We start from the raw sequence: 144,179 nt of genomic DNA on the forward strand, positions 1-144,179 counted from the left end.
ATATATTTTTTTACCATTCTGAGTTGTATTCCCCCATCATTGTAGTGGCTTTGATGGTTGTGTCCCAGTCTCTGGGAAGTTTAGAGGAAAAAAATGAAATATAGTTATTTTGGTAGGAGTTTATTTTTTTCAAGTACATGTAAAGGTAGTTATAAATATTTATTTTTGTAAGATTTTGAATTCCAAATTTCCTCCCTCCTTCTTTCCCTTCCCCCTTCCTGAAGACAGCAAGCAATCTGATATAGGTTTTATGTGTGCAATCATGTTAAGCATATTTCCACATTAGTCATTTTATAAAAGAAAAATCAGAACAAAGGGGAAAAATCATGAAAAAGAAAAAAATTTTAAAGTCAATAGTATACATTTAGAGTCTGTAATTCTTTCTCTGTATAGAGACAATATTTTCTATCATGAGTCTTTTGGAATTATCTTGGATCATTGTATTACTGAGAAGAGCTAAGCCTATCATAGTTGATCATCACATAATGTTATGGTTCTGTTTATTTTGCTAACATCAATTCATATCAGTATGAAAAATAGTTTTATAATAAGGAAGATATTGGATTCACAGGTGCTTTAGTGGTTTTAAAAGACAGTGTCATTATCCTTGTAACCATCCACAAAAATATCTGTGCCCACAGCATTCAATGGTGTTTACATAATTCAGATTAGGCCACATTATGGGTATACAATCAAGTGATGTTACAAGATTGGCAAAACGATATTCCATTTCTCTATGCCTGTTGAACACATATTTCCTAAATTCTGTTTCTCATGCTCATAATCAAAGATATGAAGGCAAGGGAAGAAATGAATGCTACTTCATTCCAACTTTGGGAAATGTAGCAGTTTATTTTGAGAAGGGGGAAAGTCACCTCATTTATCTTAGAAATCCATCCCTTGTACTGAAAAGATATATATCCAGCCATCTCCTATCCTCACTCCCTCTATGGTTTCTTCTAATTCAATAGAAGTTCCTTTCTATACTAGTGGGCTAAGCCTAGCCCATCACTAACAGTATATACTTCATTTTTTCAAACTAATTCTTCTTAATCTGCAATTTATAGATCCAGTTACTAACAACTTTATAATGATTAAAGTTTATTTTTCCTTCCACAGTTTAAACAAGCTATATAGAACTTAAAACTGCATAAAGACCTAAGTTTGAATCTTGCTGCATAACTCTACTTTTTTAAAAAAAGATTTTATATAATCTTTATTTACAAATATAGTTATTCTCCCTTACCTATCCCTTGTAAAGAAAAAGAAAAATAAGTCAATTTAGTAAAACTAACCAGTCCATCAACCAGGTATGACTGTACATATAGTATTCCACACCTATGGACCCAATTTCTTAAAAGGGAAGGAAGAAAGTAGATTTTCTTATTTTTCATTTCTGAAGTAGATTGATCTCACTGAATGAGACCAAGAATGTTCACTGAAATTACATAGCATTCTGATTTTTTCCTTCTCCTATTTATAATTGTTGTAGTGATTGTATATATTGTTTTCTTGGTTCTGATTACTTCACTTTGTATCAGTTCATATAAATATTTCCCTATTCTATTAATTTTTCATATCCATTATTTTTTATTGCCTAGAAATGTTTCATCGAATTCATGTACCACAACTTTTTAGCCATCCCCTGATTGGATACTTTGCTGGTTTCTAAATTTTTAAAAATGTAAAAAGTGCTTCCATGAATATTTGGATTTTTAACAAATCTTTCTGCTTCAGATCTCTTGCAGGAATATACATAGCAATGAAATCATGGAGTATGAACATTTCTATTATTTTTTTAAAGCACAACTTCTAATTGATTTTTAGGGCTGTAGAACCAAGTCACAGCTTCAATAACAGTGTAAGGTGTGACTGATTCTGCCCCCCACCCCCAGCCCCTTCAACATTGGCTTTTTCCATTTTTTTTTTGACATCTCTGGCAATTTTAGTATGGAGTGAGCTAAAGTACTGGAGTTGTTCTGAGTTGCATTTCTCTTATTAGTGATTTGAAGCACTCTTTCATATAGTTCTTAATAGTTTGCAGTTCTTTTTTTTGAGAACTGTTTTCACACTTGTAATTATTGCAAATTTGAATAACATGAAATTAGATTTAGTTAGTATGAATGACAAAATATCAGGTCCCATTTCATTCAAGGCTAAATTTTATAAATGTGATGTGGGTGAGCTAGTCAAATTTTTTATCACTCTGCAACTCCATGGTTTGTTATGTACTACTATGTATCATATTGTTAAAAGTTGTATTTTTTAAAGAGTCCTAAGAAAAGTGGACAAAAGGAGGAATATTTCATATGGGAACATTGCCAGCACAAAAAGAAGTCTTATTATTATATTAGAATAAAAAAAAACCTGATGTAATTGAATGGCATGAGTGTGGTCATAGCAACTCTAAAATAGGGTAGGATGGTGTTATGCTTGAATTTATGGTATTCAATAATATAAAACATTTAGGTAACATAAAAGAAAAAGGCAAACGTATCAATTTATTTTGTGGTTTGCAACCAGCTACAAGAAATAGATAGAAATGGAGTATCTTTTAGCTGTTTGGATTGAAGATTGCAATGAAAAAGTATTCCTTCTATCAGAGGAGCTACTCAGAGAAAAGCATCAAGTTTACTTAAGGTGGTAAAATAAAGTGGAAGTAAAATAGAAGTACTACAATCACTGAATGGTTTTATTACCTTTACAATTGAATCCAATAATATATAGAAATTACTAAAAAGGAATTCAGTGCAGATGAGAAAGCAGCAGTTAAATGTCCTGATATTTTGATGAAAATATTCTAAGAAGGCAGACCAAAAAAATTTTTAATGTGTACGGAACAAGTTTATTCTGAAAAATGTTGACTTCCAGAACCTACCTACATTGGTGTAAAAATACTCCAACTCCAAATAGATTTAAAGTACATAAGGATCACCTAACATTTTTATTGTTATGATCTTGCAGAAGGAAATTTAAAATTTAAAACAATGTTAATCAGTTTTGAAGTCCTCATGCTCTGGGAGGCTAGAACCATTGATCATTTTTAGTTCTTTGGAAGTCAAGTAAGAAAACACAAATGACCAAAATTGGTTTTGAAAACTAGTTTTTCAAGTTGAACGGTGAAAAATATTGCAAGGACAGCTATCACTATGAAGGAATTACTGAGTTTAGATAAACCCCAGTTCATTCAGCTACACTTGGTTCATTGTGTGGGAATATGAGATTGCAAATTTGCCAAACTATAGATAAAACTATCTGGATCTTCCAATTTATATTTGAAGAATTAAAGAAAGAGAAGACTGTTCAGTCCATGCTACTAAAACATTTTAAACAATAATAAGATTTCATTATATAATCAACAGACTTAATTTTAGTATAGAAATCAGTAATTTTTATTTTTAAATTAAAAAATTTTGCTTTTTTATAACTTTTGTATTATCTTGTAAAAACTTGAGTTAGAAATATATTTTTTTATCCTTTGTGATTATATTGTTAAATAAAAACCTTATTTTAAAATTTTATTGCATATTTCCATTGGACTAGAAGCAATTATATTTTACACTTAAATATGACAGAATAATATAAATTTAAATTATATGATCATTTTACAGACTTTATAATTCAAACCAATCAGGATCTAGAGATATACTTTGACTACATATATACTGAGTAATGACTCTTGGTTTTATATATTTGTAGTAATTAACTATATGTCTTGGTCATTAGACCATTATCAGCGATGTTCGAGCCAAACATTTCCTCCCTGCTTCAATCTACAGTTATCATATCTATTTTGTTGAGAATTTTTTTGTCAAATTTATGTAATAAGAATTATCTATTTTATATTTATGATCCTCTGTATCCCTTGTTTTATTATGACCTCTTTCACTAGCTGTAGATGTCAAAGATAGTTCTAATTGTTTTTATAATGTGACCTTAAATATTTAGATCAGATAATTTCTTTGAGATTGTTATGATTTATTGTGTTACCTATTTCTCTATAACTAATTTTTGCCAAATTACTCTCTATTTTTCCTAGCAGTTCTTGTGGATTATAGAGTTCTTCTACCAGTAATCTATGTTCTTAAGTTTACTGAATTTTGAATCACTGAGTTCAATTTCCTCTTGATTCTTAATTAGGTAGTCTATTCAACTGAGTTTCCTTTTCCAATTTTTAACTAGAACCATAGAGTTTTGATGATTTTCACTTTATAATATATTTTCAGATCTGATATTAGTATTCTGCCTTCATTCCTATTTTTTTCATTATTTAGCATCAGATTCTAGACTTTTTGTTCTCTAAATGAATTTTGTGATACTTTATATGGATTCATACAATAACTCCTTGGAATGTTGACTCATAGAGCACTAAATTCATAAATTAATTTTAGAAGTATTATCATTAGAATTTTATTGGCATGGCCCAACCATGAACAATAAATAGCCCTTCAATATCTACTCCTGAGATTTTTAGTCTTTAAAGATTGTTTTGTAATTTTATTTTTATGTACAATCTATTTGAAATGATCGCATATAAGAACTAATCACAAATCCTCACCATTGTATATTTCCTCATTGTATACAATCAGTAGAAAACTTTAAAATTAGGGTAGTAATCGGTACCAGTTCCTATAGACTTAGGGTCTATAACCTTCAAATAAGAAAACTGTGCCAGAAGTAACCACTTAATGAACATCTACAGGGGGAATTTTCTTAAACTTAACAACAATGATAATCACAACTACCTCAATAACAATAATAATAGCTAGCATATATACCTTACTTTTAAGGTTTGTGAAGTTCTTTACAAATATTCTCACAACAACCCTGTGAAGGATATGATATTATTACATTACACAAGGGTTTAGCTATGTTAAGTGACTTACCCATAGTCATACAGCTAATAAGTCTATGAGACTGAATTTAAACTCAGGCTTCTTGATTCTAGGTCCACTATACTACAACTGTCTCTTAACAGTATGATCCTGGAGTAATTTTAGAATCAGAATACTAAATTTCAAATTTTTTTGAGATTTAGTCCTAAGAGATGATTTAGTCCAGAGGCAAGGACATAGTGGAAAGAGTGCTGGACTTGTAGTCAGATAAAACCTGGGTTCATTCACCATCTCTTACACTTAGTAGTGGCATGACTATGGGTAAGTAATTTAAATTCTATGTATCTCAATTTCCTGTTCTTTAAAAGGTGGATAATAATAGCCATAAAATCTTTTCTTACAGAATTTTGAATATCAAATAAGATAACACAATGAAAGACTCTATAAACCTAAAACACTGTATAAATCTCAGCAATTATCATTATCTGTGACTGAGATTAAAAATGGAACAATTGAATCATTTGGAATAGAAACATGTATGATTGTTTTCATTTTATACACATTTGACAATGTGTGTATAAGTTTTTTTGCCAATCTATTTAACTGATATTTTAACAGGTAAGAAATATTACATCCACTTTTTGGAAGGTTTGGTGGAAATTTCCAAGAGAAATTTTCTGGCTAACAGTCATTGGTATTTATTTAATATTTTATAAAACAAATCTTGTGTTAGGGGCTACCCTCTAAACATATAAAAACTTCCTTCTGATCAGTTAATATACCACTTTTCTGAATCATTTCCTCCTACCCAAGAGGAACCAGGGAGTTTTAGTAAGCATGTCATTTGTGGTCATCGAGGTGCTTCCTGGGAACATCAGTATATTTGTACTGTCTTCTCATTAAGAGTGACCACCAGTTCCCCTTATGAGTCCTTAAGTTCACAAACCATCAAACATAGAATGGATTTTGTTTATACAATGAAGATAGAAAGAAAGGATTTGTACCTAAGCACACAGACAAGAGTCTATTCTTCTCTCAGGGGTATCTCTTTCCTCTTCCCATCCAGTAGAGACCTATCTTCCTGACTCTTGGTGGGCTCCAGCAGGGGTCAAGGACAAGCTCAAGGACTTTATACAATAATTTAATTTCTCATTTAGTAACTGTAAGACTCCACTTCCTACCAGGTAGGGTGTGTTCTTTTCCTTCCAAAGATGTAGTTAGTTGCTCCTTGTTCCAGGAAATAGTGGTAGGTTTTTTATAAGTGGACCAGCAGAAAATATTATATATTCAATATTTGAATGGATCCAGGCTGATATTTGTTCTGTTCATTAATAATGGATCCCACTTCCCTACCCTACAAACAAAGGGCTTTTTTTAAGGGTTTTTTTTTTTTGCAAGGCAAATGGAGTTAAGTGGCTTGCCCAAGGCCACACAGCTAGGTAATTATTAAGTGTCTGAGACTGGATTTGAACCCAGGTACTCCTGACTCCAGGGCCGGTGCTTTATCCACTGCGCCACCTAGCTGCCCAACAAAGGGTTCTTTAAAAACATTTTTAAAACTTAAAAATTGCTTATCCTCCTTTCTGACTGAGGCTCTATTTTCCATTGTTTCCTGAAGTAAAGTGAGTCTGTGTGATTTTTAAATGGGGTGGCCTTTGCTCACACATAAGCCAATGAATCTTGGACCTCAAAGGAACTCATCCAGTCTTTTCACTTGTTTTCCTATTTTTCATCTTCTTCTGAGAATTCAAGGGCAGGTCAAATAGCACCGCATTGGAAAAACTGGGAAAGGAATAGAGCAGGAATGGTTCCCAGATTTAGAATCTGTGAAGGAAAAATAGCCTCATACTACTCAATTAAATGATTTGAACCCAACAACAACTTTGTGAAGCAGTTAGTCACATTTTACACATGAGAAAATTGAGGCTGAGAAGTTAGATGGCTTCCAGAGTTATCTTGTCAAAGTAAGACTATGAATCAAGCAGTTTTCCTACTCAAAGTTCAGTCTTCTTCCATCATACCTTTCTAGATGCAAATGAGGTCTAATGAAAATAATAGTAAGTCACATACTTATAGTGCTTTTTAGTTTACATAGAGCTATGGTTTACCATTGTACTTTAAAGTTTAGAAGTTATAGAGGAAGGACCTTCCTCACTATAGCCCTGAGAAATACAGTCCAAGTATTATTTCCAGCTGAAGAAACAGAGGCTTACAGCTAAACTCCCTGTCTAACATCACACACTAATAGGAGTAAAATCCTAGACTCACAGAATCTTTGGACCTACATGGTCCAGGTTACACTTGAAAAATAATTCTCTTTATACTATTTTAGACAATTATAAATTCTCCCTTTGCTTGAAACCATCCAGGTGGTGTGATGAGCATTCACTTGATTACTTTTTTTTTTTTTTTGCAAGGCAGTGGGGTTAAGTGACTTGCCCAATGTTACACAACTAAGTATTAAGTGTCTGAGGCCAGATTTGTACTCCTGACTACAGGGCAGATGCTCTATCCACTGTGCTACTTAGCTATCCCAGATGCAAATTTGATAGCATGTTATCCATGTTTTTATCCGAGTCACTGATCAAATATAAACCAATACAAAAGTTAAGGATAGGACCTTGGGTTACTCGACTAAAGTTGATGTATCATTAATAACTATTGTTTAGGTCTGGTCATTTAGCTGGCTCTGAATACTGAGAACAGCAACAATAATGGCAATGGTAATACAACAATAATATTTATATAGCTCTGCAATATTATGTGAGCCTTTACAACTCTGTTCAGTGGGTGCCATAACACCCATTTTACAGATGAAGAAATAGGATGAGGGAGTTTCATACTACTAATAAATGTCTAAGGCAGGATTTGAAGTCATCTTCCTAAGTCCTTCTTATGTCAATTGATCTTGCCCACTGTACCACTTCGTTCCCATTGGCTACATTACACTTTCCATCTTCACTAAAAGAGAATGAAAGATTTTATCAAATGCTTTGCTTAAATTCAGGCAACCTCTTTAGCATTCCTCTCTCCTACCAATTTAGTAACTGTTAAAAAAGGAAATGAAGTTATTCTGTTGTGCGTATTTGTAGATGAAACCATTCTGGCTCTTTGTGATCAATGATTCCTTTTTTTTTTTAAAGGATTTTGCAAGGCAAATAGGGTTAAGTGGCTTTCTGAGGGCCACACAGCTGGGTAATTATCAAGTGTCTGAGACCGGATTTGAACCCAGGTACTGCTGCCGGTGCTTTATCCATTGCGCCACTTAGCTGCCCCAATGATTCTTTTTCTTGATGATCACAAGGGATAAAAAATTAGATTCCATAACTTTGCTAAGACTAGAAGTTAAATTCATTGGCCTCAACCCTGTGGATGACATTCTATTCTCTTTTAAAAATCAGGACCCTAGTCCAGTCTTAGGCTCTGTGAAAACTCTTCTATTTTCCATTATCTTTCAAAGATCACTTTTAAAAGTCATAGAAGAAAGTTCTTTCAGTACTATGGTATGTTTTTAATTTTTTGCCTTTTTACAAACTTAATTCATAGGAGTACCTGCCATGGAGTCAGGAGGACCTGAGTTCAGTTGATAGGAACAGAGGTCCTCTCTTTCTGGCTGATGTTAAGTTTCTTTCAATTCCTTATTAACCATTTTCTCCCTATCCTTTCTAGGTCAAAGATTCTTTTCCTTGGTGGAGAAATCCAATATAAAGTAAATGAAGAGTAATTCTTGTTTCTTTCTATTTCTTTATTAACTTCCTATCTACCCCTACAATCAATCTTTTCTTTTCTTTGTGTAAAACTCTAGTATGCTAACAAATTAAACTGATGTCAGGGCCTTTTTTTTTTCTTTTTCCTCATGACAACTCCTTTAAAAGGTAGTATGATAAAGAGTTAAGCTAATTCTCAATAATTCAAGGATTGGGTAGAAATGTTTACAATTCACAATAAGGTATAATAACTTCTTTGGAAGTCATCCTTGGAAACTCAGTATTCTGCAAGATTAAATCTAACTGGTACCCAACTGGTATCTCATCAGTAACTTCTGCCCCTCTAATTGGACCCTTTGTCCATCAACCATGCAGCAATTGACTTGTGTACAAGAGGAACTTAATTCATATTAGCTGAATTGACTTGAATTTTGTGAGGTCTGGTCTTTCATGTATGAAGTTACCAGTCAATCAAAGAGTTTATTAAATGATTATTATTTTATTTATTAAGCCTGGCACTGCTAAGCCCTGGTGTTATAACGAAAGGCAAAAAGAACCGGTCTTTGCCCTCCAGGAGCTCAGAAGCACCTCATTCTATCAAACACTGTTTATACAGAGCAGGAAAGGAAAGGGTGTGCTAATCATTTCTCTAAACCTGGTGACTTAGCTAATGGTTAAAACCTCTCTACAAATTGAGAATGGGAGTGGCATCATAGACACTCTTCAGGTCTGACTGGTAGGGTTTCGCTGAGGGAGGGGAAGGGGTTGGTGGGTGATGAAGGGGCATTAACAGCACAATCTGGGAAAAATCAGGGCGGGTAAACCTCAAACCAGAAATCTTGTCGGAGTAGTCCTTCACCATTTGTACGTCCTGGTCAGTGCCTTCCCCGGAGCTGCTGAGGCTCAGAGGAATCAGCAGGCGCTCGCTCCGGGCCGATCCCCCCCTTGAAACTGGATTCGGGAGGAGCTGGAGGGCGATCGTGGGCTGCTGGGGGGGGGGGGGGCTGTGGCGGGGAGAATTGAATTTGTTTCTTTGTAGGGTGAAGGAAAATCAAGAGGCTCCACGGGATGCCTTAGACTAGAACAAATCCTGGTTAAATCCATTCACCTTCCCAGGGATAAGCCCCGTTGTATACACCTCTAGCAGAGGAACACACAGACACACGCACACACAGACACACGAGCACACAGACACACGTAAGTCTTGCAGTTACACATACGTGTCCTGCATTTACACACACTGCGCTTACACACACACATATCCGTGTGTCCTGCACTTACACACACATCCGTGAGACCTGCACTTACATACACAGACACACGTGAGTCCTGCACTTGCACGCACATACGTGTCTTGCACTTACACACATACGTATCTTGCACACACACATCCGTGAATCCTGCACTTGCACACACATCCGTGAGATCTGCACTTACACAGACACATACACACACATCCGTGTGTCCTGCACTTGCACACACACCCGTGAGACCTGCACTTACACACATACACACACACCCCCGTGTGTCCTGTACTTGCACACACACACACACACACACACACACACACACACACGAACCCCGCACTTACGCAGGCGCGCCCCCCTCCAGGCTCAAAGCTCCACGGGTGCATCCCCAGGCCCTTGGCCACCCTGGCCGGACTGGCCTCTGGAGCGCGCTCCCTCCTCATCCCCGGGGCTAGGGCTGAGGGCCGCCGGCTGGAGAGGGTCCTGGGCTGCTGCTTTAAGGGCCTGGTCCCCGCCCCCTCTCGCACCCTCCCTCTCTCCCTCCTCCTCCTCCTCCTCCTCCTCCTCCTCGGCTCTAACTTCCCCGACAGCCGGCAGGGCGTGCGCCCGGAGAGCTCCGCAGAGCAGGTGCCGGAGGCAGAGCTCCGCCCGAGGCGGCCGCGGGGAGCCTCGAGGAGCACCCCGCGAGGAGCCGCTGCCCGGCTCCCCCCGTCCCCGCCCCCCTCCCCGGGGTCCGAGCCAAGCCGGAGCCGCTCCCCGTCTCCCGGGGCTCCAAGCTCCCCGTCTCCCGGGGCCGCTCGCTCTCCGCAGCCGGGGCGCCGCGGGCCGGGGCCATGTCGGTGGCGACGGGCAGCAGCGAGCCGGCCGGCGGCGCCGGGGCCGGGGGCAGCCGGGTGTTCTTCCAGAGCCCGCGGGCTGGCGCGGGCGGAGGCTCGGGCTCGGGCTCGGGCTCGGGCTCGGGCTCCGGCTCCGGCTCCGGCTCCTCCCGGGAAGATGCTGCTCCGCCGGTGGCGCCGGCCGTGGCCGGGCAGGTCCAGCAGCAGCAGCGGCGCCACCAGCAGGGCAAAGTGACCGTGAAATACGATCGGAAGGAGCTGCGCAAAAGGCTGGTGCTGGAGGAGTGGATCGTGGAGCAGCTGGGCCAGCTGTACGGCTGCGAGGTACCCTCTCTGCCCCGGGGCGGGGGGCGGGCGAGGAGCGGGGAGCCCCCCGCCAGGAAGGTGCCCGGGACCCTCCGTGGCTCCCCAAGAGCTGGAGAGGCTTTTTAGGGGAGTAGCTGACTCTCGCTGCCCTCCCCCCCCAGAGCAGGTCAGGGGGAAGAACCAACAACCTGAGTCCGGAGTCACTCCTACCTGTGGGACCTCAGGCGAGGCGCAGAGCCGCCCCAGCCTCAGGTTCCTGGCCTTAGCGAGCAAAGGAGCGGGGCTGAGATCCGAGAGCCATTTGTGGTGACTCTAAAGAGAACGGGCCTCTCGCCTTCCCCCAGTGTGACTGCTCTCGGGGGGCAGAGCTCGCTCGAGACCGCCTAAACCCGCCGTGCGGAAAGAGTACGGGAAAGGGCACGGTCTCAGTCCTGTTGTTAGATGAAGGGGCACCTCCCTCGGTCTCTTCTGGAGCTGCAGCATGCAACCCAGAAGCTCTACGGAGCCTGTGGCTTAGGAAGCAGAAATCAGGCAAATGACAGTTGAAGATGGAGTAGTTTAACGAGAGAGAGAGAGAGAGAGAGAGAGAGAGAGAGAGAGAGAGAGAGAGAGAGAGAGAGAGAGAGAGAGAGAGAGAGAGAGACCTGTCTAAAAATTGTTCTCCGGAATTCTCCCCTTTCCAGTTCATCTTCTTGCCTGTCCCTATGTAGTTCACCTTCCTTTAGTTCAGTACTGAAATGGAACACAGTCATTGGCTTTGGTGGGGGAAGCGGGGGAAGCACATTATTTTTCCCTTTGAAAAGGAAGAAAGATTTTAAACTATGGGAAACCTCTAAAGATTTAAAGGTAGAAGAATCATACTTTTGCCTAAGACTGGGATCTTAGCCTTTGCCTCTCCTCACCCTTCCTTTTTTTTCGTATTTTGCTTTTTAACAGATAAAGAATTGATTTGGGGGGAAGAAAACAAAAATAAAAAACCACAACTCTACCAGGTTGATTGATATGGGGGAAGGAGATTTTTGGAGAGAAAAATCCATTCAGCAAGAGACTGAAATAAATCTGTGAAAAATATGACCTTCTTAAAATGCTCTAATCTCTCCCAGGGGCCATTCTTTTTAAGAGGTGCTTTAAATAATAATTTTAAATGGGAAAATCTACTTCTCTGAAGTGAATGAGATTTGGAAGGTGTGGTAGTGTGAAGGTGATTAATAACTGAGAACATGTCCTTTAAGCTGGCTAGATTTCTGCCTTAAATATGTCATCTATCTTGTACAGAGGTTCTAAGTGTGAGCAGTTATAATGTCTTCACTTTAAAAACCCTGCAAAAAGGGATTATCCCTATACTGTCACATGTTGTGGATTTTTATAGGTGTCTGCCTTCCTATTTCTCATTATACACAGAGCCAAGTCTTCTTATGAGCTAATGATGAGTGATTATGATGTAATAATTCTGACTTGTGATGAACAAGCTTGTTAATTTTCATTTATGCAATCAATTGGAGAAGGGAAATGGCAAAAAAAGAGGAAATGCTGGTGGTATTTCATTCACAATTATCAACACTCTTTAAAGAAGAAAGAAAAGTAAATGACTGAGATTGCACTGTTTATTCCTGTCAAGTGCTTATGGTGTCTTGCCTTCATTGAATCCAATTCAATTAGACATTGGTCTTTATGCCACATTTTGGTTTTGGAGAATAGTTGAGGTAATAGGAAAACAGTTGTTGGAACTTACAAATGCTTTTAGTATTGCTCATTTTACTGGAGGCTAATGATATGTAGTTTGGGAAAATAGGAGCTGTTCCAACTCCTCAGCAGGTTGGCAGATAATGTATTAATACAATTTCTCAAAATAATTGGGAAAACAAGACCTTGATTTTTATTACATTGAACACGAAGTACACACGATTATTTTAAGAGTAGAAATGACCTTGAGTATTTTCACTGATATTTCTCTTTTGATTGTAGACTATTGATCTGTGAAACAAGCAAGGGAGGGTGGAAGAAGTAACATTAAAGTGATAATTTTTTCCAACATACAACAAAAGCCACTAGTATTTTAGAGTTCTGTGTACAGATTTGTCTGTATGGCAGAGAAACAAACCAAGTATCTCTCTCCAGGATGTTTGTTACATCGCTTTAGCTGGAATGAATATAGACATTAGAGAGTATTGTTTGTTAATTTGCAAACAGTTAATTAACATGGGAACTCTATAAATTTGTTAGAAAGAAACTAATATGTTACTTCTGAAAAGGCAGTTGAATAAATGAGAAAAGTGTTGACTTCTTTAATGGATTTCTCAGATTGTGTTTAGTTGTGACTGAGCTCTTACTTTGGATACTTCTATTTGGGAGACTCTTTTCCTAGGTAGCTATAATCAATCAGTCCTTGTATGAGAGAAACTATAAAGTGATACACTTGTTTATGTTTCTGATGATCAGAATTTAAAAACTTAAAATATAAAAAAATGGCTGTTCATTCTTTTAAGTATGGTAGACTGAGAACTAGATTAGTTAAGGACACTACTCATGAGCCTAGCTCTGCCACTAATTAGTTGATGTTGTGGACAGAACACTGAATTTCTCTGTGTCTCATAGGATCCTAGGATCTAGTGCTGGAATGGACCTCTGAGGAGGCTGTCTAGGAGTTGTTGTGGTCAGTTGTTTCAGTGGTGTGATCCCAGTTGGAGTTTTCTTGGCAAAGATACTGGAGTAATTTGGCATTTCCTTTTCTAGTTCATTTTACCTATGGGAGACTGAGGCAAACAGGGTCAAGTGACTTGCCCAGGGTCACACACCTGGTATCTTAGAATGGATACAAACTTAGAAAGATGAATTTTCCTGACTCTAGGACCAGTACTCCCTGTATCTAGCTGTCCCTATCTATTAGTAGAATTTATTATGTTACAGATGAGGAAAATGAGGCCCATAGACTTAGCAACTTGCACAAGGTCACATAGACCTTGTAGAAGTGCAGGTTCTCTGACTTCAGAGCCAGTGTTCTTTCAGTGTACCACACTGCCTTACTTGGTTTCCACATTTGTAAAATAAGGGGATTAGATTAGATATCTCTGGACTTCTTTAGCTCATGCATTACCTGATACATTTAAAAATAAAGATGATTACAGCTATTTAGGGTAGCTAGGTGGCACCATAATGCACAGTGTGGTGGTTCTGGAGTCAGGAAGATCTGAGGTCAAATTTGACCTCAGTAACTGTGTGATCTTGGGCAAGTCACTTCACCCTGTATGCCTCATATTTCCCACCTGTAAAATGAGCTCGAGAAGGAAATGGCAAATCACATCAATATCTTTGCAAAGAAAACCCCAGATGGGATCCTGAAGAGTTTGAAAGGATTGAAAACAATTCAACAACAACAAAGTAGATATTCACAAGTAATACAATAATTTAGATAAAAAGCTAGTTTACAGAAAGTAAATAGCCAAGTTTGGAATGGGGTAGCAGGCTAAAAGGTCCAGCTTATCTATTGAATTGGAGATAAATTATGGTGAAACTAATTATAGGAAAAGTTTGCAGTGGACATGGGCCTTTTGAAAGTCACCATGACTTGTTCTTAGCTTTCAGAAAAGGAAAAACAAGTATCCTTAAGATAAAGCATAGGAGATTTCATTTCTCTCTTAATATATTTCCTATGCTAAATTATAAAGGAGTCTATCCTAGAATATCATCTTGGCTGCACTCTTAATTGTAGAAGTCTAGAAATGTTTTTTGAGTATAGTTGGTCAACCTCTTTTGAAGCATTTTACACTGTAAATTTTGTGTGTGTGTGTGTGTGTGTGTGTGTGTGTGTGATGTGTATGTGATGTGTAGGGAGGTGGATAACTATCTCCCTTTTAGTATATAAGCTGCTTGAGTTTGAGTAGAGATAGCTTCTTTGTACTTTGTACTTTGTTTGTACTTCTATTCCCAGCTCCCAGCAAAGTGCCTGGCCTCTAATAAATACTTAGCAAATTTTTTGGATTGACTTATTATTTGATTATTTACTATTTATGTTTCTACAGAGGGAAACTTCTGTTAAAATTCCTTTAAATTTGCATCAGTAAGTCTTAATAATATACTTGGGTGGCAGCTAGGTGGCGCAGTGGATTCCGGCCCTGGAATCAGGAGGACCTGAGTTCAAATGTGACCTCAGACACTTAGTAATTGCTTAGCTGCTTGACCTTGGGCAGGTCACTTAACCCCATTGCCTTAAATAAACAAAAGTAATTAAAAAACTAAAAAATATACTTTGAGTTATATATTTAAAGATGTCTGTTTTGAATATATATTTATATCTTTCTAACCTTGATTTAAAGAGCACTTAGGATTTTACTTTATATCCCGTTTTACAAGGGTTACATAATGGTACCAGTGACTTCTGGGTGAGGTCATATATGCTTGCCATTCTCATCTAGTATCAAACTAACATCTCTCTTTGCTACCACAGTGAAAGTTTTTATAATCTTATCAGAGAGTTATTTTGAATTTAAAAGTTTTTAATAGCTTGGAATTATCAAAATGCAACAAAAACCTATTCATAAATAGAATTTTGTGAATTTTTCAAAACATATTCTAGTTCTATCTGGATCCCTTGGTTTTCCTCCTTTCTTCCTTCTTCCTATCTTTTGACCATTTTTTCACACATTAACATTGTTTCCACAAGAGGGAAAAATCTATCTTCTGGCATTTACTATATGCTTCCAACCTATTCCAATCTTCCAACCCTTCTCAACATGCTGAATTTTTTTTTAGGTTTTTGCAAGACAAACGGGGTTAAGTGGCTTGCCCAAGGCCACACAGCTAAGTAATTATTAAGTGTCTGAGACCGGAGTTGAACCCAGGTACTCCTGACTCCCGGGCCAGTGCTTTATCCATTACGCCACCTAGCCGCCCCCATGCTGAATTTTTAAAAAAAATAATCTCTATTGATGATCTTTTGTTTTTTACATTGTCTAAATTTTCCCCAAATTCCTTATAACAACGGGATTCATCTAAGAGCCAGGTCGTATAACAGAATTTTTCAATATACTGATTTTATAGAACTTTGAAGATGAATTCAGTCACCAGCAATGGCTGCTGTTATTATTATAGCTATATCTGGGAGATATTGTCCATTTGGTTGCAGAACATACAATAAAGTAATTGTTGCAATAAGTTCTGCAAATTACCAGAATTTTTTGGTTTCTCAAGTGCATAAAAGTTATGTATATACTATACTGTAGTCTATTAAGTATGCAATAGTATTATGCCTAAAAAAGAACATACCATAATTAAAAAAATATTTCATTGCTTAAAAATATTAACCATCATCTGAACCATCAGTGAGTTATAATTCTTTGCTTGTGAAGGGTCTTGCTTCAATGATGACAGTTGCTGCTGAAGGTTAGGGTGGCTTTGCAATTTTTAAAAATAAGACAGCAATGAGGTTTCCTGCATTGATGGGCTCTTTCTTTTTCTTGAATATTTGGAGGCTACTGATGAGTTATTAATTAGTCTAATTTTAATATTATTGTGTGTCCAAAGAGAGTCAGGGAATGGCAGTCATTGGAACAGTCAAAACACACACAACATTTATCAATTCAGTTTGCCATAGTATAGGTACAGTTTATCATGCCCCCAAACAATCATAATAACTTCAAAGATTACAGATTAGAGATCACCATAACAAATATAATAATAATAATAATGGAAAAAGTGTGAAATATTGTGTGAATTACCAAAATGTGTCTCAGAGACATGATATGAGAGCAAGTTATTGGAAAAAATGGCGCCAATAGATTTGCTTGATACAGAATTACCACAAACCTTCAATTTTTGAAAAAAAAAGTGACTGCAGAGTAAAGTAAAGCACAATAAAAGGAAGAATGCCTGCTTTTGCAGCAGCCATTTTCACTACATGTTGAAATCCAGGAGTGATGATTCTGATGAATGTTATCATTTTTGCATTCTTATACTTGGATGGGGACCTCCTTCTTTCGGTACTAAATTGAAGCTCAGGTGTCATAATTGGTTTTCTTCCCACAACTATTTGGATGTAGAAAACTTATTTAAAGGAGTAACTTGGTACTTATTAATCTGGTTGGATGATCTATGCCCTTAATTCTTATTTATTGTTAACATAGGGAATTGAGAGTTTATTTTTAAAGAATAATAATTATTCCTTCCATAAATGCAGTCTGTGAAATTTTAGGGGATATAATAAAGTACTTTAAAAGTTATCTAGATATAACAATTAGTTTTTACTTTAAAGAGCAAAACAAAACCATATCAAAAGTACTTTTAGTATAGTACAGGAGACTCATATTTAATCAAATCATTATGACTGATTGCATTTCAGACTTTTTTTCTAAAACTCAGACAATAGTCTTCTCCACAGTTTTGAAATAACATGTTAATAGTGTCATTGTCTTATGGCTTCTCTTCACATTTAAGTCCCTTGACAATTGAGCTGGGTTGGGGAAAAAATAAGTTGGTGACTATTATTAAGTGGAGAAGACTTGTTAAAAAATCTATATCTGCCCTGCATCTTCAGACTTTTCTAACCATTTCCATGATCTTTATTCCTATGGAAATAACTAAATCCATTGAGCTTCTCCTTATCAGTAACATGCAATGCTTGTAGTCACAGCAGTAGAACTGACTTCTGTGTGAATAGTTAGGCCTGGAGTGGGTAAGATATAGATAACTATGCATCATTGCTTAATTTCATTTTTTCTATGAACAAACATTTCTAAAAAGCATAGTCTAAAAACATTAGGACTTCTAAATTTCCAAAAGAAAATTTTTTAATATATGTACTCTATTTCAATTATCACTTATTGAAATGTATTATTGGTAAAATAATTGGTAATGTATCCTACTGTTGCAGACTTTGATGAAATTTTTACAACTTGTGCCTCTCAATTATTTTTCTCTAGTTAATGTATTATAGATTCCTTCAGGGAAGGAACTGGGTTAATAATAATTATTTATCCTTTATAACCTACCTTTGAATACAGGAATAAATATTCAATGAATTGAATTAAGTTGAGGGGTGAAATGCTACGGTTCATTGGTGCGGAGTGAAGATCTGGTCACTGATTAGGCTATAGGTGTTCTTTGAAAGGTATATGTATGTATACATCTGTGTTTTAGTAAAATTTAGGTTGAAAGATTACTTGGGCATATGGTATGATATTTGATTTTCATTTGACTAGTGGCCTCCTTCAATGATTTTTTCAAAGTGCTCAGAATGAATCACAGTAGATGGGAACTAAAATGGTCAATGTTCAGAAAGTTTAAAAGAAGATATGAACATTTTGGTTTGGGTGCATCTATCTCTTTTTACCATCACACAAAGAGCAATAGATCATCTAGACATTAGTTTGTAGAGGAAACAGTAAAAGACTAGGTAGAGAATTGTCTGTAGAGTCAGAAAACCTGAGTTCATTGGATAAATCCTGGCTGTGCTATCCTGAACAAGAAATTTAACCTCTTGGTGCCCAAGGCAATAATCTAAGACTATGCATTGCAACATTTCCCCCTCTACATTGATAGAATGTAGAATGTCTGTCCTCTTAATGAATTCCTTAATGAAAACACAGATCTGGACCAAACACCTCAGTGGTTTATTTAGTATGTATAGACGTACTCAGAAAAGATTGAGAATAAATGAATCATTGTTTTTGAAGGTTATCTTAATAGAAGTCAAGGATAGGCAGAAGTCTGTGGAATATATTGTTTCTCTCAAGTAAAGGATCATCTTACTATAGCTTAGAGAATAAATATTTATTCTTTAATTGAAATGACCATTTGACTTGGGAATAATCACAACTAAGGTGACTATAATGGTTCTTAATCTGGAGCCTATAAATTTTAAGAAAACATTTTAACAACTATTTCATTATAATGTGTTTCCCCTATAGTTCTATGCATTTAAAAATATTTCTCTGATAAGGAGTCCATATAGTCAAAAGGGTCCATGATACAAAAAAAGGTTAAGAACTTCTAGATTAGGATGAAATTCTGTGGCCACAAGTCAAAGAGAGTTGGTAGCTAAATGCTGCTCATTGGTTGTAGGATGTCCTGCTCTGAAGCCTAATCTTGTCTTCCTTTTTTTCCCTCAGTTTCTTATATCCCTCTTCTATTGTCATCATTTTCTACTATTGCATCTGTTACTTCTCCACTTTGCATCTGCTTCCCTCTCTTGTTTCAAATCCATGAATAAACTCATCACTTCTAATCTCACCACCTTGTTGCTAATTTAAGTGTCGACCAATATACTTCTCTCAGCCTTCTCTCCCCTGTGATTGGAGGATTGGAGGGCAGAGTTCCAAAATCTTCCTAGTGCTTTTCTCTTTATAGAGGGCAGAAACTAGACTCTCAGCTTACTCCGTTTTGTACTGTTGCTCTACTTTTTATCAACTCCACAGAGCAAGATGCACTGGGCATCCCCTGATCTCCTCATCTACCCACTTTCCTTTCTCTTTTGTGTGATGTTTCCCTTTATAGATTATAAGCTCCTTGAAGGCCTTTTTATTAATTGTGTTTGGAATGGTGTCTGGAACTTTAATCGAATTTCTATTGTCCTGTCAGTATACTCCATTCCAGATGAGCTTGTGGGTTTATTGGCATCACTGTTCCCTTATACTGGTTAATAAACTAGATCCATGCCTTCTCCTGTCCAAGCTGGTTTTTATCTCTTTGTTTACTCACTCAGTTTTCCCTCTTAGACAATAGCCTGTCTCCTAAAAGCCTTCACTGGATAGGTTGAATAAGTTTTAAATTTATTTATTTATTTTTAGGAAGTTTTAAATTTAAATGCCACTCCACATAATCAGTCCATATGGTGGGTATACTCTGCACAAGAATTTGATTTGCTTTTCATTGTCTTGGCTGAACTAGATTTAAGTTCCTTAAGGGCAAAGAAAATGCTTCTTTCAGTTTAATGCCTTCTTCCTTTAGACACTCAGGATTAATGAAATGGACAAATTATAATTAAATTTGATGAAATAGAATGTAAGATTTCTAATTGAGTTCTGATAAAAGTCACAAACAACTTTTGTTTTGGTTTTTGCAAGGCAAAAAAGTCATATAGCTAGATAATTATTTAGTGTTTGAGGCTGTGTTTGAACTCATGTCCTCCTGATTCCAGGGTCAGTGCTCTGTCCACTGTATGACCTCCTCGTCTGAGGATATGAAGTGCTTTGCAACTGCTCTGAGCTTGGGATTACATTTTTGTTAATTTTTTTTTAGGTTTAAAGATCTTTGGAATTCTTTAACCATGCAAGGATTGTTCTTACCAGATTTCCTCATGTTTAAGATATATCCTTTTCTGAAAAATTTGGGGTCTAAAAACTGGGAGTGTGTTATATAGTATTTGTAGAGTTTTTTACTTTTTCATTCTTGTTGTCTTTGCCCTCATTGTTTCGCAACCGTTACCTGGTAATTTAGGTTACATTTTGCCACATTCTGCCCAGAAATGGCTCAGAAAAGATTTTCATACAGTGCTGAATTCAAGTTCAAAGTGATTCAGTTTGCAAAAGTGAATGGACATCATGCTGCTGAATTTCAGTTTGGTCCTCCTCCAATTGAGAAAATAATCTGAGACCGGCTCTGGAAAGAAGAAACCCTACTGAAAACACCCCAGCAGAAGAAGGCCATGAGAGGCAAGGCAGGAAAAATGGCCTGATTTTAGAGAGGGAATTGAAGAGATGGATTGAAGAGCAAAGGGCAACTGGAATTCTTGTATCTACAAAGATGTTTCAGCATGAGTCCAGAAGTATTGCTGATGAAAGAGAAGTGACTGATTTCAAAGGAGAACACAATTGGTGCTTCAAATTCAAAAATTTGAATGGACTGAGGATGTGTCCCTGTACCAGATTTGCCCAGGGAATGCTTGTGGTCAACCCCAGACCAGAGCACAGGCAGGAGAGCAGTCAGAGCCTCTCCTACGACAGTGATTCTTCATCAAACACAGATGAGGACAAGCTATTGGATGGGAGTTTTGACAATGATGACGAGTTGTATGAATTTTATGATGAATAAAACTTGAGTTCAATAACTTTATGGAATAAATTTTTTCAAATTTTGGGCCCCAAAATTAAGGTGCATCTTATACATGTGGAAATATGATATATAGAAGAAGAAATTCTAGTACAAAGTAGGACATGGATGAAGACCATCATCTATGGAAATTAAAAAGAAAAAGCATTTGCCTAACATGTTGGTAATTTAAAGGATTCCACCTGTACAAGTGAAATACTTTGATTTGCAGAGGAGTGGTTTTTCCCTTTCAGGAATTGAAGAGCTGAGACTAGAATCCAAGATGCTCAAATCTAGGCAAGTGTTCTAAATGCATTATTTCTAGTTCTTTGTTGTTGTTTTAATTATGTTTAATGCTTCATGACCTCATTTGGGGTTTTCTTGGCAAAAATAGTGAAATGGTTTGCCATTTCCTTTTCCAGCTCATTTTACAGTTGAGAAAATTAAGGCAAACAGAATTAAATGACTTTCCTAGGGTAACAGAGCTAGTAAGTCTTAGAGACTGAATTTGAACTCAGGTCCTTGTGACACCAGAGCCAGTACTCTATCCACTGTGCCACTTAGATGTTGACAAATGTTCCAACCAAGGAATTATTCATGATTCTTAGTATTTGTCATTTAAAAGGTTTTCCCATAATATAAAAACTGTGGATATAGGATATAGAAGAATCTAAAACATGATTTTGACAGGGGAAATGGTGAAATGAAGAACTCTTCCACTGATCAACATTAAAAACCTTCTGAATAGGTAGTGCAAGGTGGAGAAATGAGCTTTAGAGCCAGAAACTCACTGACCATCTTTGGACTTTCCCAGGGTTGCCTAAGTAATAGCAACTAGAGCTGGGAATTGAGTCCACAAGCCCTGACTTCAAATTTTGGGTTTCTTTAACTAAGGGGTATTTACCCTTTATGTGTTTTTGTCTTGTAACCTTTTGATGAAGACAGAATGATGTTCTTGCATAAAATAAAATATATATAATTACAGTGTAAAACAATTATATTGAAATATAGTCATATTCTGTAACTAGGTAGCACAGGGGATAGAGAACTGAACCTGGAATTGGCAGGACCTGAATTCAAATATGACCTCAGACACTTAGTAACTGTGTGATCCTTAACTTTAATTGACTGCAAAAAAAGAAGAAAGATTCTCTATACAAAACTATCCAGAGGAAGAGAAAAAAACAATATAAGATACTTTGGCCTTGGGGTGGGTTGGAAAGAAGATACCATTATGTGAAAAATTGCAAGGGATAGTAGAATTTAGTAGAGCATTGGACTTAAAGCATCAGAAGTTTGTCTTCTGCAACCAAACTTCTTTTTTACCTTTTGTCCTTTCTCCTCATTTTTGCTGCCAGGATCCTCATGGTCTTTCTTATTTTTCTCTATTTTCATTCCCCCATCATTTTTTCTCAGAAAGCAGTTTAATTTTTGAACTTCTCTCAGGGCAGGGATAATTTATGTTTTAATAGCATTCAGAGAAAACAAACTTCTGATAATTCTACAAGTTTGCAAAATAAATAAGATTTATTTTTTGAGCAGAGGGCCATTTTTTGCATCTTTGAAATCTGTCTTTATGTATCTTTCCATCTCTGTCACTCTGTCTCTCTGTCTCTGTTTCTCTGTCTACTTGTGTTTCTATCTGACCTCTCTTTGTCTATATCTGTTTGCTTGCTCTCTCTCTCTCTCTCTCTCTCTCTCTCTCTCTCTCTCTCTCTCTCTCTTTGTCTGTCTTGTCTCTGTCTTTCCCTCCTTTTTTTTCTTTCCCCCCTCTAACCCTCTCTCTTTCTGCTTGCCTGCTTTGTCAGTAGGATTGACCCTGTATGGAAGAAAATAAATTTGTTTTATTGAAGAGAGGGTGCAATTGAATGCAGAGACTGAGAAGAACTAGGTTGGACTTAGGCTATTTCAAGAATATGTCTTCTAATCTATATGACAACCTTGCTTGTGCTAACAATAAAAGTATATCTGCCACTTGGGATGATTTGCATGGACAAGGCTTCAGGAATAAAATTTGCCCTTCAGCTGTTAGTTTTCCAGTTAAATTTAACTTTCAGCCACTCAAATATTCCTGGGACCCCAACTTGTTTCCTTGTATTTTTAGTTGGGTTTAATTCTGTATATATTTACTATGTGCAGATTGTGAACAGATATGTGCAGATTGTGAGTAGATATGTGCAATCAGAGGGAGACCTAAGATTTAGGGACATGGTCCCTGTCCTTATAGAGCTTTCAGGTTAGTGTGAGTGTTGGGGGTGGGGGAAAGGATTGAATAGATATACTTATTTTAGACATGTTATTTGTGTTTGACAGATGCAAGCCAAGTACCATGTGAGAGATGAGAATGGAATGGTTATGAGTGACAGAGGATGGGGAAGTGGTTCTGAAGACTGCAGTGTTTGACAACAAATAATAATAGTTCACTGTCTTAGCTTTTACAAAATGCTTTATATTCATTATACTTTACATTATGCTTTATATTCATTATACAATATATATTATGCATTCAGATACATTATTCATTAATCCTCTCAACAACCCTGTGAAGTTTAGGTACTTTTATTTTTCCCCCATTCTAATAATGAAGGAACAGACTTAATATTAGCTTATGATTTACCCAAGATCACAAGATGTCAGATTGGATATTTTCATCCACACTGTTCCTGACTGTAAGTGAGATGTTGTTTACATTATAACATGATGCTTCTGATGTTGACTGATGTTTGTTCTTCATTCTCCAAGAACACCATGTTATCAGGGAGGAGATGCCATGACATTTAAGTGAATTGGGTTTAAGTGAGGGGGCTGTGCAAAGCCACCAATCTTACTTTTGCTCCAGTCATCTGGTCCAGTGGCCAGTTATGGATCAAAAGAACTTGAGATGATCCTGGAAGCAGTGGGACACCTTGGTCTTTTAAAGCTAGGTCTTTCCCAGATCATAGTTGCCTGAGGCAATGCTTATTTGGTGATTAAAGACTAGGTAAGAATTAAGACAAAAGATGACCTAGTTTGCCTTCACAAAATAATCAGTCTGGGAGAGGAAGACCCTCTGAGTTTCTAACTGGAATAGAAAATAATTGCTATTCTTACTTAGTCTGAGCCACCAAAAGCCCAAAGAATGAGCAAGAGAGTTTTGGGGGAGAGCTACTAAAGAATTTTTGGCAGAGAAGTGACCTAGGGGTCCAGGTGTATGAAGAGTGAAGAGCAGAGTTAAGGGTAAAAATTGATTTCAGTAAAACTAGAAGAGTGGTAAAAAAAGGCCCATTGTAAGTGGCCACACTGATAATAGAAAAGAAAAGATGGATCACAGAGAGATTCTGGAGTTCTAATTGACAAGACTTGGTGATAGATTAGATATAAAAGATGAGAGAAAGGGAAGAATCAAAGATAATACCAAGAGTCAAGCATTAGAAACTGGGTAAATAATGATATCAGTGAACAGGAATAATAATAATGCAAAAGGAGGAAACTTCTAAAAGAAAGGCTTTATAGATATGTGTATATGTTTAAATTTGTAGTTGTATAACATATGTATGTATATATACATTCACACACGCATATAGTAATTTGTCTAGAAGTGAAGTTGAAGTAATAGCATGAATGAGTTATTTTTATTCTTCTTGACCTCTATGTAGCATTTGACATTGCTTGCCATCCATTCCTTCTAGATACTCTTTTGTTTGTGGTCTTTTATGATAGAGCCCTTTTTGTGTTTTCCTATTTATCTGACTTCCCTTTGTTTTCTTTTTACATTTTTGATCATTGTCATACCTGATGCCCCTTTTCTGTCTAAACATCTCTGTTAATAATCTCATCAGCTCTCATGATTCAATGATCATTTCTATGTGCTAACTACCACATCTTTAAATTCAGTCATATTTTCTTTCAACATGATAGAATCAAAAATTTAACTGGGATCTGAGAGACTACCTTTTCTGAATCTTTCACTTACCAGATGATAAGAAGGAAATAAGCATTTATTTGACTCTTGTTACATGAAACTATACTAAGTACTTTGTAAATATTAACTCATTTGATCCTCTCAACCCTATGAAGTATGTGCTATTATTACCCATATTTTACATTTTAGGAAGCTGAAGTAGACAGAGATTAAATGACTTGCTTAAGGTTACACAAATACCATGTGGAAGAGCTGGAAACTGAACTCAGGTCCTTTACCTCTGAAAGCAAGTACTTTTAGTACTATATCATATTGCTTCTTGAACACCAGTCCTGCATCAGCAACAGGTGGATGAAAAATATCCATTTAAATATTCAGCAGGAATCAAAAATCAATACTCCAAGACAGAATTCATCTTTTTCTTCAAATCCTCTTCTTCAAAATTTATCTTATTTTTATTGAAGTCACTTCTTACCTGCTCTTAGTTGAATGAATGATGGAGGTGAAAGGGACTAGGTTATGACCTTGTGAGCTTTAAGAGTATGGTAGAACACCAAGAGGTACAGGAATTGAAGTCCATACCTCATTTTGTCCAAGGAGATGAGTCCCATGAATAGTTTTGGGGGACACAGTCAATAGTGGGTAGACAAAACATTTTAGCAACAAGAGAATGCCTCTTACAGTGGCTATGATATATTTGAAAGTGAATTTGATGGAGAATGATTGGAACAATCACTTTAAATTTGATTCCATTGTACCCAGGGACCAAGGTGGATCTATTCTCCTGGTTCAGAAGAATATGTTTGCACTTATCTTTTCACTATATATATATATATATATATATATATATATATATATATATATATATATATATATATGCAAAATTCTGAAATTGGGATTTTTAGGAAATTAGAGAGGAATCATCCCATTGCCCATTTGAAATCCCTTTTAATTTAGAGAAGAATCAGCCCATTGCCCATTTGAAATCCCTTTTAATTTAAAAGTGAAAGTGGGAGTTATGATAAATATCTCTAGGATCTATATTGCTGCAAAAGGAAGGTAAAAGGATCATACACTAATCCTAAAATCTAGTAAAGATTATATACCATCGTGAGTAAAATAAATTGGGGCGTGTGTGTGTGTGTGTGTGTGTGTGTGTGTGTGTGTGTATGTATGTTTAGAATTATTAAAAAGAGTCAAAGTTGAGGATTAGCACTTTAGGAACAGTGGAATATCTAGAGAATGACAAGTTAACATATTTAGAATATAAGTTTCTTGAGGAAAAGGAAAGATTGTTTCATATTGTACATATTCTGTTCAACCATATTACTTTTCCTTGGTTTTAGCATCAAAAAGAGAGTTAGCAAAGGAATTCACAATATTTCAGCTTTGGGATGGGAAACAAATAGATATCTAGAGGAGACTCTCCATGGGAATAAAACTGAAAAATTTATTTTTTGCTAGTTAATGTAAAAATAATGAAAGGATAAATTAAAAAAAGTTTTTTCAAGTCATTTAGGAAGGATATACTATCTTTTTCTCTAGAGATGCTTCTGATTATCCTTAGCTCTCTTGATTCAGAATTCTATGTAAGAAACTCTAATGAGTAAACTGTTTGTTCTCATGTACACATTTAGCTATGGCCACATTTGACAAGTCACAGGGAAAAATAAGTGAAAAGATCTTCCAACAGATTTGTTTCCTTTGGGGTTAAGGATCCAGGATGAGAAGCCTGCTTTTAGTTTTTGAGCATATAACATAAGGGAAAAAATTAAGGCATTTTAGGGATGTTTTTAGTGAGAGATATAAATAAAGGATTTCTTTAACTCTTGAAGAAGTAAATACAAAGTATGCAAGTTATTTGCTTCCTGTTTTCTCCCAGTTGTTATATTCCAGAATGACCAATATCGTCCTGAGCCATAATTTGTTGCTTATTTATCTGAGATATTTTCAAACATGTTTCATCCTCATTGAATCATTATAGGAGCTCATCTATTTCTTCTGAAAAACAGAAATCCATTAAAATAGGTGTAAATTGCAGGGAACATGTTATTTAGTTTTTGATTGCCAGGCATGTCCAAGAGGTTTATAATGACATATTAATGCTTGTAGTCAATCTGTTTTGTTTGCATTGATGCCATAGGCAGAATTTTCTTGAGGTTAAACATTAGGAATATGTTTTAAATAAGAATCACAATGTCTCTGACCTCACATGTTTTGAAACTATCCCATAGTATCTCAGAAAACAGCAAAAGTAATATTATCCTAATTTGAGGAAGGAGAATACACATTTAACAAATGCCTGCTATGGACAGGCATCATGCTGAAAGCTTTACGAACCTCATCTCTTTGATCCTTACAACCCTAGGCTGATTTTTTGTTTGTTTGTTTGATTTTTAGTTTTATTTTTTTTTTCAAGGCAACGGGGTTAAGTGGCTTACCCAAGGCCACACAGCTAGGTAATTATTAAGTGTCTGAGGTCGGATTTGAACCCAGGTACTCTTGACTTCAAGGCCAGTGCTCTATCCACTGTGCCACCTAGCTGCACCCCACCCTGGCTGATTTTTACAGTTGAAAAAACTGAGCCAAACAGAGGTTAAGGGACTTGCCCAGGATCACGTAGTAAGTGTCTGAGGTAGCATTTGCATCCATGTTTTCTTCACGCTCTTATCTATTGCACCACCTAGTCATCTCAATTAATCTTAGATGAATAATATTGAGCAAAAGTCTGACTCATTTGTACTAAAGGATTTTTATACTTTAATGCCAAGTTAGTTTAGATGATCATCTGCTGGATTAATGTAGCCTCTGTGATATTTTATATGTACAAATTGTTCTTCTGGCAGAGGGGCTAGATTAATTTCATTTCAACTAATGATAATTGAACCAGACCATTTTTTCTCAAGTCACGTAGGTAGGGTATGCTATCTTTTCTGTTCAGTGGAGATAGTCTTTATTCTCCTTAGCTCTCTTGATCCAGAATTCTCTGTAGGAAATTCTAATTAGTAAACTGGTTTTTCTCATGTACACATTCAGGTGTGGCCACATTTGACAAGTCACAGGAAAATTAGTCATTGATTTGATGTTAAAACATGATTGTGCTTGCTCTGATGAGGAACATAACACATGCACATTGCTCCTTAAAAAAACATGTGCTATTTTTTGTTAGGTTAGACAAATGTCTTTTGTTAACTAATGATCTCATTATTTCCATGGACTCTTCACTTTTTTATCTTCTCTTTCCCAAATCCCAGATACTTAATGTTAAGTCACTGTACATCAGAAACAATCCATATATTTATATTTATGTATAAACATATATTTGATATACATGTATATTACATATCTTCATTTATCTGGTCATCCCACAAGGAAGCATGGGACTTTAGATGGTATCCCTTCCTCCCTCCCTCTCTCCCTCCCTTCCTCCCTTCTTTCCTCTTCCTTAAAGTACAATTCATAAAGTTCCTTCACTATAAAAACCTACTCCCTTGAACCTCATTTAGCTTTCCCTCCTATTGAATATGCCATTTATCATTTAAATGATAATTCATTTATGTAGCACTGTAAGGTTTAAAAATATTGTTTATTATTATCTTGTCTAATAATACTAGATTCTAGGATCTATGTGTGCAGTTATAGTGTATTATCTAACCTTTGTATCTGTTTCTCCCAGGAACTAGAATACATTAGACATAATGTTTGTTGAATGTAATTGAATTTACAGCAAAGCTAAAATTCCTATTTTACAAGATGAATGCTGCAACACTATGGCAACAAAGGTCTGAATTGGGTTTAAGAGGATTCAACAGGGGCATGCAGACAGACATGACAAGGTATATTCCACCAATAGAATGTTCCTTGAGGGCTTTGTTACATTTTTTTTTTTGGCCTTGATAGTCCTAGATCCTGGTACATAGTATGCTTGATGCTTGATAATGCATTAATTAATGGGAGATGTAGAATGGTCCAATTTGATTAGAATATAAAGAGATTGGAGAGAGCTAATGGGAGATAAAACTGAACATCAGGTAAAGGAATTTGGATTTTATTCAGTAGGCAAGGAGGCAGCATAATATGCTGGATAAAGTACAGAATTGGAAGTCAGGAATTTTTGATTCAAATCTTATAATTACTGACTGTGTGATCCTACTCAAATCATTTAATTTTCTGAACCCCCCCACTTTCTCATCTGTAGAATGGGGATGATAATAATAACACCTCCCTTACAGGGTTGTTGTGAGGATCACATGAAATTGTGTACATAAAGCACTTTGTAAACCTTAAAGAGGCTCTATAAATGAAAATAAAGAGACATGATGATAATGATGAAGTTGATGAAGATTAAGAGCCCAAGAGGATTCTTGAGGAGCAACATTCAACCAGATCAATACATAAATAGTGCAAAGTTATCTACTTTAATATTTTGAGATTGATTTTCTACTGAATATGAATGCCTCAAGAGCAATAACTGGTCTTTCTTTTCATCTCCAGAGTTTAGCACAATGCCTTACTCATAATAAGCACTTACTAAATGCTTACTGACTTGAAAGAAATCAGCAATTTGGGATACATTTTCTTTTCTTCTTTTAATTTACATTAGGACTATGTATGGTTATTGACCCTTGGTGTGCTATATAGTTTTTCCTTCTTAATGTAAGCATGATCATTCTTGCTTAATAAGATATTCTTGACTCTTAAGGAGGGAGGTAATTTGGAGATTAATGATGCTTTAAGATTAAAGGTGAAAGTGCCTTAAGAAAAGCACAATGTTCTTAATGTGTATTTAATTTATCAATAGTAAAATTTTCTACTCTTTGACATAAAAGTCTTTGGTTTCATCACTACTGACATTCATATTGATGTTGTGATTTGTGTGCTTATTGTTCAGCTAAATATGTCAGTCTAATTTTTAAAATGAAAACCTGGGGTGTGCTTTTTATTTGACTGTTAGAAAGTGTGTTTTGTCCTGTTGATTTTGTAAATATAGAATAATAGAATTATTTTATCAGAGATTAGTTTTCAATACCAACAGTTTTTTAAGTTGTTGCTAATAATAGGTAGTATCATCTTGTATCAAAAAGAAAAAAAATTTTAAAGTTAAATACTTGCACACAAAAATATATACATGTATATTGTATGCATAAATGAATTCTGATTAACAAAGAGAAAATAAGAAAGTTTTATTATCCTTTAAAAATTGTAATTTATTGTCTCTCTCCAGTAGAAAAGAGTCTGGTTTTTTTTTCATGAATCCCTTCCCTATACTTATTGGGCATTTAATCCCAATTTATTGACAATTGATATAAACATTTAATTTGTAAATGAAACCATTTTATTTTTTCTTGTAAATTAAATAAGAAGTCCAACAAAATACTTGCTTTCATTTCTTTGAAGAAAAGATGTGTGTGTGTGTGTGTGTGTGTGTGTGAGCAAAAATCAATGGGCTGATTTTTTATCTTTTTAGTTACAGATTAATAACATCTCAGACAATACAACATCAATTTTTCTCCGTAATAGGAAGAATTTATCCAGAGACAGCAAATCAGAGATTAGCAAAACAAATATTGAATTTCATTAAGGCTTCTGCAAGAAGTAGGCTCTTCTGGTTTGGTTGAATCAGGCATATTCAGATAAATCACAACAAATTAAATGATTGGTTTAATTTGGAAAGTTCTTACCTCTGGTTCAGATCTGGCTAACAACTTTTCTTGGGTTTGGACCAATCTAATTTAGGAGTTTCTATTCTTTTTAGCAGCAATGTTGGTGGCCTATAGGTGTTGTTTATCCCTAGTCCATATAACCCTTGGAGGTGGGGTGAAATTCTAGACTTGGTGAAGGTTCAGGTCATGTTTGGACCTTCAATAACCTCAAAAGACCTTGGATCAAACCTGGCTAATAAACTGCTGAATGGTTATCTAAATCCTTGGCAATGATACCCCTGCCTTACTCAGCCTTCTTAGAGTCCTTGAAATGGAATATACCCCAGAGCTAGTCCAGACTTGCTAGTGGCAATAGTCTATAAACTGTTTACTCAACTAAAACAACTCTCCCCCCCCCAATTTGTCAAAATACATTTTACTAACCAGGGTTGAGATTAAAAATATGGTTTAAAAAAACCCCAAACATGCATTAGCATCATGCTATTGTGTCTCTCTTTTACCACCTAGTTCTCATCCTTGAGGCAATAAAGCCTGGCCAGGACTTGGTGACATCTCCATGCATACCTTTCCAGTAAGGGAAAATGATCTCTGATCAGAACTAGAACTTTAAATCATGAAGACAGGCAATGTGATGTCTCCATATAATTTCAAATGTTAGAGGAGCCCTGGAATAATACTAAGCTGAAAATTAACTGACTAAGATTATCATTGGGACAGTGAATTCACCATTTCACTGGTCAACAGAATTTTCTTACCCTCACTAATCAATTTAATATCAACATATTATTACCATATCACAAAACTAATGAGGATATTTTCTTCTTACTGCCTTTATGTGGCAAACATCTAATGTGTGAGGATGACAATTTGGGAAATTTCTTCTATTTCTGTAAGATCTTTTACACTGCCACATTATCTAAATGTTTCTGCATAACACTCTTGATAAAAGAGCAATTACTAAGAATTAGAGGCTCTCTGTTGCTACCCAAGTCTTTAAAAATATAAACAGGACTCTGTGAAGGGAAGGAAAACAAGAAACATTTCAGCTACACAGTATTTCATTCACTCAGTTCAATAAGCATTTATTTATTTATTTTAGAACTTTCTTGTCTCAGAGTCACTGCTATCCCAAAGATGTACTCAGTGCTAATCATTTTATTTTGGGACTCAAAGAAAAGAAAGGCTTAGTCTTGTTCCTCCTCCTCCCATCCTTTTTCTTTTCTTTCTTTCTTTCTTTCTTTCTTTCTTTCTTTCTTTCTTTCTTTCTTTCTTTCTTTCTTTCTTTCTTTCTTTCTTTCTTTCTTTCTTTCTTTCTTTCTTTCTTTCTTTCTTTCTTTCTTTCTTTCTTTCTTCCTTCCCTTCTTCTTCTTCTTCTTCTTTTCCTGCTCTTCTTTCTCTTACTCTTCTCTTCCTACTCTTTCCTCTTCTTCCTCTTTTTCCTTCTTCTCTTTTTCTCCTCCTCCTCTTCTTCCTCCATTTCCTTCTTCTCCAAAGGTGGTGCAATTGTTGGAACAATGGCCTTTGGGTAAGAAGCACCGGAGATTGAATCTAGCCTCAGACACTTGACACCAACTAGCTGTGTGACTTGGTATGACTTGGACCATAATCCACTGTAGAAGTGCTTGAGATGGCCATGGCATTACTGGCTGCTCTACTTGCTTCTTGATCTTAATTGTATTGTCCATTTGTCTTGGAAGTTGTCTGCTTACAATATGCCTTGTAGGAAGGGACTGACATGGCATTGTCCATCAGTCAATGGTCAGTCAATAAACATCTATTAAGTGCCAACTACATCTCAGGTACTGTTCTAAGAGCTGGGGCTACAAAGAAAGACAAAAGACATTCCCTTCTCTCAAGGAGTTCATGATCTAATTAGAATTGCTTACAATTTAATGGCTAGATACCAAGAACCAATTCATAAAGTAGAACAGGAGTTCTAACCTAGGCTCCATGAAATTGTTAGAAAAGATTTTTATAAAAATATTCAGCATATGATTTGGAATATGCTAAATATTATGTTTAGTATAGTTGGTTTCCTTTATATTCAAATTATTTTATTTTGAGCACACGAAAACATTATTCTGAGAAGGGTTTTATAGTCTTCACCAGATTGCCATAGGGACCATGACCCCCCAAAAGTTAAGAACATCTGATCCAGAGCAAGAAGAGACCTGAGAAACCTTCTAGTCAATACCTATTTTTACACATGAGGAAACGGAGGCCCAGGAAATTTAAATAACTCATCTAGAGTTACATAAGTTGTAACTGTCATGAAGATTTTGAACTCAGGACCTCTGATTCTACAACCAGAACTCTTTTCATTATGTAATGATGATTCCTATTGTTTGATGATGGAGAACTTGATGCTTAAAAAAGAGTCCAATTAGTATGATGATATTGAACATACCATTTAGAGAATACTTTGATCTATTTTGCCTGTTTTTAGGAGTCACTGAAAATGGACAGATCAGTTTATCCTACATCAAGTAGTCTCATACTGTTAGGATCAAGAGTTCTATCTACTTTCTGTAATTTTGAAGGGTGTCACTCTTCCAGAAATTTCATCTCCTTATTTATTGCTTCTGTTCTACTATGGTCTGGGAAAAGAACTAGTCAAGCTTGTTAGACTTGTGTCTAAATTTAGAGTAAATAGGCTCTGAGTGAAGCAAAAAGCTGTCCAATGAATCAAGTGCATGAATTTTGGAGTATCTATTTTAGTTGCTTAGACGGCTTCCTTAATTACTTCTGGGTTCTCAGCTGTGCTCAAATGATGAAACTATAGAACATGTCATCTCTGGGTAAGTAAAGTGTTACTATATGGGTATAAATTGTTGACCCAACTGAAGCAGTACTCAGTCCCCACAAATCTAATCAGTCACAGAGTTCTTTTATAGTGCATTTCCTTGCTGTCCTTCCTTCATGTAACTACAAATGCTACCCTAGTTCAGACTCCCATTATCTCATGGAATTGCAATAGTCTCTTTGCCTCTTTGTCTTCCCTCTGTTAATTACCTTACCCATCATCAGTGAATTAATTTTCCTAAAATGCCAGTTGACTGATCTTACCCCCAAAACCTTTAATGATTATCCACTGCTCATAGAAATAAGGTCCAAATTCCTTAGCTTGGCAGTTGAGAAATTCTACAATATGGCCTCAACCTACTTTATGTTTGCTCATGCTGTTCCCTCCCTGCTCCCAGTTCTCTTTATTTCCATTCAAGTATTATTCTTCTTCAAAACCCCTCCTCATGAGGTTTTTCCTGGTCCTCCAAATTGAATGCTTGCTCTCTCTCTCTGTCTATCTCTTTCTCTCTCCTTCTACAATGTGTTAGTACTTATTGTTCCAGAATCACTAGAATTAGAGCTGGAAAGGACCCCTGTCTTTTTCATACTCTACCTATTCTAAACAACTTTGAATTGGAGTTCTTTGTGCAATCTGATCATTCCACTATATTGTAATATTCAGGGAAGGGAAGGGACAAGGGAATAAGAATTCATGTAGTACTATGAGCTAGGCCCTGTGCTAGGTGTTTTATAAATAGTAAATTTAGTCATTGATATATGAAGTCTGCCACTGAGTATGCTGGTGGAGGTTTCTGAATTTATATCAATGGATCAACAGCATATTTTTGGTAACCTGTGTGACAACTGGTAATGAATCTTCTTTTTTAATGGCACAGGAGGCTTTGCTAAGAATTATAGGATTAAGGGGCAGGTAGGTGACACAGTGGATAGAGCACCAGCTCTGGAGTCAGGAGTACTTGAGTTCAAATCCGGCCTCAGACACTTAATAATTACCTAGCTGTGTGGCCTTGGGCAAACCACTTAACCCCATTTGCCTGGAAAAATCCTAAAAAAAAAGAATTCCAGGATTATAAATTTGGAATTGGGGGGAACCATGGAGATCTTCTGGTATAGTCTCATTTTAGAGTTGAGACTTTTGTTTTTCATTCATTTTCAATTGTGTCTGGTCTTTGTGACCCCATTCAGCAAAATTACTAGTGTACTTTACTAGCAGATCACTTTGCAGATGAGGATACTGAGGCTTAAGCTGAGATACAACTAGGAAATGTCTGAGATCAGATCTGAACTCAGGTCTTCCTGATTCCAATTCTGGTGCTTTATTCATTGTGCCACCTATCTGTCCTAAAGTTGAGACTAGACTATGATAAATTGGATATATATATAACTCATGGGAAATATCTTTAGCAGAATATGATTTGGATAGAATTTTGAAGCTTAAAAATATTTCAGCTCAAAGCTTTTCAAGATCTTATTCTTTATGTTTAGTAATTTTACACTTGAAAGATTTCTGTAGCCTCGGATAGAAATGCACAAATCAACGAGATTCTCCTGAGCAGGTGTCTCAAAGCATTTCTGAATGTAGTGAGATTGTTTTGACATTTTAGTATGTAGTGTTTTTAGAAATTCAGAATGTGGGGGCTTAGGTAAGTCATCAGAACCTTTCTGGCATGTACATTTTCTGCTCAGATGCTGGCTCATTTTACAAGGTCTTAATGTGTTTGGGCAGTAAATAAATAGAAGTGTTTCTAAATGTGAATAGTTTAAGGTTGACATTCTGCTAGACAGTGAAACAAAACCTAGATGTTATATTTCTGGACTAGTGTGGATAATGGGAGGACAAAGAAAGGGAAGGGGAAGGAAATAAGCATTTATATAGTGCTAAATATGTACCAGGACTTAGGCACCAACTTAGTGTCTTTTTACAAATATTATTTCCCAACAATGCTGAGAGGTAGGTGCCATTATTCCCATTTTACAGTTGAGGAAACTGAGACAGACAGAGATTAAATGATTTGACCAGTGTCACAAACTAGTAAGTGACCAAGGCTAGATTTGAACTTGGGTCTTCCCTACTTCACGTCCAACTACCTCTATTCTTTTTGATCTCTATTGCCACTCTTCCTGAGTCTTTGATTCACAACTCAGTCAATTTTTTTTCCTTTTCTTATTTACTAGTTGAGGAGTTTCTTGGTGCTTTGATTTTGTTTCTTTCTGGTAACAAGATCCATCACTTGTTGAATCTCAATCAGAAATTATTGGCATCCAAATCTCTGTATTATTGGCAGTGAAGTAAATGGCAAGATGGTAAATAGAAAAGTGAACTTAACATCAGGAAGATCTGAATTCAGATGTAGCCTCAGGTACTTGCTAACTATTTTATCTGAGACAAGTCACTTAACCTCAGTCTGCCTCAGGTTCCTCATGTGTAAAATAGGAATTATAGCAATACTTAACTTCTAGAAGTTAATACTTAATAGATATTAAATTATTACTTAAGTTATTATTAATTTAATTAATTACAGTAGTTTGAAGTAATGTCTCTAAATGATGGGTCCTTTGGTTTTCCTGTTCCTGATCTCTTTTTCCTTTATTTCTTGACTAGTAAGCTACTTTTAGAATTTTCTTGGGGGTTAAGAGAGAGAGAAACTTCTTCCTTTGCACTCTTATCAGTCAAGATTGTAATGTATAGAGAAGGCTTTGATGTTTGCCACCAATGCCGAGTGTAATTCTGTCTAGCACCCTTTCTGGTGGACTGGTCATACTTAGACTTTCTTAAGGATTGTGTTAGGTCCTTCCAGAAAAGAATTTGCTCTCAAAAGACTTTTTTCTTTCATCCAGGCTTGAATTTCATCATTGGTGCAGGGCAATCCCTGTGGGGAAAAATTATTCTCCTAATGAACCTCCATTACTGTTTTCAACTTAAAGACCCAACTGGAACATTGAGAGGTTAGCTGACTTGTCCATTGTTACATAACCAGTAAGTAGATGGAGGAGCTTTTGAACCCAATTCTTTCTGCCTCCGAGGCTGCCTGGTCTCTATTTTATATATTGCCTCTTCCTTGGAATTTTTCTTATTAAAGTTAAGTATTTGATTCTTGCTCCCAGTTTGATAGTTATTCTTTTCCTGGATAGCACATACTTCCTGGACACACACACTTTAAGAAACTTTTTTTTTCTTAACTGTGGCTCATAGAGAAGAAAAAAAAGTGATATTTATGTTTAAAATACCTTTAAAACAAATGAATTGATTTAAAAAAAGATATCAGTGTTCATTATGATGAAGCTTTTTTTTTTTGGTTGGAACTTGTTGGGAATTCCCCATTGAGGAGAGTCTCTTTGCTAACTCAAATTGGTAATTGTTTGCATTTATAGTCTTTGGGAGTTGGCTCCAGGCTGTGACTCACCCAGAATTACATGTGTCAGAGATAGTATTTGAAATCAGCTTGTCCTGATTTTTAAGAGGGCTCTCTATGTATCATGCCTACCTGCTCCTCAGTATAAATAAAAATGATAATATTTAAAAAGTAACAGACTTACTTTAATAAATACATTTGAGCCAAATGTATAGTAAACAGAATAAATGAATAAAATAAATGATTGAATGAGTGTTTGGGTAAGAAAAAAGGAATGTATTAAGGACTTAATAAGTGCTAAGACCTGGGAATTAAAAAAAAAAGAAAGAAAAGGAAAAATACATTTGAAAAAAGTTTTTTTCCATCATAGGGCAATACCATATGAAGGGAATTTGATTCTATTTTAAATGATCCTTTCAGAGGTTCTTGGATTCCTTTTCTTAAACAGATACCTCAGGAGGCAGATGATATTTTTACCATTTGGGGGGCCTACAATGTTTCTAGGAATAAGGTTCACTATTATTTAGTGAACTCTAGGTCATGGGAACTATTTTTGCTTCAAGCCTCTTTCTCTTGGGGGAAGGAACTGTGGATGTGTCATTGTCATTGCTAAAGAAGTCCAGGACTGACTAGAATGAATTGATGTGAATAGGAAGTTTGAAATGTGTAAGAGAATGTCTATGACAGTTGTGAAAAAAATAAAGTAAAAGAAAAATGATATGACAGTTGTGCATTGAAGAAAGTGGGATGCTCAAGATTTTACCCTGCAAGCCAAGGTCAGATTTGGACAGAGATGCCATCAGTTTTATGTCTTCAAATACTTAAGGCCTTCAGTGTCTTTAAATCCTCCCTTTCTTTTGAACCTAGCTTCTTGGGACTTGGTGAGAATATTTTCCTATATCTTTCTGACTTCATTGTCTGTTTTCTTCTTTCATATCACAGAGATCTTTTGTCTTTTTCCTTAATTTATTTCTTTCCTTTCCTCTGCTAGATCTCTTTATCTTCCATATGTATCTATGTGTGTCTGTATAGATGTATATGTTTGTATATGTGTATGTAGAGGTATCATTTGTAACTTGTACCCTGGGGCTCAAATGTTTAGAGTTTGAATCTGCTATTTTATCACCATATGGAATGTCTGGTATGGACTGTCTCTGAAAATGCAAGGTCAGTAACTCCTCTGAAATTTATAGAGTATACCTCTCAACATTTTGGGTGACTTAAACTCAGATTTAATTATTAAAGGGGATTTCCAGTGAGAAACTCCTTCCCTCAATGCAGACCGATACCTGCTCTACAACATATGGAGAATTGCCTAGAGTATTGAGACATTAAATGACTTGCTGATCGTATCAACTAATATATGTCAAAAGCAGAAATTGAACATAGGACTTCTTGACTCCTGGGCTGACTCTCTAGCTATTATTTCCATACTGCTTTTTGGCACAATCATCAATATCTATTAAAAAACCTATTGGATAAGAGTCCTTATCCAGTTAAATAGAGTAGGATTGGAGGGTCTTTTAAAATGGCAAATTAGTTCAAGTAACCTGTCCTGGTGAAGCATAATAAAACTGACCATTGCCTCTGAGTAATTCATTTGTAACCATCTCTATCTTCAAAAATGATCCTCAAATTTTATTTACTATTCAAATCTTCTCTGGGTCTTACCCCACTTTTGGTGGTATCATCCATTTCCCTTATTTGCATTCATAACACTTTCTATTGTCCTAAAATCATTTGAGTAAGAGAGCAAAAATATCAAAGTAAGTTTGTTTCATTCTTTTCTCCTTCCCAGTGACCATTTTGGTGTGGGTCTTTTTGGAAATTTGGGATATGAAACTTTGTGTTGTAGGGATAGAAGGAATAAGGAAAGGATGTGTTTTATTAATTGTCAACAAACTAGACTCAGATCAAAAACAACCAGGATCTTCCCTGATGAGCTGAGGTAGTTCTCCAGAGGCCCTTTAGGTTGTCTCTGCTAGGTTACTTTTGGAACTTACCCTTGGCACTATAATAGATCCTTAGAGTCTGGTCCAATCCCTGAGGATTCACAAAGTTTGGAGGGAGGGGTGGAGAGGCCAAGATGGATGGGGGATGGGGAGGAGAGTCTTCTGCAGTATGTATTTTATCTAGTTATCATAGTGCTGGCCACACATACAATGTTGATGCTGTTTCTTTTCATTAATCATACCTTTCCTGACTGCTTACCTAGTATCCTTGGGGCAGAGTTGATCTAGCTGACTTTTCTGTTCCCCTTGAACTCTAATATATCTGACCAAATAGAATCACCAAAACAATTATGTGCTAATTGAATAAATCAGGCAAAATTGTGACTTGAAAAAGGTTCTTCCTTGGTCTCTTGGTGGACAATGTTAGTTGGTGTTACTGCTGCAGTTCCTTCCCCCGATGCTCATGGAAATTAGGTAGCATTTCCTTTATCTGATAAAAGTTGGACTTCTTTGCACCTTTTCCAGGGTTATCTGATATACTAATCCAAGATCAGGGAAAAAGGCTAAAGGAAATCCTTATACTTCAAAGAATATATGTGTGCTTTGTAACAATGACCAGAAGATTGTGAATTCTCTGTCTCTATGGCATGACCTTGACAAGTGTGGGTTTTAGGACAGGCAGGAGGAAATAGGCATTCTGGAAGGCTATGAGGAAGATGATTTCAAGCTTTGTGGTATCTAGAAAATTGAATTCTGAAAGTCAATTCTTTAATCTTCCAGTGAGTACTATTGACTTACAGAACTATTCTGTGTACGTTAATCAAATTAATGCTTCTTTTCTCAGATTCAGACAGCATTACATGTTTGATCATCTCCTCATTCTTTTTTGATGATTAGATAAAAATAAGATGAGTTTTGATATTTTACCAGGATGCTTTGTTTTTAAACACCATATTTGTAATATTTAAGGGTGGATTTTCATGAAATCAGTCTTGGTATTTTACCTTCAAATACCATTTGAAACCATGGAATTTCCTGAAGAGGTTTGGGATGACTTAAAGAGCTTCTAGGAGTACTTAACTGAAAGCAGGAAGTTAGTTTTTCAAATCTCAAAGGTGACTGATTTAATGAGTAACTGGGAAGGAGGGAAGAATTCATCCTGACCCTCTGGGAAATCAGCTTATGGGTTGGGTGCTGGAGAGAAAAGAATCCTTTCTAGAAAATGTGAAATGGAGTTAATTCCTAGCTTTCTAGTCTAATTCTGACAGAGGATAGTGAAAGGTCTTTTCAAAGCTATGTTCAGGTTCTAACAATATCTTACAAACCATTTCCCTTCTGTAGAAAGGGGCACCTAAAAAAATCTGCCTTCCTCAAGATTAGTGCCAATTTGAGCTAGGAAAAAGAGAAGAAAAGAGACTGTGACTCAGGGGGAGGGCACAGGAATTTGGCAGGGGACTCCATTACAAGTAGGGGACCTTGAACTTCAAAGATTTAGTGAGTTCCAATAAAGTAACTAGAAACTCCAGTACTAGTCCTGACAAGTTTTTATTTCCCTGGAAGCTACTGTCATAAATTTGACCTTCCCGAAACCTAATCCCACACATATTGTGTCTTTGTCATTACAGGGTATTAAAAAAACACTTTTATTTGAACTTTGGTGCCATAGTAGATCAGTCCCCTATGCTTTTTGATATTAAATATTTGTCTTTAAATATGCTAGCAAAAACCCACTTTTCTTTTCACAGATGGAATTAATGTGGTTGTGTAAAAGTTAAGATCTCTTTTTCTTCTCTGTCTTTCTCTCTGTCTGTCTGTCTGTCTGTCTGCCTGTCTGCTGTCTTCCTCTCTGTCTCTATCTCTGTCTCTCTCTAATGAAGAGAGTCACACAACCATTAATCCACTTCCCTATTTCGACACATGATTTCACTGATGTGGAGATTCCTTTTCCTTGTACGCTGGATTACCTAATTGTCCTATATGGTTTTTTCCATGTCTTTTCAAAATTCTTCCATTAAGAAATTCCATTCAACTGCTGGAAGCCTTCATTTGTTTTTCCTTATTTAATATCTTAGAGTTTAACACTTGTCTATCCATCTGTATCCTTTACCTTTGTTATAACACCAGCCCACTTCTGTTTTCAGACTAAAATGTTATTGATGATATCTTGATGGTTGATAATCTGTTGCAGTCTATTTACATTTACTATATATATATATATATATATATATATATATATATATTTCTATTGAGTCATTTGTAATCTTGATGCTGTGATTTGCCATTGTATCACATCAATGAAAAAAAATTGGTGTTACAAAGTTGGACTTTTGTTATGACAAGGAACTTGGTATCATTGAAAATGCAGCAGTTTTCTAAATAATTCATCCCAATCTATCTTAAAATAAACAAATGGATAAATATGACAAACAGTAGTGGTAAACTTCCAGAAGTATATGGGCGAAAGGTTAATGGACAGAATTGGTTATTCCATATTTGAGGCTGTACTACTTGTTTCTTTATTTTTGGCAAGGCAATGGGGTTAAGTGGCTTGCCCAAGACCACAATGCTAGGTAATTATTAAGTGTCTGAGGCTGGATTTGAACTCATGTACTCCTGACTCCAGGGCTGGTGCTCTATCCACTGTGCCACCTAGCTGCCCCTACTTGATTCTTTATTACTGAGGCTTTCTTTTTCATGCAATTTCCTAAATGGGTTCAAGGCTACCTGCCATTGAACTTCCCTTTTACACCTACTGTAAGAAATTATAATGGAAAAGGAGAAAATGCCTTAGGTACTGCCTCATCTCTATCATGTTGTATTGGTCTGAGTTTTGGACTCACTTTTTCTTTCTCTGCCTTTGAGAAGCTTGTACTTATTATGAATCAATATAATTTCTATGTAGCACAGAGCCCCCATGCTGGGAATATCCCCCCACTTAAGAAAATTTTCTTCTCCTTTTGCATATGACCATAGTTATTCATTCAGTTAATTCTGAGCAAATAAAGTATATATATATATATATATATATATATATATATATATATATATATATATATATATAAACAATGCATTGATTAACCAATTTTATTACAGTATTTTTTTTAGATACTAGGTAAACAAAAATGTAAAATAAACTTTTTTTTTTAAAAAAGAATTAAGTTTGAGAATGAATACATAATCTTCTGGGGGAGAAATAGGAGAAAGAGTACAAAAAGAAATGTAATCATTTTCTTGAATCTATCCCTCTGACAAGTTCAGCAATGCCTAGTTCTGTCCAAAAGTCTCTTGCTGCCCTTAGTGATACAGTTCTGTTCTTGCTTCAGTTATAGCTGCTCTCTTCACTTTCTGCAGATCCTTGTCTCTCATTCTTCTGCTCAATCTCCACTGAGGCTGTTAACTTTTTGTTAAGTTCATTTACATTGACAAAGTTCATTTGTATTGGCAATGACCTGGGGTGTGATGGGTGGTGGCAGCAGTGTAGGCATGCAAGGCTAAGGAGGCAATAGGCAACAGTGGCAGCAGGGGTTCATTTGCCCTCTCCCACTTCCTCATATATTTTCCTCTCTTATGTCTTTTGACATTATTGCCTCTTGAAATTCTTCCTTTTTGCTTCTTCTTAAGAAATTGGGAAAAATAAGTCCTTTAGTAGTTTGATAAAAAATATTTCTTAATTCTTATTTTGTTACGATATGCAAGTCTCCAAAACCCTGCATTATGTTCATGTTTGCCTTTGGTTTGGAATTTTGTCTTTTTTTTCTATTAAAGTTTTTATAAGGGCACAAAACTTTTCTGTAACAGTCATGGAGGAAGAGATTTCAGGAAGTTAGTATGTATTATATACTCAACACTACTAGCTTCAGTGGGGATAGATGAATGTTATGAAATATAAGTTCTCTCACAAAGTTTATAGTTGTGCTTGGAAGATGGGAGTAATGTTGACTTTGTAATATGAAATAAGTAACTCCATAGCACTGCCAAATGGTTCAATATCAGAAAGAGCTACAGCCTGATAAGATGAATAGAGAAGATGTATTACTATCTGCTTTGGATCTTGGGATCTTTTGATTCGAATTGTTCTTGAAGTCATCATCTATATTTATGGTCCACTCTAATAGAATGTCAGCTCTTTGAAAGCAGGGATTGTCTTACTTTTCTATTTTTATCCCTGGTGTATATCATGCTGTTTTGCACGTAAGCACTCTGATAAGTTCGTTTTTAATCAATCAGTGAATTAAGATATCAAATCATCTTTCAAGTGTTTCAGACACTACATTTTATGGTTTGGATAAATTCCCCAAGGGTTTAGATATGGACAGATATGTATATGTATATGTGCATGCACACACACAAAATACACACACACTATATATATATATATATATATATATATATATATATATGTATATATGTATATGCTCAAAGGTATTTGCCACCATTAACAATGTATGTCCAACAGAGTACAAAAATAATAAGATCCTCCAGATGCCCAGTTCAGTGGATATTTTGCTTATTGCATCAAACAGATCTAAAATCACTCAAGTATATAATCCATATATCTTTATCTCCCTATCTATATCTACACCTTCATCTTTACTTTTGTCTATACCTATACTTTCACTTATATATCTATTATATTTCTCTATATTTAAATAATCTATATATCTATCTCATTTATCTGTATTAATCACTATATATATACTGTCATTTGTGTGTATGTGTGTGTCTATAGAGATATACATACACACACACATCCATGACCTTTAGTCACCTATTGCTGAACTCTTAGAAATTATATGAATGGGGTAGCTAGGTGGCACAGTGGATAGAGCACAAGCCCTGATAGGACCTCAGACACTTACTGTATTTCCTCATATATAAGACACACCTTAATTTGGGGGCCTGAAATTAAAAAAAGTATTATATAAAGTTATTGAACTCAAATTTTATTCATCACAAAATTCATACAACTCCTCATCACTGTCAAAACTCCCATCCATTTGTGTTTGATGATGAATCACTGTCTTAGGAGAGAGAGGCTTTGACTGCTCTCCTGCCTGTGCTCTGGTCTGCAGTTGACCACAAGCACTCCCTGGGTAAGTCTGATGCGTGGACACATGATCAGTCCATTCTGTTTCATGAACCTGAAGCACCAATTGTGTCTCCTTTGAAATTAGTCACTTCTTTTTCATCAGCAATTCTTCTGGCCTCATGCTGAAACATCTTTGTGTATGCAAGAATTCCAATTGCTCTTTGCTCTTCAATCCATCTCTTCAATTCCCTCTCTAAAATCAGGCCATTTTTCTGCCTTGCCTCTCATGGCCTTCTTCTGCTGGAATGTTTTCAATAGGGTTTCTTCTTTCCAGAGCCGGTCTCAGATTATTTTCTCAATTGGAGGAGGACCAAACTGACATTCAGCAGCACGATTTCCATTCACTTTTGCAAATTGAATAACTTTGAATTTGAATTCAGCACTATATGAAAATCTTTTCTGAGCAGTTTCTGGACAGAACATGGCAAAACATAACCTAATATACCAGGTAACAAATGCAAAACAATGAATGCAAAGACAATAAGCACGAAAAAGTGGGAAATGCGAGTAAAAAAAATCTACAACAATGAGCACAAAAAGAAGCACAAAAAAACAGGAAATGCAAGTAAAAAAATCTAGAACTACCATATATGATGCTTCCAGTTTACAGATTCCAAATTTTTTGACAAAGGATGTATCTTATACATGGGGAAATACAGCAATAATACTTAGTTAAATACTTAACTGTATGACTTTGGACATGTCACTAAAACCCCTTGCAAAAACAAAACAAAAAAAGAAGGAATTCCATGTATATATTTCTTCAGTGGATTAGGAAATATGTGTATATATATCTCCAATGTATGTGATATTCATCATTATCAAGGCATTCCTTCCATAACCTTGTACATGCTTACCATCCTTTGCAACCCTGATCTGTATTGTATCCTCCCATAAGTTAAAGGGGATCCTTCCAATGTTCTTGGGGAGCTTTCCTTTTAAAACTGAGTGAACATTTTAAACCACTGATGGATAGTTATTTTTCATCTGTACTCTTACTGGTTCATTTTACTAATAATATCTCTGATAATATCTAATAACATCTCTAATATTATCTAATAAATATCTCCAATAATGTCCATATTCTCTGTGTAATTGTACTATATTACATGTTACTTATGTCTTCTGTGCCCTTATCCAGTAATGATTGCTTTAATTCTATTAGATTGTGAACTTCTCCAAGCCAAGGGCTTTCTTTTGCCTTTCTTTGTATCCTCAGTGATTAGCCCAGTGTCTAACATATATTAGGTGTTGAAAAACCATTCAACATTGCTGAAAGGTACTAAGATTAAAAAGATGGACCCTTGCTTTAGGAAGAAGCCTGGGGTCACCAAATCTCCCTGTTCCCATTTTTCTTGTTAACTTCTCTATCAATGCAATTTGCAATGTCAGTCCCAAAGTTATAGAATCTATATACATAGTTTTTTATAGCTACCTCTATCCATGATTGACATCACACATATACATGTATACATCTACATATGTGTACATAAGAATATAGATATTTCTGTGGTTGCCCAATTATATAACATAATTTGGATAAAAGACACTTCAACTACCAAATTGTTTATTATTTTAAACTATATAGATAGTTAAGCAGAATGATTTTGAGGAATTATATATATCTGCTTGATAAAATAAGCACAATTTCATCTACTAACTTGCATGCCAGGAGAAACTCATAGTCTCTGAAAAATCTCTCTTTCATCTGGAATCTGTTAAATTTCCTCTAGTAATAGTGGAAAATACTTTTGAATATGTCTCTCTGATTTGATGTATTTGTTGATATTAAAGAAACCAGTTCATATTATCATACTATTTTCAGGTTATTGGGTACCAATTAGAAAGGATGTATTTCTTATTTCTGATCATTCATCTCATAAAAGTATACCATTATATCACAAAAGAGATCTAGAAAATAAAGTGTGGTTGATGCAATGAAAACTTAGCATTCCTACTTGAAAACCAATTCAACCCATGCTTCCTAGTTATGAGAGATACAATGTCATCTCTCAATTAACAGCTTGTAAGCATCATTATCTCAGGGAGTAGAGAAAATGGTCTCACACCTGAATTTAGTCAAGATTTGTCTTGCAAAAAAAAATTAAGAATGCTGTTTTTGGAAATGGAACTAATTATCACAGGACCATAGGATTTAGAGTTGAAAGGGACCTTAGATAGCATTTAATCTAGCATCTTCCTTTTACAGATGAAAAAACTGAAGGAGAAATGGAAGGTGGAAGTCACCTACCCAAAATTGCACAGAAAGTAGGGGAGTATATATTTATAGCCATATCTTGGTGGCTAATACATTCAACGTTCACTTTATTACCCATATTGCTTCCATATACTTTGAATAAAATTTATGAATCCAACAAAAGTTACCCCTCAGAGTTCATACTTGGGGAAAAGGAAAGCAAATTGCTTATTGCTCATTTTATGAGGACATGAATGTATAAAGGCAGAGGGTTGCTGCTCAGGAAACTTGGGAATCAGATTGGGAATCAGCAGTAACAAGCTGACTGGTCCAATTTTGAGGGGAAAACTCAACCTTCTATATCTCTGCCTAACTCTAAATATCCTTCAGGATTAAAGTACCTCTCTCTCCCTTTTCCAAAGTCTAATGACTGACCCATATAACAATATCTAGTTCGTTAGTTAGAGCTATTAGGTTACATTGGATGCTCTTTCTGCTATCTCTATGCTTCAGTTTCTTCCTCTAAAAAAAGAGATTGTAGGACAAAAGGATCTCTGAAGTCCATTATAGTTCTAAATCCTATGGTCCTGTGATAACTAATTCTATTTCCATAGCTAAATCTACTCTCTGACCTTTATTATCTAAGAGGATGTGCCTCATTAAGGATGATAGTGGTGGTGGTGATGATTTTCCAATCTATTTCTGCTTTGGAATGCAGATTTCCCTCAGAGGAGAGAATCACAATTTGAACTTATTTTACGTGGTATTACTTAAAACTCCTCTTGGGTGGGGAGACTTGAAAACATATTAAATGTATTTTTAAAGGTTTCAAGTGCTCAATATTTAATGGATTTTTGAAGATTTACTTTATTTTCTTTTCTCCCTCTCTCCCCCACTCACTATTTCCTCTATTTTCTCATTTCCCTTGGAAAAGGCAACTCATACATCTTGATTATTGCTGTCATCTAAATCATGAAATCACACAGAATCATAGAGTTTCCAACATGGGATGAATCTTGGAAATCATTTAGTTCAACACCTTCATTTTATGAATAAGGAAGGAGTCCAAAATTTAGAGAAAGAAGTGACTTTTTCCACTTCACACAACTAGTTATGAGTCTGGTTTTCTTGTTTTTTTTTAAGAACTGTAGAAATGATTCATCTTTGATTCTAAGTCTTGCTATATTTCTGGTCATCTTTCAGGAAATTATGGTTTATATGTATTAGACACATGGCTCATGATGTTCATGGTACTGGGACATTGTTTCTTATGCCATTATTTAAACATTTGTCAGAAGAGATATTTAACTCAATTTCTGATTCTGTTTCTGGGTGATTTTTTTTTACTCTAGAAGATTTACTTTCCTGATGTTTCCCTTAAATCTAATTGAAATAAAATAATTTGTATTTTAGGGAGATCCACAAGAAATCTTGTCAGTTCTCCTACTTGAATTGTTGAAGAATTTAGAGTCAAATTAATTTTTGGATTGAGACCAGCCTGTTCCTTTTACAGAAAGGAAATCGAGGCCCATAAAGATTGAGAGACTTGCCCAAAGTCATGCAAGTGGAAACCTCAGAGTCAGATTGAATACAGACTCTGACTTCAGAGGCAATTGGGTGGCTCAGTGAATAGAGCAAAGGAAGCCATCCTTAGACACTTACTAGCTCTGTGACCCCAGCAAGTCACTTAACCCTGTTGCCTCAGTTTTTTCCTTATCTGTAAAATGAGCTAGAGAAGGAAATGCAAAACACTCTATCTTTGCAAAGATAACCCCATAATAGGGTCATAAAGAGTCAGACACAACTGATCAACTGAACAACAAACTGAACAACGGTTCTTACTACACCATACTTTTATATTTTGGGGGCTGAACAGAAAAAAATTACAGCCCTGAGTTTGAGACTTCTGTGTTATAGAAATTGGCATTTAGTTAATAACTCTTTTGAAAAAGAAATACCTCAAAATAGCCACTTAGCCAGATTAAATCACTTTTCCCTACACTGGTGTGTTTGATTTTTGTTTGTTGCCTAAAAATTATGACCCTTTTTTCAACAGGATCCAGGATTATAATTCAAAGACAGACCAATGAACAATGTTCAATGCAAAACTATAGACAACCATTTAATGTCATTGTTATCAACAAACATTTGTTAAGTGCTGATTGTTTTCAGAGCCCTGTGTTATGTGCTGAGTTAAAAACTTAAAATAACATTTGATCTATGACCCTTATGGAGTTTAAATACAGTAGGAGAATAAGATCCTAGGGGCAAGCTGTGATGAACAACATTTCATGATAATGGCATTGAAAGGTTTCATCACAAAGTTCTCTATGAAATTTGAGGGAGAACCAGTCGGGGGTAACAGAGGAGGCTTACTGAGGGAGGTGGTATTTGAGCTAGGATTTGAAGGATAGGTAGACTTTCAATGGGTGAGGAGGGGAAGGATGTAGAACAACCTAAGCAAAATGGAAGTCTCTAGATTATGATCATCATAATACTACAGACATAAATATAATTGCCTCCATAGTTATTTCAGTCACAACAAACTTTAGAACCTTTCATATCAGACACTATGTAGGTGTTGAGAGATTTAGGAATGGCAATGGAGACTTGTCCTGTGATTTCATAGTTATATATAGAGTGAGGAAAATTTTCCCAATAATGCAGGTTGGCACCTTCTTAGAGGGTTGCCTTGAGTTTCATGTCAAACTCAAATAGAAATGATATTTACTTAGAAAGCCACAAATTAAGATGAACTATGTTTTATTATATTTTTATTTATTTTGTTAAACATTTCTCTGTAACATTTTTATCTAGTTCCTGTTGGGATTTGATGAGATGCTTTCTAGTATGAAGAGTTTAACACCTCTGACCTAGAACAGAAAGGTTAAGTAATTTATCTAGGGGCTCACAACCAGTATCTATAAGAGTCAAGACTGGAAATCATGTCTTTTTTTTGGCTTCAAGGATAACTTTTTTTCTTTTTTTGCAAGGCAATGGGGTTAAGTGGCTTGCCCAGGGCCACACAGCTAGGTAATTATTAAGTGTCTGAGGCCGGATTTGAACTCAGGGACTCCTGACTCCAGGGCTGGTGTTCTATCCACTGCACCACCTAGCCGCCCCCCAAGGATAACTTTCTATTCACCACACCATACTATCTCTTACTGAAAGAGATGGATGATTAAAATCCTTTTTTTACCCACCTTAAAAGAGACCATGTTCTAGTAGAAGAGGTGAGACACTTTCAAAATCATAATAGAAAATGTAATAAGCATATATAATATAAAATTATAAAATAATAAGTATATATAAGCATACTATGAAGGGTAGTGAGTGTTTTGGAAGGAAGATCATTTCTAGCTTGCTGAATGGTGGTCATAGAAATCTTTTCTGGAATAAGTGTAGCACTTGAGCTAGACTTTTAAGGAATAGTTTCAACAAGCAGAAATGGGTGAAGAAATATTTCAGGTCAAAGGAAAGATATGGAAAAAGGTGAGAATAGGAAATTAATATTGAAAAAAGTAGGTACCAGCCAGATTTTGGAGAACCCTAGATCCCAAACTGTGGAATTTATATTTTATTAGATCATGATATTTAGCCATTGGAACTTTTTTAGTGATGAAGAGATGTGACCAGAGCCCTGACAATCCTGTGTAGAATGCTTTGGTGAGGAGAGATAGTGAATGCAGATAGTTTATCTAGGAGGTTGTTGGTCTGGGCCAGATGAAATCTGATAAGAATCTGAATGGGAATAATAATAATTATCAGAATAAAAAGGAGGGAAAGGACAGATTAGAGACTGATGATCTACAATTGAATTTGATGACAAAGTAGATATGAAGACAAAGTCAAAGAAGACCCAAAGGTTTTGAGCCTAGGTTATTAGAAGAATAGTTAACAAAAAATAATTATACTAGGAGATTGAGGAGTTTTTTGGGAAATGAAGATTTCAGTTTTGAACATTGAAACATATAACTCAAAGTCAGAGACTCAGTGATACAAGGGCCAATGTGGACATTTTTAGGGCTGAAAAAATAGAATAGAATTAAAAATAAAATGGAAGCAGTAGAAGTGAAATGTAAATAGATTCTATCTCTTTTTTTTTTCTAAAAATTGGGGATAGGAATAATTATTCTCCTAAAAGTTTTAAGTATATGTTTACATTAAAATCTACATTTTTTTTCTGTAGAACATGGACATTAATGGAAATACTGATTTTTGGATGTTTTATTATTATTATTATTATTATTATTTTAAGAAAGTTAAATATAGAAGGGCTCAGTGATTTAGGCAAAAGCTCATGATTGCTCAGGTGGTTTTAAATTTAATTTTGTCTTATTTTCAGTTCCTAGGGGCAATCAAATGGCTTTAGTTCTATAAATGCTATTCTTAGTTCAAAGTTGTCTTTCTAATATGAAAGTTTCTGACAGCCTTTTGTGAGACTGGTGATTCCTCTGACTTTTGAAGTAAGTCATAGAGAAACAAAGACATGCAAAAATTGTACCTGCAAAAGTTTGCTTTGCTTGTTTTCTCACACATAAACACATTCAGGGGATAATAAATGAATGGTTATTCAGTAACTCAATGGTGACTAATTTGTGGATATAACAGTGTTCTTGTACTCAATTGAAACCAGGCATTCTATGTCATTGTATTTAACTAAACAAAACAAGCAAATGATGGTATATATGTTGCTGCTGGGAATTATTGAGGGGGAGAGGCCACATTTTGGAAGACAGTGAACACTTTCTTTGAAGCAGGTTTAGTGGAAAGAAAATTGTCTAGGAGTCAGAGGACCTAGGTTCATCTCCTGCCCCTTAGGCTTTACTGCCTCTGTAACAGTCAAGTCACTTAACCTTTATGGGTTTCGGTTTTCTCACTTCTAAAAGTATGAGTGTTGGACTAGCTGGTCTTTGAGGTTCATTTCAGCTCTAGGTCTGTTATCTTGTGAATGTTAGATTTTGAGTTAGGAAGCCAAAGGATAGGTCCTTTGATCATTAGACCTAGAGACTAGTTCAATTCTGTCATTTTACACATGAGAAGGTTAAGACCCAGAGATGTCAAATAATCTTCCAGGAATCCTACATAACAGTTAGTAACTATCTTATCAGAGGTTGGTTGTTGTTGTTCAGTCATTTTTGACTCTTTTTTTTACCCCTTTTGGGGTTTTCTTGGCAGAGATATTGGAGTGGTTTGCCATGTCCTTCTCCAACTTTATAATTGAGGAAACTGAAAAAGAAGATTAAATGACTCTTCCAGAGTTACATAGCTAATAAATTCTGAAGTCATCTTTGAACTTAGATCTTTCTGACTCCAAGCTTAATGCTAGATCCACTGTATCACCTAATCTCTCTACTGTCAGAGGTAGGTAGGATTTGAATTCTTGTCCTCTGACTCTATAGCTAATGTTTCAATTCTTGGAGCCTCAGTTTTCTCATCTATAAAAGTAGTATAATAATAGCATTTAGTTCATAGGGTTATTGTGAGAATTAAATGAGATAACATTTGCAAACCTTAAAACTCTATACAAATGTCAGTTCTGAATTGTTTGTTTTTGTTCTGGACTTGTGATTTCATCATTATGAAGAAGTCTCAATGAGGAATCTCCCTCTGCTAATACAAGTTTAATGCTATTCTGTAATTTTTAGTCTTTTAAGTCTTGTCTGAATCCCTGAAAATTCAGGGTGTTACAACTAACAATGTGTCTAAGGATTGCCTCTCCAAACACCACCCTATGTGAGTGATCAGGATGATAATTTTTTGAGATCCATTTCTCTCAGCTGCCTTTTTCTCATCACCTATTATATTCCCTGGCATGAGAGAACCAATTCTAACCTGAAGGAGAGAGCCAGGGTCATCTCTCCCCTTCTTAAGCTAGGTCTTAAGGTTCTCCTTCAAATAAGCTATTGTGGGTTTCTGTTGAGGTCCTCATCAAGCTGTACAAGAATTAGATTTACCTCTGGTTTTGGAAAGTTCCATTACTTTTTACTAAATAGGTCTTGTTTTATTTTATTTTTTACTCTGGCATGTATACATCAGTTGTTACCTGCCTTTCATATCAATCACTGAGCATTTTTGTTGGCAACATTCTGTTGGAATGTAGTCTCCTTGAGGGAAAGAATGTTTTTTTTTTCATTTTTCTTTCCCCAGTACTTAGCGATGGGCATAGAGTTGATAAATATTTGCTTGATTGATACATAGGTGAAAGAAGGCATGAAAATCACATGCTTTTCCTTGACTGGGCAAATATGACAACCTTACTTAATTATTTAAACATTGATCTCTTTTACCTCTTAATTTTTGATAATGGTTTCATTTTCAGTGTTAACTGATTTATCATCACTTCTTACTTTCAGGAATAGGGACTTTAAACTTGTTGCTGGATCTTCTTTCCTCCTTGAGAGGTACCGACAACATCTGAGTTAATGAATATTCATTTTGGAATTGTTTTAGGAAAAAACATTCCTACATATATGACTACTCATTGGCCTTCCATGCTAGAAGAGCTCATTTGCCATCTGTTCAGCCTAGTTTACCACATGGCATATCGGTATTGAACATAAACCTTAGTAGAAACTGATGTAAGCACATTGTTGTTCACCAACTTTTTTTCTATTATGGTTTTCCAGGAAAGCAGGATAATGTAGAAGTAATGTGGATTGATCTAAGTACTTTATAGAACCTTTGGAACTTTAGCTAAAGTTTGTAGAATGATCTTGCTGGATTCACATAGTCTGTTTTCCTTTCCTTGAGAGTGTGAAACTTAATAGAAAGATAAATGCCCATCTACTCCCAACTCCATGACACCTGAGGGTGTTGTTCTTCCTTAAACAATACTCAATCATTGATCCCAGATGTCCTGTCCTTGTTATATCTCCCCTTTTGGCATCACTATTATGGTTCTACACATGTCGCAATGTCTTGGGAGTTAATTCATCTGTTGTCATGGTAATCCCAAGGGTCTTAATTTCACTTATATGTTGGGGGCTTAGTTCATGTCCTGTTTTCCTTGATGTGGTTCCTAAACATTCTTGTAAACTCCTAGGTAATGATACCCTTTTTGATGTTATTCATTGAGCAGTTTGAGCCCTTATCTCAAGGACCTGTCCCTGTGTATAACTGTAATTTTCTTCAAAAAAAAAAGCATTAAAAAAATTAAGAGGTTAGACCTTTTTAAAGACAAACTAGAACTAGCCAAGTTACTTCTAAATCAGGAGTTATTAATTTTTTTGTATGTATCAAGAATCCTTTTGGCACTCTGGTGAAGTCTTAGAGATGCCCCCTTTTTCAGAATTAATTAGTCAATAAGAACTTATTAAGGGCTTGCTACCTGTCAGTCACTGTATTTTATTCTGGGGATATAGAGAAATGTAAAATCATGGTCCCTGCCCTCAAGCAACTCACATTCTAATAGTGGAAACAAAATACAAACAAGTAGGTATTTACAACTAACTTTTTGACTTTGGAAAAGTAAGTCACTTGCCTCTTTGGTCTTTAGTTTCTTTATCTGTAAATTTAGGACACTAGATTACATGATTCCCTTTCTAAAATTAAATGATTCTTAAACTGAGCAGAATTTTGTCTTTTTGAATCCTTGTGAGATTTCTGCTTTAAAGAAAGAAATAAAAACCTCAATTTTGTAGATTCCTTCAGAATTTATTTAGTTTTATAATAAAAATTATTTGAATAATAAAGACCTTTACATTCCTGAAGATAAATATGTAACCTTTTATATTATTTTGATCAATTAAGTTATATAAATTTTACTTGATAATACTTAAAAAGATTCCAAGGGTCTAAGAATTTAACAATTTAATTCTGATATCATACACTGTTTTACTTAATATTTTATAGCGCAGGAGTTTCTGACTTCAACCCATGGAAACACTTTTTGTTGTTGCTCAGTAAACAATTTTTGTCATGGAGTCAGCAAATAGACAAGCACTTGATATTTGGAATTCTTTTTTTGTTATTTTGGTTAGCTTATTGCTTATTGGGATCATTTTAGCAGTGATAAAATGGCATCATATCTACAGCTTTATTTTCTTCCTCTTCCTTTCCACAGAACAATGTTATTTACCATGAACTGAACCTTGAATCAATATGGCTCTCCAGAAACAGACATAAACCATAGAATTTGCTCAGTGGCTATCTATACAACACTTACTTTATTGACTGGAGTGTCATAAATCCCAAGTTAAGCTTAAGATTCTTAGATGAATGGAAAAAAGTTTATTAAAGTCTTATTTTGTACTAAGAGCTACATAAATGCTAAGATACAAATACAAAGCAAAGGCAATTTTTTCTAAAGAGCTTACATTCTAATGATGAAGACCAATATACCTACAGGATTGGTGGCCATGGAAAGGTACTTTGGTGATGGTGAGAGAGATCAAAGGAGAATAGATTGACACACACCATCCAGAAGCATAATGTTCTTGAATTGATCATAGTTAATGGTTAATGTTTTCAAAACCGGAGGAAGTGGACAGAGAAGGGGTACAAGAACTGATGGGTAAGACTGTGGAAGAGGTAGTCAGAGTGAGGAATGCAGTGAAAAATAGTGATTGGATTTTCCTGAAAGGACTGTCCAAGTAATCAATCAGTAATCAATCAAGACAGCACAGAAGTGCCCTCTTGAATGTCAGTGACTAAAGACACTAGACATATTGATAATATATGTCCATCAGAGTTGTCTTAATGCTCAGGAAGCATAAATAGATATCTCTGAAATTTTGACTGTTTCTCTCCAAGGGAGACTTTGATTCCTGCTGGGAGAGGTGAAGGAGAAAAGGCCATTAGGATATCAACTATGTCCTGCTCTGAGATAGAGGGGTACAGAACTATAATTATAGCTATCTACCCCCCCTAAATATTATAGGTTTGGGGATTAATTTTTTTAGGTTCAAGTTTCTTTCCTGGTTACTATCCCCTAAAGAAGAGGTACTCCAAGCTGGTATCCAAAACCTTGCCTACCAAATGCTAGTTACATAAAAGACCATAAAAATAGTAGATATCGAATAAGTCCATTTACTTGAGTAGATATTTAGCTTAAAGCAGAGATGTTGTACATATTAGAATATATCTGAAAATACAAAGAGTTAATGGGATCTTTCATTGGGGAGTGAAGTGATCTCAACTCATCTAATAGGGAAATCTCAATTCCTGTGTCTTTCTCTCTGTCTCTGTCTCTGTGTTTTTGTCTCTTTCTGTCTCTGTGTCTTTCTCTGTTTCTGTGTCTTTCAATTTTCAGCAAGGAAAATTCCTTCAAATCTCTAATGTGGCAAGCTGAAATGAGAGATAAATTTAGAAGTCAGTTTTTCCCTCTATATCTACTCTCTTCTTCTTTGGATCTTTTCCCAAAAAGAGTCTGGAACCATTCTGTTGAATCAGGAAGATTCTCTTTTCCTAAGCTCTCATGCTAACTCTACCCCAACATAGGAAGGCAGGATCAAGTCATTCTTTCCACCAGTGAGGAGAGTCTTAGGCAAATGAGTCCTGTGTTTATATATATATATATATATATATATATATATATATATGAATATATATACATATATATGAAATGTATTATATATATTTTATGCATATTTATGAAGGTATATGTATGTACATATGCATATTTATTTCATCTGCATCAGAGCATAATATTATGAGATAATATTTATTATTGTTCAGTCATTCTTTCATGTTTGACTCTTCATGACTCTATATGGGGTTTTCTTTCCAAAGATACCAGTGACTTGCCATTTCCTTCTCCAGTGGATTAAGGAAAACAGAGGTTAAATGACTTGCCTAGGATTACATAGCTAGTAAGTATCTGAGCATGGATTTGAACTCAGGTCTTCTTGACTCCATGTGTAGCATTTTATCCACTGAACTATCTAGTTGCCTCTAGGTTCAATATAGAAAAGCCTTTAGTGTAGTGCTGCAGAGTTCTGTCTCTTTTGGTCTTGTTGTGTTCAACATTTAAACACTAATTTGTCTGGAGACAGAATGCTGATCAAAATTAAGAATTACATAATGCAGAGAGGAATAGAAAATACATAAGAGGGAAGATTAAAATTTTAAAAGATTTCAACAGGCTACAATGATAGGATAAATCTAACAAGATCAAATTTAATGGTGATTCGTGTGAAGTCCATCACTTAAATTCAGAACAATTGACTGCTTGAGCACAGGAAGGAGAAGATATGTCTAGATAAGCATTTATGTGAGATGGATTCAGATGATTTTGTGGACTTCAAGTACTACAAACAGCAAGGAATGGTATGATAGGACAGTTAAAATAGTTAATGTGATCTCAGGCTACATTAATAGAGATTCATCATCCTGGTTGAAAGAACTGATAGTCCCAATGTTCCCTTCTCTAGTTAGACTCAAGTCCTGAAGTATTGAATTTCATTCTAGGTACTCCATTTTAGGGAGGACATTAAGCAGCTAAGTTTTTTACTTTTTGGTGATGATCAAATTATATAGTATATATAAACTAATATCTTTAAATCAGTTTGCAAACCTTAAAATGCAATATAAATGCTAGTCATTATTGACTGTTGACTAAAACAGTGACTCTAAAATGGCATAAAATGCATTATCTCTATTAAAACTTCTCTCTTTGCCTTCTTCAGAGTCACTGATTACATTATTTATAGCTCAGCAAATTGCTTTTAGGTACTGTTTGCTGTCTGTAATCATCTCTAAAGAAACCAGCTTGAGTTTCAAGGGCTTTAGAGGTTCTTTGGTGAGTATACTCCTGGTAGCTGCCTAAGCTGTCATATAGATGATATTCAGTAGTCCATTGAAAACTGAAATACCATTGATATACATTTCTAACACAGTAGGAATAAGGTTATCTCAGAGAATCTCCAGATAGCCCCAGGAATCTTAGTAAAGAATATGACATTGTGTCTGACCTCTGTCAACTATTTTCCCATATTGAACTTATTGTGAAACTAAGACAATGTGGAAGAACCAGATTACCACAACTATGACTAGGGGTGGTGGGCAAGCTAGTCAAAGGCCTAGGATGAGATGAGTGGTATTTTTTATTGGTACTTTCAATAAGATTACTTCTTATATACTTTCCTTCCATACCCAGAAATTATTATTATTTTTTGGTGAGGGAATAGTGGAGGATCTAATAGTTATTATTTATAAAGATTGCAATTCAGTGTATGTGAAAACTTTCTTCCCTTAATCTGAGGTCAGATTCAAATAAAAATTAAATAACAACATATTAGAGGGGCTATTGTCTGTTTTTCCAGTGATTAATTTCAAATATTTTATTTTCCATGGAACATAAACATTTATTTTTCATTGGCAAATGTTTTGAAACAAAGGGAGCAGATACCGATCAAACTGATATTAATTCAACAAAAGATTTTCCTTAAAAATTCTTTTTAAATTAATTTTTTTCAGTGAACCAAAATTTACCTTCTCTCTCTTCTATTTCCTTCTCCAAATAAAAAATAAAGAAAAACAAACCCCTTGTAACAAATATATATATGGTCAAGCAAAACAAATTCCCTCTTTGACCATGACCTATATATATGTATACACAATACATACATGTCTGTGTGTCTTATCTAATTATCCATTTATCCATCCATTCATCTATCTATCTGTCTGTCTGTCCATCTGTCTATCCTCTGAGTTCATCATCTGTGCTGCAAGATAGCGTTTCATTTGAAGATCTTTGGAATCATTGTTATGATCAGTAATGTTCAACAGAATTTTTAAGTTTTTCAGTTTTTAATAATATTTTTATCGTATAAATATCAACATAATGTTTCAACAAATATTTATTAAGCCTTTTCAATGAAGGTTTAAAGTCTTGAAGAATTTTCAATAACTTATAGGAAACATGATTTTCAGAGACTTAGTTTTGTGTGTGTGTGTATGTGTGAGAGAGACAGACAGACAGAAGAGAGAAAGAGAGAGGAAAGAAGCGAAAGACAGACTGAGGGTGAGAGAGATTTTCCTCCTTGCTTTTGGTACACAAATGCCTAAGCCAAAGGAACATCATCAGTATTGAAAATGGTACAAAGGTAATATATATATATATATATATATATATATATATATATATATATGTATGTATGTATGTATGTATGTATATATACATTTGTAATTGGCTAGCATCCTTTTCAAGACTGTCTCTAAGGATATATGACCTAGCTTCCTGATATTTGAATAGAAAGCACAGCTACATATTTTCCCAGATGAGTACCTCGTGTTGTTATGGTAGGAACATTGGGCAAGTTGTAAGTTAGTGTTGATTATGGTTACGTACAGTTTGAGCTTTGTTCAACAGAGGGTGGGGCTTCTTTAAATCTTCCTGGGTACTATTGTAGACTTTATTCAAAGATGACATCAACTGTGTCTCCTCCTGCCTAATGTTTTATAAGATATTTAGTCAATCAACAAACACTAATTAAGCATTTACCATGTGCCAGATACTGTGTTCAATACTGTGAATACAAAGAAAACATTAACTGCCTTCAAGGAAGTTACGTTCTAATATTGAAGACAACATGTATGTTAGTAGGTAATATACACATTGAAGGTAACTTCAGAGAAGAAGACTCTAGAAGCTGGAATACAGAGGAAAAGCCCTCTACAATGTGGTGTTTAAACTGACTTGAAAGAAGGTAGGGATTCTGATAAGAAATGGTGATAAGGGAGACTATTGCAGGTATGGGGAATGTTACAGAGAGGAGAGATAAAGGAAGAACAGCAAGTATACCAGTATGGTTGGAGTTTGGCGTGTGGGCAAGGGAGTCAAGTATAAAAAGACTGGGAAGTAGGAAAGGAGTTAGATTTTGAAGAACTTTAAATGCTAAATGACATGATGGTTGATCCAAAAGGTAAAATGAAGCTACTGGCCTTCATTGATTTAGGAGAAACACTTTGGTATCTGAGTGAAAGATGAATTGGAGTGAAGAAAGACAAGTTAGGGGAACTAATTAAAAGGCTAATGTAATAGTCCAGTAGTGTGAATTTTTCATAGTATTGTAAAGACGACAGATGATGAAATAGCCATGCTACTGGTAAAAGGAGCTTTTAAACAGAAGAGGTTGATACTTGAGAAACTCTCTATTAAACCAGCTAGCAATCCAATAAAATATTTTAACAAACATTTTAAAGCACCTAGCATGTGCAAAGGACTGGGAATTTCAAGAAGTTTTTCTTTTTCTCATATAAGGTCCAAGAAAAAGTCACACAGGTTGGAGTCTATCTTGATACATTTCAGGTAGTACAGCTACAGATTAAATTCCCATTCCACTAATTCTGATGTAAAAATTTGAACAGTTATTAGGAGTTTTTATTAGCAAACTTCTGACAGAGTACGAATTAATGTGAACAAAATTTTAGGATAGTGAGTAGAATACTTTAAAAAAGGATCTACTTTTTAAATAGCAGTTTTAAAGACCAGTTGATATTCTAATGGTCTGAACTATTCTCAAAAGAAATATTTAAAAACCTCCATTAATAGTCTTCTGAAAAATGTTTTAAGTTACTAATGATCAAAGAAGTTTGAACTAAAATAACCTTGCACTTTCACCTCACACCAATCATGCTACATATTTGTAAATAGGTTTTACCTGTTTTCCTTCAAGTCCCAGCTTATTCCTGTTTTTTAGAAATCTTTCTTGATTCTAATTTATACTAGTGCTTTCCCTCTAATATTATCTCCAATTTATCCTTTCAACATCTTGTTTATATGTAGTTTATTTGTTGCATATTGTCTTCCCTATTAGACTGTGAACTCTTTGAGAGCAGGGACAGATTTTTTTTTTTTTGCTTTGTTTTATTTTTGGCTATTTTGTTCATGTACTCACAGTATTTTGCTCAGTGCCACACATGTAGTAAATACTTAATAAAAGTTTATTGACGGGGGTGGCTAGGTGGCATAGTGGATAAAGCACCGGTCCTGGAGTCAGGAGTACCTGGGTTCAAATCCTGTCTCAGACACTTAATAATTACCTAGCTGTGTGGCCTTGGGCAAGCCACTTAACCCTGTTTGCCTTGCAAAAACCTAAAAAAAAAGTTTATTGACTTATTGACTAGAACGGATGGATAAAAATGTAAAACTCATTTTTTTGAACAAGGCATGTACATTTACTGTTGGTAGAACTGTGAATTGGGCTACCTATTCTGGAAAATATTCTAGTATCATACAAGAAAAAATAGCAAATATTAATGCTCTTTGACACAGAACGTGGAGTGACATACCTTAAGGATAATCAAGGAAAAAATCATATGTACAAAACTACTCACAGAAGCATTGTTTGTGACAGTAAAAAGCTGAGAACAAAATGTGCCCCACAGTTGGAGACCATCTGAACAAATAATGGTATATAAATTTAATGGAGCATAATGAAATATAATTACACTATAAAGAAGAATTCAGAGAGGCCATCTGCAAAGCTGCCAAAATGTCATTCTAAAGTACAATTCTGATCATATCTGTTCTCTTCTCCAAAATCTGCAGTGGCAAATTCCATTTCCCTCTAGGATAAAATATTAAATTCTTCTCTTGTTATTTATAACCTTTAACATATTGTCTCTAAACTACTTTTCCAGGTAATACACATCATCTCTTCCTGTTTTGGCTTGTTGTCCCTCACATTCAACATTCCATCTCCTATGTGCCTTTATGCAGGCTTCTCTCCATTCCTATTCACTTTTATATCTCAGAATCTTTCCTTCAAAGTTTAGCCTAATGCCATCTCCTCCTTGAGTTTTTTTATATTCCTGGCAGCTGTGAATGCTTCTTTTGCCATCCATCTCTCTCTTTGTCTTTCTTCCTCCTCTACCTTTTTCTGTCTCTCTGTCTCTGTCTTCCTTTTCTCTCTCTGTCTGTCTCCCTCTTCTGTCTCTGTCTCCCTCTTCTTTCTCTCTCTGTCTCTCTCTGTCTCTCTCTGTCTCTCTGTCTCTGTCTCTGTTTCTGTCTCTCTCTCTCTCTCTGTCTGTCTGTCTCTCTGTCTCGATCTCTCTGTCTCCCCCCCACTTTTCTCTCAAATTTCTTTTGTGTATATTTGATTATCTGTGCACATATCGTTCTCTTATAATAAAATGAAAATTCTTTCAGGGAAGAAATTGCTTTGTTTTTGACTTTCTGTTCCCAACACCTAGCATAGTCTTTGACACATTAATATGTACTTGATAAGTTTATTTAAGTAATATTTGTGAAGACTTGTTTAAAGTGATAAAGAATAAAGAAAACTGAACCACAACAACAATGTATGTGGAAACAAAATTTATTAAAGCAGTTTTAAAGAGTCATGGTATTATATGCTTTACACATAGAATTATTATGAAATATAATAAATAATTCTACATGTAATAATAATAATAATTATATTTTCCAATTACAGCAATGTAAATGAAGTTAACCATGAGAAGCAATGAAATTTTCATCAGATTTTGGACTCACTGTTAGTGGCAGACTGTGAAATTTAAAGGATGCATGTTTCCTTTCTTGTTAACTCACCTTTTTGGGGTGGCTCAGTGGATGGAGTACTGGACTTGGAATCAGTAAGACTCATTTTCATGAGTTCAAATCTAGCCTTACACACTTATTCATTGAGTGATACTGGGCAAGTCACTTAATCCTATTTGCCTCAGTTTTCTTATCTGTAAAATGGGTTGGAAAAGGAAATGACAAACCATACCAGTATCTTTGCCAAGAAAATCCCAAAATGAGGTCACAAAGAATCAGGCAGGCATGATTGAAATGACTCAACAACAAGAGAGAAATAGTTATTGTAAAGAAATGAAATATGTAAATACATTTAAAACAATTTTCAAAAGATAGACTTAGCATCATAGGTTCCAAAAACAAGAGAAAGATTGTAGATCTGTTTACACTCAAACAACTCATGTACACACTACAAATCATTTTTATGCGATCATTAATAAAATCTGCTCAAGTCTTTTACTACATAAAACTTTATTATTCTACTTTGATTTGTACTAAAAAGTGGGTAAGAAAAATCACTAAATTTCATCAAAATGCTTTAAATGCAAACTTTTTACTGAATTAACAGGCTTCTCTCCCTACCTTTTTCAATTCATTCAGATTATTGAATGTTGTTAGGTAGGATTGGACCTACCCCTTCTTCTATTACCCTACTCCCCTTCCTCCAGTATCATGAGAACTTTTACTATTTTGAATTGACAAATTTAGTTTGTCAGAATTAACAGAAAAATGTAAGATCTTTTTTTGATCAATTTTTCTTTATTTTGTTAAAGCAAGTTATTTTGTGTTGTGTATTCTGGCATATTTCAAACAATGTAGGAAGATGTTAAAGTGTGTTAAGTGGTTTTTAACAAATTTAGTGAAACAGGATTTAAAGGTAAAATTGAACCAAGTCATAAGACATTCTGATCAATGAAGATTAGAGTTATAAAAATATACCTGTTCTTTCCAGCTTTGTATTACTCCTATTTGTAGAGGTTTTGTCAGGACAGTTATTATTTATTGAGCTTCATTATATGATTATGTATATAATTATAAAATCTTCATTAATTCCAAAGTCAGTTTCAAGCTAAAACTAAACACCCTCACTATTTTAGAGGTTACTACCTATTTTTTTTTTGCAAGGCAATGGAGTTAAGTGATTTGCCCAAGGACACCCAACTAGGTAATTATTAAGTGTCTAAGATTAGATTTGAATTCAGATCCTCATGACTCCAGGGCCAGTGCTCTATCCACTGTGCCATCTAGCTGCCCCACAATTGCCTATTTTTTTAAAATCTGTTTTATAGTACAAAATCATGAAATGTTAGAACTAGAAAGAGTCTTAGACATTTTCTAGTTCAACCCTCTTATTTGGCATTTTTTTTGGTGATTGTTTAATGTCATTGTAAAGAAGTTAGATAATATGAAACAAGGAAGAAAAAGTTTATTGGAACTAGATTTTTGGAGGATTTTTAAATGCCAAGCTGAAATGTTTGTATCAAATTCGTGGGGCAATAAGGAGCTACTGAAAATTTCTGAGTAGGGGATGTCATATCTGTGCCTGAAGAATATGATTTTGGCTGCTCTGAGGGGGGATAGATTGGAGAGGAAAGAAATCAGAAGCAGGAAAACAGATTAGGAGGCTATTGGAATCATCCAGGCTAGAGGTGATTAGGACTTGAGCCAGGGTTGTGGTCCTGTGAGTCAAGAGAGGGGGACAGATGTGAAAGAAGTAGAATTGATGAGATTTTTCAGTTGATCAGATGGGAGAAAATGTTGAGTAAGAGTCACAGATGACTTCCAGGATGATTGGAAATATGGTGGTGAACTTAACTGAAACAGGGGATTTGGGAGGTTGGATGAAGTTCAAGGATGAGAATAATATATTCCATTTTAGACCTAATGAGTTTTGAGATGCTGATGGTATATACATCTAGAAGGAGACTTGGCAATTCAAGATTAGAATTCATGGGAGAAATTATGGCAAGATATTGACATTTGGCAGTCATTTGTCTCAGAGGTGAGAGCTGAAATGATCCCTAATAAGTAATTATTGAGAGAAATTTAGAAATTAGAATCTAAGACAGAGCCTTATGAAATAAACATGCTTAGTGGTCATACAACACACCATTTAGCACATGACTATTCTTTTGCAATTTGTGTCATCTGCAAATTTGATAAACATGCCTTACATATATTATCAACAAAATATTGATCAAAACCTAAGACTGCCTTGTGGCACTCCAACAGAGACCTCTTGGCAGGTTACTATTGGACAATTAATCAGCATCTTGGATCCTGACTCTTTCTATTGGTATTACCCCCATTTCATTCTGTCATTAAGGCAGTATAAGGAAAATTTATCTTTAAAAGTTTTCCTGATATTTTATAGATGAAGAAACAGAGGATCAGACAGATATTGTGATTTTCTCAAGTCACATAGACAGTAATATGATTAGATGAATTCCCTCTTCAGTTTTCAGTCCTTTGATCCTATTGTAAATGTTGGAACTAGGACTCAAGTCCAAAATTTTAAAGTTGGGTTCTTGCCATTAAACCATATTTCCAAAGTGATGACACTAAAGGAATTTGAACTTTTGACCTTCTGATCTGAAATCATGTGTTTTGTCTATTAGGCTGGAGCCCTGAGATGGTGTGCAGAGCAGAATCTAAACTGCTCTGTACTAATTTCTATTAGATAGGGGAATTTAAGATTAATTTGTAGCTTGAATTTGCCAGATTGAGATTTATTATCTTCCAAGGCAACCCCTAGCAACTATAAATCTTGAGCCCTGTTTGCAGGTTAGAGACTTTATTGTCCAAAGTAAATAATCATTTATCCATTCATTCATTTGCCTAACAAAGACTGATTCTGTGTTCTTTGTTCTGTACATTGTTGTCTGTTACTCACTGTTAGCCATTTGCTATGTTTTGGTGGAAATTCTTGGCAGGAATTGAGAGGGTGTGGATAGAAAGGAGGGGAAGATTAAACTGTTGGGTATGTTTTATATGACTATGGACTTTTTTATTTTTCCTTTCTTAAATTGTGAAACATCTGTGGATACTCTGGCCCTGGACACAGATTAGAACTCTATTATATCTTAGACCAAAAATTCTTTACATTCTTTAGCAATTCTGGCATCTATGATCAAATAGTTAAAAAAATTGATAGCTATTTAAATATAATTGGTTTCCTTTGTAATTCTCTATTTTATTTTATGCATTTAAAAATATTGTTCTGAGAGAGGGTCTGTAATGGGCTTTGCCAGACTACCAAAGGGGTTCATGAAACAAAGAAGACTAAGAATCCCTATTAAACAATCTTTCTGAGTTGATGTGGCAAAAAATTTAATCATCTAGCAGATAACTTTTTCACCAAGAGGATTTTCCTGTTTATTTGAGCTGTTCCTCTTTCAATAGGTAAATTGTTTGTAGCTGTATTGTTTCATTTTAAAAATTTGGATCTACTATAGTTATGGATTGTATTAGGTATTTAATAAAATTCTTTTTGGTTGATAGATACTGAAAGGCTTTTAAGCTTGGTGTGGGACTTGTGCTTTACTGACATAGACATACGACCTTGTGGAAAATGCTGAACCAGGTTGAAATATTAGTATAGCCAGAGAGGGATACTTGTACATGTTTAACAATAGGCTCTTCAGAAAAATACCTATGATACACTTTTAAGTTTAATCTGCATTATTTAATCTCCATCATTTTCATAAGTAAAGATACTCAACAAAATAATAAGCCCTTATTTGTAGTGTTTGCCAATTTCTAAGATGTAAATGCTCACATTGAAAATTTAACATTTGAAGCTGTGAGCTGGACCTTAATGGAAGCATCTGAGCAGGCTTTTAGGTTTTTTGTTTTGTTTTGCTTTGATTTGGGCTGTTTTTGAGCCTAGTCATTTATTCAGATAAATGGTGTAATAAATATAGGTACCAGACCTGAAGTCAAGAAAACTCATCTTCATGAATTCAGATCTGCTGCAAACAAGTTCCTAGATATGTGACTCTGGGTAAGAATCTTAACCCTGTTTGCCTCAGTTTCTGTAAAATGAGCTGGAGAAGAAAACAATAAACCAGTGTGTCTGCCAAGAAAGCCCTAAATGGGGGGGGTGTCACATAGAATTAGACATGACTGAAAACAACTGAACCACACCTATATGAGAGGAAATAATGAGAGGAAAGATATCTGAGTTGTCACTATTTTATCTATTCACTATTTTACCTATTTTTATGTGAGTAGAATCACTTATAATGAGATGAATCCTTGCCCCCTTATATTTGAAGGGTTTTTTTAGGGTTTTTTTTTGCAAGGCAAATGGGGTTAAGTGGCTTGCCCAAGGCCACACAGCTAGGTAATTATTAAGTGTCTGAGACCAGATTTGAACCCAGGTACTCCTGACTCTAGGGCCAGTGCTTTATCCACTGTGCCACCTAGCCACCCCTTGAAGGTTTTTTTAAAAAAATAAATTGGGTGGAGGGGCAACTAGGTGGCACAGTGGATAGAGCACTGTCCCTGGAGTCAGGAGTATCTGAGTTCAAATCTGGACTCAGACACTTAATAATTACCTAGCTGTGTGGCTTTGGGCAAGCCACTTAACCAGATTGCCTTGCAAAAAAACCTAAAAAAATTGATGAAATATTTATTTCTCAAGGGGGATAAAGATTATACCCTCCCTACCCCTCCTCCTTTTCCACCTGCCACTACTTCCAAAGTAGCCTGGGTGACTGCTTTCATAGTTGAAGTAGCAGATGTAGTGGAAATAACAACTTGCTTCATTAATAGCTGAAGTTATTTTAGGGTTACCTAATAATAATAAACCTAATGAGAAGACTGCCTAAAGGATGACAGATACACTGAAATTTTGCTTTAGTCTAGACCATTGTTCAGGATTCTATGCTGTGGAATCATTTTAAATGGCAAAATTGTCAAAATCCACATCTAGCCTTATGTACAGGAGGACGAGGAATGGATAACCTTTCTGTAGTGTCAGAAGCTTCCTAATAGTTTCCTACTAAATCTCCCTCCACCTCAATCCTTTCCCATTTGCCTGGGTGATGCCTGAAATTCTACTATTGCAGCCTTGCCTTATCCTTTTATTTCACTGGTATGCAGACTTGGACCTTGGTCAAAATGCAGTCAGAGTTAAAAGGAATCTGGCATATTTGAAAGGATGCTGAATTTGAAGTTAGAATACTTGGATTTTAATCCCATCTCTGACATGTAATATTGGTGTGCCTATGGGCAAGTTATTTTATTTCTTTCTGACTTATATGTAAAATGGAAAATGTGTGCACTGCCTACTTCATAGGGTTTTTGTGATGAATATTCTTTGTATACTGTATCATGTAAATACAAAATAGTAGTAGCAGTTGTAGTAGTCATTGTAGTAGTAGTAGTAGTAGTAGTAGTAGTAGTAGTAGTAGTAGTAGTAGTAGTAGTAGTAGAAATAGAAGTCGCTGTCATTGCCATTGCAGTATTCTTGTATTTCTAGACACATTCCCTAACCTCTCAGTAGGTATAGAGTAGGGTAGAGAAAAAGGAGGATTTTTTTTAAAGGAGAAGGCAGTTGAAGGAAAAGGCCAGAAGTAAGACCATTCCTATTTCCAGCTATATGAGAAGATATTATATTTCTATCAACCTTAGAACTCTGAAAATATGCCAATCAGTAGTTCTAGAAGCATTGCCATTGTCATCGTTTTCTGGACTTCAACTCCAGATCTTTTCTACAGTATCACTCTGGTACTCCCTTGGAGTCCTGTTTGAAAAGCTTATTCTCCTGAAAGAACTGAGGACTTCAATTTGTTTCTAGTTATTATACCTTAGTGAGATTTTGCTGAGGGCTCTCTTCTGACAAGGGTTTTCTTGTACTTTGCTGAATAAGTTCCCATAGATGGACCCAAAGCAGAACTACCTTGTCCTTAAATTGGAAATAATAGCATGGTTTGTTTGATGGTAGGAATGAAATAAGATATACAGCATTTATTCATTTATTAAGCACTTATCAGGCATTTGTTTCTGTGCTAAGCATTGTTCTAATGCAATGATGATTAATGAAACAATATCTGCCCTCTAGGAGTTAATATTGAAGGAAAACAAGTAAAATTCGAAATATATAGAAAGTATATAGTAAGTAGTTTCCAGATTGGGGAAGAGATACTACTGACAGGGCAGACAGGCAAGTCTAGCTGAAGCAGAAAGAAAGAGGAGATAGGTTGAAGAGGGAGAGAGAAAGAGAGCAAGAGAAAGTCCAGAGAAATAGACACACACACAGAGAGAGAGGGAAAGACAAAGAAAAAGACACAAAGGGAGAAGGAGAGAGAGAGAGAGAGAGAGAGAGAGAGAGAGAGAGGTATCGAGCAAGTCAAACCAGTACCAGCACCTTGACCACCACCCGCAGTCCTTGAATCCCTTGAATCTAAGTTGTGATAGTTGTTCCAGGATCCTCCCCCAATCGGAGAACCTTGAGAATGCCAGGCTCCTTTCCCCAGCTTCCAGATCAGCAGTCCGGCAGTTATTATCTAGCCATCAAACCTTGTTGGAGATAGAACTTGGCAACTTATTCTACAAATATTGTATCCCTTGGCACAACTCCTGAAGACTGAAAAAGAAAGTCCTTGCTGGCATAATCTATTGTTTTTACAATTGATTTAACATAAAAAATGGACATGATTTCATTAACATTAAAGGACTTGTATTATTATCTGCTTTGTCACTTACCCTAAGGATGATGGGACCTTTTGTTTTGACTCACTGAAATTTCTTAAATTTGTCATCTTTTCTCTAGAATATAAGCTCCTTGGGAGCAGGGATTGTCTTGCTTTTTTAATTTCTTCAGGGTTTTGCATGCTGTAATAGCTGCTTTCTTAGTCAGTTACTAACATGGGGGTTGGATTCAGGAATGACATCATGTAGGAAGAGGTACTAAGACTTAAAGGGAAACTAGGGATTTGTTGAGGCAGATGTAAGAAGGGAAAGAAGTCTATAGACAGATGAAGAAATGTTGTACCCATAGTAGAACAAGTAGGTTCATTTGGCTGGAATTTAGAGCTCATGAAGGAAATTAATAGGCATTAAACAGTAAGAGAGGCTGATGCCAGATTATGAAGAGTTTTCTATTCCAAATGGAAGAAATTACATTTTATCTTAAACAGAATTAATTGGGAGCCACTGGATCTTTTTGAGCAGGTGAGGGACATAGAAATTTGTACTCTATAAATACTAATTTGATAGCTGCATGAAAGAGGAGAGCCTTGGGGCAGGAAACCTAATTAGGAAGTTGTAGCAATTGTCAAGGTGGGAAGTGGTTAGGACTTAGTTTGTTTGATGACCATATGAAAGGAGGAAATAAAAAGACAGATGTTAGAGATATGAAGGTGGAATTGACAAGATTTGCCAATTGTTTGACTCTGGAGCATGGGAAAGGGAGGAAATTTGTCCAGGTTGAATGAAAATATCTTATTTCTTTCATGTTATCCTAAGTTTTCCTCCATGTGCTTTACATTTTTATAGTCACACAACTTATTGTATGCAGCTTGCTTGGTTCTCTGGAAATGGGGGCTCCTTTGGGGCTGAACCACAGTGCCATTACAATGACTTTAGCAGCATCATATATTGTAGGGGGCCTGGGATTAGACAGCAAACAATGACATTAAAACAATGAGGAGAATCAAGCAGGAGGGATCAATTATGACATTATATGGTTATCTACAATTCACAAGGATGGTGCAGTGAGAAGGTTCTTCTGTCCTTTTCAAAAAGGGCTCATCTCTAACATTAACAAGTTTGTTCTTTGTCTTAGAAGGTCAGAGATCTAGACACATGATAACAGTGCATTTTTTTCCCTATGGTGTGTCTGAAATATCACACCCTGCAGATTTCCATGATGAAGGAGGCTAATTAACCAAATTCACTCACCTCAAGCTCTTTCATTGTGATATTATTACTCCTTTTACAAGCTCATGATCTATCCATATGTTCTCCTCTTCAGGTATTCTCATCCATGTTTTTAATATCTCCTCCATAGTGGTTCTACCAATATTCTGGAAGTTTTCTTTTGATTCTATTTAGCATTTTGTGGACAAATCTTAGGACATCTCTCAGTCATCTCCATTCCTGTTATTTGATTGACCTACTTCCCTTTTCTGTCAGGTTAATTCACTGAACAGACATTAATTAGGCACTTATGTTCAGGCCATTACCCTGTAGTTTTGGTGATAGACAAAATAACAGGTCTTTTGTTGGGATTGTTGTGTGTGTGGGGGAATACTGTAGATTATCAGCACCTGGTGCCTTTGAGCATCAGAATCTTATTTTACTAACTGCCATGGGAATGGGAGTAGATGAGAGAGTGGAAAGGTATTTAAGCACTGGTGTTCTGGTAAATAAACTGAGTGCTTGGAAATACTCAGGGAGAAACTTGTCTCCTTTGTTTTCCTTGTCTCCTGCCCCCTCCAGTGCTTGCCTGGGGAAGATGAGGTCCAGAAATGGGACTATAGTTTTTGACCTCAAGAATCTTAAATTTGGGCTGTCTAGGTTGCACAGTGGCTAGAGCACTGGCCCTGGAGTCAGGAGTACCTGGGTTCAAATCCAGTCTCAGACACTTAAATTACCTAGCTGTGTGGCCTTGGGCAAATGGGGTTATGTTTATCAAGAAAAATCTAGGATAGAAAAATGTTATTGGTGATATATCAAGTCACCACTAAGAGAGTTAGTCTTGATAAACTTAACCCCATTTGCCTTGCAAAAACCTTAAAAAAATCTTAAATTCTTTTGGGGTGTAAGAAATGACCAGTATAGAAAAATTAATACAAAATATATACAAAGTTGATACAGATTAATTTTGGAGGATAGTAGAAACTATGAGGATCAGTATAGACCTATTACTGGTAGTACTCAAGCTGAGCTTTGAAAGAGGCCCATGAAAATGGAAAAGAAGGGAGCATCAAGTTGGTTAGTTTGCCTGGAAATTTTCATGGGCAGGGCACTACAGCTTTCTTATACCTTTGATCATTTGCAATTTTTCATATACTATGATGTTCCAAAATTCATAACCAAAAGCATCACTGGAATAACAAGGTATTTAAAAATGTCTTTTGTAACAAACAGGTAACAATTTTGGATCATTGAATGTTGCATATATTTCCAAATGAAGTAGCCTAATATTCTATTTCTCTTTGACAAGCTCATTTTTTCTCTGCACTCTTTTTCCAAAATAAATGTACGGATGCACTGAATCAATGGATTATGTGTCCAATAGTATACCATAATCTGGGTCAAATGCTTTCTTAAACCCTTTGGTTTTTTCCCCTGGGTAGATGAGCAGTTGGTCTGTTAATAATTGTGAATCTTATTGGAGAGGACTTACGGTATTTGAAGATACAGTGCAATCAGCATAGTGTCATTCACAATTTGGAGTTTTTGATGAACCCAACTAAAAGGAATCCTGCTTCTTTTTGGACTTGGTTCATTGATGTTAAGCATTTTTTGTTTTGTCTCCTTGTTCTATGCCCTGGTTGTGTTGATTCTCAAGAGAATCACTGGACAAAGTTGTCTCTAGTTGCATTTATCAAGGAATCTAATGTAATTTTTATGCAAGGGAGATACCTTGTTTGAGAAGAGACCCCAAGGCTATGCTTTGGTCTAGCAACCTAAATGCTATAAAAATAATCAGCAAACAACTTTTATTCTTTACAACTTTCAATCAAATTTGTGACTTTAAAGATGTGACACAAATTTTTCTGCAGAAGTCTTTCAATTCTCTTCTAATGTTTTCATCAAAAAATTTCTTTTGCTTGCTTATTATGACAAATATGGTACATTAGTTAAATTTCTCTTAGAATTAGGGAAGACCAGAGTTGTCTTTTATCTATTTCCTATTTTTCAGTCAATTTCTTTAAATAGGCCATGTTGAAGCTGTTATGATTTCAAACTTTTTCTTCTTATTTACATCTTTTTTCTAATTTCATATTAATTTTGATGCTTCTATATTGATCTGTTTACTTAGAGATGGCTTATTCTGAAATGATTCCCATACCAATTACTAGTCTTTTCTTGCTGTTAAGATATAGTTGATTTTATTTTTGGTGATGTCCAGATGCCTTCTGAATCTGAAATAAATTATTTATACAAGCATGAGTTTTCTGAGCAAGTTATAAGTCTTTGTTCCCTTTAATTTCTTGTTCCTGAGCCATATGTTTAAATGTTTTTGGTAGTTCTTTCTTGTGCTTACTTTTGTAAGTGAAGATACTTAATTATCAATGTATATGTTGAGTTAATTTGGAGTTTGTCAGGTTCTTTATAGAATTTATCAGATACCTTTTTCTTTCACAATTGTTGGTACCTAATCTGTAATCATCTTTGTGTTGGGGTTTTTTTGGCTTATATTTATCATAATAATTGCAAAATGAGATTACCATGTGGGTAATGAGATCAGATGATGTTTGTTGTTGCCTTTAAGAACATGGCATTAACTCTTTTCCAAAGAGAAGCTGTTAACTTTTCATTGAGATGCCACTACTTTTTAATTTATGGTTTACTTTATAGCAACATTGTTGATGTGGATGGTGGTTTAGTTTCTGCTCTAGAGGTTCAACTTACTGTATTGGACCAGTAGCTCACATTAGTTAAAAGGACATTTGTAAATATTTAAAAATCTGAGATTTGTAGCATTCACTTAAACTGGTGGCACGGTCAGGACTAGATCAAAGGCCTTTTACCTATCAGTTTGATATTATTTTCAGTACATCTATTAGTGTTCCACTCTTTCCTAGAGTATTTAAAAGAAGATAACTGGAGAGGGAAGTGTTTACCACAAAGAAAATGAATCACTAATGGTGGTCTTAAAATGGGGAATTTATTTCCAAATATATATATATCTCCCCTTACACTACGTAGATGAATTTGTCTGAAAATGACCTATAAAACCGGAAACAACTTAATGGTCAGAAGAAAATAAGAAATAGTTTCTGCTGGAATTAAGCTCTGTCTTGCTTCATGTTTTCCCTTTCCTGAGTAGTTCTATCTTTTATTAGTCAGAGACTGACACATTATTTTAAATGTTTTTCATTTTCTTGCTCTATGTAACCACTATTCTGTAGTAATTTTGTTCACCTCTAAAATCTGCACTTGCCATCTATATACACTCAATGCATTGATTTGCTATTCCTGTGTAACAAGTATACGCTTTCCCTATCATCTTGAAAAAATGTCTTATAAAAATTTGCCAACTACTTTTGCATATGCATGAAGATTCATGCATGTCAGATTTGAATTTGAGGATTGAAGAATCTTTGACCTACTAAGGGCTCATTTTGTAGGAATAGAGTATTCATCCATTTTTTCAGTTTTCCTAAGTTCTTAGATAGGTATTTCCTATTTTTGAAAAAAAGTATTTACTATTTTAAGATAACTCAAAATGGCCAGCAGTGATATATTTAAGAATCATACATGGGGATAGTTGTACCTAATTGTTCTTCACTTTAAAACTAACATGTATCATGGGTGAATATGTGAACAACCTGCAATTTCATCATTGTGGGGAAATGCAAATTGCAACCTAAATATGATTTACTAGGTACATCTTAGGAAGTTGCTTAATTTAAAGCTCCTATAGGTTACATAATTTTCCCAAAGTTACACAATTAATCAGCAAGGGTTTGCTATATGCTAAGCATGAGGAATTTGAACCTGTCTTCTTGAATGGAAGCCCAGCATTCTTTCCATTATGTCACATTGCCCCTATCACATATACATTGATTTAAGGAAGTCAAAATTTAACTGAGTATGTATGGAAAAAACTGAGTTTTGGAGAGTTAATTGATGAAGGACAAATTGCAAGGTAAAATCTAGGATAGAAAAATGTTATTGGTGATATATCAAGTCACCACTAAGAGAGTTAGTCTTGACAAACTACCTTACTCTGTCATTAGTCATGGATTTTACACATAATGTATGTCTATGGATGGATTTTTCCCATGTATTTTAGTTTGAGTAGGTGTGACCTTAGATACCTCTTGTATCTCACTCTTATTGAGTTAATCAAACCAAGAAAAACTAGGAACCTGCCAATCATTTTAGCTGTTCTTAGACTTTCAGTAGTTATCATTTAGAATTGGTTATCCATCTTATCAAGATTAGTTAATATTAGACATCACTGAGACATAGAGAGATACCACTCATGAAAATTGGCTATAGAATGATATAACTTATTCAAAAAGAACAAGTTAAAGAAGATGGTGGAATAGAATCATCTTTTTAAATTAAAATATCTTTTTAATGAACATTTATTTTTCTCTTCCTGCTATCTTTCTCAATATAAAGGGAAAAGAAAACCATTATAATAATCTAATCCCAAGTAAACCAAATTTTTACATTGCCTATGTTCAAAAATGAATGTTCTAATTCTGATACTTCTTTGTCAAGAGGTTGGCAGCATACTTTATCAATGGTTTGCTAGAATTCTGGTTGACCATAGCATTGATTAGAGTTCTTAATTCTTTTAAAGTGGTTTGTATTTACTATGATGTTGTTGTGTAAATTTTTCCCCAGTTCTGAAAAGTACTTTATTTCAAGATCTATTCCTGTGAAGAAGTCCATGATTTAGAGGAAAGGGCAGAGAGATCATGGAAGATAGCGTTTGCATAAAGATTAATCCTCAATTAACAAATGACATTGCCTTGGGAGTATACTATTGACCTGACCAGAGGGGAAAAAAGTGAGTGATAAATCAGACAACAGATCCCAAATCTGACATAGAGTCAAAATATAGTAGTGATGGGGAATTTCAGTTATTTGGATGTAGACTCACAGGGTGACAATGGCAGAAAAACATCTACAAGATATTTTCTAGGGGAGTTGATGAAATTCTTGATTGACGTTAGCAATAATTTCATTCTTCATAAGATAGAGGAAGTGACCAAGGACTATGATCATAGATTTAGAGCTAGAAGAAGCCTCAGAAGTTATTCAATCCAATACTTTCATGATGTAGAAAGATAAGGAAGTCAAGTCATTTTGCTCAAGCATACATTGCCATTAAGTGAGAGAGGCTGAATTTGACTTCAAAGCCAGTTTTCTTTTCCTTACACCACACGGTCTCCACTCTTCTATTAAGGAGAAATGGGTCGCCAAGATAGAATTAATAGGAACTTTGGAACAAAATGTACTCTATTTTTTGAGTTATTAATCAATGGGGAAAAAATCAGGCATGGTTTGATGCCCAACCTAGATTTTGGATGAGCTGTTTTCAGAGTTTAGAGAAATATAGGTAGAATTCCGTGGCCTAAAATTCTAGAGGGAAGTTGACTCAGGATAGATGGGATAACTTCAAGAATGAAATTCTGGCAACAAACATAAATCATTTCAATGAAGAAAGGGGGAAATGCAGCCAAGCAGTATGGTCCTTCAAGAGAATAGTGTCAGTGGTACTAAGGCTCACAATGAGCCAAGATTGATGATGAAGAAAAAAAAAAGAAAATTATCTGATAACTTTATATATTTAAAAGAAATAACAAGGTGTACACAGTAGAATTGCAGTTTCATGTGTAATCATCCTTTTTATTATACTGTGTTATGAGATGCTTGTTTTATTCCATAAATTAAAAATAAATACATAAATAAGAAAATTTAAAGAAGCTTTTAAAAAAGGTTGGCAGCAATAGCAAAATCAGGAAAGGGTTACTGTCACTGCCTAGAGATGGGATAATGATGATTGATATTAAAGAGAAAGTAAGATGTTCCACTTATTTTACTTCTTGTTTCTTTTTCAAGCTGTCTTTGGCAGGCTAGAATGAGTGGCCAGATCTATTCAAGATATTCTGGTTCCGAATCATCATATGTGGCCTGGGTTCTTGAAAACAGAATTTCTGCCAACTCCTTATGATGGGAAAGTTCTAGTCTGAGTCTGGTGGCAGATGGAATATCTGCTGTCCTTGGACCAGCCTAGCTAAGTTTAGGATGGCTCCTCATTTTGTGATGAAGTTTTTGAGCATAGCAATGCTAAAGATGTTATCTGCTTAGTGATAAAAGATGTATGATCTAAGTTAAAGAAGGGAATACCTGAACTAACAAAGTCATTAATCCTTGATGTATTTCTTTATCAAGAAGAACAAATCTTTCAAATCTGAATGACTGAAAGAAAATGGTTAACGAGATGCTGAAACCCAAGATAAGTGAGGTGATGGTAAAAGAGAGAGACCCTAATTACTCTCAATGATTTTGTCTTTAGACCTGGGCAAACTGCTTTCAAATGGTACTGAAAAAACTAGAGATATGACTGCTAAGTTGCTGCCCATGATCTCTGCAAAATTGTGAACAAGAAGTACTCTAGTACTTAGAAGGCAAATATGATTTTGCACAAAAAAACCCCCCAGAATTTGTCATCTACAAATGAGTGTTTGATTTTGATTCCTGGTTAGTGAATATTGAATCATATAATTTTGAGAATTGGAAGAAACAGTTTAATCTATATACAAAAGAATCCCCAATGAACTATACCCCAAAAGAGTCATTCTTTCTTTTCCACAAAGACCTCCAAATGGGGATGGGGACGGGTAGAATCTGTTACTCCAGAGGATAGCAATTCATTTTTGAGCAGATTTAATTTTTGCGAATATTTTCCTAACATTAAACTTAAATGGACTTCTTTGTCATTACTTTCCTTTGCTCTTGATTCTGCCCTCTGGGACTAAAGAGAACAAATCTAATACCTCCTTTAAATGACAATCCTTCCAATATGTGAAGATCATTTTCCCTTCAATCTTATTTTCTTCAGGCTAAATCTTCCGGGTTTCTTTATTTGATTCTCATATGTCATAAACTCAAACCCTTCACCATCCTGATTACCCTTCTCTGGACAGTTTTCAGCTTATCAGTGTTCTTTGAAAACTCTAGTTCCCAGAACTGATTGTAATACTACATATAAGGTCTGACAAGGACAGAATACAGTAGCTAATCAACTCCCTGCTCCTGGAAGCTGTGCCTCTCTCCCTAATATAACCCAAGATTGCATTGGCTTTTTTGGCTGCCACATCATATAGCAATCATATTTAACTTTCAGTCTCCTGAAACTTTAGCTTCTTCTCAGAACAACTGTTGTTTTTCCATGCTTTCCTCTCTTAAATTTATGGAGTTGATTCTTTGAACCCAAATGCAAGGCTACATTATTAAATTTCATCCTATTAGATTCAGACCACTATTTTAGCTTTTAAAGAGTCTTTTGGATCCTAGTCTCTCAACTAGTTCCTTACCTTTCCTTCCAGTTTTGGCTTATCTGCAAATTTTATGAGCACAATAAGTATGTATTTGTTTAAGTATTAATAAAATGTTAAATAGCATAGGGCCAAGTATGGATCCTTGAAAGTATTCCCCAGGGAATCTTCCTGCCATGTTAATAGTGAACTATTCACAGCTTCTCTGAGTCCAGCAAACCGTAGGGTTCTAAATTAATTTGATTGTATTATTTTCTAATCCACATATAATAAGAACAGTATGAGATACTTATCTAATGCTTGGCAAAATATTGGTCAATTATATACACAACATTTCCCTCATCTGCTAATATGATGATTTTGAAAACATCTAGAAATGGAAGAAAAGCTAAAGGGCATGCCAGATAACCTCACATTTCCTACTTTTTTCTTTTTTTTCTTTCAAGAGATCAAATAGGTCAAGTCCTACTTCAGTCCTTGGCAAGAATCATTCTCCAGCATTCCTCATGAAAACCCACTTGTAGTTCACAGATATCACCCCTGGCATTATGGATTATTAGTTCCATAGCATTTCTTTAGGATCATATCTAGACTCAGAATAATATCAATTATAGTTCCATGAAGTATAAGAGTCATTATGATCTCAGGTAGTTTTAGTTTTTAAGGCCCACATTTCTCAGATGTCACTCCCACTTAAGGTGCTGGCATTTTTCTTGAAGTGGTGGAACACTGGAACAAACCTAAAAATGTATTTATTTATTTATTAGGTAATATGTGACTGTAGACTAATACAGCCCTTTGATATTCAGAAGACTCATAGGGCTGTTGTGAGGAAATTTATCTATAAACCTTAAATGCCAGAGAAGTTTCAGTTAATATGCTTTCAATATTTGATTTCTCCTCCATGAAAATCTTCAAGAAAAAAACCTGGATATATTTTAGAGGGGATTTCTGTTTTTAGTATGAGTTAGACTAATAGACCCTTTGAACTGTAAGATCTAATGAGTTTAATTAAAAAAAAAATCTTATTCCAATTTTTCCCAACCCTGATGAAAAAACACTTAGCCCAGTATCTTGTAATAATCATTCAATAAATAGGTATTGAATGAATAAATTCATCATTGTGATGTCAGAAGTTTTTACTTTGTTTTATTTTTATTTTTCTTCTTCTTCCTAGGTGGACACACCTGGTAGGATTCTAAGATTCTCAGAATTATGACCACTATTTATCCATTTAGTTTCTCTGTAAGCAGTTAGACTTTTCATGATACTTTAAATCCTATAATACTTTTTGATAGTTTTTGAAACAATGTCTGCTGTGACAATGCCTCTCATTTTTGAGAGCTGCTAAACAATATATAGCAGCTATGTCTATCTATGACATGTTCTCTAAGAATAGAAATGTTCAGAGAATACCCCAGTGAAGTAAACTGCAGACCTTCCCAGCTTCCTTAAGCATTCTTATAGATTTCATAATATACTCTAGCATCTAAATTAAATTGAGAAACCTGGGAGAACTCCAAGAGCAAAATGCAATGTATTGGGAGTTGTCCATAATGAGTCTTATCTTTCTTCCCTTCCGCCAAGTGTTCCCTAGTCAGCACTTGGACTGGGTCTGGGTGAAGTAATGTAAATTTTTGATGTAAGTCAGGCTTGACTTGTCACCATTTCCCCTGGTTATTCAACCATTCTTTCTCTGTAATACTTCTTGTATTAATCTCTTGACTTCCTTTCCCCAGATCTCTCATCTGCACTATAAAAGTAGCCTCCTACCCAGCCTTCCTGTCCCTCTAGTCTTTTCATTCTTTAAGCTATTGTGTATAACTAAAATTATTATTCCAAAAATATTGCTCTTGTCATATTTTTAACTTATTGCTTAAAAATTTTGAATGACTGTTCATTGCCTCTAACAAGTTAGCCTGATTTTTAAGACTCTTTATAGACTGCCCTTAATTTACCTTCTTATTCTCATCTTCTTTGTTGTCTTTACATGAATGTTCCACTCCAACCAAACTGTACCATGAGCATAACTTGTGACTTTTCTAACTTTGAGCTGCTTAGAATATTCTTCTTCTACCTCTTTGCCTATCAAAATCCTATCTACCTCAAGACTTATCTTAAACTCTACTTGTACAATAAATCCTTTCCCTAGCATGGGTATTTTCTCTCCCTCCTCTGATCTCCTTTAGCAATCATTATCTGCCTCAGTCTCTTTTGGAGGATGGGGGTGGAGTAGATGGGTGGATTGTCATTTGATATCTATCTTGGCTTAAGGGAATTTCCTGGGGAGGAAATTTTCTTTATCACTGTAAATTAGCAACTATGTTGTGTTGCATAGTTTAGCAGAAGTGGGACTTAACCCTAAATTCTTCCTTAATCCTAGTGCTTCTCTCCCTTGATTATTTCCAGTTTATCCTTGTTCATACATAGTTGTTTGCATGTTGTCTCCTCCCCTCCTCCCAGATGTCTTTCTTTTCATCTCTAATGTTTAGTAGGTATATAGTAGGTATTTAATGAATGCTAATTGTCTATCACCTCCTTTAGACTGTAAGCTCCCCTAGAGGGGAACTATCATTTGTCTTTTTTTTTTTTTGTATCTTTAACACTTAGCAATGTGCTTATAACTTAATAGATATTTCATAAATGCTAGTTGACTCCAAGACTGATTCTTTATCTCTTATACTGTGATGACCCTCACTTGACAAGTTATTAATCACAACTTGTGCTATAATTATTTTTCCACATGTTCCCGTCAGTTGTAAAATTAAACTATACTCCATGAAAGCAGGGAATGAATATTATTCTTTTTTTAATAGTGCCTAATGTAATGACTTGCATACAGTAAGTCTTCAAAGAATGATTTTTGTGATGATATGCAGTAATTGTACATGTCCTGGACCTATTGGGGAGGGGAGAGCCTATTTTCTGCTCATATGAGGAATTTAATTTTCTTGGGCTATGCATTCCTCCCAAATCTGCTCTTCCTCTTTAAGTTGCTATTTTACTGAAATCCCCATTCTCTTGGTCACCTGAACTTGAAATATCAAAATCACTTTTGTCTTCTTCATGTTCCTTATCCTTCACATTCAATTTCCACAATTTTGGTTGAATAGCAGAGATGTAGTAGGAGTTCCATAAAAATAGATTCATTTTTGTTTTTACATATTTGTTATTTTAATACAGCTTAAATGATCATGGATTTGTGATTTTGATGTAGTAGTGCTCTTATGATTTAGTAAATGATCTTTGAGAATTATTATAGTAACTTAAGGATGGTGATGTATGATTGTATGCTCTGCTATTAGAGTAGACTGAGGCTGGTGGGTTGCTTGAATTTTCAAGTTTAGGGGAGGCTAGGTGGCACAGTGGATAGAGCACTGGCCTTGGAATCAGGAGTATCTGAGTTCAAATCCAGCCTCAGACACTTAATAATTACCTAGCTGTGTGGCCTTGGGCAAGCCACTTAACCCCATTTGCCTTGCAAAAACCTAAAAAAAAAAAAAGAATTTGCAAGTTTTGAATTATAGCAGGGCTAAAGCTGATCAGGTGTCTGCACTAGGTTTGGACCCGATATGGTGAACTCCTGGGAAAGGAAGACCATCAGAGTGCTCAAGGAGGGGTGAATCTATCTAGGTAGGAAAAATGGAGCAAGTCAATGCTTCCTCACCATTTAGGACTGGGATTGAATCCATAACTTGAAGCTACTCTTGCAGTCTATTCAAAGAGAGAATCTTAGTCTATAATAAAAATAGTCAGAATAATTTATGTAGCTGAAAAATTCATTATCTTGAGGCCAGACTGATAATGAAATCTCTAAACTTAACTGGACTGTTTCTTAGACAACACATGTACTTTCTGTCACCATGTTCTCATTCAAAAAGCCTTTCTTCTAGCTTGGTATTAGAACTTGTATAATATACCAATGCTCCATTGGTATAACCTTTGAGATCCCAGGGTTACTTCCATACCACAGTAAGATATCAGAGTAGAATCATAATTTTTTGACCTGGAATAGGATGTAATCCAACCCCCTCATTTTACAAATAAAAAAATTGAGACCCAGAGAGTTAAATGAATTAAAGTTATTCTTTTACTCTAAATCCAGGACTTTGTTTCTTGACTCTATCAAGATACTATTTTTGATGAAAAGCTATTTTCTCTCAATAAACCCTGAATTAAAAAAATGTAAATAATTTTTTACATAATAAATAATTCCATTAATATGGAATACCTTGCAGAAAAACAACTAAAGATTTCCATAATATGTACATTAAATTTTTAAAAATAGAAATCAGATTGTTATGTAAGAACTGGAAGATGAAACTATTCATTTATGAAGCTACACAAAAACATATTTTAAAAATCCTTGATCACCCAATTTTCATAAAGAGACACATTGAGTCTTGGTTACAGGAAAAAAATCTTAATAATTAGAGCTCTTCTCCAATAGAATGGGCCTTTGGGAGGTAGTGAGTTCCCCCTCATTGAAAGTCTTGAAGCAGAGTCTGAATGATTTATTGAGTGTGTTGTAATTGGAATTCTTTTTCAAAGTTGAGCTGGACTCTTCCGGCCATTGGGGATCTTTTCTAACTCTCTGTGAATAAAAAAAAATATTTAATCAATTGAGAAGTTACAGGTGCAAATTACAGATAAAATTAAAATCTGCAGTATAAGAAAAGCTTAGTAGCCACCTATTTGTGTAGAGATTTGTATTAGGCTTGTGAGAAGATACAAAATTTACATTTTATAATTACTATTTAAAGTATATTAGGGGAGTAAAATACCAGTATAACTATAGCAATAATGATAGTGCGAAGCATACTACAAAAATAATATATTATAAAATTTTCTTTCTGAATATATTTTAGAATTTGAAGGTTTCTAAAAGAGCATTTCAAATAAACAAGCTTTACCATGAAATTCCAACATGGTTATGATTGCAATGGTTGTCTGATTTTCCTCTGACTTCTTTTCAACTCCTTCTAGAAAATCAATTGTTAGATTAGATAAACTGATTTTTTTTAAAGGACTGACTTCTTTCAGATTTTCCCTATGGCAGGTAAGTTAAGTGCTAAATGTATAATTTGGGTAACAAAAAAGGATTTATTCCCATGAGACACTTTGCCGAGAGTAATGATCCCAGAGATAGAAATAAAATAGAAGTCATAGGAATGTGTTTCTTGGCCCTGGATTCATCTCTTAGGCATTTACCATTTTTTTCCCTCTAACTTTACTTCCACCTCCATTGGTTCTGATTCTCCCTGACTTCTCAGTGTCCTCTGCAGATGAATTTTCTGACTTCCCCAATTTTTCTTGTATGTATGTATGTACTAAATATGGTAAATTTTGTATATATAAGAGCTTTGACCCCGGAGCTATAGTGGAGAGAACATCATAATTTTGAATTTTGGAAAGCCTCTGTTTGAATCTTGGTTTTGACTCTTAAAATATGCACAATCTTGGGCAAGTCATTTATCCAATGGGGTGCTTATGAATGTCTAACAACTGTCTCTATGAAGATACTTACTTTGCTTACCTGGGTGACTAGGAATATGGTGCTATGCTCAACATTATTGTAGGTCAGGCCTTGATCATCTATCTTACTCCTGGACTTTTTCAGTTGCCTTCTAACTTGTCTCCCTGCCTCAAGTCACTTCTTCCTCCAATCTATCCTATACTTAGGTGCCAAAAGGATTTTCATAAAGCATAATAAGTTTGCCCATGTTATCCCGGATCCAATCCTCATTAAACTATAATGGTATATTGTTACCTCAAGGATTAACTTTAAAATCCTTTGTTTATCGTTTAAAGCTCTTTATAACCTGGTCTCTTTCTACCTTGACAGTCTTCTTATTTACTCCCCTCTACATATTCTGTGATCCCGCCGCATGATCATACTTGCTGTTCCTCCCCCATTCCATCTTTCATTTCCTTGCCTTTGTTCTGGCTGTTGCCCAGGCCTGGAGTGCTCTCCTTCACATCTTGATTTCTCTGGCAGCCTTGAAGACTCAACTCAAATGTCACCTTCTGCAGGAAGCCTGTCATCATGTTCTTCCCCTTCCTCTATTACTAGTACTTTCCCCTCTGAGATTTCTTTCCTTTTTTTCTATATATGGATTTCATATAACTAGTTATTAAATATTTGTCCCCCCACATTAGAATGGGAACTCCTTGTGGACAGGGACTCTTTTTGTCATTTTATTATATATGCTAAGCATTTAGCAAAACATATGGCTATAGTAAAAGGCTTAATAAATAGTTGTTGATGAATTGACCTTACTGTCTACACAGGGAATATCAAAAGGATAAAAATGTCTATTTTTCAGGAAATTAGCTTATTAAACTATACATATACATATGTAGAATTACTCCATACTTTCAACAATTTCAAGCCTACTTCCTGACATAACCTCATCTTTTTAACTCTCACATTCCAGAGATATTATATGGCTACAAATCATAGAAAACAGCAATCTCTCTGTCAACCCTAAAATTGGTGATTCAAAGGGCAGTGGAAATACATGTGGCAGACATATTTAACTGTGGCAAATTGACAGTGATGGCCTGCACAAAATAAGTGACCTAAGGGATATTATCTAGGGAATGAATAATCAGTAGAGGAAATGGCCTGGTCATTGAGCAAGGGAGAACAGATAGATAGTCTACTCTGGTACCCACAGAGTGTCAAAAGAATTTAAAGGAAGGTCTTTAATGTGATTATGAGAAGACAGAGGCAGAAATTTCACAGAAGGAGAAAATGTGGATGGGCTATAGTTGGAACTGTTGGAGGGGAGGCACTCCTTAGATTAGATCATTGAGCCATTGAATTATTTTGGTAAAGGATTAATCTATTAAGCGAATTTAGTGTCCATACAAGTGACTGAGTACCCTTTCACTTAACCTTGTCTTCATTTTTCATCAAGACTTTTCAAGAAGTCATGCATCATAGTAAAAAAATCTATAGAAAGAGTCTTTAGTTTGGAGACCAGGATGATCTGGTATAAAATATAAAATCCAGTACTTGATTGAACCATGGAATTATTAAAGTACTAATAGTGAAATCTAGTTGAGGAGAAGCTTATGAAAATTACCCCCCCCAAATTCAAATTAATGACAATGGAACAGTTATATATAGAATGTTACAGTAACGTCCCAAACTAATGGCATATGAAAACCCACAACTAAAGTGCTTTGACCTCTAGTTTTAATTAATTCTATGAAACATAAACTCTTATAGGTCCGATGTATGTTTATATGTCTCTGTGTGTTTAGTATACCTAATGAAAATAAGCTTGGTTTTGATGTGATAGTTATGCTTTTTCCTGAGAATATACTGTGTCTGCTTGAGTATCTGTAAAATAACTAGAACTTGTTCAGGAAAGGATCACAGGCTGATGGGTTAAGCATTTGAAAGAACATTAAGGGTCATTTAGACCACTCTATTTTTACAGATGTGAAGATGGAATGTGGGAATTGATTTCTATAAAATATAGCTCCTCTAAAGCCATGAGAATCCTCATCCCAACTCTCACTCCCACTGATGAGTCAGGTTTTCCAGAATAAGGCTTTATCTTCCCTTCAGGGTTCAAAGGATACCCCTAAAAGATTGGGGGTCATGCCTTTCTATGTGTTCTCCCAGCTATCAATCACCAGTTATAGTTGATTTATCAAGAAGAAAGAGCAAGACGGGCTGCTAGGTGGTGTAGTGGATAAAGCACCAGCCTTGGAGTCAGGAGTACCTGGGTTCAAACCCGGTCTCAGACATTTAATAATTACCTAGCTGTGTGGCCTTGGGCAATCCACTTAACCCCATTTGCCTTGCAAAAACTTAAAAAAAAAGAAGAAAGAGCAAGAACAAAAGTTACAAATTACTTTCCTCAACATATTATCTTGATTCCTATGGAAAGTGAACTTCAACTTGAAGCAGTTTCTACAGATCTCTTGTCTTACTAGTTCACTTCCAAAGCCAATATATGAATCTGTTCCTCTTGTCTCCTATCTTGACTGCTGGGTCAGGTCATGACCACTTCTTGGGACTTTACTGGTGAACTAGAAACTTGGGCTTGGATTCTGACTCCTAGAACTTTGGTGGCTTGAAAGCTCTCTCTGAGCTTTCAAGAAAGTTACAGATTTCACGAAAGAAAATAATAGACACAACAGACATAAATAATTGCAGAATCATGTGCCTTTGGATCATATAGTGTTACCCATGGAAAGCCTGAGGGTTCCCTTCTGACCCAGAGGCCTGAACTCAGGCAGGCAGAAAAGAGAAAAATTCCCTGGTAGGTTAGTGGCTTTTGAATCCATTCTTAATTTCAGATCATCAGCCAATCAAAAGACCTTCGTTTTAGCAAGCAGACTTCATGTGATTTGAAATTCTTATGGAGGTCACATCAGCAGAACATGCTGTATAATAGTATGAAAATTGAGTTTAATGGTCAGTCCCTTTTCTCCCCCTCCTCTACCCCAAGGTTTCTTTGAGAAATAAAAGTTTGAAGTTTCTATTTAAACATTATTTAACCTTAGGAAATGTTAATATCTTATCAATTCCATTAAATTGGGATGTTTCCTGCATCACATCATAGAGTACATCATGCAGAGGATGTCCGTAATCCTCTACCTCATTAAATCTACATTGGACTTTCCTATTCAACCCCTTTATTTATCCCTCCTGCATCAATCTTGTCTAGCCACTGGGGAGAAAAGGAGTTTTTCCACTTTTTGTATCTCAAAGGAGACTTTTTTAAAGCAGAAAAATCAGATACATGTGAATAAGAGACTCCACAGTACCTGAGTATTATGCCTACCACACACCAATATTCTGTGACTTTCAGGATGTAGATACTCAACATTATATACTCAAATAAGTAACTGCTTTAGTAGTTGATTGAGTAGAACATAGCAATTCCAGTCCCTATTATTCCCTTTAATAGCTCATGATTTAATTGGTATGCAACTCCCTTTCTTGATGAAGAGTACAGCTCCAGTGCATTAATAGATGGTCTTTGTTATTTGTCAAGACTGAGGAAAAAATCACTCAATAGTCAACCTTTTGTTGATGACTCTCTTGGACTGGAACTCAGCCAACAGACAATCTGTTGTTAGACTGGCACTTTTAGTCTTTTCACCTTGGAAGAACCTGCCAAAACTGGTCTGTGCTTTGTTGCATGGCCTTGGAGAGACTGGGTTCATTTTTAATCATTATGAGCTATTAATAAAGGATTTTAATGGATATTAGTATTTTTCTTTTAAAAATATCAAGCATATGTGGGAGACATATTTTTGCTGTACTGAATCTTTTTTCTTTTTTTAAGATTAAAAGTTGATGCCTTTTTGTTTTTAACATCACATTTATTTCTGAATGTATTCCTTTTCTCTGTCTACTCGATAAGCATTTTCTTGTAACCATTATTTAAGAAAAAAAGAGGAAAAGGAAGAAAAGAAACAGTTTGGTACAGCTAACCATATCTTATAGTATATGCAGCTTCTATTTTTTTTTTTTTTTTGAGACTAGTTCTCCTTATCTCTTGCAGGGTGAAAGTGCAGCTGCCATTCATAGGCTGGACCACACAAATGATTGACAGGAAAGCTTTAACCTTTTCTTTTTTCCAACTTGGACTGGTCCTCCTCTCTTAGACAGCCTTAGACACCACAGATGGTGGTCCATCTTGCCCTGCTCTCCAGGTCTCCCCCGAAGTACTTCAGTACTTCTGAGCTCCAGTGATCTACTGGCCCCATCCTTCTCAGAATCAGGGTCTATAGCAATGTGTTAATGTGACTTTATATAACTTTTCACACCTTGGTTCCTTACTCACTGCTAAAGTGATTTTCCTTAAGCTTAAGTCTGACTCTGTCATCCTCCTACCCCTACTCAATAAACTGCAGTGTTTCCCTCATACTTTCAGAATCAATGATAAAGTCTTGTGGTTGACATTAAAGCCCATTCTATCTTTCCAGATTTTGTAAACTTTAGTCCTCCTCCATGATCACTGTGACCAATCAACAATGATGTTCTTGCAATTCCTTGCACATGATATTCCTTGTCCTACCTCAGTGACTTCTCCCTGGCAGTCTCCTAAGTCTGGAATGCTCTTCTTTTTCACTTTTGTCCACTAACTCTCTAGATTCTTTCCAGACCCAGCTCAAATCTCATCTTCTGCAGGAAGCTGTTCCTGACCCCCTCTACCAGTGAACCCTTTGAATTTGAATACCCTTTGAAATTCCCTCCCATTACACTGGGATGTGTGGAGTGTTCAGGGAAAAACACAATTTCTAGTATGAGGACTTGCTCAGCCCTCTTTAGGGTTGCTCTTCCGCCTTTGGTGCTGATTTTTCACCTGACTCTCACCTGTGTCTCCTAGAAGTATTAGCATGTGCAGTTAGGGGCATGTTAACATTAGCATGTGCTTGAGAATTAGGGGATATTAACTCCAAGTTTGTAAAGACTTCCATAAGCATACTGGAAGGATGAGGATAACTTATTCCAATAGCCATAAAGGCAGTAAAAGCAGGCACTGTGGAGTGTTTAGAACTTAGTTATCCATTGCATTCCATTGTCAGTCATTTTGACTTTTTTTCTTGCCACCGCACTCTGGAAGAGAGAGTGAGGCTGCAACTTTGTGCAACTCTTCCTAACTTAAAACCAAGTCACATGTAAGTCATGATACCATTTGTCTTCTTTGAAAATAAAGGACAGGAGCAGCTAGGTGGTCCAGTGGATAGAACACTGGTCCTGGAGTCAGAAGGACCTGAGTTTAAATCTACCCTCTGACATTTATTACTTACTTAGCTGTGTGACATTAGGCAAGTTACTTAACACCATTGCCTTGCCAAAGGAAAAAAAAGAAAAGAAAATGAAGGATAAAAAACCCTCCCATTTATATTCTATGTGTATGTATAGTCACATAAACACACACACACATATGAGTATGTTATCTCATTCATTAGAATATAAGCTCCTTGAAGGCAAGTATCTTATTCTTTTTTATTTTTTTAATTTAATTTTTTTTAAACACATAAAAAGTGCTTGTTAATGATAAACACTTGTTGAATGAAGGAGGGGTGTACATTTTCTCAATTATGTTTTGGGGACAAACTTGACCATTATAATTGTACAGGGTTTAGTTTCATTTTGTTGTCATTTCTATTTATGTTACTGTGGTCAATGTTTTCCTGTAAGGCAAGACATTTCTTAGTATTGTAGAATGGTTTTTATCCTCTTCTCTTTTACTTTCGTTACTAGGTTGAGACTACTGGGGACCTGACTTGCAACCAAATATATCTAGTTTACTTACTTGTAAAGCCCATTGGGAGCCAAAAAGTTGAAGAAGTCTTCCAAGATTCTAATTTTTTATGATTGCTCTGATACCTTTAAGACGTGATGATGTTTCAGTGTGTCCAAGCACTTACACTCACTGGGTACATGTGACTAATATACTCTGAAAATTGTTAATGCCTAAATAAATATTCCATGCATGTAAAAAGGATATGAAGAGTTTGGCAGCAGGTATCATAGCTCACTATCTTTTAGAAGGGCAGAAACCTCATCTTCTCCAAAGATTATTTAAAAATTAGAATACCTGCTACAGTATTATGTTCACATGGGTGTTGAATATTTTTAATGAGTAATATGGGGCTACTCAAAATTCAACTAAATTTCTGAGCAAGCTATTCAGCCATGGGGGAATTAATTCTCTTTTTTAGGTCAACCTTTTACTTCTGTCTGTATTATGGAAATGATCCAGATGTTGGAATGAGTCACTTTCAAGGGAGTTAATGCTCTAATAACCCACATTGACAAGTCATAATTTAATAGTGCTTTTTGGTCATTTTGGGTAAATTTCAATGCCCATTGTGCTTTGTCAGTACTACTAGCATATCAAAACATGCAATTTCAATACCCCAGCAGTAATTTTTCTGACTTGATAGAAACCCAAATTGACCCTTCTGGGACAGTCAATTCAATTCATTATTTATAGAGCACAAATATTTATGTCTTAGGCATTGAGAGGGTATGAAACATTATTCTTGATATTAAGAACATTTCAGTCCAGTAAGAAATATTGGAAAAATCATTATAAAACAAATTAGAGTATCAGTGTAAAGTGCTCTGAATAATTTAAGTTGGCACATAGTAGGCTCTTAATGAATACTAGCTACTTCTTTGATCTGAGATGGAAGTTAGTACTTCTAAATGAGGGAAATAAAAATAAGAATAATAGTTTTTAAATAATGCTTTAAGGTTTGTAAAGGTTTGTAAAGTAGCTTAGATGTGTTATCTCATTTGATCCTCGGAGTTCCATGAAATAGGGTCTATTACTATTTCCTTTTTACATATGAGGAAACCGAGACTAAGAGAAATTAAATGACTTATTCAGGGTCACACAGGTAATAAATGTTTGAGTGGGAACCCAATTCAACTCTTCCTCACTCCAGGTCCAGGTCCATATGCCACTCATTTACTACCTTCATATAGGTTGTAAGGGCAACTAGGTGGCAGAATGGATAGTGCACTACCCTTGTAGTCAGGAGGATGGGAGTTTGAATTTGGCCTCAGACATTTGACTCTTGCTAGCTATGTGACTTTGGGCATGTCACTTAACCCTGAATAACTTGCATCCAGGGCCATCTCCAGTCATCCTGATTCATATCTGACCACTGGACCCAGATGGTTTTTAGAGTGACTTAGCACAGCATCCCCTCATTCAAATTCAATTCACGTGCTTGTCAAGGTATTACCTCCCTTATGTCATGGTCTTTTTTTTTTTTGTTTTGTTTTGTTTTTTGCAAGGCAATGGGGTTAATTGGCTTGCCCAAGGCCACACAGCTAGGTAATTATTAAGTGTCTGAGGCTGGATTTGAACTCAGGTACTTCTGACTCCAGGGCTGGTGCTCTATTCACTGTGCCACCTAACCATCCCCATGGTCCTCTTTGAAAATGATGGACAAACATTAATAAAATATTATCATATAGGTTGTACTTGAGTTTGCTTTTGAAGGATGGGAAAAATTTCAAAAGACTGAGTAAGGAATAGATGATAAGGGAAGGGTACAGGTACTTCTATTTGTATGAAATGATATAAGCAACAGCACAGAGATAGAGAAAGGTAGGATGAATTTAGAGATTGTTGAGAAGCAATTTGGACTTTGAATATATGAAAGAAAATAGAAAAAAAGAAGAATAGTATAATGGATAGAGCTCTGAGCCTGGAATCAAGTCAGTTCAAATCTGACCCCAGATACTTCATAGATTTGTGACCATAGACAAGTCTCCTAATCCTTATTTGTCTCAGTTTCTCATCTATATAATGGGGATACAGTGGAGAAGGAAATGACAAACCACTTTAGAGCCCTTGCCAAGAAAACTGTGGACTAAAGTCTACGAGATTATGAACACAACTGAGTGACTGTACAATAAGAAGTATATAAAAAAGTCAGAAAGCAGATTGGGATAGAATCAGATTATGGAAGCTCTTATGAGTCAGGTGAGAGAGTATGTACTTTATTGGTATCAGATAAGAAGCTACTAAAGAAGAGTGAAATGATCAGGATTGTCCCTTAAGGAATATTAATCTACCCACAGTATGTAAGATGGATTGAAATGGAAAGAGATTGGGAGCAGGGAAACCAACTGAAGTTCTTATAGAAATAAAGGTAAGAGATTATGACTATAGTGATAGTGGGAACAGAAATAAAGGGACAGATGCAAAAGATCTTGAATGCACATCATTGGCTAGATTTGAGGACTGATTGATGAGGTAGTGGAATCCTAGAATCTCAGACTTAGTTATCATTTAATGTAACTTGTACTTGAAGAATAATTTCTTCTACATCAAGTCACCATCCAGACTCTACAGACTTCCAGTGATGGGGGATTTACAATCTCATGAGCAGACCCTCATTACATTTGAATAGTTACAACTCTTAGGAATTTTTTTCTTTTTATCAAGCCCAATCAGTCTTTCTCTGCATCTATTACCCATTAATTCTTAATTCTGTCCCCTGGGACCCTGCCAAGCAAATCTAATCTTTTTTTTAATGTGGTAATACTTCAAATATTTAGGATCAAAGGAATTAAAATTGGAAGGTACTTTAGAGATAATCTAATTCAATCTTCCACTTTTATAAACAAGGAAACTGAGTGACAAGAGGTCTTACCAAAACATATCATGTAGGTAGTAAGTAGTGGCCTGGATTGATAGTCTCTTCTACTCCAGGCTAATTATCATCAAAATTTTTTAAAAGAAGGTAGTACCAAATTTGAGTGACTGGGAAAATGGTAGTACTGTTTGCAGAAATAGGGAAGCTATGAAGTAAAACGAATTTTGGAGGGAAAAGATCAATTTGTTTTTGGGCAAGTTAAGGATGAAGTATCAAGACAACAAACAATTGGTAAAGTGTATTTATCATATTCATATCATATTCATGTATGTCTATATGTATTGAACATGTCCATTCAGTTGTTGTGTCCAGCTCTTCATGATCCCATTTGGGTTTTCTTGGAAAAGATTCTTGAGTGGTTTGCCATTTCCCACTCCAGCTCATTTTACAGATAGGAACCGAAGCAAAGAGAGACAAGTGACTTGTCCACAATCACACAGCTAGTAAGTGTCTAAGGCTGGATTTAAATCCAGAAAGATGAGTGTGTGTCTGTCTGTCTGTCTGTCTGTCTGTCTGTCTGTCTGTCTCTCTCTCTCTCTCTATGTATATACATATATATATGCACATATGTAGTATCTGACACTGACATATTAGAAGATTGTATTTGAAACAAACTATAAAAATGTGATAGTCACAGGAGAGCATAAATAGATATATTATATATATAATATATTATGTTGATATATATAAATAGTCAGAACCTTGAATAAGGCGTCTCATAGAAACTAAGTGACACAGAATTTGTAGACTATCTCTTAGGTGTTTCTTTCTTATGAATGAATATGTGAAAAAGCACCATGAAGGAATGTGCAGTCAAGAGCTTCAGGGGCTATTACAAAGAAGTCAAGGAAATAAGAACTAAGAAAAAGTCATTGACTCTGAAGATAGTTGACATTAAAAGGTCTTTAATTATTCCTGGAGTTATGGGAATAAAAGCTGAATTACAAGTTGAGAAGGAGTGATTTTTCTGAAAAGTTTGTTGGTAAAGGAGAGAAAGTGGGTGGGACAATAGCTTGAAGGAATGAAGGAATGAATTAATAGTGGGAAGAGTGTATGTTGGAAATAAGAAACCTGGATAAAAGTCAGCAATGGAGAGAGAGCATTGAAAGATTCAAAAAAGAAGCCTTAATAGATAGAATGAAGGGGCGGCTAGGTGGCGCAGTGGATAAAGCACTGGCCCTGGAGTCAGGAGTACCTGGGTTCAAATCTGATCTCAGACACTTAATAATTATCTAGCTGTGTGGCCTTGGGCAAGTCACTTAACCCCATTTGCCTTGCAAAAACCTAAAAAAAATAGATAGAATGAAATCGTGGGATGAGATCAATGCACAGGTGGAAAGGTTACCCTATGTAAGGGTAGAAGATCCTTGAGACAGGAGGAAGGAGAGATTTTTGCTATTTTCTTATAGTAATTTGAAGTGTGGTTCTGAAAGTGATTGGGAATGATTCACTGTATCTGCTGTTGGAATTAGCAGGAATTTCATAGTTTTGGGAACTGAATAAATGGAGTTTTGTATTTATTTCATTTTAAAAATGGTAATAACTTGATCATATTCCTGATTGGAGATATAACATTCTTGCTTACTAATTCCCTTCCCCCCATGGATATGTAATCTCTTGCTAAAGACTATACAGTTATTCTGAAGTATTTTTTTTTTTTGCTTATTCCTGGCCTATAGCACCATATTTTCCCTCTCCTACCTTAAAGATAAACTCTCTTGTAGGTTTTTTAAAAATGTATCACAGTCATAGCACAGTTCAGTTAACTCAACTAAAAATGCCTTTTTTTTAAAGGAAGAAGAGATGCCAGATGTAGAAATTGACATTGATGATCTTCTTGATGCAGATAGTGAAGAGGAGAGAGCTCTGAAATTACAGGTAAGTAGGTTTTAAAATAGTTAATATTCAAATAATGGATAGCTTAGTGGTTGTTTTCCTTTGTACTCCAAGAGGACCAAAATGACATTACTATGGTGGGGTCAATGTTCAGTGTGTCCTGCTGTGACTTTTACTGTGCTAAGAGCTGGGGAATCCAAAGAAAGACAAAAAACAAATAATTCCTGGTCTCAAAGAGCTCAGAGTGTAATGGGGGAAGATAAGATGCAAACACTGTGTACAAACAAGATATAATCAAGATAAATAGTGGGTTTCACAGGGAAGAGGAAATCAATAAAGGCTTCTCCTAGAAGCTGGTATATTAGCTGTGTTTTGAAGGAAGGCAGGAGGGAGAGATGAGGTGGGAAAGTATTCCAGGCATAAGGAAAAGTCAGTGAAGTTGGGAAATCAAGTGTTTTGTTTAAGAAACATCAAGGATACAGTGTCACTGGATTACAAAGAATGTGATGATGATCAAGCTGTTCATTATCAAAGAGAAGAGAATCTCTGAATTCAAATCTCCCATTATCTTTTTCTGTAGATAAGATTTATGGATCTTATATATATATCATCTCTCTCATTCTCACTGTTTTCCTGGGACCCAAAGAAGCACTATCCAGGGAGAAAAGTCATATCTTTAAAGATGATATGACTAGATGCTATGTAATTTGGGCTAGAAGTAATCACCCTGGCCAGGAGTCTATTACCTACACAGTATTGTAGTGCCCATTCAGTTGGATTCTCACAGTCCTTTTTTGTATTATTATTTTATTAGTTGAATGCTGTCAAAACATTCGATTTTATAGTGTGCTTCTCTGAGAACATGCTGGCAAAAAATGGAAAGTGTAATATCTGGTATTTTTTTAGTTTGAAACAAATACTTTACTATTTTCCTCTTTAGAGATGGTATCTAAAAACCATTTCTGCACCTAGGAGACTCTTAAGTTAATGAATCTCTATGATATGTCATTCTTCCTCACATTAAAATGTTGCTAGCCAAGGTTTTTGATCTCTAAAGATAATCAGGGATTTGCTTCCAATGAGCTAATAATTGATAAAGTCTTTGCAGTTGGGAAGTACCTCTAAATTGAACATTTTAGTTTTAAAGACCTTTTGTAAGCAATGAATAATCTTTGTAGGTGTTATTAATGGAGGTAGAATTATTCTAAGGTAGAATTAAGATCTAAGATAGAATAAAAATTGAAAAGAAAGTGAACATGGACAATACACCAAGAATGTAGAGAAATTAATAGCAAAGCAACATTTTCTCCAAAGATGATAGAATCATAGATATAAAGTTGGAAGATTTCTTAAAATTCATATAATTTAAATTTACTTTAGTGAAATGAGGTCCAAAGAGGTTATATAAATGGTAAGTAGCAGAATTATTTCACCCTGCTTCTTGTCTAACTTCTTACGCCATAGATGAGGAAATTTAGCCTGGAGGGGCTAAATGATTTGCACATGATCACAAATAAAGTTTGGAAACCCAATGGGGACTTGAAATTGGGGCTTTGGAGTTAGTCTGATGTAACTTCTGCAATATTCCCTTCTATTTCTTTGAATATTTAATATTAATAGTGAACTAGGGGGTGGCTAGGTGGCACAGTGGATAAAGCACCGGCCCTGGAGTCAGGAGTACCTGGGTTCAAATCTGGTCTCAGACACTTAATAATTATCTAGCTGTGTGGCCTTGGGAAAGCCACTTAACCCCATTTGCTGTGCAAAAACCTTAAAAAATAGTGAATTAGTAACAAAATGAGAGGAGAGGAAAGAGTGAAAAAAATCTGCTAAGTTAAGTGAGAACTCTTAAAAAATTCACATAGGTCATAGTTTTCATCTAATGCAGGGGTGGTGAATAGTCCAGCTACAAAATTATTTGGTGGAAACCCCAGAGGGGGCCTCAAAATTCAACAAATCTAGGAGTTTTTTAGGGGTGAATTAATTAAATGTTTCACCAAATATAGCAGGCTAATTTTTAAATTGATAATTTTGTATGGTCTGTGAATGATTTTATAAATATCCAAATGGCCCCTGGCAGAAAAAAAGATTCCCCACTAATGGGAGATAATAGTAGAGTGATCCACATAGTTATTTATTTCAGTTCACTATGGTGCTACATTCAAGGTAATAGGTGAGGTTGTTCTATTTTGACTGGACTTTGATGAATACTTTAATATCCTAGGAAAAAATCATAAAATTTTGAATTATGACTTGCCACTTCTCAGGGTAAGCTCTTTTCCTTTTCCTCTGAGAAGTACTGATACACCATTTGAAGACAGGATATTCATTTCAGTGCCAATGAAAGGATAGTTCCTTTTTTTCAGAAGCATGGAGTTGTCTCTGAGGTGAAATATTCTCCACTATGGGTTACAATATTCCTAAATACAAAAACTTTTCTTGCTTGAAGTTCATAAATTACATATTTAAGGAAAAAAAAGAATAACCCTAGAAAGGAGATGGGTGATCTTAAGTTGCCATGTTTAATATGGTATTTTGAAATGATTTTCAAAATTGTAATGACTTTTTATAGTTATTAAATTGATCTTTTTTCTGTCTTTAATTTTAGGAAGCTCTTGTAGACTGCTACAAACCAACAGAGGTAAACAAATCACTTTTCTTAATTGCCATGTTTCTTTTTTCTTTTTTTTTTATCTTGTTAAAGTAGTTTGTCTCCCTAAATAGACTTGATTGAAAAAATTAACTGGGTATATGATAATTGACAATCTGTATCCATACATATGTTTTAACAGTCTGGACCTGATGATTTCTAAGCCTGAACATGCCCAATTCAGGAAAAGTTGAAAACAAATGGAAATATACTCATTTAAAAATTTCTTCATAAAAAATCTCAACTTCATAGGAAATGCTAAGGAAATGGAATTACTCTAATCTAAGCTTTATAATTACAAATTTGGAAAATACACACTGTCAAGGGACACCTGTTCAACCTAGAAGATTATCAAGATAGTTGTATAATTCTGAGCTTTGTGTGAATGCTAAACCAGCTTACACACACAGACACACATACACACACACACGTATGTATACCCAACTTCTTGTAGAAATGAAAGGAGGGAAGGAAGGGGCAGCTAGGTGGCACAGTGGATGGAGCACCAGCCGTGGAGTCAGGGAGACCTGAGTGCAAATTTGACCTCAGACACTTAATAATTGCCTAGCTATGTGACCTTGGGCAATTCACTTAACCTCATTGCCTTAATTAAATTTAAAAAAAAAGAAAAAGGAAATTAAAAAGTGAAAGGAAATAGATATTTATATGAAATATTATAGTATTTAATATAGAGTAATAGGGTCTCAGCAATCATAAACAGATATAATAGAAAGATAAAATATTTTAAAAGAGATGTTTTAAATTTTCTATTTAATAGATTGAGTTCTGGACTTGAAGTCAGCAGAACTGGATTCTAATTCCACCTTTAAATTACTACCTGTGTGATCATGGGGACAGGTCATTTTAACCTCTCAGTGAATCACTTACTTCATCTATGAAATGTGGATAATGATACTTGTACTACCAACCTCACAAAGTTTTTATGAGGAAAGTGTTTCACAAATCTCTATATTTTATTGGTATTATTGTTCAATCTGTATATTATTGGTATTATTGTTCAAAGAATGTAAGATTCATGATGTCAGAAGCAATCTTCTTTATGTATTCTCAGTCTCTCAGACATAATAGGTATTTAATACATATTTACTGAATTGCTTTGAATTTCAAACTTAAACATTTTCTTTTGTAAAGTTCTCATAATGTTTGTAGTAACTTAAAAACTTTCATTTTCCAACTATACAATCACGTAAAGTCTTACTATAATCTCTCTGATATTACAAATAACTGTAGGTCTAGAGGATTGTTATCTTGCTTAAATTCTGCTAAAATGTTAGTCATATATTAATGCCATAAATAATGCCACATTTTGTAGATGAAGTCAGTGAGGCACTGAGAGGTTAAATGAATTGTCCCCATGATTACACAGGTAGTAATTTAAAGGTAGGATTTGAATCCAGCTCTGCTGACTTCAAGTCAGAACTCAATCTATTAAACAGATCATTTAAAACATCTCTTTAAAAAAAGTAAACAAACCAAAACAAAACCCTTTTTTTATTCTGAACTTAAACACCAAAGAAAGGAGCATTTCTTTACTTTTTTTATACACAATTTATTTATAGATACACAATAGAGCACAAAATAAGTGTTCTACTTGAAATTTCAGCTCATCATTTCATATCACTTACTTTAAAATACATGTATATATGTATATCTACATATATATATCTACATACACACACACACACACCTACCTTTTTTTTTAGTTAGTTTTTTTTCTTTTTTGCAAGGCAATGGGGTTAAGTGGCTTGCCCAAGGCCACACAGCTAGGTAATTATTAAGTGTCTGAGGTCGGATTTGAACTCAGGTACTCCTGACTCCAGGGCTGTTGCTCTATCCACTGTGCCACCTAGTCACCCACATATATACACCTTCTATTCTATCCCCTGCCTAATTAAAAATGAGTGAAAAAAATAAAAATCTTGTAATAAATGAGTATCATTAAACAAAATGATTTCATGCAGTGGCCATGTTCCAGAAATGAAAGTACATGATTGTGAGTGAGGTATAAGAAGACTAGAAAGGTATGAAGAGGCTAAGTTATGAAGAGCTTTGAATATCAGAGTATTTTGTCTTTGATCTTGAACATGATAAGGAGAGATTGGAGGGGTGTGTGTGTGTGTGTGTGTGTGTGTGTGATATGATTGGACCTGTACTTAGGAAATTCATTTAAGTAACTGAATGGAAGATGAATTGGAGCAGAGAGCAAACTGAAGCAGACAGGTCTATTCACAATAGTTCAGACATGAGGTGAAGAGGAATGCACTGGAGTGGCAGTATCATAGGAGAGCAGAAGGTATATTGGAGACATGCTACAAAGGAGAAATCAGCAGGTCTTTGCAGTAGCTTGGGTATGGATAGATAAGAGAGAGCAAGTCCAGGATTACTCCTAGATTGTAAACCTGAGGGATCAGTAGAATAGTATTGACTTCTACTGTAATAGGGAAGGTGGGAGAGAGAAAAGATCCAGTTTCCCCCATGTAGGATTATATTCAATTTTGCAGGGTAAACTCTTCTTGGTAGTAAGTCTATGTCATTTTGTAATACTGTAATCCAAGATCTCTCAATGAAGAAACTACCAATTTTCATATGGTCCTGACTGTGGTTTCTTGTTATTTGAATTGCTTTTTTTCCCTGGATGTTTTGAGTATTTTTCTTTTGACATGAAAGTTCTGGAGTTTAGTTCTTGGGAATTTTCCTTAGGATTCCTATCAGTGGATTCTTTCTGTCTTCACTCTCAGATTCTAGTATTCATTTATGATTTCTTGATATACAGGGCTTTTTATTTTATCATGGTTTACAGGGAATTCAATGATTCTTAAATGAGTTTTCCTTGACCTTTTTTTCCAAGTCAGTTATTGATATCAGGTATCAAACATTTCTTCTATTTGTTCGATATCTTGATTCAAATGGTGTTTCATGGAGTCTTTGGTCTATTCTTCTTTTCAGGAAGTCCATTTCTTGGTTTTTCTCAAAGATGTTTATTTCCCCCCCTTCAATTCTTTCCTATAATACTCTTAATTTCACTTATAATCCCCCTCCCTTTTTTAATTCTAATTGCATTTCTTCTAAGTAATCTTAAAGTATTCATGACCAGACTCAAAACTCTGCTGAATGCATATGTCTCTGGTCATGCTAGAAGGTTAAGGACTTGTTTGCTATTATCAGTGCTGGCTTTGCCTTTTTTCTTCCTCCTCACAACCCCTTTTTTATGGATTGTAAAGTTTTGGCTGAATTTTTGTATAGTTCTGAGATGGAATAAGATACTTACTCTAGTTTCTTATTAAATTTCTTGATCCTTATCTGTTCTGATGCTAATTTTAGGTTTGTACTGGTATAGGTATGTGGGATCAGGGCCATTTACCTCCATTCAGGTAGTTTACCTTGGCTAGAAGTTGAATCAAAGAAAAAAAAATTTTTAAATAGAGAGTTCTAGAAAGTTATTTAGCTTAGCTTCTTCATTTTATAAATGAGTAAACTGAAGCCAAGTAAATATAAATGATTTGCTTTAGGTCAAACAGGTGTAACCAAAACCTGAGTCCAATTCTCCTTGTCCCCCTTTTCAATGTAGAATGTTCACTAGTGATAGAGAAGATTTATTATGGGAATCATTTTTTTCTAATTGGGTGATTTTCTCAGTGTTGTAGAACCAAGGCATAACTTCAGTTCTTGCATCTGTTTTGTTATCTATTAGGGGGTTTTGGGTGATAATTATATTGTCATTGAAGCTTACAGTTTGACATGGGTCAATGATTAAGTACAGATTGACCAAGCCAGGTGCTGAGGTGAGTGGCTCTCACTCTGGGTCTCAGTGATATCACAGGTTGTGTTACCGTCACCATGTTCTTTTGCGGTGAAGTGTATATCTGATGCTGGCTTTCCCATAGAAATGTTCTCTGAAGAGAAGACAGAGATTTGTGTGACATGCGATTTGGCACAATTACTTAACTGTTGGACTTCATGTGGTTTGTGTTTCCTCCTGTCTCAATGAAACAGTAAGACTAGAGGGTATCTAAATGTTCCTCCCCACTCTACATGGTTCTGTCATCACTATCCACTGTGATCTTTTGTTGAAGCTTTTCAAGTTTTTCATCACCAGCTAAAGGATAGCTGTTTTGAAGAATGGAACTTTATGGTCAGCAACAAGGTGTCAGCTTTGTCACTGCTACTTGTGCTTCTTTTATAACTGCACCTCTCTTTGTGTGTATCTCTTTTTCTTTCTCATTTTATTGCCATAATAATCTCTTCTTACCTTCTCCAATGGTCTTCTTAAGACCAATTCTGAAGAATTAGAAACTGGTGGAAGGAGCTATTTTCTTTTGAATTACTTTCAAAAATTAAATTCAGATTTTGATATGTCATTTTTTCAGTAATTGATTACCAACCTTCTACCCACTCAGTGCTCAGTGATCTTACAGCCTCAGTAACATCATCATATCAACACACATTCACTAAAACACCCATTGTGTGACTAAGCATTGATGATACAGTGATAAAAATAAAGAAGTCCCTGAATTCAAGGAGCTTACACTGTATCTGGGTAAGAAGATGTGCGTAAATAACTAAGTTCAAACTACTTACAAAGTAAATACAAAGTAAGTTGTTCATGTAGGGATACTTATAACATGAAAAATATATACTTTTGGCATTTAAAACACTATAAACATGAGCTCTATGTGTGTGTGAGTTATGCATAAATAGACACATCCTATCACTTTGTTGCTGACCATGAAGTCCCATCTTTCAAACAGCTATCCTTTTTTTTAAATTAAAGATTTTATTTATTTTGAGTTTTACAATTTTTTCCCTAATCTTACTTCCCTCCCCCCACAGAAGGTAGTTTGTCAGTCTTTACATTGTTTGCATGGTATACATTGATTCAAATTGAGTGTGATGAGAGAGAAATTATATCCTTAAAGAAAAAACATAAAGTATAAGAGATAGCAAGATCAGACAATAGTATATCAGGTTTTTTCTAAATTTAAGGTAGCATTCCTTGGTCTTTATTCAATCTTCACAGTTCTTTCTCAGGATACAGATGGTATTCTCCATTGCAGAGATCCCCAAATTGTGCCTGATTGTTGCACTGATGGAATGAGCAAGTCCATCAAGTTTGATCATTGCCCCCATGTTGCTGTTAGGGTATACAGTGTTTCTCTGGTTCTGCTCATCTCACTCAGCATCAGTTCATGCAAATCCCTCCAGGCTTCCCTGAATTCCCATCCCTCCTGGTTTCTAATAGAACAACAGTGTCCCATGACATACATATATCACAGTTTGCTAAGCCATTCCCCGATTGAAGGATATTTACTTGATTTCCAATTCTTTGCCACCACAAACAGGGCTGCTTTGAATATTTTTGTACAAGTGATGTTTTTACCCTTTTTCATCATCTTTTTCAGGGTACAGACCCAGTAGTGGTATTGCTGGATCAAAGGGTATGCTCATTTTTGTTGCCCTTTGGGTGTAGTTCCAAATTTCTCTCCAGAAAGGTTGGATGAGTTCACAGCTCCACCAACAATGTAATAGTGTCCCAGATTTCCCACAACCCTTCCATCAATGATCATTATCCTTTCTGGTCATATTGGCCAGTCTGAGAGGTATCAGGTGGTACCTCAGAGAAGCTTTAATTTGAATTTCTCTAATAAGTAATAATTTAGAGCATTTTTTCATATGGCTATGGATTGCTTTGATTTCCTCATCTGTAAATTGTCTTTGCATATCCTTTGACCATTTGTCAATTGGGGAATGGCTTTTTTTAAAAAAAATATGACTCAATTTTCTGTATATTTTAGAAATGAGTCCTTTGTCAGAAACATAAGTTGTAAAGATTGCAAAACAGCTATCCTTTAGCTGGTGATGGGAAACTTGAAAAGCTTCAGCAAAAGACCACAGTGAATAGTGATGACAACCATGTAGAGTGGGGAGGAACATTTATATACCCTTTAGTCTTACTGTTTCATTGAGATAGTAGGAAACACAAACCGCTTGAAGCTCAGCAGTTAAGTAATTGTGCCAAATCACAGCACATGCTCAGCACAGAGATAGGAGTCCTTTCTTCCCACCTGGTCAAATATCTTTCTAATAACCTTCATTTCTCTCTTAATTATGAGAGCATCAATGCTCAAAGAATTTGAGAGTTTCAAAGATATATATTAATACTAGAAATTATAGTCATTATATAATATGGGATGTATATTATATATAAATAACTTATTTATAAAGATGAATTTTTAAAAAAGAAATCGAGGCAAGAATCCTTAATAGCTTAACTTTGTATGCTGGCTTTTGGAGTATGATATAACTGCTAGAGAAAACATAAGAGACTTCACTAGCCATATGTATAAAGATCACAGATGGTATTCTGGCAATTTAATCAATTATTCTTTTATTTATTTAAGGGGTTAAGCGACATGCCCAAGGCCACACAGCTAGGCAATTATTGTCTCAGGCTGGATTTGAACTCAGGTCCTCTTGACTACAGAGCCAATGCTCTATCCACTGCCCCACAGACCTTTTTCTGAATCCTGTTTCTGGTTCTCCCTTTGAACTTCTGTAACAAAGACCATCTCAGTTAGAATTGGGGATCAGTTATGAACTATAGAAAGAATGAATTGAGAAGACTACTTTACATTTTATCATATGAATCATAGAGGAATGTGACTCAATAACTGGTAGATTGCAGCTATCCCAGGAAAAAGACTGGAAGAAGTGAATAAACCTTGGGTACTGGGGGAATTAGGTAAATATAAGGATGTGACTGGAGTTGATTTAGAGAAAAAAATCAATTAACTCAGCCTCTAAGTAAAAAAGCTTTTGAGTTTTGACAAGTCAGTCTTTTATAATCCTTTGCTTTCTTTTTTTAACACTAAAAGAAGGCATCTTTAAATTAGAAAACATAATTATTTCACATCTTTCGAAGTTGGACATTGACAACTCAGGATTCTCAGGTGATCAGTTCCCTTACATGTGTTTGCAAAATTTATAAGGATAGTAAGAAAGCTGGAAAAACTGAAGATCAAGAAAGTCAAAAGATCATCTGAACTTGTTTTTGGCATATAGTCAGGGAGTGTTTATTTGCTGACCTCAGTTCCACACTCTCTCTGAAAGAGATATGATATTAATATTAAGAAAGATATGCAATCTAGAATGCCATTACAATGCTCTCTGTTGGAATTTTTTGGTATAACTTATTTCCACGAAGCATTAAAAAAAATTCAAGATGGTAGAGACTCGATAAGTCAGGCATTACCTCATGATTTATGGGGGGTGAGTCTCATGATTTCAAAATCAACAAGAGATGAAGATATGAATTTATTGTTTTCCTGGAAAGAAGACTGAATATGATGTAAAAATAATATGGTTTTAATGCTGTGATTGTTTTGTACTATAAATGAAGATTATGATCACAAAATTTAATATTTGTTTTGTGAGAGCCAAGAAAAATATTCATGTATTTATGGGGAATGTTTTTTATTGCAAAGAGAAAAAAATGAGAATCTCAGTAAGATTTATGAACCATGGTATCATAGATTGAAAGCTGTATAGGACCTCAGAGATCCTAGTTCTAATCTCTTATTTTATAAAAAATGAAACTAAGGCTTGGACTATTAAATAACTTACTCAGAGTCACATAAGTAGTGTCAGAGGCCATTGTTCTACAGTTTTTTCCAACATTCTTTTGGAGAATAATGACTTTCATAAAAATATAGAAATAATCATTTCTGTCTATTCTGAATTATGATTTAATTTCATCAGATTATTTGTCAATTTCAATCTATGCTTATGAATAAATGTTTGGACTTTGGGGAGCCCATTAATAAGACTGGATATCTGAGTGGTTGAATAAAACTGAGTAAAATGAATTAAAATTGGTTAGAGTTTCTACAAAATAGCTTATTCCAAGAAAAAAAAAATAGTCTGAAGCTTCAGATTAATGAGAACCTCCCCATTGGAAGGGCGAATTCACTTTAAAGGTAGTTTGTTTCCTCTTCAAGAAAATGAATAGCTAACATGGTATCAGAGGTTTTGAGTTAGCAAAGGGAAAAACAGATAAGACCACTGGGAAATTATACTGGCAGAAGTCATTATGACAAAAATATCTTCCCCGTAACATTTTCCCAAGCCCCTTTTCAGATAATGAAAAATGGAATGAGGTCTGGTTTATGTATACCAAAAACTAACCTCCGTGAAGATAAACAAGAAAAAAGTAAATAAGTGATAGGCCATGGTGGATTTGGCTTTGGTGCATGTACCAGGACACAACCATACTGCTGCTTCACCATGGGTCTACTGGTGGCCCTGACTTGGGTTGTTATGAATCAGTATTGATTCAGCAACAGTTTGTATTGTCTTACTTCCTGCATGTGTATGTATCCATTGTTATATTTCTGAACAGCTAGCTTCTTTGTCTCTTAGAGAGAACTTACTTTGCCATTTGGAATCTTTTTGTAGTACTATCATTACCTTTTAAAGACTAGTTGACTACCTTTTACATATTATCCTTCCTTACCTGAACTTTGGTGTTTCTGGAAATATTTCTCTCTTTTTGTCCTGCTTGGTCTGCTTAATTCCCCAATAATCTGATGAATGTAACATTTAAAAAATTCTCAACCTCAGTTCTGTTTGACTTGTTTTGCATTCATTTTACTGGGAGAGGCTTGACCAGGAGCAGATGGCTCCTGTGGATCTGAATTTTCGAGTAAATGATGAGGTTAGTAGGAAATGAGAAATGAGGGGGGGATTGTGGGAAAAGACTGGGGATCTGTGGCAGAGATATCATAGTTTTAGTAGGGGATATGGTCATAGAGTAAACAACATGGAATTAGATAGCTTTCAGAATACTAGTTTCTTGTTTTTTCTTTCTCCATTCTTACATATTGATAGGGAAGGGTATTGCTTCTTGGAATGTTATTACCCAATATTCACCAATATATACTTAGGATCATTCATTATTTACAGGATTTCTATTTCTGGCTAAGCCATGAAAAGATAATATTTGGGGCACTTAGAGGGGGAAAAAAGACTTTTAGCCCTGAAATAAAATGATTATTTCTTTTCCCAGTTATCAAAAGCACCCATCTAGGGGTGGCTAGGTGGTGCAGTGCATAAAGCACTGGCCCTGGAGTCAGGAGTACCTGGGTTCAAATCCGGTCTCAGACATTTAATAATTACCTAGCTGTGTGGCCTTGGGCAAGCCACTTAACCCCATTTGCCTTGCAAAAACCTAAAAAAAAAGCACCCATCTTTCTTACGTTGTCATCAACATTTTTTGACAGATGAATTCTTTGAATTCCCAGGGAAGTATAACAGATGTCTAACTACATTGATAATTATAAAATACTTATTCATCTGTCACCTCTCGTATGTGGTTTTATAAGTAAGTAGGAGCCACGGGGATCATTGGAATCGGGGTGGGGCAATGGGAGAAGAGTATGTACTAGGTTAGAGAAGGGCTACCATATATCTCTTTCTCTTTGATAGAGTCAGTATAGATAAGGCACCAGAGGCACCCTCAACTTTCATGGTTGCTCCTAGATCTTATTGAAAATTTACAACAGTAACTTTGAGAGATTATTTCCAGAAAAATGTAATTAAATACACACACACATATAAAATAGGTTGTTTGATTTTATTCAAATAGCAAGTCAGTAGGATCCTGTGAATCAGGTAACTGCACATTAAGGCTGGCACATAGTAAGCCCTTAATAAATGCTGATTGGCTGTTTCTAAGAGTATTAGAAATAGCATTTTTTTCTATTTTCCATTGCTGCTGCTTCTTCTCACTTTCCCTTGCAACCAAGACACTAATTTCCATTTCTCACCAAATACTTATCATTCTCCCTAACTCTGTTTGGCATTCTTATTGTCAATTTTTAACCTTCCTTTACCACCTACCATTGCCGGACCTTAATTTTAATTTTAGTATAATTTTTACACAAATGTTTTCATTCATTCATTATTTACCCTTAGAGACTCTTGTTCCTAGATTTCTATTACTTCTTTTCTTATAAGGTAGCCATTGTCACATAAATGGAGAGCATCACAATGACTACTACTTCCCTTCCAGATGGGTTACTTCTCTTCCCTTTCCTCTATCCCTCATATTATCTGCCTGGATAAAAGAGATTCTGATTAGCTATGGTTGCCCAAAGCTCTAAAAGGTTTTTCAACTAAAGAAAAGGACATTGGCAAAACAATCCAAGAATATTCATAGAATTGCATGTGTATTTTATAGTGCCCATCTGTACATATCTCTCTTCTCTACTTTAGTATTTCTGAAACAGCAACATTGCTGTGTGCCGTTTTGCTACATGGCAGAATATGGCTAGCTGAAGGGTAACAAAGCATTTCTCCAAGCCATGGACATATGATTTGGAATTTCTTCTTTGGGAAGAGTAGAAGGAATGCATTCTCCCTAGGACTGGGCCCCTTCTACACCATTTGAGGAAACTCTGGAAGCTTTCACAGTTCTTGGTGGGACAGATCACCTATCCTTTCCTGTGTCTATATCCAAGGTAGGGCTTTTCTTGGCACTACCTTGCCCGTTCCTTCTTAGATGCTCTCTTCTACCTTCCCATCCCCAGGGACTTGGTATCACATTGTCATCAGTCCCAGTGGAGACCTTCTTCCCAATGGAATTGTCCCCTGCCCTTCTATAGGCAACACAGCCCTTCCCTGCCCATCTAAATATGCTTCAGAAGCGGTTTTGACTCTGCTATATTAGATTCCAATTCCTTTGATTGTTTTTTTTTTTTTTTGGTTTGTATGAATGTAAGTTAGCTGAAACAGCATGAGCTGTCTGCCAAATGAAACAATTTGCCACCCAGAACATTAATTCATTGCTCTCTATGGGTGATGCTGTTTATTATGCATCATGGAGAAGGCAATTATACAACAAGGGCAAGAAATACTTTCTTCTTTCAAAGGATTGACTATCTAAAAGGGTCAGTAAATGCAACATGTGGGCTATAGGATAAGACTATGAGAAGGGGATATTGGTCATACTGAGGTTAGTAGAGGGCAGTCCAGCTTAGCATAAAAGGATTTTATGGCAGAAATGAATATTGAGTTGAATTTCTTAAGAAGGGATAATTTAGGTTGGGGGAAGGATGAGAAAACATTATGAGTTTGGGAAGATTGGCATGACCAAAGGTTTAGAGGGAGGAAGAGGGCAAAAAGGTGAGGGAAAGGTTAGTTGAGGATAGTTAGAAAGTTTGCCTGGCAGGAACTCAGTATGAGTCAGGAAAATGGAAAGGATTTGTGCTTGTGGGGAAGGTGGTCAGGAAATGCCAAAGAAGGAATGCTTTTAAGTCTGCTGTCAAACATTTTGTGTCTAATCTGAAGGATAGACCTAGGCTTACAATGATGCTTTAAAGAAGGGAAGTTAGAAAGTCTATGGCACTTTGGGGAAGGGAGATTTTGATGATAGCATAAGGAACAGATCAAGGAAAAAAGACCCCCAAATAAAATCCAGCAAGGGGAAAGCTATGGAAATAACTTCTACCACCCAGTGAATGAGGAGAAAGGCCAGTCTGATGTTCACAGAAATAACATCCTTTGTTGTCTGAAACATGGTTAAAGGGACAACATACAGAGTCAGGGAAATGTGAGTTGTTGGCACCACTCACTGCTTCATCTGAAGAGATTCTCATTGGCTCCTCAATGAACAAGATAACGGCCTGACCCGAGCTGCCAGCTGTTTTCATGGCTATCACGTAACCCAATCTCACCTTCCTTAATCAAACCTTTTCCACAGGGAAGGTGGCATTGATTGCATTTATCTTAGTGCAAATCATGTTGGCATGGTCCTAATTTAAATAGTACATACTAGAAATGAAATCCTTGATCTAAAGTCAGAATGTTCACACAAAGTGACCTCTTCTGCACATTAACAGGGAGTTTGGTTCAAAGAGTATTTTTGTTTTTATAATTCAACTTCTTTTTCTCTGATGTGTTTTTCTTTCTCCTCTCTTTCCCCCCTTCCCTCAGTGCAAAACTCATGATCATAAATATTATAGATCTGCCTTCCCATAACAAGAATAATCAACTTCCTTCAGAAAACTACATTGAATCATCATTCAGAATGGTGATTTAGTTTTAGAAACATTTTGAGACACATGAGATAAATAATTGTGGAGATTGGTTAGGAGATAGATAACTTTTTCTTTTTCTTTTATCGATGAAATGATCAGTCCTTGTATTCCCATCTGACATTCTGAGAAGTTTCTTAGTAAATCTGAAGAAGAGATGTTACTTTTGAAATGCTGGGTTCTGATGACCAGATTGCCTATTAGAAATCATAGCCCTCTAAAAAAGGATTTTGTTGGTTAGAAAACAAATGATTTCACAATCTTTAAAGCATTTAAAAATTGCATTCTACTTATTGAAACTCCGACTTGAAAAGAAAAAAAAATCGGACTGTTCTTTGAGTCATGTGTTCTAAGTTAATGCATACACTTGGATAGAACTCTGTACTTGGAACTGAAGGTCTTTGGATTCCAACCCTGATAGCTACTTACGTGAATTTGACAAAATTCTTAAACTTCTCTGCTTCTCAGTTTCCTCATATGTAAAATAGGTGAGGTGAGTGAGATAAATTTAAAGTGTTAAACCTATGATCTTATTTTCTTTTGAGGTTCATTCTGACTCCAGAGCTAGTACTCTGCCCACTGCACCATCCAGCTGCTTCTATCTACATTTTCCAGTCAGAAAATGTTAGTTCTTTCTAGCACCTCAGGAATCATCCAATTCAACTCCTCATTTTAGGGGTGTACCTTGCAAAAGTGACCCAATAAGTTTAATGACAGAGCATGGTCTAAATCCTAGATTTATCAACTTGTTAGTCCAGCGATTTTTCAAACAGCTTACAAGCATTCATTAAGCATCTATTAAGTGCTAAACACTGTGTTGATGCTGGGATACACACACACTATGGGATATAGTAGATAGAGCACTGGCCCTTGAATCAGGAGGACTTAAGTTTGAATTCAGTCTTAGATAACTTACTAGTTGTATGACCCTGGTCAAGTCACTTAACCCTATTTGCCCAAGCCCCCAAACAACGTGTGTGGGGGGGAACAGATGCTTCACTTATATTCTAGAATCTATATTTTATTGGCCAAGATAGAAACAATGCACTATTTTTACTACTACAATTACTACTACTACTACTACTACTATTACTACTGATATGATAGAGATGCAGAGAGAGGTAAAGATGGATATGCTTCAGTTCTGACACTTTATAATGCCATTCTTTTGAGGATGTCACAATGCCTAGTCCTCTGGAGTTAGAGAATGAAAATAATTCCAGATCATCTGAGAAGACCTAATACCTTTAAATTAAGTGCAGATATTGTATTTTGGTGACAGTCTGTTTAATAGAAAAAAGGGAGGAGATGCCAGAAACAGGAAATTTGGCAAGGAAATTGTTACAGATGCTATTGCTTCTCTAGCTGGGCAAAAAGAAAGGCCAATCCAATTTTAAGGTTTACTAAACCGGATGCTAAAATTACCCTCATATTAGTTGGGAATTCTTAGTTGTTTCTGTTAACCCCCTTTTCCTCAAATCCAAGTATATGTTTCTACAGTTTAATAGCTAACTTGTTTCAATCTATCATGGTTTCTGCCTTAACAGCCTTTCTATATTCCCTGATTTTTTTTTAAGTTAAATTTTATTTTTTCAGTGATTAAGCATCTATTTTTCTCCCTTCCATCTCCCTCTCTAAAAAGGAAAAAAAGAAAAGCCCTACAATAAACTTGCATAGTAAAGCAAGATTAATTCCCATGGGTCCACAATGTCTCAAAATGTGCCACTGTGCTCATGTTGTCCATCATCTCTCTGTTAGGTCTGTTCTCCACCTGGTTAAGGATAAAGGGCTTTCTAAAAGTGTATGTTATTATTGTTATTCTGTTTTTCTCCTTTCTACCACTACTACTACAGTATCAGTGTAGCCACTGCTTTGTCCCTAGACATGGAATGTCTGCTAAGAAAGTAATCATCATCATAATCATAATAATAAGACTTTATATTTGTACAATGCTAAACCAGGACATTTGTAATTGAATGTCCATGGAAGTTCTTGGAACACTAAAAAGTCTCCTGCAGTGCACCTCTGTTTCTGTTATGTAAAATTAGAAGGAAAGGGGAGACAACCTTTAAAACTCCACCTCATTCTAAGATTGGATTACTTGCCAGTTGTTAATGAAATTACTGAAATTACTTTGTACATATTTTGCATTCAAGTGGCAGTGTGATGTTATGGATAGAAAACTGGTTTCAGAGTCAGGAAGATTTTTTTCTTATTTTATTTTATTTTATTTTATTTTATTTTATTTTATTTTATTTTATTTTATTTTATTTTATTTTATTTTATTTTATTTTATTTTATTTTATTTTATTTTATTTTTTTAAGGCAGTGGGGTTAAGTGGCTTGCCCAAGGCCACACAGCTAGGTAATTATTAAGTATTTGAGGCCGGATTTGAACTCAGGTATTCCTGACTCCTTGGCCGGTGCGCTATCCACTGTGCCACCTAGCTACCCCGAGTCAGGAAGATTTCAATTTAAGTTACACTTTTGATCTATATTGGCTTCATAATGTGGGAAAGACAGTTAACTTCTCATTGTTCAAGGGAACTCATGAAGACTTCAAATAGCAGAACAGGTATTCATCTGCATGGAAGGGAGTTTCCTCATTGGCATTCACTATGCCAGTGAAATCACTGGTCCAGTTTAACACAAAAGAGTACAGAATTTCTTTAATTTTTCTCTTTATTTCCTTTATGCCTAGATTACAGGCAGTATTTAATAAATTGATTTGAATTGAACTGAAAATGACATTAGATTAAGCCTCTAAACACCATATTAGACACTCTTTGATTCTATCTGCTGAGTAGACCAGGTCTCTTGTTAGATCCTAGATTATAAAGTCCATGAGGCCTTATTCCTTATTCAAGTTAGTGACCCAAACATAGCACTGAATATATTTTTTAAATAGATTGATTAGGGACATTTTGTTTGTGTTTTTATGCATTTTAATGAGAAGGAAAGACTTGGGTTATTTAAAAAATGTTCATCCCAACATGTAGAATCTTCTTCCCTGTTCCCCTTTTTCCTCTGACCACATATACCCATATACCCATCAAATATTTCTTAAATTACCTCCTCCAAATAAGGCACAGTTTTAGATACTTGGGATAAAAAAATAAATATGAAAACTAGGTTCTTCCCCAGAGAGTTTATGTCCTACTGGGGGGATAAACTACATAGATATAAAGAAATATAAGATAATATGAAGAAAGAATATGAACAATAAGGGGAATCAGAAAAAATTTCCTATAGAAAGTGATACCTGAGCAGACATTTGAAGGAAGGAAACAAAGTATTCTAAAAACTGAGTAAGGAGTACATTCCAAACAAAGGTGATAATCTCTATAGAGCACAGAATTAGGAGAGAGAATGCTGAATAAAGGGAAAACAAATAGCTTCTTTGGCTGGACTGAGGGGGAATGATTTTAAATAAATTTGGAAAGGTAGACTGGGACCAGATTGAGAAGGATTTTTAAGTGCCAGAAAGAGGAATTTGTATTTGAATCCAGAGGCAATTTTGCCACTAATGATTTTGAAGCAGTAAAATAACTTTATCACAACTGGCATGGAGTGAAAAGTGGGGAGACTAGAAGTAGGGAAGTCAATTAAGAAGCTATTATTAACACGATTTGGCTGATGGCTAACAAATGCTTAAATTATGCCATGGGGGATCGACAAGCAATTTGGAGACTGGATGTACATCATTTGGCAACTCTTTGGATATAGAGGATGTGGGAACATGAAGACTAGAGGGTGACTTTGAGGTTCCATATCTGAGTTTCTATAAGGTTGGGGATGGTCTCAACAGAAACATGGAAGCTTAGATGAAGGGCAAGATTTGAGGGGAAGAAAATGAATTATGTTTTAGATAAGTTAAATTTGGTATGCCTGAGGCATGTCCATCACATGTTTGGAGCTCATGCAGATGGAGCTCAGAAGAGATGAGAACTGAAAATATAGAGTTAGCTCCTTAGAGGTAATAGCCCAACCCTTTAAGAATTCTAAAGATGGGGTATAGAAGAATAAGAGGCATAGGGTCACAGGGAGGATATTCTCACTTCCAGGGACTCAATAAAGGGGAGTCAGAAGGAGCAAGTGAAAGAATCTGGAGAGATTAGTGTCACAAAAAGCTAAAGGAAAAAACAAATCAAACCAAGCAAAGAAAACTAAACACTACTGGAGGAGCTCATTTTTGGGAGAAGTTATTAGTAGTAGCAAAGCCAGCATAGAAGTCAGGAAGGAGAGGAACTGAGAAAAGACTTGAATTCCTCATTTAAAAGATTATTGGCAACACTAGAGACAGCAACTTCAGCCCAATGACAAGTCTAGAAGCCAGAGTGCAAGAGGTTAAGAAGCTCTTATCCTAATTTTAGTGCCAAGATTTGCTGCTGCAGCTGCATCTCTGGGACAAAAGAGTGAAAGTCAACTCAATGAATTTGGCTGAATTGGTGTCTGATCACCAGAACTGAATTTGCCTAAGATCAAATGATGTTGTGACCATCAATGACCAACGAATTCATTGATCTCATCTGCATGTTTGCATGTTTCAATATAATTCCACCCATGGCAAATTCAAGGTTACTATCAAGGTTGAGACTGGGAGGCTAGTGATAAATAGAAAAGAGATTACTATTTTTTTAGTAGCACAGTCCCATCAGTATTAAATGAAGCTATGCTGGAGTTGGGTGTTCACTGGTCTTTGTGCCACTTTGAAAAATATTGAGGTTCCCTTCAAAGGTGGAGCTAAAAATGTCATCATATATGCTCCTTTGGCTGATGGCTCTACGTGACAGGAATGAATCTTGAGAAATATAATTCACTTAACATTTTCAGTTTTGCCTCCCACTTTGATGCTGATATTCCAATTGCCCTTAATGACCATTTTGTCAAGCTTGTTTTTTGGTATGGCAATGAGTATAGTTAAAATCAGCATGGTTTAGTAGATACTATGGTTTACATAGCCTCCAAAAGTAGAAAGTAAAGAAGAAAAACCATGGATCTTCATCCCCAGTCAAAAGAGGAGACACACTACTAGGGAGTTCACCCTACAAATCTATTTCCAATCTCATATCTGCTCCAATAGCCCCTACCTAAGACACACCCTCCTGTGGCATGGGGGAGAAACATAATGAAGTCCTATATTTTGTTCCATTAATAAAATTACTATAGTGCAAAAAATGTATGGGAGATAAGGTGATAGAAATAATAATATAAAAGTGTAGCTGATTCTCAGATTTGGGTAAGAAAAGGGAGGAGAGATTAATTTAGGACGATAACTTATGGGGATGGCAGGATCAAATGAAAAATTTTTAAGGATTATGGAGGCATGGGTATGTTTGCATGTTGCATGTGGAAAGCTTTCTCAGGTAGTATATGCTTTCAAAAATGCAGGAAAATATTGTGGAAAACTAGCAGGAGAGAGTGTTCCATTTTCAAAAAGATAAAAATCTGATGTGTGTGTTTGTGTGTGTGTGTGTATGTGTGTGTGTGTGTGTGTGTGTGTGTGTGTGTGTGTGATGTGGTAAAAGAGATGCAGATTTTTTAGTCTGTAGTACATAGAATAAGATGAGCTATCATTTGTCAACATGTTGCCAAGTAGAGAATCTATAGAGGAATCGTCACTAATGGATAAACATTCCTTTTAATTGGCACAAAAGTTATTTATGCCCACAAAAAAGGCAGTGCTAAAATTCTCAAGTAGTTTTTCCACAAGCAGAATAACCCTTCCCTTCTGTCTTTTTACTCAGATAATTTGCTTAGAAAAAAATCATTTTTTTATATAGAATAGAAGACAAACTTGAATTTTTGTGAATTTTGAATTAGCCAAGTCTGAAGTAATGATTTTTTACAGTATGTTTCAAATTATGTTACAGAGAGGAATAAGTAAAATGAAAAGAATAGAAGAATACTGGGTTTGAAGAGAAGTAGATTTGGGTTTAAACTTAACTTCATTTGTGTGTAATCCTGGACAAGTCACTTAACATATCAGTTTCCCCATCTATAAAGTGAAGTCTATTAAACATGGTGATTTTAACCATACTCATTGTCATATCAGAAAATAAGTTTAACAAAATTGTCTTTAAGGACAATTCCAGCACCAGTCACAATGGTAAAAGAGAGAGGGTCAAGTAAAGTCAAAGGATGCAAAATTTTCCTCTGTATAGCCCAGGATGATTTTCAGGGCCTCTCTGACCCTTTCTTCACTATTTTCTTAATATAATATATAAATTCCTTGCAGTTTTGAATCCCATGGTCCTTTAACAGTAGCATAACATATAGCAAAAATATGAATTCTGCATTATGTCACTTATTTCAATTTGTTTTTATTCAATGAAAATTGTAGAACTTCAGATGTTAGAGCAGGAATAAATCTCAGAAATCATCTAGTCCAATCCTGTCAATATGCAATGAGGAGGTTGAGTTATTTCTTCAAGAATATACCGTGAATAAGTGATATATTTGGAACTAGAATCTGGTTCTTCTAAAAAAGCTGAGTTGATGGATATTAAAAGATATTTTTCCAGAACACTGTACTTCTCTCACATATACCATGTTGACTTACTGAAAAATCTGAATTAATGAAGTTCAAATTACTGTAAAGCCTAGAAGGGTAATGCCCTCTAAAGAACATTACTACCATTTATGTGACTTCAGCCTGTGACTTTTAAATAGGAACTTTGCTTATTTAATGCAGAAATGTTACCAAAGTTGTCAATAAGATAAATTATATGGTTTGTGCTTCTACCTCTGGCATAAAAAAAAATTCAGCATCCATATACTGAAATCAGCATTGCTCCCTTTGATAGACTCCTAAAACAAAATGCATTAAGGAAATTGAAACTTTCATTGGTGAAGAATAAGAATATTGTTCAAGCCAGAACAATAAAATGAGTAGCTATAAATATATTGAGACTTTACAAAATATTCAGAAGTTAAAGCCAAGAATGATTTCATTAGGAAGAATACAACATTCTCCCATCCTAGAAAATGCTTCAAATAAAATAAAAACAGGATTGTTCAAAAAATTAAAATGATATGCCAGTGACTCATCATGGGTCCCTTTTTATCCTAGTGCAGAAGTAGTGGTGATTAAGAAACTATTTAGTATTGGTTATATTATGAAGTCAATAGAAATAAATATGGAGTATCAAGGTTGAAAATATGCACAGCTTTGGTTGGTTATGCTGCCTTCTTCCACCTCTCTGACAGAAGTCCAAGTTGCTTGCTTAGATATGTCTTATAGAGTGCCATTTAGAATAAGCAGGTTGAAGAGCCAAAGTTTTAAATTGAGGGCAACTGTAGTTCATTTCCTTTTTTTTTAAACAAATCAACACAAGAGTAATTGAAATGTTGTCATCTGCATACTAAACTGCTTCTCTTTTCTTTTTTTTTCTTTCTTAGGAATTTATCAAAGAACTGCTATCTCGGATAAGAGGCATGAGAAAACTAAGTCCCCCCCAAAAGAAGAGTATATAATTTTTTGCATGGAGAGTAGAATTCTCTCCAAGGGACACAGAAAGGGAAATGGGATTTTGACCACAAGAAGACACTTATGTAAAAGAAAAAATAGTTGTCTTTCTGAGCAACTTTTCTTTTCCATCTGTTAGACATTTTATCCATGGATGTTTCTTTTATTTGATTTTATGGATTTTTTAAGATTTTTTTTAAAGCAAAGCTATCAATCCTTTGGATGCAGCACAACTGTCAATGGAGGATTATCCAACCAGATGGAAGAGCCCAGGGATTTGATGGAGGCCTCTTGGTAGCTGATGTGGCAGCCCTATCTTATGTGGCAAATGGGAAGGTGTTTGTAACCTTATAGAGCAGGGAGAATGGCTTTCTTATAGTTTGGTAATATTTCCCCCTTCAATTGTATATTTGACTCATAGATGTCCAATTTCTTGTACTTGTATATACACAATTAGGTTACACTGTGGATGTGAGTATTATTTTCCCGTGGCTGGAATCGATGTTCAGTCATCCTTTAACTGGAGACTACATACAGCACATGTGTATTGAGGGAAACTTCACATTCTTAATGCAGGTGCTGAGATTTTTAAAAATTCACTTTTTGCACCAAAGTGAAGACATTAAATGTATCAGTTCTTTCAGGAAGCTACACTTAAATTTTTGGTTGTTACTGTTTTCAAGGGCATAACTTATGGATGGACTTCATATTATCTTATTGATCCTGATGCTTTGCCAGGCCTCTTCCTCACTGCCTCATTCATAATAATTTGGAATCATGTTAACCCTTTCTTTGAAGCTCTGATAAGAACTCTATAGAGAAATGCCAGCACTGTCCGAACAGTGTTTTACTGCAGAAAAAGAAAACACTGTGTAGCATTTAATTCTCTGCTTTCTACCAAATAAAAAGTAGTGTCTCTCCCATTAAAGCAGGTCAAAAACAAGCAAGTGTGTTAGAGCTCTGTCTCTGGCATCTTGGGTGCTTCTGGGTCTGAGACAGCACTAGACCTCCCATAAGGGGAGGGTACAATTTGAGTGTCCCATTGAGCTGTTGGGAGGCAGAAAGCCTCAGTCTTCTTTGATGACCTGATTCTAGGAATCTTTGATGTCAGAACATCAGATGCTCCAAATAGGATTGGCACTTCCTGACCCACTCTGTACTATATGTGTAAAGTCATAGCAGTTTCACAGGATCATAAGGCAAAACTGGGCAAAGCCATGGTGCCCATTTCTTTTTCCTTTCCCTTACTTTGGGACTAGGCCTGGGGAAGTCAACTGTCCTTCTTTCTTCTATTGAATATTCCTGCTCCTTGTGAGATGATTAAAATAGGTTGCAGTAATAGCATGGCATCTGACCATGTTTGAATAAAAAAGGGGGGGACAGAGAAGAACATTTTAGGTAGACCAGTTCCTTTGGGTAGAATTCTTTATCTGCTATGTGATGTTCATAAGTGACCATGAAAAGAAGACAGTACGGCATTTTATATCAAGGGTGCTCTGAACATATTTTATTTTTAAAAAGAAATATGTTTGTGAATTTTCTGTAAACTGGCAAGCTTTTTAAAATGTATTTAATTTTGTAATGTTTACCAATGATTTATTTACAAGATATTTACTCAAATAAATGGAACAACTTACAACTCTTGTTACATGTATGCCTTGCCAAACTATCTTTTTGTGCATCAAGCACTAAAATCAAATTTTTTTCCATTTCCAAGGAATATTTGATCATTTAATCTTCTTGAATGCCCTGATATATTTTCTAGATTGGGGAAGTGGAGGCAGAAGCTTTGGTAGGTTCTTGCTCATTGAAGGGAATGAGTCAATTATTTTTAATTATCATTCTAGTTAAATCCCTTATCTAGATCAAGGACCCCTTTTTTAATTAGCTTCCTTTTTATATCTAGCAGGAGTTACCTATAAAGTTTAATTGAATTTATTAGTCAGATAGTCATATTGTCTTTAGGATTTTTTTTTGCTATACAAGAGGAGAAACCCAATTGTCAGATTGGTGTTTTGGTGAATCTAGGATGATCTTCGTTTTTAGCTTGTGGCTAAAATGGTTCTGTATTTCTTGGGTTCAAAGTAACATGAAATAGAACTACAGAAAAAATCATCATATGCCTCATTCACAGATTACTAAGTGACTTTTTGTGCTAGCCTATGGAGCTATTAGGCCCAAATTTAGGTTATATTTAGGGTATCTATCATTTTAGCACATGACTGATTTAAATTTCTTTGACACATTTTTTTTCACCACTGCCCTACCCCCAGTTGGATGGGAAAATATAGATAACTAACATGCACAGTGGAAATTCAGAAGTATTTTAATTTTCAGTCTAGTGTTCTCTCAATCAAAGTTAGATTTGTTTCTCACTCTTCTAGAATTGCACCCATTCATAACTCTGACAGGATATTATCCTCTTAGATGTCTTATGGAATAGTATCTTCCTCCATAATTGTCCATGTTTCCTGTAGCTGACTCCTCAACAGATGTCATGGATTCTTTTGACTATTCTCTACCATTTTTAAAGTGAAAATTGGACATTTGAAATTCATATTCCTTTGTCTGTCTCAAGTCCAGAAGTGGGAAGATTGGTGTCTGTTCCTTCCCTAAATTAATAAATTTATAACTGTAAAGGACCACATAGATCATCTAGTGTGCAGTTCTTAAATCTTTTGTCATAGAGTCTTTTGGTGGTCCTCTGAAATTGATGTACCTTTTCTCAGAACAGGGTTTTTAAAAGCAGAAAATAAATGCATAGGATAGTAAAGAAAAATTATATTAAAATACAACTATCAACATTGAAAATAATTCACAGACTTCTTGGAGGTCTGTGGACCTCCAGTTAAGAAGCTTTGATTTAGTTTAACACCTTTATTTTACAAATAGGGAAACTGAAGCAAGGAAAAGTAAAATGATTTGATCAAGATCACACATATTAGTAAGGAGAAGAACCTAGATGGGAACCTTGTTACTTTCTTCCTAATTCTAGAATTCTTTCCATTATAAAAGATGACCTGCTCAATGAGAAACTTTCTGCTGAACCCCTTTTCTTTTGAAATATGGTAGGCTGACTTTGACACATTCACTTGGAAGCTAATTTGTAGGATTCTTTTTTTTTTTTAGGTTTTTGCAAGGCAATGGGGTTAAGTAGCTTGGCCAAGGCCACACAGCTAGGTAATTATTAAGTGTCTGAGGCTGGATTTGAACTCAGGTCCTCCTGACTCCAGGGACAGTGCTCTATCCACTGTGCTACCTAGCCACCCCTAATTTGTAGGATTCTTGACCCAAACTTAGAACTGAAAGGGAACTTAGTAGCTAGGCATAGAGATTTTAAGTGACTGGTCCAAAGAATAAGTGGCAGTCTTGGGATTTGATCCCAAGTTGTAAGTTAATACTATTCATATATATTGAAAAAATCTAAGTTTGGTCAGGGTGGCACATGTGTGTCATACCTGTTACTAGGGAGGCTGAGGTTGGTGGATCTTTTGAAGATGGAGGTTCTGACCTACAGCAGAGTCTAAAGACTATCTGAAGTCACACTAAAATGGCACCAATGTGTTGTGTTTCAGGGGCAGGGAGCTGGTGGGATGCCTAAATGGGAGCCAACTGATTCCAGTCAGAAATGGAGCAGGTTAAAGCTCTCATGCTGATTGGTAGTGGGACCAGGCCCATGATCTGGGCTGCTGTATTATCAGCTCAATCTCTTTAAAAAAATCTAAAAGATGAATTTGGGGGAAAGGATTTTAAAATTATGTAAAAAGTAGATTTTAAGCTCTTGAGAGGTATAAAAGTTATTTTTATGAGCCATGTTTAAAAAAATCTTTATTAGTACAAGGCTACAATAGAACCTGTATATTCATAATAACTAAAGAACCTAAAAGTTTCTTTAAAATTTATAATTTTTAAACTAGGTAGTTTCCATATATATCTGCCTACAATTCAGAGGGGAGGGGTCTGCAGGGCATCCTGCAGTCTATTCCACCTGCATTTTAAGCAACGAGAACCTCTGCTCCTACCCTTGCATTCTGAATTTGTTTTGGGTTGCTGGAGTAAGCCTGACCCTTATACTATGGAAGCCCATGGCAGGCAAAGGAAAGATTTTGGTATTGAATCATCCTTAAGGCTTCCCTCCTCTCAATAGCAGTAGGCATCTCCATCCCTTTTCACAGAGTAGACCAGAGGCTAGGGTTCAATAGGGATTCTTGTAGGGGTTTGTAAAATTGATTTGGGTTTGTTTGTTTAAATTTGGATAACTTTAAAATATTTTTTTCCGTTGTAATATTCTGTTTTATGCATTTAAATGCATTATTCTAAGAAAGGAATCTATGACACCAAAAATATTATGAACTTAAGACTTAGAATCTGTTGAGCTTGAAATTTCCAGAATATTGAGTCTCACTTCTCCCCACCTGTGCCCTTGGGGCATGTAGACAGAACTAGGATTCCTTTCAACTGGTTCTGATTCAGGAACAGTTATTGGAAGAGCACCCAGGGTTATCATCTTGCTATCAGAATTCTTAATGGGAAGAAAGTCATTCTGGGGTGGGTTCCAGAATGAAATGCTAATTCCACCCCCCCACCCCCCATAGGAGTCAGCAAGGTTGGGGGAAAGGAGCCCTGGCTATGGAGACAAAACACCTGTTTTGAATCTTGTCTCAAACTCTCACTGTCTGTGATACCTTGGGAAGTCACAGTCTCTGTGGGTCTCAGTTTCTACATCTGTAAAATGACAGAGTTGGACTAGAGCAGGGGTGGGAAACCTCCAACCTATGGGCTGTATTGGTTTGGCATTGCCAGGGCAACCAGAGGGGGAACTCAAAATTCAATAAATCTGAGAGCTTTTTAGGAATGAATTAATGTTTGACCAATTATAGCAGGTGAATGATGTTATAAATGTCCAAATGGCCCTTAGCTTGTCAAAAGATTCCCCATCCCTGGACTATCCCTTCTGGCTGTATCTCTTTGGTTCTATGATAATGTAACATGATGATAAGGTAGGTTTACATCATTCAAAATTATGTGTTTACTATCTTAAGATTTCCTTTAGGGTCTGTTTAAATGATGAACTAACAGTATTTGCTAAATGAATGCTGCACAGAAATCACATCTGAATTAGACAAAGAGACTAGAATTTTCCTCACTTCATCTTTTTCCTTCTTTTCATTTCTTTTAAACCAAACTGATCAAGGCAGACTGTATAGAAACTCAGTTCAATTCCATGTGGAAAAGTGGAACAGAACATGCTGTCCATTAATTCATAATCCTTCCATGAAATAATGGAGAACTTCTCATCATCCCTGGTGTGTGAGCATGGACTGCCAAGGCTCTGCGGTGTTTCCACTCCTACAGAAACAAAGGCTGGAAATTCTTCATTTTTCAAAAGCATTCTTATGCCACAATGAATACTGAACAGTCTTCTCTTGTTGACTGGTCTAACTTGCCCTGGGACTAATTGTTTTTGGAGATTTTATTGTTCTTTAACCTCTTTTGGCTGTGTGGGTGTTCCCAACACGGCAGTACCAGACTGGCATTTTAATGGTGGATTGTTATTTAAACAGCTTGAAATTAGATCTGGAAGTCTGATTCTTTGGTGTTTTAGTTAGGCAAATTGGATAAATAAGGTCCACTTGGCCATGGGACAAATTTCCTTCAAACTTTAGATGCTTAATAATGCATTAAACAAAACTGGCGGAGTGATGTACATTTTTTTGCCAATTTTTTGTAGACTTCCCTTATTCCTATAGCCAACCAAACAAATCAAGATGAACAAGAGAATATTTTTAGCAGTCACACTGTACATGCCACGATATATGCACGCATTTGCATTCCAGACTGATGTGCAGCTTCTATAATCTCTCAAAAAAATGATCTGGTTGATAGTTGAAATGGCTTGATTATCCATTGCTAGAATGAAGCACACACACAATATGTACAGCACATGCTCATATAGGTATTATATACTTCCAGATATAATATTTATGCATGTGTATGTATGGGTACATATAATGTGTCTATGTATGTAAATATTCAAATAAGAGAACACTGAGGGTCTATGAATGAGTATGAGGAACTCTGCATGTGGGAAATGCTTACCACCATTGCAGAGTCTAACCTACGTCTAATAGTAGAAATGACCCTAAAGCATCAACTAAGGGACTGAGAAATTATATGACTTGCTCAGGTCACTTAGCTAGTGGCAGCTAGAAGCAGAATTTCAACCCTATAGTATCTAGATTTACACATATGCATAGCTTATGCGTGTTTACTCAGTTTGGACCTATAATTTCACCAGTGTGAAGAACCTCTGGTATAAAATCTCCCTTCTCAAATGCAGATGAGCAACTTGTCTGTTATTTGGAATAGGGAGAGATTAAGTGTTTTGCCTGTAGCCATACAGCTGGTTTGTGTCAGAGATGGGACTTGAAGCCAGGTCTTCTTGATTCCAAGGTTGGAAATTACCAAAGGCCTCAATAGGCTTCTAAGAAGGGATAAGTTGTTTTATACGTAATTTCCTGGAGATAGCCAAATGTGACAGAAATGCACCTGTCTATTTCTCACAATTAGTAACATGAATTTTATACTTATCAAGAATAAGAGTGGAGAGAGGTTGAATGAATAAAGGAAAAACAAAACATTTATTGGGTGTCTAATATGTGTCAAATCCAGGACACAAATAGAAAAACAAGAGAATTGTAATTGAGGAGGCAACACATACAAAAGAGTTGTTACAGGCTGGGTAGATTTCCAAAGGATGTAGTGGCAGAACAGATGGCAATAACTAGAGATTCTAGGTTAGACATAACACCCAGGGATCTGGAGGGAACAGTGGTAGGTTGTTGAAGGTAAGGCCCAGATGTTAAAGCCCAGGGGGAACTCCCAGGTTGGGAACTCTTAGGATTGGGAGGCAGGGAAGATACTAAGGGCTTCCATCTCACTGGAAGGCTTGTAGTTAGTATCTCCAAGATCATCCAAGGGGCTTAAACAGGAATATTTTTCTTTGTATTGACATCACTAGAGGATATTTACGTAGCCAGGAGTCTTTTGGAAATGGTGAAAGGAAGGCAAGAGGGAAGGATAAGGATAGTTCTTGACTTGAACCTTCTTTAAAATACATGCTTGGAGATTAGGAGCACTCTTATGCCATTTTAAAGGGTCCATGTTAACCTCCACAAAGAATTTAGTAAATGTAATTTGTTTCTAGTTAGTGTCACAACTCAACCAATGGATTCTTTAAAACAGTAATAGAACGCGAGATCACTGAATTTGGCTCTCATTAGGTTAGAGAAGGATATACACCATGTCACTTGAAGATAAGCTTGATTGTTTCTCTCTCATACACACACACACACACACACACACACACAAACACACACACCACTATCTAGGTTTCTCTAGTGTTAAAAGCTGAATCTCTTGTTGCTTATTGACTTAAGCACACAAACACACACACACACAGAGCAAATAACTTGACTCAAAGCTCAATTTTTGGTGGAATGTGGATACACAGGGTCCTTGCCAAGAGGATGACTTTTGATCATCTTCTGCATCTTCCCCAGCATCTCACACATCATCATAGCTAGCAATTATGTAGTGCCTCAAGATCTGCAAAGCACTTTATGTATATTATCTCATTAACTGATTTGATCTTACATTAATCCTATGAGGCAGGTGCTATTATTATCCATACTTTTTAAGTGGGAAAACTGATGCTGACAGAATGTGGTTTGGCCAGGGTCATAGATAATAAGTGACAAAGGTGGATTAGAATTAAGGTCTTCCTGATTCCATATTCAACATTATTACCACACCACTTACCTTACATATATTCTAGAACTCCAAGGATCCAACATTTTCCCAGTGTTGAGATTCTTTCCCCTGGTGAAGATCCAACTCACCAAGGTTCAGCTGTTCTTTAGGAGTGGTTGTTGTGTTAAAAAATATTGACTATCCCATTCTCTGGGAATGGAGCCCCTTCTTGGTTTCCTCGGGGCGGGGGTATTCTGGCTACATACAATCCATTGATGATAGGAGGGCATATTTGAAGTCTTTTCAATTTTGTTGGCCTGCCAGAGGTTATATTTACTAAAGCCTCTAACTTAGTGGCCTCACACTCTAGCAGCCAGGATCATCTCCCCACCACAATGGTGCAATATTTGAGTGGGAGACCTGGCTACATAGAAGATGATGAATAATTTGGAAGGACTGACCCATGATTTCATTGTTATGGGGAACTCCCTGTACCAATGCTGAGTGCAACTTGTGTACAACAGATAGACATAGAGAGTTGATTAGTTCCTTGACTTGTCTAAGGTCATACAACTGGTTCATAGAAGAGGTGAGACAGAATCTACATCCTCCTGGCTTCAAGTCTGTCTTTCAATTAAAAAAAAAACTTACAGATTAATCTTTTCAGAAGATATAATGATGATGCTGATAGCTTAATATATTATATACTTATTTATTATACAATGTATTTTTAGCTCATTTTAAGGTTTGCAAAACACTTTATGTTATCTTATTTAGAACTTGAGACAGCACTTTATTATCATTCCCATTTTTCAGATGAGGAAACTGAAGGTGAGAGAAATTACATTTTTTATCAATGGTCACAACAGCTGGTCAATGTTTGAGGTAGGATGATAAACGAAGAAAAGGAGAAAACTCTTGAACTGTGTGATCATAGGCAAGTCACAACCTCCCTCAGGTTCCTTTTTCTCATTTGTGAAATGAGATAATTGGACTTGATGGCCTCTTCATCATGTCCCATTCAGCCCTAGATCTATTAGCTCTCTGATCTCTTGCCAAATCACCATTTCCTTGCAATAAATAGTATTACTTCACAGAGAAGTAAAGCTATTTCAATACATTAAGGCTGGGACATTTAATTCCATAAAACCTTTTATAGCTTCTAGTAAGAAATAACACCCCTAACTACTTTTTTGGCTTCTGTTTTTATTATGTGTCTCATACAATCCAAAGTACTCTAGTTTAATTTTTTTAAACTTGGGAGAACTAAAGCTTTTTTTTTAGTACTCTCATACAGAAACCTCCTTCTATCCTTCATCCTAACAGCAGCACCACCACTTGTTTAAAAATCTTTTCAATCTCAACTACCACCTAATATTTGGAATAGGAAACTGATTCCATATTATGCTCAACTCTATAGTTATAAATATTCCCAGTAGGATAGGAAATCCAGAGGTTAAAACTTCTTCAGAGATGGCATTTCTATTCTGTTGCCAATAACAAATAAAAAACTTAATGTTCATTCAATTACGATTATCCAGGGAAAACCAACAAGCAATGTAAGAACTTTAAAAATGTGGCCAATCACAAATCCAATATCCTCCTTTCAATTACCCACTTTATTACTAAGAGGGTAATTATTTCCTGAGTTGTCAGATTTTATAGAAAAGTCCTAGGGGGTAATTCCCTGATAATTGGGAAATTAAATGTTAATGTCCAATGTGGATTAGAAAGAATGCTTTATGAGAAAAAATTCAGAATCTTGTATTGAATTCCCTGATTTTGGATACTTCATCAGTTTTCCATTGAGTCCTTCATAAAAACAACTAAATGAATAATGTGGTATTGTCAGAGAAAATGTTTATCCTTTTCCCATGTGGTAGTGATGGTAGGGTAGCTACAGATAAAGAGAGGAGATGTCACCTTTTCCAAAAGTCAATAGACCAACTTCACAGTCTTGCCTAGGGCTGATTCAGGGATTTTCAGACCAGAGAGCAAATCCCTTTACTGGGAGAATACCTCCCTAGACCTTTAAGTATAGGACTTTTAAAAAAAGTCCTGAGCATGATGATGCATTCTTGTAATACTTGCTACTTGGAAGGCTGAGACTGGTGGATTACTTAAGCTCAGGAATCTTGAATTGTAGTAGGGATAGGCAAATTGGATGTTCACACTAAGTTCAATATCAATATAGGGAACCTCCAGAAGTCAGGGCACTAAATTGTCTAAGGAGAGGCAAACCAATCCAAGGCAGAAAGCTTTGGTTCTGATTAAGAGTGAGACTAAGTTATACTTCCATCCTGCATGAGATGAGAATTTTGTTGTTGAGTTGTTTCAGTCATTTCTGACTCTTAGTGACCCCATTTTTGGCAAAAATACTGGAGTAGTTTGTCAGTTCCTTCTCCAGCCCATTTTATGGGTAAGAAAACTATGGCAAACAGGGTTAAATGACTTGCCCAGGGTCACAGAGCTAGTGTCTAAGACCAGATGATGAATACTCTATCCACTGAGTCACTTAGCGGACTATGAGATAAAGATCCTCAGTATTTAAAAGAAAAAAAAAGAAAAAGATAAAAAGGAAATCAAAAGAAAGAAAATAATGGAGAGAAAAAATAAAGTTTAGTAGGACTAAGATTATTTCCCATGGGGAAGAAAAGGGTGAATATTGATTTAAGAGAGTATTCAAATTCATGGAAAGTATTTTTGAGTGGAATTAAATTTAAAAAATAATGTAGTAAGAGTTTATTATCTCTATGTGTAAAACAGATGTTTGGGGAGGCACAAGGCTAAATCAATCACAATACATGACTTTACAATATATGAGTAATAAATAAAAATAAATTTTAGTAAGCAGTTCTATGACTAGACATACAAGTATTCAATTGAGTCCTTTCCCTCAAGGAGCTTACATTCTATTGGAGATTATAAAATATACATATATAAGTATGTATAGAATAAGTTTAAGGTAAAGTAGGGGAAGGAAGAGTGGAAGAGGGCATTAACAATCTGGGAATTCAGGAAAGGCTTCATATAGAAAGGGGATTTTGAGCTGAGCTTGAACTGAATTCCAAGAGGCAGAAGTAAGAAGGAATGCATCACAGAGATGGAGAACAGCCAATACAAATACATGGTACTGGGAATAGGATTCTCACTTGTATGGAACAATGATAACTCCAATTATGCTTGGATTACAGAGATTAGGGATAGGAATAGGAAAAATATAGAAAGGTTGGAAAGGTAGATAGAGATTAGACTGAGAAGGGCTCTAAGAGTAAAATAGAAGATTTTATTTTTAACCTAGAGCAATAGCCACATAGTAGAATGACATTGTGAGACTTTGAAAATCACTTTAGTAACTGCGTGGAGGATGAATAGATGTGGGAAGACTCTTAAGTCACAGAGAATCCAATTAGGAAGCTATTGCAGTTGTCCAGGTGAGATTGCTGAAGGAGAAATATTAGGGAAATATTCATCTAGCATTTCCTGTAATATTAAGGAAATATTATCTATGCTTGACTGGCATTTTCTTTAGGTCTCTGACATCCTTCCCATTGTTTAGCCTCTTCTAAAATATAAATCTGCTGAAATAATAGGTTTCCCCTACCCCTCCTTTATTGTTTTATTACCCAGCTTGCTAAGGTATATGCCTGACCCCAGTTATGTCCAGGTGTTAGTCACTCCTTGGCCCCTTCCCCTGGCTCCTTTCCTGGCTTCTCCCAGCACCGACAGTGGACTGGGTTCCTTCTCAGCTGATCTCTTCTGATCTTAGCCTGGCTAAGACCTTGCAGCTATACTCCTCTTCTTCATGCTCCTACTTACACCCCCTCCTGCTGCTGCCCCTTCTTTTCTTAGCTTCACTATCTCTATCATTAACACTTTCTTTACCATGCTGCCTCCTTAAAGAACCCTGTGGATTCACTTGCAACCTTTTGCAATGAATGAAAATTTGTGCTCTTTTCTTATACTCCTGAGCCAGAGAAACTTGTTATTTCTTTACCAATAAACGAATACCCAGTGGTCCTTCCAAGCCCTCACCCAAGGGATGCCTACCTACTAGGTACCCTTCATCAAGAATTTTGAGGACCTGAACTAGGGTAGAGTCCATGGACTAAAAAAGGTAGATGTAAGAGAGGTTCTTGGGGCATAAATGACAAGATTTGGGAACTGATGATGATAGTAGAGTATAATACATATAAATACAGGATAGTCAGAAAGGGGAAGGAGAAAAGGAAGGGAAGGGGAGGGGTGAAGAAGAAAGTGGAAGGGATGGGGGAAGGGGAAAGAGATGGGCAAAGGGACAGGGAAAGGGAAGGGAAGAAAAAGAAGAGAAAAGGAAGGGAAGATAAAGTAGGAAGAGAAGGAAAAAGGAAGAAATGGGAAGGGAGAAAAGAGGGAGCAAAGGGAAAGGAAGGGGAAGAAAGGGAAAAGACCAAGTGAAGGGAAGGGAAAAATGAGAGAGAAGATGAAGGGGAAGGGAAGAAAAGGCCAAGACTTAGGTTTAAACTTTAGCCAAAAGAGTAGAGTACTAAGGATTTTCTGATAGAACAGATTCAGTCTGAATATGTCATATTTAGGAAAGAATATGGAATTGCCATCCTAATAGCAGCCAGTATGGGCAGAAGAAAAGATGTGGGGGCTACAATTTGAAGATGAATTGTTGTAATTTCTACACACACACACACACACACACACACACACACACACACACACATATGGGTTAAAGGGTGAGTTGAGGATCAATGTCAGAGCATGCTAGCTGAAGAAATGGCCAAACTTTGGCACTCTTTACTATGCAAATAATAGCTATGTAAAGTTCTGAGAGGGAGTGAAACAATGTGACTGCAGTAATTCAGTCCTTTCTATTTCTCTCTCTCTCTCTCTCTCTCTCTCTCTCTCTCTCTCTCTCTCTCTCTCTCTCTCTGTTTGTGTGTGTGATCTAGCTGTCAGTTCCATGGGAGAGGTGGTCAAGTGTGGTCTGTGTGTGGTCTGTATTATCCAAGCATCTGTGTGTGGAGTCATGGTTCTTTTGTGTACTAGTATAGAATCTAGTTCCCAAAGTACAAACCACAAAGGAATTTGAATAATGATGGTGGATGATGGCTTCAACTTATCATATTATCTGATGATTTCCTCTATACACACAAAGGAGTACTATCTTCTACAAATTCCCATACCATGGAAAGGTAATGGGGGATGAAGGATGGGGGAAAGACAGATCACCTATCTTGGGTTATTTCAAATTAAAATTTAATTACATTTGTCCTATTTTTTTCTTCCTTATTTATCAATATTCTTTCAGGTCCGAAATCTTAACCTGTTATTTAATGTGTAATTTGAGTTTCAATTTACCTTTTTAGACTTATCTATTATACCTTTCCTTTATCTAACTATATTCTCTGCCTAGAATGTTCTTCATCTAGCTTTTAGACCTGGTTTTAAAAGTCCCTTCTAGCTTAAAAATGTGTGACCTTTTGTAAGATTTTAAGTTTTATGAGGACAAAGACTGTCTATATTTGAATTCTCTCAGCACTTATCACATCTTGGACATGTTTGTTAAGTGGATGGATGGATGGATGGATGGATTGATGAACAGATTAATAGATAAATGAATGCTTTGAGGGAAGTAAAAATAATAATAGTAGTAAAAAATAGTTGGCATTTACACAGTGCTTACTATGTGTGAGACACTATTGTGAAGTAAGCCCTTTATAATGAATTATTTGATCCTTACAACCCAGGGAGGAAGGTGCTATTGTCAACCCGTTCATTTTACAGATGAGGAAACTAAGACAAATAAAGGTTAAATGACTTGCCCAGTCTCACAGCTAGTGTCATATGCTGGATTTGAATTTAGGTTTCCTTAGCTTTATGCCTAATATTCCCTTCACAGTGTTACCAACTGCCCCAAAGAAGACCCTAAGTCTTTGCTGGGTTACAATGAAGATTACTCTTCTAACAGCTTTGTTACTATATACCTTTTGCAAGAAGTCAAGTGACAGTGCCCTATAGAATCTGTTCCCAAATTTGAGAAGATTTTCAGGAATCAAAAAAACAAAACAAAACCATATAAAAAGCTACAGAAAAACAAAAAACAAAAAGAAAAAACCTCCTAAAACCATAAAAACATTATAGAAGTTGTAAATAATCTTTTGGTTTTGCCTCCTAGTCTCTTATTTGTGTGAAACTGAAATATAACTGGAATTCTTCTCTCCTTTGGGTCCTTCATGAAAACAAGAGTTATTTCCTGGGCCATCTCAGAGGACCAAATTATAGCTGGAAAGAATAGTATTAAATATCCCCATATTTAAGTACCTTCATTTCCCAAATGCAAATCTTATTTGATTGCATCTTATATGGCTGGGGGTCCTCCATTTCTAATCTGTGTTTTTTACTTTCTATAAGCATTTCTCAGGACAGTATTCTTTTTTCCTTTTTCTGTTTTAAAAAATAAGGACCCAAAGATAAGAAAGATCATCTTTAATTAAACCTGTAGTCAGTCCCTCTGGAGCTTTGCACCACTCTCCTCTCTAGTTACAAACCCCAATTAGTAGAGTTCTTTCAACTAGTGTCCAGGTTTTCCTTTTGGGTCCACCAATACCCTGGTTGTCTGAAACAGTTTAGGATTCTGCTGCCTGAAGCATTTGTTATCTCTACAAGCTGTGCCCAAGCTGTCTCCAGTTTCCCTGTTTTCCAACTTATTTTTTTAGCCTTGGCCTTTGTCAATGTCTCTGTGTGCTTATGATAAACTGGCAAGGTCTGGAGACTCCATCCACTTTCTAAACCAAATAAATGCTTGCTGACTGACTATTAACTAAATTCTTCCTCTAAGTGCCATACCTACCTCTTCCAACTTTTCTTGTCAATGGCTAAAGCTGTTTGTGTCAGGGGTTGTGTCACATGAAGCACCCCTGACTCCAGGGTAGGTATTGGATAAGAGACTTGTTATCTGGGGAGGAGATGGTCTATAGTCAATATTTACAAAGAGAACAGTAGAGTCAAGAGCAAAAACTTTATGGACCTGATCTGGATATGGATGACATGCCATAGGCATAGGAGAAGGATGATGATATACCTTCAAAGGTCTTGAGATTTGGTAGTTCTTAGTCAAAGTCTGGAGTTAAATGGTCTTGGAGCTAATCTTCAAGTTAAAGATAGGTAGTGCAGTGGAGTCAGGAGGACTTGATTTCAAATTCAGCCTCAGACACTTAATAATTACCTAGCTGTGTGACCTTGGGCAAGTCACTTAACCCCATTGCCTTGCAAAAACTAAAAAACAAGACAAGAACCACTCAATGACAAACCTTTTATTAAAAAGAAAGTTTCATACAAGGCTAACTGGGGCATGTAAGACCCAACACTGAGTTTTCTCTGTGAGGTGATAGATTAACAAACATAAGAACATCACTCTTTTGTGGAAGTGTTTTTAGATTTTGTTAAAAATTTAGCATATTGTTGATGAGTATAGCAAAATCCAGGCTACCCCAGACTACTTAACTTTGATGGCATCTGATTAAAACTCTGGCATTAGCATTATCAGTTTTGGGGCATATTTTTAGAGATGGAACAGGACCTCAGAGAACATCCAATAAAACCCTTTTGAGGGGGCTGAAGAAACTGAGACTCAGAGAATTATTTGCCCAAATTGATAATAAAAACTCAGATTTGCAAAGGATTTTTGAACATATAAAATTTTTTTCTTTGATAGTATTTTTTCCTTATTACAAATAGAGGTAGTTTTCAATGTTCATTTTTTTTTTTAGATTTTTTTTTCAAGGCAATGGGGTTAAGTGGCTTGCCCAAGGCCACATAGCTAGGTAATGATTAAGTGTCTGAGGCCTGATTTGAACTCAGGTACTCCTGACTCCAAGGCCAGTGCTCTATCCACTGCACCACCTAGCCTCCCCGTCAATGTTCATTTTTTTGTAAAATTTTCTTCCTCTCTCCTTTCCTTCTACCCTCCCCAAGATAACAAGCAATCTGATATATGTTTATAAATGCATAATCATGTTAGACATATTTCCATAGTAGTCATATTGTGAAAGAAAAATCAGAACAAAAGGGAAAAAAACATGAGAAAAAGAAAGCAAAAAATATAAAAAAGTGAAGATTAAAACACTTTCTTTTCAATGAGCTTGTTGTGTGGGGAGTGTAAATATCATTGCTTATATTTGCTTTGCATATATTTTATATAAACTTATTTTGTGGGAACATAGATATGTATACAAACAGGGCCTATTTGCTTTCATCTTTGTAATGTTTTAGATAGAAAGATTGTCTCAAAATTAGGAAGACTTAGATTTATGTCTTGTTTCCAATGGTTATGGACAAGGTGACTTTGAACATTACTTAGTCACTTAATCTCTCAATGTTTTGGGCCATTCTCTAAAATTGTTATCTTGTCAAAAGAAAGGATCAATATGAAATGGTTGAAAGAGTTTTCTCTCCAGGAAGTTCCCTATATTAGTGAGATCACAAATTCCTGTCCTAGTCTCCATCCCTAGCCATAGCATTTCGCGCAAATGCTAAAAATATATGGTAGTCTGGAGTAGCCTGGATTTTGCCATACTTGTCATCATTATGCTATATTTTTAACTAAATCTAAAGACTCCTCTATAAGAGGATGATATTCTTAGTTTGTTAGTCTCTCACCCCATAGGGGAAAACTCTAGGGCTAGTATTGCATTCCCAAATTAGCCAATGATAGACTTTTCTTGTATAAAAGGGCTGTCATAAAGTGACTCTTGTCTTTAACTCAAAGATCAGCTCTAAGACCCATCGCCATTTCTTATTCAAATTTTTTACTTCACTTTTTACTCTTTCCCAGAGAGTTTCCAAGTCTTAATACCCTTGAAGGCATGCCATCATCCTTCCTGTGCCTATTACTGATTGATTATTCCCATTTTCCAGAAAAGGAAACTGAGACTTATAGAGGTGATTTATCTAGAGTCATATAGCTTGTGAGCACTGGTATTTGTATTTGTATTTGGGTTGATCAATGCTCTTTCCACTATACCTTGCTTCCTTTCATCATTGTCAACAACATAAAAAGAGCAATTATCTAACTATGGATTATGTGACTATAAGTTATCTGTGTTCGGTTGTTCATTCCACACGAACTCTTTACAATTCTAAGCACATTTTTGACCATCTTTTCTCATCACCTAATTAATGTGGGTTTAGGGAATATGGTACACTAATTTTTAAAAGAATAAGAGGAAAATATGAAGGCAAAATCAGACAAAAATATCACTTGTCTCAAAGTGAGGTTAAGTTTTTTAAAGGCAAGGACTGTTTAGTTCAAAGAAAGTGGTACTTACCTATTAATTAACTATTATTATATAGATTACCTTCATTATTATCTCCATTAACATGGCCTGAGGGAGTGAGGTTGACTGTATCAAGATCCCTTGTGTAGTATTCTGTATTAGATTCAATACAAAACTCTACTCCTTTTGCTTATCTCTTAAGCTTTACCTACTTACTCTTTCTGTCTTAGTTAGTCTGCCTCTTTTATGATTGTAATATGTATTTTCAATTTATAGAGTTAAGTCCTCAGCTTTTTTCAAAGCCAGTTCTGGGACCCTGTAAGTTTTTAGTTCTTCCAAGGTTTTGTAATGTAAGGAGAGATATACTTCCAAAAAACTCTCCTATGCTCTGGTTTATGAGCACCCACATCACTCTTTTTAGCTCTGGAAGTGTGACCAGGGTTCTTGGTTGTCTTGCAATCATAAGCTCTGGAACTGCAGCCTGAATCTGCATTTGGGCAATGCAATAGAATCCTGCACCCCATGCCAGCAATGGGACCCCTGTAATCTTCTTCTGACCAGTTTTCTGACCTCCTTATGCTAGTGTGAAGGCTGAGAGTTCCAGAAGCCATACTACCCCTGCTGATACAGACATTTCCAAAGCATGCTACTGGTTTGTTGCAGCTTGGTCTTCCAGGACTTGACTGTGCTCTACTCTCACCCTGTTGGAGCAGATCTATCTTTCCTCTTGACCCTCTAAATTGAATTGAGCTTGAAAATTGGTTCAACTTGTCCTTCATTTTGACATTATTTAAAGTTGTTTGGAAGGCAACTCGGGAGAGGCTTAGATCTATCCCACTAGCATCATAATTTAAAGCTAAAAGGGACCCAAGAGGTCATTGAGTCTAATCTCCTACTTCATTAAATGAATAAATCAAAGCTGAAAGAGTTTGTGATTTTTTCCAAGGTCATACAACTAATATTGTTCTCATATTGCCTCTTCCATTAGACTGTGAGGTTCTTGAGAACAGAGATTATCAATGCTTAGCATATATAGTAGCATAGAGTGGCATATAGTAGGCACTTAATAAATGCTTGCTAAGATAGGATTGAATTCAGCTCTTAATTCTCAAGTTCAGTATTCTGTCTACTAAACCAGACTGCAATAGCTATTCCTCAAACAGTTTTTGTAAGACTTCTGGTGAGAAAGCATATGAAAATGCTTGTGGCAGTCAAATTCTATATAAATTAAGCTATTAATCCTCATGGAAACAATACCACCAAGGGTTTGCAATTCAAAATGCACAAATAACATCAAAATAAACAAATTTATTAAGGGCTATAAGTGCAGTTAGAGTTTAAAACAACTTCAATAAATAAATGGTGTTCCACTACTGTGTTCAAACTTGTTAAAACTGTTTTGTACAGCCCCCAGCAGGTAGCCACTCGGTGCTTTCTGATAATTATAATAATTATGGGAATAAAAATACTTTCTTAGATAATTTTAAAAAGCTTTTTTTTAAATGAAGAATTAAGGCAATCCTGAAGTCAAAAAGCATTTATTAACCTGCTCACTTACAGAGTGCCAGCCCTGTGCTATGTGTTAGGAGAAAGTGATAAAACCAGCAAGAGACAAATTTTCACAAAACAGATTTAAAATGACTCATTGGTTATGATTGGGTGAAAATGACAGTTCCTAGAAGAAAGAAATTAGGGAGAGAACATCAAAGTTTTGGAGGGCAAAGGAAACACGGGCATCAGTGTTGGAAAAAACAAATTGGATTAGTTGAGATTTAAGGTCTTCCACAATCTGTCTAGCTTTCCAGACTTATTTCAAATTGCCTCTCTTCATGATTTTTCTGTTTTAGCCAAAATGGCTTATCTGTGTGTCCTCAATTGAACTTTCCATTTCCTGCTTCCAGGCATTCATAGAAGCAGTCTGGCTCTAATGTCTAGAATGTATTGAATCTTCATTGTTACCTTTGGGAATAATGTTCTTCCTTTAATCATCTCAGGTGTCAGATTCTGTTATGGTTTACCTGGTTCATCCAGTTATAATTTGCCCTTCCATTTCAAATGACTCTAATTATGTATCATGTATATGACTTACCATTCTAATTGATATGCTTATTGAAAGCAAAGATTGTCTTTTTTACCCCACTCTTAGTACAATCCCTAGAACATGGAAGGTGCCTAATATATTTTTGTTGTAAAGTCAACAAACACTTATTAAACTCTTAGCATATATTAGGCACTTTGCTAAACTCCTTAGGAGAAAAATAGAAGCAAAAACTTCCCCACAGAGTTTACATTCTAATTGGGGCAAAATAACAAAAAAAGGAAGCTAATGAGAGAAAATGATATCTGCTTGGGGCATGTTGAAAGAAGTTTGGAGAGTCTAGAATGGGGTCCAAAGATGAATGTGTTGAACTGAGTTGTGTTAGAAATAAGAGAAATGGAAGAGAGATGATGTGAATATGACTAGCCTAGAGGTTCTCCTTAAAATAGAGATTCCATAAGGAAATGACCAATTCAAGGAAAGGGGCTAGCATGAAAAGGCTAGTCTGAGTCCAAATGAACTTTGACAAATTCTCTGTAGCTCATGGACCAATAGTAAATGGAACCATTCCAGTGAGGCTCTGAGGGGAACTCTGAGAGGGGAATCTTCACTGCTGATCATTATAATTATAACTTTTGGGGTCCAGGGTATTCAGGGCAGACAAGTGCTTTTTTTAGTTTTTTTAAGGCAATGGGGTTAAGTGACTTGCCCAAGGCCACACAGCTAGGTAATTATTAAGTGTCTGAGCCCAGATTTGAACTCAGGTACTCCTGATTCCAGGGCTGGTGCTGCCCCTAGACAAGTACTTTTGGTATGAGGGCTGTTGAGTCCTTTCCAGGACTGCTTCTTAACCTTCAGTGACCATTTGATTCACCCAACTCGCACCTATTGCTCCAAGAAACTGTAGCATATGAAGAAGTCACAAGTCAGTAAACCATTTCAACTGTCAGGCTAAACCTGGTTGAGGGTAACTGAGGGGTTTCAAAACTATTGGTGAGTTGGGGGGAGTGTCTACTACAAACATTGGAAGATTCCCCACAGTGGAATGAAATATTTGTTACAATAGCCATGAAAGTGGCTAAAGTTGGCTCTGTGGAGTGCATAGAGCTTGGTTAGACAGGGAAGTTACCAAGGTCATCTATTGCATCATTCTGGGCCATTACCAGTCATCTTGACTTTTCTGGCCTCTGGTGACTGAAAGAGAGAGTGAGACTGACAACATTATGTAAATCTACCTTACTTAATCCAATTTGTGCAGGAGTCAAGATATCATTCAGATCATTTTACCAATGAACACATAGTGGCTATACCTGTGATTTCATTGGTATCAAGAAATTCCAGGTAAGGAATTTTTCCACCAATAGAGATGGTCAAAGGCATCCTTGGTGGCACATTCAAGGCTTGATAAGGAGATGTCTCCAAAAACAAAAGGATAATCTGAAAGCCCCATAACCAAAGTTAGGAGAGTCTCTAAGAAATAAGGATGTCTTTTGAACGTCTATAAACTACCGAATAGCTCATGGTCTGCTTCAAAGTTGGTATGAGCTTAATTGACTTCAGAATTCCTGATTTTTTTGCATGTCCACTTAGGTTTACTCTCAGTCACTGCAAAGAATTGTTGGTTTGTCAAGTCAATACTCATCTTCCTGAGTTCAAATCTTGTCTCATACTACAGCTCTGTGACCCTGAGCAAGCCTAACCTGCTTATTTCATTTTACTCATGTGTAAAATAAGGAAATAGCAAACCACTCCAGTGTCTTTACTAAGAAAACCCCAAATAGTGCCATGAAGAGTGACCCTATCCATAGCTGAACAACAATTACAATGGTCAGACATTGTGCTAAGTGCTGGAAATAGAAAGACAACAAAACCAAAAATAAATTAAAAGTTCATAAACTAAGTGCTATTTTTTTAATTCCCATTTTATTGAAAAGGGAATTGAAGCAGATGGAGTTTTAATAATTTACCTGGGGTCACACAGCTGAAAAGTGTCTGACACAGAATTTAAATTGAGGTCTTTCTGACTCCAATGTATATACACTGTGCCATCTGACTTCCTAGATTCACTATATATGGGACTCTGGGTAAGTCACTCAAATCTACCTTAATTTCCTCAGCTATAAAATGGAAATAATAATAGCACCTACTTCACATGTGAGGATCAAATGATATATCATGTTTTAGTAAGGTGCTTTGCAAACCTTCAGGTCATGAGTAAATGCTAGATAATATTTTTATTCATTTGATTATAAATTTTAAGAACTAGAAGAGGTCTCAAAGATTCTCTAGTAATAGGATTATAGTGTCACAAATTTCATTCCAGAAGATTCCTTGGAGGTCATTTAGTTTCATCCTGTAATTTTATAGATAAGGAAACTGTCAGAAGCTCTTCTCACATGAGTTGTTTCTATCAACTTCTGACACCTGTAGTAGGATTCCAATAAAAAGTTGGTTGAGATGAGTTCTGAGATCTCTTCTGACCCTATAATTGTAAGCATCCAGGATTATTATACTACCCTGTCTTCTCTCCCTTATTCACTCCCTAGAACTATTTAGACAATTGTGTTAAGACATTTAGTTATTTAGTTATTATAACCATTTAGTTATTTAGTGCCTGATAGGCAGTGCAGGGGATAGAGGGATAAGCCTAGTATCAGGAAGACTCCTCTTCCCAAGTTCAAATGCAATCTCAGATATTTACTAGTTGTGAGACCCTGGATAAATCACCTAACCCTGTTTGCCTCAATTCCTCATCTGTCAAACGAACTGGAGAGAAAGAAATGGCAAACCACTGCAGTATCTTTGCCAAGAAAACCTAAATGAATATGATGCAATTGAACAAGAAAATTATGTTTCTAAGCCTTGGGAATATAATGAAAGACCAAAAAACCTGTCCTTGTTCTCGAGGAGCTTACATTCTAATGGAGGAAACAACACAAACATGTATAGGTAGATACAAGATATGAACAAACTTGGAGAAGAAGGAATTATTGGCAGTTTGGTGAGTTGGCCATTGTCTAGTTTGAAGGAAACCAGGGATTCTAAGAGTTGATGGTTGAGAGAAAGGTCATTTTGCTGTGTAAATCTTAAAGGGTGAAGTCTCTGTAAATGGTTAACTGTTGTTGATATTGCTATTGCTATTATTTTAACTTCATACTATAGAATCCTGGGCATAATCCTGCACATACCTGGGCATAATCACAAGCTTCACAACTTCTATTCCTTCTAACAAAGGAAAACAAAATCAAACAAAGCAACAACCAACCAACCACATTATCTGTCCCATTGTCCTATTAAATTCTCCTTTTCAGCTAAGTCATGAAGAGTACTAATGAATTAACTTATTCCTTGTTATGGGTAGATTAGAACACATGGTAACTACTTCTTAGAAAACCACATGTCTCAATTTAGTTAAGACAAATTTTTCTTTAGGAAGGTCCCTAAGGAATACATCAGGTCAGATATATTTTGGGCAGTCTGGGGAATGGGGGGAAGGAAGGAAGATGGAATTCTCTTTGGTCATGAAAGTCTGTCAGCAGCTGTCCTATCTCACCACATTGGCAGCTTACTCATCTTTTCCATAGCATGGCTCTGGACACCAGCTGCAGCAGGTTCAAGAGGTAATAGATAAGTTAGGGAAGCTAGATCTTAACATTTAAGCAATTTTGCAAATATTCTTGCTCAATTGAATGGTAAACAGCAGCTTCATGTATTTTTCCAACCTGTAGCATCTTTTAAGGAGAGGAGAGCTCTTTTCAGCTCATTTTCTCCCAAGTCAAGGGCTGCCGCATTGTGGGTAGGATTTGCAAGATTGATTGAAAACACCTGCTTTGCTTCTGTTTCCATACCAACAGAGAGACGTGGAGCACCAGGGCATCCAACTTGTCTCCAGGAAGAAGATTCTTTCTCGAATTCTCTTCACGCCTGGGGCAGGAACAGCCCATTCCAATAGCATATTGATTACTTCCTGGATTTGATTGATGGTGACCCCAAGCCCAGGGCTAAGTCTTTAATCATTCTGTCTAAAGGGAGAAACACCCTTCTTTTATTTATTTCTGGCTGTCACATACTAAAGCTGATTTTGAAAAGTCTGAAAGGAGGAAGAAATGGTCTTTTATCACCCTGGTGAAACAATCTTTTGAAAGGCCATAGCACCATGGGTTACTTGGGGAACCAGACTAGGCCAGTGCCAAAAGCAAAATTTGGGACTAGTGAGGACAGTTTTTCCAAGAATAAGACCACAGATTGCAGGATGAAAGTGAGTCCAATGGATTCCTCCATTCTGAGGAAATAAAGATAATGGCATTAATAATAATGGCTTACATTTATAGGTTGGTCTAGGTCTGACCTGTGCCACTTTCCTGCTCAAGAAGCTGTATTGACTGCTTGCTGCCTCTAGGATAAATTGCGAAATCATCAGTTTGACATTTAAAGTCCCTTCACAATTCTGACTCATATCTTTTCATACTGATCCCTTTCATGTATTCTCCGTTCTGATCATTCTGGTTCAATCTTGCTTTTTTTTTGTCAAACCAAAATTACCATCTCTAATCTATATGCTTTTGTCTAGGCTGTCTTTTATACCTGTGTAGTAAGATGCTGGAATAATTTTCCCAGAGCAAGATTGACACATTCCTCCCCTTTCCCCACTTTATATCAGGTCTCTAGGAATACCCCCTGAGGGGTAATGGGATTCTTCTGGAATGATATTGTCTTGAACCCCCATTTTTATGTATCCTCTCCAGGACCAATCACCAATTATGGTAAATGGTTAATATCTCTCTTCTATATTAATTGTCCCAATTAATCTGAATTGGCTTTGCCAAAGGAATAATTACCAAGAAGATATAACAAGAACAGAATACAAAGTCCCTCTCAATAGCTAAGAGATATTCCTGCCCCCCCCATGCTAGTGGCATCCAACTCAAATGGAAATGGAGATTACTAAATCTTATGAGAGGATTATTGCAGGCTGTTACATTTTTGACTTAGAAAACATGTTAACATTGTCTATGTTCTATTGTATTTTTAATTTATTTTGTTAGATTTTCCCAGTTATATGTTAATTTGCTTTGGTAGACTTCATCTTGGCTACTAGCTTGATAATTTTTCCCTATGTCACCATGGTACCTGGGAAAAGTGGGCTGAAATTTAAAATGGTTGATACAAAATGTTTGCCCTCACCAAGCTCACTTCTGATGGTAGCATGGCCAATGGACAGAATCAAACACTTACTTGTAGGACCCCAGGTCTTTTTTTTTTTTTTGGCTTAAGAGTTAATTCACATCTCATCTGAATCCAGATTGTCATCACAATAGTTGGACTGGTAGATGGTATATAGTTGTCTCCAAACCCTGGCCCAGACTCCAGGTGCCAGGCATTTGGTGTCTGGTTCTCCTAATCTTTCAAAGATCACAATATCTCAGTGTCATCTTTTCACTTCCAATATATCTTCACCCAAGACAGAAAAGAATAGACATAGCAAGGAGAGCAGCAATGATGACTATGGGCTCATGGATTCATGTAATGCTTCAGGTAGGGCTACTGCTATTGGTGTTAACCCTTTCAGCAGCAGCAGGGTGTTCAGAGTCTGAAGCTTGTAGTCAGGAAGATCCAAGTTCTAATCTGATCTCAGATATTTATAGCTTAATGTTCCTGGGCAAGTCACTTAATGCCTTCTGCCTCAGTTTCTTCAAATGTAGGATGGGTTTAATACCAGCACCTATTATTGAAGGATTGTTGTGAGGATCAAAATTTGTAAAGGACTTCACATTGGACTAAGTATATAACAAAAGCTCATTCCTTTCCTAATCTCAGGTCAACAACAACGCATCCTCCTTGCTGAACCAGGGAAAGAAAAAAAAAAAGGTGAATTGATCCCATAGGAATTTTTGTTATGTTCTGGCTCAGCAACCAGTTCAAAAATCCATGTCTTCCTCCTGTGGTTAATGGACTGGAATCAGAGAATGCCAGCACATGCTTCAAAGTTCACTCAGAGGATTGCATCAGAGAGAACCCACTGCACAAGCTCACAGGGACTCTGGTTCCTCGCCTCCCTCCACTTCTTCCCCTCCCCAGGCCCCTGGCAGTGCATTTTAGAATCCCTAGCTTCCTCCAAGGTTAACTCAAGTGTCACCTTTGAGAGTTCTTGCTAGATTCTCCCTGTCTTGGTGCTCTATCCTGCTCCTTCCTCAAATCACACTGTTTTTACTTTTCTGATATATCGCACCCATAGAATATGTTTCTTGAGAGAAGGGGCTTTTGTCTTTCAATCCCCCAGGACCATCACAGTTCCTTGTAGACAGTAGGCATTTACTAAATGCTTGTTGAATCTAATGGAATTCAAATAGCATACTTTGTCATTTATTACCTAACTGGATCCTCATCTCAAGCCCATTAGGTACTTAAGACAGTTACCACTAATGTCTTCATGTTACAAATGTGGAAACAAAGACATAAGTACAGTCCTTTACATGGTAGGTGCTTAATCGATGTTTATGGACTATCACTAAAACCTAGTGATTTGCCCAAGGCTATAAAGCTAACTGCTAGTAGGAACAGGACAGGAATTCAGGGTTTTTTTAATCAGTGTGCTTTTCCATTAAACAGTGTGATATTATTTTTATACTATTCATGAATAGTATATAGTATTAAATAATTGAATAGTGTAGTATTATGATATTAAATTGAGGCTCACTCAATTAACTCACTCAAATCTGATTCATGTGACTTGTCATGCCATCACCTCCCTGATGTCCTGGTCTTCTAGAAGGCAGGACAAGCATCATCACCACCATCACCATATAGCATTATGGAATACCACATAATACTATTGAAAAGATCTTCTGAGGTAGGTCCTTTCTTGCACACTCTTTAAATGTGAGTTTCTTAGGCACATCATTGAGAAGACATCCTAGTAACTCACATTTTATATATGGTTTTGGTTTCCCAAACTCCTTTCTTTTCAACAATGAGGAGATTGAACTAGATGTCCCTTTTAGCTCTAAGTCTATGACCTTATGATTTGTTCATGGTTCCACAAGGAACAACCATCAGACTCAGATCCAGGACTTGATAACTAGACTCTAAGTTCAATAATACTATAAAAAAGACAGAAGTAGATAGGTGTCCCAATGAATAAAGTCTTGGACCCAGAGTCAGGGAGACCTGAGTTCAAATCCTAACTCAGAAACATATTAGCTGTGGAACCCTGGGTAAGTCACTTAATCTCTGCCTCAGTTTCTCAACTAAAAATAAGGAAATGATAGTATTTACTTTCTAGGGTTTTTGTGAGGATAAGTGATATGATATTTGCAAAATGCTCATTCCCAGAATTTGGCACATCTTAAACACCATCTAAATTTAACTATTATTATTAGAGACATTAACCTTGACTAGTAATTGAATTAGGATAACATAGCCATCCCAACATGCTAGGGGCTTGGCAAAAACGAGAATTCTCCTCACTTTAGAAAGGTTCCTGTTAGAGAGGCTCTATCTGGGCAAATCCATTTCAATCGAGGGTGCAAATTTGACCTAGCTGTAATCTGTGGCCATTAGCCTTTTGTTATACATCTGGGATCATGTCTCATGCTGTACAGAGTGAATTGAAGTGAGTGAATTTAAAGTAGGTTCAAAATACTAGAACAAAAGTGAGAGGGGACAGACTTGGGATGTTGCTTGTATGGGGGGTTCTCACTTCACAGGGATGTAGATAATAATCACGATAACTTACACTGACCTAGCTCTTTGAGATCTGCAAAGTGCTTTATACATGATACCTTATTTTATCCTATCAACTCTTTTGGGAGATGGGCATGATTGTTATCTCCATTTTGCCAATAAGGAAACTGAGGTTAAAGGGTTTAAGTGACTTGCTCAGGGTTATAAAGTGAATTAGGTATGGCAGAATTTAAACTCAGGTCCTCCAAGTTTCCACCACAACAAAGAAAAATGGACAGCAGATGGGGAGAAAAAGTTCTAGCTCCAAGTTGTATTGTTTATATTTTGTTTCATTGAACCTCAGATTCTTCATTGATAAAAGGTTACTAAAACATTTGCTGTACTTAATTCATTTGGATACTAAGGAGGTTGAATAAAATAATGTGTATAAAGTAGTTTGTTATGCATAATAGTTACTTATGATCTTTGCATTCAATAAAGTCTATAGAAAATTTTCTCTTCAGAGACTCAAAGACATAGACTGGGGGGAAAAAACTGACAAATACAAATTTGGTAATGGCATTTGTACTTATAAATTAATCCAAAAGTCTTTGTTAAGTCCCTCCTGTGTGCCAGATAGAGAATTTGATATTGACTATACAAAAGCAAAAATGAAATTATCCATCCCCTCAAGGAGCTTTCATCCTGTCAAGAGAGCAAATGAGTTTGCATGAATTAAGATGCCTTCAAATAAAGAGCTGGCAGGTTACACCATTTTACTGATATGTGAACCAATTTTCAGGTGATAGTGACTGATTAAACTTTCCCTTTATCTTCCTTTCCTATTGACATCCTCCTTTCTTTCTCCTCCCTGTGGACTGTCAACAAATTGGAACTTGTGAGAGATTGTACCCACTGCTGCTCTCCATCTGGCAAAAATTGGCAGCAATCTCACTAAAGAGAGAGTGGCCAGCCCACCATTCTTCTCTCCATGCCAAAAGAATGGATTGGAACTACTATTAAAAAGGTTTGCCAACCTCTGTTGAAGGGTTTATAATTTCACAGATTAAGAATTTTTAAATGGTTTGGTGCAAGGGAAAGAAATCTGGATTTAGAACAGAAGAACTAGACTCAAATTTCAGTTCTGCACCTTACTACCTGTGTAATCAATGACATGATGGAAGGATAACCAGTCTTGGAGTCAGAAGAGGTGGGTTCATATCTTGCTTCTGATAATTGATGATAATGATGATGATGTTTGTCCTTGGGTCTCAAAGAAGACTATGACATCAGGTGAGGTGATGCCATGACAAGCACATGAATTGGATTTGAGTGTCACCAAGTCAACAGCCTCACTTTCTCCTCCAGAACCATCTAGACCCATTGGCCAGATATGAATCAAGTTGATTGGAGATAGCACTGGATGTAAGGCAATCAGAATTAAGTGACTTGTCCAAGGTCACACAATTAATAAGTATAGGAAGCTGGATTTGAATTCAGGCCCTCCTGATTTCAGAGTCAACACTCTACCTACCATCTAGATTCCCAGTTCTGATAATTACTACCTGCAGGAGAACATGGGCAAGCTGTTTAACCTCCACATTCTCAGTTTCCTCACTTCTAAAGAAGGGATTAAGGTGGATGGGATCTCTTTCAGTTCTTGTTCTAAAATTCAAGTGACGTAATCTCTCTGGACCTCAATATAAAAGAAAGATGTTGAATGAGATGACTTTCATTTTTAAATCTATGATTCTAGTATCCTATGCTTCTGTGCTCTTGGCAGAGGCTGAAACCCTTTTCCCTCTTTCCATCTTACTCTGGGTAATAGGAATAAGGCAAATCAACCACCTGTATATTGTCTGCATAAAAAAAAATAAATACAAGATAAATATAAACTCCTAATTAGTGAAAATAGTCTTTCCTGTAAGTCTCTGAGAGATGTCCTCACTGAGGATAAAGGTGAGATTACCCAGCCAGCAATGCATGCCACTGGGGACTGTTTCTCCTTAAAGTGAAAATCAGATGGCTGATAATGAGTAATACCTAGGCCTGTTTCCAAAGTGATTGGTTCAAAATCAATTGCTTTAGCGTGACCAGGTCTTGCTTTTAAGTAGAGGTCAAACCAGATTGTACAGGGTCACTGGAGACAAAGAATTAATTATTTATTGGAAATGTTCCTTGCTGCTGGTAGTCCTCTATGGTGCTAGTTGCTGTATATAAATATTCCTTTCTTCTGAAGTTGGCAAAATGCTATTTCTTTATAATTATTGTCAGGTAGGGAACAAGTAAGTATGAACAAACTTGGGGAAGAATCACAGGGCATGGATAGGTTATCAAGCATTATCATAGCCATCAAAGGAAACAGTAGAAAGTAGAAAAACAACCCTAGACTGTGTGTCAAGGTTCAAATCCCTTTTCTAAAATGTGACCTTGGGACAGTCTTTTCCTCCTTTGGCGTTATTTCCCTCTGTGAAACAAGTCATTTGGATCAGATGATTTCTAAGGTACAGAACAACTCTAAATCCTATAAACTATTGTCAGAAATGAACAAATTGGGCGGCTAGGTGGTGCAGTGGATAGAGTACCGGCCCTGGAGTCAGGAGTACCTGAGTTCAAATCTGTCCTCAGATACTTAATAATTA

At 35.9% G+C, this 144,179-nt stretch overlaps 1 protein-coding gene across 1 annotated transcript; it reads left to right on the plus strand.

The window, feature by feature from the left end:
• Positions 1-10,387: 10,387 nt before the first annotated feature.
• PPP1R14C (protein phosphatase 1 regulatory inhibitor subunit 14C) lies at positions 10,388-116,196 on the plus strand. Its single transcript, XM_074187812.1, has 4 exons — positions 10,388-10,949; positions 92,550-92,633; positions 95,200-95,232; positions 114,753-116,196. Exons 1-4 carry the CDS (start codon positions 10,623-10,625, stop codon positions 114,825-114,827), a joined length of 519 nt encoding a protein of 172 aa, XP_074043913.1. The 5' UTR covers positions 10,388-10,622; the 3' UTR covers positions 114,828-116,196.
• The last annotated feature ends 27,983 nt before the right edge of the window (positions 116,197-144,179 follow it).

Source organism: Macrotis lagotis, chromosome 5 (genome assembly GCF_037893015.1).
Source record: "Macrotis lagotis isolate mMagLag1 chromosome 5, bilby.v1.9.chrom.fasta, whole genome shotgun sequence".
In the NCBI taxonomy this organism is placed as follows: Eukaryota; Metazoa; Chordata; class Mammalia; order Peramelemorphia; family Peramelidae; genus Macrotis; species Macrotis lagotis.

Excerpts from the sequence above, each read along its gene's own strand:
- PPP1R14C (XM_074187812.1), top strand. The coding sequence starts at position 10,623 with ATGTCGGTGGCGACGGGCAGCAGCGAGCCGGCCGGCGGCGCCGGGGCC. Across the intron at positions 10,950-92,549 it reads GCCAGCTGTACGGCTGCGAG|GAAGAAGAGATGCCAGATGT; the intron begins GTACCCTCTCTG and ends TTTTTTTTAAAG. Across the intron at positions 92,634-95,199 it reads AGAGAGCTCTGAAATTACAG|GAAGCTCTTGTAGACTGCTA; the intron begins GTAAGTAGGTTT and ends CTTTAATTTTAG.